Below are 144,179 nucleotides of genomic sequence, written 5' to 3' on the forward strand. Positions count from 1 at the left end.
TCTCACATTTTTTGGCTTCTAAAATCTTTTACACCTTTAACATTTATGAGGACCTCAGAAAGTTGTTGTTCATGTGAGTCCTACCTATCAATCTGTGCCATATCAAAAGTTAAACTGAGAAGTTTTAACAATATTATTTTAAAATAGCAATAATAAACCCATTACATGGCAAAATACAACATTTAAAACATATAGTGAGAAGAATCATCTTACATTTTTGCAAATCCCTTTAAAGTCTAGACAGCTGGATTTTTATATGTGCTTCAAACATTTCATTAGCCATCAGAGCAATGATATCATCACTTATTATGTATCCTCTGAAAAACTTTCATGTGCATTCATGAGAAAATGAGAGAAAAGTGAATTAATATCTTAGTTTTATTATGAAAAGGGTTTCTACCTCACAGATTCCATGAAAGGGTTTCAAAGACCCCCACTGGGCCACATTTTGAGAAAATCTATTGTACAGATAAAAGGGAGAAGTCAAAGGATATGTAAGAAACTGACAAACTGGATAAAGGCCCACCAGTGGAAAAGGGAATTCTTAAAAAGCCTAAGTACAAAGGTTATCACTCAATACCCAATCCTAATACCAAAATAAATTTTAAAAATTGAAGAGCAAAGCAGACACATCATGTGGAGAAACAGAAAATGTAATGAAGTCACATAGTAATTATATAATAATTATAACTGAAATGACAGTGTAGACCCACCATAACAGGTATATTAATAATTGCAAATTGACTTATCTTTTAAGAGAAAAATACTTCCAAATTAACTCACAAAGAAATATTAAAGCCATGATGTATACAAGAGTTACACATTAAAAACAGTGATTCAGAAGGCTAACTCTTAAGGGATGGACACAGACGTAACAAGCAAATGGAATTAATAAGAAAGCAGAGTTCACAATCCTGATACCAGAGGAGATAGAATGCAAGCTTAAGAAAAACTTCTAATGTAACAAAAATACTTTAATGCTAAAATCTGCAATTCAAAATAGAGATGTAACATTTAGGAACATTTATATAACAAATAATAAAGAGAACATATTTATAAAGCAGAAACTACAGGACAAGCAAATAGATATATACAGAAGCACACTTGCTATTCCCAGTATAATACAAGTCAAGTAGACAAAAGATTAACAGGGCTATACAAGAGTAAGACCTAAACAACATTCTCAGTAAGATAGACCTTATGGAAACATATTGACCATTAAACTCTAATAGAAAATACATTTTCCTCTCAAACACACATGGAACATTTACAAAATTCATCAAATATGAGGTAACAAAAAAATAATCAGTAAGTCATATGGAGAAGTATTACAAACAACACTCTCTGGTAATAAAATAGGTAATAACAATATTTATAAATAAGAAAACTCACCTGAAGTTAAATTTTTTGTTTTAAATCTTGAGTAAAAGAGCAAATATAACCCAAAATTTTATAATTTTTAAAATATAACGATAATGAAAACACTGTATATCTAAGTCTATGGAATACATTTAAGCAGCAAACAGAAGAAAATCATTGCCTTATACACATACCAATAAAGATGAAATAATAAAAATAAATTAAACTGCAAACTAAAAATGTTTTTAAAAGAATGAAGTGAATCAAAAGAAGCAAAAAGAAGGAAATAGATAAAAGTGAAAATGCAGTAGAGAATAGAAATGCAAAAATTCTCATTAATAAATCAGTATCTTGGTTCTTTGAAGAATATTAATAAAGTAGACAAATCACTAGTTTGCCTAATCAACAAAAAAGGAAAGTAAGCACAAATATATAAAATAAGAAATGATAAAAAGGAAATGGCCATGGAAACAGAAGAAATATGAAAATCATGAGATTATGTCACACACTTCCACGTAAATAAATTTAAAAACCAGTGTCAAATGAATAATGTTTTGAAAAAAATACAGCTTACCAAAATTGACTCAAGTAGAATTAGAAAGCTTAATGGTCCAATTTTTATAGGAAAAAAATAGAGAAATTTATCAAGACTATACACCACAAAAAAAGCACCAGGCCCAGAAGGTTTCACAAGGAAATTTTACCAGACTATCGATAACTAGATAGTCCCAATGCTACAAAAATTGTTTAAAAAGAAATAATGAAGAAAAGATAATCATTTTATGAAGCAAGCATAAAATCTGATAGTTAAAAAAATTGTTAAACAACAGACTAATATAGCTTATAAATATTAATGCCAACATAGTAAATATTTGCCAACAGAATTCATCACTACGCTGTGAAAATAATACATAATGACTAAGCAGGGTTTATTCCAGTAATGCATCAACATAGGAAATCCATGAATATAAAATACATGCACACACATGCATATACACACGAATCTGAAGCCTAGATCTTATTTAACATAAAAATACTACAGATATGTGCAAGACTTGTACCTCCAAGATGGTCTCAATAATCCTTTATGCATTCACTCCTTTGTGTAGGCTCCTCTACGTTGAATAGTCCTTGTCTGTGTACCTAATAGAATATTGTGGAGACGATGTTATATGACAGTCAACATTTACTCTGTGACAGCAATTATAGCTTTTGCCTTATTCTCTCGCTTGGACCATCTATCCAGCAGAAGGCAGGCAGCTGCCATGTTGTGAGGACACTCAAGCAGCCCCATGTAGAGAACCACATGGTGACAAACTGTGGCTTCCTGCCAAAGGCCAGCATCAACTAGCCAGCTATGTGAGTCAGCCATCTTGGAAGCACCAATCAAGGCTCAGATGTTTGCAGCCCCAGCCACCATCTTGACTGCTACATCATGAAAGACCCCCCAAGCCAGAATCACCCAGCTAGACCACGCCTAAATTCTTCACCTATAGAAAGTGTGTGAGATAAGAGATGATATTCTTTTAGGCCTCTAAGTTTAGAGGTAATTTATTATTATGCAGCACTACAAATCTGTATGAGAAAAACCTTTAAAACATTATTGAAAGACACAAAGATAGACTTAAATGAATGGAGAGGTAGCCTTTTTTCTTGGATAAGACAACACAACATCATAAAAAGATCACTTCGCCCCACACTCATTTATAAATTTAAGGCAACAACAAAAAAAACAGCCTTTTTTTTGAAGCTGAATAGGTTGCGACAAAAGTTCATATACAAAAAGAAATGTGTATCAACAGCTAGTAAAATACTGAAAACACAAAGCTATGTATAGGGACCAGCCCTACCAGGGATGATGAAAACCTTTTGTAACACTTCTATAACCCAAGAAGTGTGGTCCTAGCACATGAATAGGCAGACAGCCTGGTGCAATAGAATAGAATAAGATGCCTGAATAGAGACCCAAGTAGATACAGAAATTTAATATACAATAAATGTGGCTGTAAAACCACTGGGGCAAAGTTGAATCTTTTTTAAATGGTGCTGAGATAACTGTATAGTCTTTTGGAAAAAGACACAATTAAGTCCATTCCTCACACCATACATAAACTCAATGAATCTGTAAATCTAAATGTGAAAAATAAAACCATTAAGTATTAGAAGAAAATATGATCAAATTCATCTATAACCTGAGTACAAAAAAAATTTCTAACACTCAAAATCAAGTTGCAGGCTGGGTGCAGTGGCTCACGCCTGTAATCCTATCACTCTGGGAGGCTGAGGCAGATGGATTACTAGAGGTCAGGAGTTCGAAACCAGCCTGAACAAGAATGAGACCCTGTCTCAACTATAAATAGAAAGAAACTAATTGGTCAACTAATATATATAGAAAAAATGAGCCGGGCATGGTGGCGCATGCCTGTAGTCCCAGCTACTCGGGAGGCTGAGGCAGCAGGATTGCTTGAGCCCAGAAGTTTGAGGTTGCTGTGAGCTAGGCTGATGCCACGGCACTCACTCTAGCCTGGGCAACAAAGTGAGACTCTGTCTCAAAAAAAGAAATCAAGTTGCAAAAAATAAATAAGCTCGACTGAATAAAAATGTAAAAAAAAAAAAAAATCATGGAAAAAGAATACCAAAAACAAAATAAAATGACAAATGACTAATGAGGAAATGATATTTTCAAAATGTATTACAGATAAAAAGCTATTATCATTAATATATTTAAAAACTTAAAAAAGGGGGAAATATCAATGCAAGAATCAGTTAAAGGCAAATAATAAACTGTTAAAAAGACATATAATGGTCCTTAATCCTGTGAAACTATTTTAATTTTACTTATAAGAGAAAGGCAAATAAAATTACACTGAGATACCATTTCTCTTCTATCAGATTGGCAAAAAATTAAAAAGCTTGGCAACATACTCTGTTGGCAAGTTTTGTAAGGGACTCTCATTCATTGCTGTTGGGAATGTAAATAATACAATTTATGCTGTAAAAATTTGGCAATCCCTAACAAAATTACATATGCATTTTCCTTTTAACTAAGCAATCTCAATTCTAAAAACTAACCCTGAAGATATGCCTCCAACAAGAAAATGTGTTTGTGTTAGGTTATCCATTGCAGCAGTATTTGTAAATACAAAATATTGGAAATTACCTAAATGTCTATAGATAGGAGATTGGTAGAATAAATTATGATACCTACACACAATGGAATGCTGTGCATTTGTAATGAATAAGGGAAATCTACATACTCATTTGAAATGTCTAAAATTCACATGTTCTTGATTGAATGTGAAAGGAATTCAATGCAACAAGAAAACAGCAATTCCAATAGAAAGAAAAAGGCAATTTACAGACGAGGAAACCATAAAAGCTATCAAATATATATTAATAATAAGGTGCTCAGAGGGGCGGAGCAAGATGGCGGACGAATAACACCGCCAGACAGAGGGTCTCTGCAGAAAAGACCAATTCTAGCAGAAACTAGAGGAAAGAAGCAAGAAGACGAGCATACAGCGGACAAGGGCCGGAAGGAGGGGTACCTGAGACCCCGGGAGACTCCACGGGAGGAGGCTGCGGAGGAGAACTGGAGGCTGAGACCACCGGAGCAGCCCGGAGACCAGCGGCAAGGGTAGGTGGATTTGCCGTTTCCCCTCCCCTGCATTCGGGACTGCTGGTGGGCTCCCCAGCGGGTGGAGAGACCTGCGGACACCAGCCCAGAGACTGCCGCCGCCTGCCAATGGTGAGCCTGTAGCAGACGTGGCACCAGGTTCCCAACTTCCTCCGGGCACCTCCGTGTGCACGGACCCGAGCCGCGCGGCAGGCACCATATTGCCTCCTCCCCCCCCTCCGCCGACCCTACCCGCAGCTGCCCAGAGAGACAATATAGCCACCAGCCGGAGGCACCTCCAGGGAACGGGACCTTCCCGTTTGGGACCCCACCCGCCCTCCCAGGTGCTGCTGGCACTGTGTTCCCAGGAAAACGGTGCCGACTCAGAGGCTGAGAGACATAGACCCAGCTTGGGCTCCCTGTGGGTGAATTAGGACCGGAAATCCTCTCCCTGGTGGGAATACAGTTTGAACTCTGGGACCCAGAGGTCGGACCTGCAGACCAGATCCCCTGCACCGAGGGCTAGCATTGCCCGGGGCACAGAAGGGTTATACGTGAGCAGCCTACTGAGGGCTGTGTGCCTCCAGGGGCGGATCGGTGCCCTAGAGGACAACCCTCCTCCCAGGAGGAGGCCGTGCACCCAACCCAGGTGGCGTTCCTGTGCAGGGAACCTCCCCGCCGGCACCACAGTCCGGGGAGGCCTAGTGGCTTGTGGTCTGGCCTGCTGGCAGAGGCCCAGGAGTAGCTGCAGAGTTGGGGAGGGTGGAAAGAAGCGAGGCCTGCTGCAGATTGCGGGTCTCAGACAGCCCCACCCCCACACCCAGACTTTCTGGCTGAGCGAGACCATTCCAGCCCCGCCCTGACAGCTTCCCCTGGAAGCTGAGGACAGAACTTTGACCCCTGCAAACGGCCTGAGGGCAGGCTTATCCAACCCAGCTCCGCCCAGAACGAGAGCGGATAACAGGACTCAAAATCAACACCATAGCCTGTTCCTCCAAGCAAACGCCACCTACTGACAGGGACGGCATCTTGCACAGCCTTTCCACGGCACCCACTGACTCAATATACAGGGAGTGGTCCAATTTCACCCACAGGCACCACCTAACGCCTCAGAAACTAAACAAGGTGTGTGAATACCCAAACAATAACCTAAGGAAAGAAACAACAACTGATCGACATGGGAAGAAATCAGAGAAAGAACTCAGGAAATATGAAGAACCAAACGGAAAACACACCCCCAAGGAGGAGCACCAGCCCCCTAGAAACGGACACCGACCAAAATCAGGCAACCAATATGACAGAAGAGGAATTTCGTATGTGGATCATAAGAACACTCACCCAGCTGCAACAACAACTCAATAACCAACACCAAGAAAACACAAAAAACCTCCAAGAAATGGAACAAAGGTTCAACAAAGAGATTGACACAGTGAAGAAAACTTTAACCGAAGTCCTGGAGATGAAGAATCAACTCATAGAACTACAAAATACTGTGGAAAGTCTCAAGAACAGGGTAGATCAAGCAGAAGAAAGAATCTCAGAGCTTGAAGATAACACCTTCCAATTAAATAAATTAGTCACAGAAATAGAGCAGAGAAACAAGAAAAAAGACCAAAGCCTACAAGAGCTGTGGGATTATGTGAAAAAACCTAACGTGAGGGTCATAGGTTTAGCCGAAGGGGAGGAAGACAACACTCAAGGGCTGGACAAGCTTTTTGAAGATATAATAGAGGAAAATTTCCCAGGCCTTGCTCAAAATCTCAATATACAAGTTCAAGAAGCCGAGAGGACCCCTGGGAGATTCAATGCAAACAGGAAGACGTCACGTCATGCAGTCATCAGACTGACCAAAGTATCAACTAAAGAGGCCCTTCTAAGAGCTGTAAGACAAAAGAAGCAAGTGACATACAAGGGAAAGCCAATTCGAATAACATCAGACTTCTCTAATGAGACTTTACAAGCAAGGAGAGACTGGGGCCCCATTCTCACTCTTTTGAAACAAAACAATGCCCAGCCTAGAATATTATTCCCTGCAAAACTAAGCTTCGTATATGAAGGAGAAATAAAAACATTCTCAGACAAGCAAAGGCTCAGAGAATTCACCAAGACAAGACCAGCCCTACAAGAAGTACTTAAAACAGCGTTATGCACGGAACATCATAATAATAATCCACGAATATAAAAACAACCAAAACCCAAAGATATTAAAGGCCAGATATTACAATGGCTCAAGACAGAAATCATAGCAACAACATCCAACCCAACAGAATGATCAGTAATCTACCTTACCTATCAGTTCTCTCAATAAATGTGAACGGCTTAAACTCTCCACTCAAGAGACACAGGCTGGCTGAATGGATAAGAAAATACAGGCCAAGTATATGCTGTCTTCAGGAAACACATTTAACCTGCAAGGATGCACATAGACTAAAAATAAAAGGGTGGAGATCAATATTCCAAGCAAATAGAAGCCAAAAGAAGGCTGGTGTGGCAGTTCTAATTTCAGACGATTTAGTTTTTAAACCAACAAAAGTAGTAAAAGACAAAGAGGGTCATTATATAATGGTGAAGGGCACAGTCCAACAAGAAGAGATAACAATTTTAAATATATATGCACCCAACTTAGGTGCACCCAGATTCATAAAGCAAACCTTACTGGAGCTAAGCAAATGGATTAATAGCAACTCCATAATCGCCGGAGATTTCAACACCCCACTGACGGCACGAGACAGATCCTCCAAACAGAAAATTAATAAAGAAATAATGGACTTAAACAAAACTCTAGAACAATTGGGTCTGACAGACATCTACAGAACATTCTACCCAAAATCCACTGAATATACGTTCTTCTCATCAGCCCACGGGACATTCTCTAAGATTGACCATATCCTAGGACACAAAGAAAATCTCAAGAAATTTAAAAAAATAGAAATCATACCATGTACCTTCTCAGATCACAGTGGAATAAAACTAGAAATCAACCCTAACAGAAACTCACATTTCTACACAAAAACGTGGAAATTAAACAACCTCCTACTAAAGGATTACTTCGTAAATGAAGAAATCAAGACGGAAATAAAAAACTTCTATGAAGAAAACGACAATGGAGAGACAAGTTATCAACTCCTCTGGGACACAGCTAAAGCAGTTCTGAGAGGAAAGTTTATCTCCATAAATGCCTATAACCAAAAGGCAAGAAGATCACAAATAGACAACCTAATGAAACGACTCAAAGAGCTGGAAAAAGAAGAACAGACCAACCCCAAACCCAGCAGAAGAAGTGAAATCAACAAGATCAAATCAGAACTAAACGAAATTGAAAACAGGAAAGCTATTCAGGAGATTAATAAAACAAAAAGTTGGTTCTTTGAAAAAATAAACAAGATTGACATGCCATTGGCTAAGCTAACGAAAAGCAGAAAAGAGAAATCTCTAATAAGCTCCATCAGGAATAAAAAAGGAGATATCACAACTGATCCCAAAGAGATACAAGATACAATTTATGAATACTACAAAAATCTTTATGCACACAAACTGGAAAATGTGGAGGAAATGGACAAATTTCTAGAAACACACAGCCTCCCTAGGCTCAACCAGGAAGAAATAGATTCCCTGAACAGACCAATCTCAACAGCTGAAATAGAAACAGCAATTAAAAATCTCCCAAAAAAGAAAAGTCCCGGTCCAGATGGCTTCACACCTGAATTTTACCACACTTACAAAGAAGAACTAGTACCTATCTTGCAGAAACTATTCCACAACATCGAGAAGAACGGAAACCTCCCCGACACCTTTTATGAAGCGAATATTACTCTGATACCAAAACCAGGAAAGGATGCAACAAAAAAAGAAAACTACAGACCAATATCCCTAATGAATATAGATGCAAAAATTTTCAACAAAATCTTAGCTAACCGAATCCAGACACTTATCAAAAAAATAATCCACCACGACCAAGTGGGCTTCATCCCAGGGATGCAGGGATGGTTCAACATACGTAAATCTATAAATGCAATTCACCACATAAACAGAAGCAAAAACAAAGACCACATGATTCTTTCAATAGATGCAGAAAAAGCTTTTGACAAAATTCAACACCCTTTCATGATACGAACACTTAAGAAAATAGGCATAGAAGGGACATACCTAAAAATGATACAAGCCATATATGACAGACCCATAGCCAACATCATACTGAATGGGGAAAGATTGAAATCATTCCCCCTTAGAACTGGAACCAGACAAGGCTGCCCACTATCTCCACTTCTGTTCAACATAGTGCTGGAAGTCTTGGCTACAGCAATCAGACAGGAAAATGGAATCAAAGGTATCCAAATAGGGGCAGAAGAGATCAAACTTTCACTGTTTGCTGATGATATGATATTGTATCTAGAAAACCCCAAGGATTCAACCAAGAAACTCCTGGAACTGATCAATGAATTTAGTAAAGTCTCAGGATACAAAATTAATACACAGAAATCAGAGGCATTCATATACGCCAACAACAATCTAATTGAGAACCAAATCAAAGACTCAATTCCCTTCACAATAGCAACAAAGAAATTAAAGTACCTAGGAATATATTTAACCAAAGAGGTAAAAGACCTCTACAGGGAGAACTATGAAACACTGAGGAAGGAAATAGCAGAAGATGTAAATAGATGGAAATCCATACCATGCTCGTGGATCGGCAGACTCAATATCATCAAAATGTCTATACTACCCAAACTGATCTACAGATTCAATGCAATACCTATTAAAATCCCATCAGCATTCTTCACAGATATAGAAAAAATAATTTTACGCTTCGTATGGAACCAAAGAAGACCCCGAATATCAAGAGCAATTCTAGGCAACAAAAACAAAATGGGAGGCATTAATATGCCAGATATCAAACTATACTACAAAGCTGTAGTAATTAAAACAATATGGTATTGGCACAAAAACAGGAATATTGACCAGTGGAACAGATGTGAGAATCCTGATATAAAACCATCCTCATATAGCCATCTCATCTTTGACAAAGCAGACAAAAACATACGCTGGGGAAAAGAATCCCTCTTCAATAAATGGTGCTGGGAAAACTGGATAGCCACCTGTAGAAGGCTAAAACAGGACCCACACCTTTCACCTCTCACAAAAACCAACTCACGCTGGATAACAGACTTAAACCTAAGATATGAAACTATTAGAACTCTAGAGGAAAACGTTGGAAACACTCTCCTAGACATCGGCCTGGGCAAAGAGTTTATGAAGAAGTCCCCAAAGGCAATCACAGCAGCAACAAAAATAAATAAATGGGACATGATCAAACTACAAAGCTTCTGCACAGCCAAAGAAATAGTCATGAAAGTAAACAGACAACCTACAGAATGGGAGAAAATTTTTGCATCCTATGCATCCGATAAGGGACTGATAACTAGAATATACTTAGAACTCACGAAAATTAGGAAGAAAAAATCAAATAACCCCATTAAAAAGTGGGCAAAGGACTTGAACAGAAATTTTTCTAAAGAAGACAGAAGAATGGCCAACAAACATATGAAGAAATGCTCAACATCTCTAATCATCAGGGAAATGCAAATCAAAACCACAATGAGATATCACTTAACCCCAGTGAGAATGGCCTTTATCAAAAAATCTCCAAACAATAAATGCTGGCGTGGTTGCGGAGAGAGAGGAACACTCCTACACTGCTGGTGGGACTGCAAACTAGTTCAACCTCTGTGGAAAGCAATATGGAGATACCTTAAAGCGATACAAGTGAATCTACCGTTTGATCCAGCAATCCCATTGCTGGGCATCTACCCAAATGATCCAGTGACACTCTACAAAAAAGACACCTGCACTCGAATGTTTATAGCAGCACAATTCATAATTGCAAGGCTGTGGAAACAGCCCAAGTGCCCATCAATCCAAGAATGGATTAATAAAATGTGGTATATGTACACCATGGAGTACTATTCAGCTCTAAGAAACAATGGTGATATAGCACATCTTATATTTTCCTGGTTAGAGCTGGAACCCATACTACTAAGTGAAGTATCCCAAGAATGGAAAAACAAGCACCAGATATATTCTCCAGCAAACTGGTATTAACTGAGTAGCACCTAAATGGACACATAGGTGCTACAGTAATAGGGTATTAGGCAGGTGGGAGGGGGGAGGGGGGCGGGTATATACATACATAGTGAGTGAGATGTGCACCATCTGGGGGATGGTCATGATGGAGACTCAGACTTTTGGGGGGAGGGGGGGAAATGGGCATTTATTGAAATCTTAAAATCTGTACCCCCATAATATGCCAAAATAAAAAAAAAAAAGAATTAAAAAAAAAAATAAATAAATAAAAAATCTAAAAAAAAAAAAAAAAAAAAAGAAAAAAAAAAAAAAATTAAGGTGCTCAGAATCATTGTAATTTGAGAAATGCACATTTAAATACAATGAGGTATCACCTAACCCCTATTAACTCACAAACATTCGAAGTCTGAATAATTAATTCCTGGGGTTGGTAGAAATGTAGGAATGTAAGAACCCTTGTGCATTGCTAACAGGTATATATGGGAATATAAATCAGTATTTCCGTTCTGGATAACAAACTGGCACTACTTAGTCAAATTACATATATGCTCACTGTTAAAAAAATAAACTTCACTGGACACATCAAAAATGGCAAGAAAGACTTTATTCTAGACCATTGCATAAGGAGAGAGACTGAACTCAACTCTACTGAAACAAAAGGCAGTAAGATTTGTAAATGTTGGGGTGAGCTAATAGAAAAGTATTCAAGGACATTAGCAGGGAGGGTGGTCCATGTGATTAGGACATCTGTGTTTGCTCATTGTCACTTTTTGAAGTTAGGCTTCTACCCTCCCACAGAGACAGGTGTTATCTAATTCAATTATTACAGTTCAAATGGATGATTCCAAGGTCCTTGAGAAAGATATTTCTGGCTTGTAGAAGATTTACATCTCAAAGGGAAGAATTTAAGAATGAGAATTAAGAATTTAAATGGCATTTACAATTGCATGCTTTCTAAAGTAAATGCTCTAAGCAAAGGGAGGCCAGTGTTCTATAGTTGGGAAGATGGTTGTCTTGGTCACACTCATCAGAAATTCCACCCCTGGAGACAGATGGATGCATGGATGGATTGATGACAGAGAGAGGGAGAGAGAATGGATATTGATAGACAGGTGAATATATATAAGTATGTCCACTGGAGCACTGTATTCAAGACCAGGACCAGAACCAGGATGCTGGAGTCCACCAAGCTGCCTATCTCCGAGAGAATGGATAGCCAAAGTAAGGCGGTTACACACTATGTAGATTAAGCAGAATTGTCCTGCACTAATCCCCTCAGCCCAATTTTGACATCCTCTGTAGCTTTTCACACCGACAATTTTCTACCTCAAGCTCTTGTCACCCGTCAACTTTTCACACTTAGGGCTTTCATTCAAACTGTGGGAGGTTGCCCTGCCCACACAAACCGTACACTGGCTCTTGAGGCATCTGTCTGGAAGTGACTCATAACATTTCATTGGCCAACATAATTCTCATAATCATGCCCAATTTTAAAGAAGGGAAGTGCAATTCCACCAATAGCCCAAAAGGTAGAGAAAAGGTAACATTTCATGAGCAGCACTAATGACTAGCACACTCCCAAAATGCCAAACTAAGATGGTTTTAATTGTTCGTATGTGTTATAAAGATCCATGACAAGGAGTCATTTGTAATTTTGCTGAGGCATAAATTTGAATCTCCTGTGCTAATGAGGATGAGGCTGGTTAGAGGGAGAATAAAAGCAAGTTTCTTACCTGTGAGTGAGCCAAGACAAAGACTCAACATCTACTTATCATATTACATTGCAACTCTTACTACATTGTTGCATATATACTAAGGCTCATAAAGTATGTTGCATTTTATAGGAGAAATTATCTGCTATAAATTTGGGGATTCTCAGAACTCTTGAGACATATCCAGTTTTTTTTTTTTTTTTTTTTTTTTTTTTTTGAGACAGAGTCTCACTTTGTTGCCCAGGCTAGAGTGAATGCCGTGGCGTCAGCCTGGCTCACAGCAACCTCAATCTCCTGGGCTCAGCGATCCTACTGCCTCAGCCTCCCGAGTAGCTGGGACTACAGGCATGCGCCACCATGCCCGGCTAATTTTTTGTATATATATTTTTAGTTGGTCAATTAATTTCTTTCTATTTTTGGTAGAGACGGGGTCTCGCTCAGGCTGGTTTCGAACTCCTGACCTTGAGCGATCCGCCCGCCTCGGCCTCCCAAAGTGCTAGGATTACAGGCGTGAGCCACCGCGCCCGGCCCATATCCAGTTTTGAACATAAGGACCCATGCATTGATCCATCCATCACAACTACTGGCCATGGCAAATGTTCATATTAGTGCCTATCCTCAGCCACAATGTCACTCCATTCCTAAGAGTCACCGTGACTACGATGCAAACTGGCTGGAACCCAATGAGCCAATGTGTCAGAGAGGCATACATTCATCAGAGAGGTCTGGGCACTGTGGAACTCTTTATTCCAAATTGTTAGCAAGTATGACATGGGAAAGAGCACTGTATACATAGCACAAACACGACCTGAATAATTTGGGGCATCACATCGAACCATTCTTAGTCTTCATGTCTTCATTAGTAAAAGGAGGTCATTAGTGAAATCATAACATGGCAGATCATTTCCCTCTTCCTCACTTTACTTTGTTCCTTCTACCCCTCACTCCTGTTCAAATCATGCTATGAGAAGTTGTCAATGTTAGCAAAGAAAAGAGTTCGTATGTCTCCATTATGATGAGTCTGAAAAGGAGGCACAGGCCATAAGGGTCTACCTTTTCCCTTCTAGCTGGGACCAGGCTAGAGGATTTCATGCCCCTGATCCCAGGAGGAAATCAGAATCCTGAGGAATAGAAAGGAGAGAAGGAAATTAAAGAAAGTGGAAGCCTCCGAATGATCTCCTCAAATAGACTTTATGTAGACTCAAAGGTGGTTCAATGAGCAAAGTAAAAAGCTGTTCTACCTCACCTTCTGCGTCCGATTCCCGGTGACGGGCTACACCTGCATGCCTGTCCGGGCACTACCAATGATTACAATAACACTATCACTGAGGGCACTTAAACCTGAACAGGTTTTCAAATTCTGAACTGTTCTAGTTAAATGTTAGGGCTTAGACTGGTGGCCTCCTGGGCTGAAGTTTGTGTCAGTTTAGAATTCCTCCAGAGAGGGACTGGTGAGGGGCACATTTTGCAGTCCTGTACCTTGCTGGACCCAGAGCCACTGCTCACGGTTTGCATGTTCTGAGCCTGTCTCCCATCTGCTTTATCATGGACCCCCTAACACACTCTTGAGGAATGAGGTATTCCACTCAATCACAAAGGCAAGCTTTCCAACTTAAATAATCCTAGTTTTAAAGCTGGGAGAATTCTTACAGATCATTTAAGGCAATATCATCCGATAGAATTTTCCACGATAATGGATATTATCCATGACATATTCCATGTCTGCACTGTCCTATACAATAGCATTCACTAGACACATGTGGCTACTGAGCACTTGAAATGTGGCTAGTGTGACTTAGATACCTAATTTTTAATTTTATAGACTCTTAAGTAACTTAAAACAGTCACATGAGGCTAATGTCTACTATGTTGGATAGTGCAGATTTAGGATGAAGTTTCTTCACCTGGGACCATAAACCCTCTAGTATCCAAAGACAACCTTCAGAAGATGCACAACATCACCTAAAATTGTAGATGAAATGCTAAATATGCAAAATAACACTATTTGTCTTTCAATAATACATGGCTATCCAAGAATATTAAATAAAATAGAGACAGTGTCTATGGGGAGGATGGTATAGGAGTGGGGATGAAAATAGAGATAAGACGTGAAGAGGAAAATAAGATAGTGGACCAAGAACTGAAGAATATAATAACTAAACTCCTTGTTATCCAAAGTACTAAACAGAAAGGAAATTGTATGGGGTTTTTTCAAGGTCAGTCTTGGCTGTCATCAAATTCTCAAAGGAGTCGAAGACTCCAACCAAAACATAAAGAACCACCAACCTAAATTTATTTCTCTAACCTCAGAACAGAAGAAGTGGGAATGGGTATGGGTTGACTTAAATAATATAAGAGTATCTGATACACTTAAGATTGACAGTTGGCTGGTTAACCAAGAAACTGAAGGATTTCATCTTAAACTTGGAAAACTTTAAAAAATAATATTCATTTTTCGCTGCATTATTTTCTTTCCATAAATCAAAACCATATTACATCTTCTGATTTATAATTTGTTTTCCTCGATGAAGAACATAAAGACACTTCTGAAGCAATCAAGTGCAGAATCCTTCTAGATTTTCACAATTCTCCCACAATTTTACAGTTAGCTAGTCCACATCCGATTCAAAAGCAATTTTTGTCAGTTGAAACTGAATGAGTATTTCCAAAGCAAGAAATTAGGTTTCATTAAAACATCCTCTTTTTTCTCACAAATATCACCAGTTGTGGGCTGGGCATGGTGGCTCACGCCTGTAATCCTAGCATTCTAGAGGCCGAGGTGGGAGGATCGCTCAAGGTTAGGTGTTCAAAACCAGCCTGAGCAAGTGCCAGACACTGTCTATTAAAAATATAAAGAAATTAATTGGCCAACTAAAAGTATGTAGAAAAAAAAAGAGCTGGGCATGGTGGCACGTGCCTGTAGTCCCAGCTATTTGGGATGCTGAGGCAGAAGGATTGCTTGAGTCCATGACTTTGAGGTTGCTGTGAGCTAAGCTGATGCCACAGCACTCTAGCCGGGGCAACAGAGTGAGACACTGTCTCAGAAAAAAACAGACAAACAAACAAACATCACCAGTTGTGGTAGGCAGAATTATGGCCTACAAAGATGTCCATGTCCTAATTTGGGGAATCTTATATGGCAAAAGGGACTTTACAGATCTAATTAAGAATCTTCTCCCCCGCCCCCCTTCTTTTGTGAAGCAGTCTAATTTCGTTGCCCAGGCTGGAGTGCAATGGTGCAATCATAGCTCACTGCAGCCCCAGATTCCTGAGCTCAAGAGATCCTCCCACCCAGCCTCCCGGGGAGCTAGGACTACAGGTGCACACCCCCACTCTCAGCTAATTTTTTTTAAAGAGATGGAGTCTTGCTATGTTACCAAGGCTGGGTTGAACTCCTGGCCTCAAATGATCCTCTTGCCTCAGCCTCCCAAATAGCTGGGACTACAGGCATGGGCCACCTTGGGCTTGGGGCGGAATGCTTATTCAGAAAGCAGTTTCTCCTTATTCCCCTCCTCCAAGTGCGGGCCTCGCTCTGCGGGCAGTGGCAGTAGCACCCTCCGAGTCCGTTGCCTGGGTCTGCCCTGCTGGGCTGGAGAAGGGGCGGTGCACAGTTCGGCAATGCACTGCAGCACTTCTAGGCTACGGAATCCCCAAACTGGCGGCCACCCACCCACCGAGAGCCAGCACCAGAGGCGACTGTCCAGGGCAGGCAGCAGGCACTGGACCTGACAGGCTGTCTCAAGAGCCACCAGTCGTCCCCTCCGCTTCCCTGGCACACTGACTTGCACCCGTCCAGTAGAGAGTCCCACAAACTCTATTCCACCCTGCAACGGCCACATCTTCGGTAGTTCCCAGGGACAGAGCCTCTCCCTCCCTTGGTCACCGCCCTTGGGCTGGACCCAGCCAGGGCCAGAGGGGAGAAGCCTGCCTCCAAACTCGCTCCCACAGATCCAGGAAGTGTCCGCTCAGACCTGCCCCTCCCCCGCCCAGTGGGGACCTAGCACATTGCACTGGAGAGTGCAAAATGTCCCCCGACTTTGTCTCTTCTCCACGCTGCCCGTCGGCCTGTGCCTCAACTTTGCACTGACTTCAGACACCTCCCTGCCCGCGTGGGTGTGGAGGTCGGTGGAGGAAGAGCCGTCCTCCTGCGGGTCAGACCACACCGCCCCAGCCGGCCAGCAAGCGTGGCCTTCCCACACTCTGTTTCCTATTGTGTATGTTGCACGGTCTGAACTTAGTGGTCAGTTCTCCAATTCACCTTTTTTCCCCTAGCGCTGCTTCTCTGCAGACTCACGACGCTGTTCCTGCGGGAAAGCAATCCACTTGTGTGCAGCCGATGTTCTTCGCCTCCCACTCTGGCAGCAGAGAGCCAGGAGGTCGCCACCAATCCACCATTATTTCCCCCTGATTTTTTATCTTTAAATCACCTGCTACCATCTTCACAAGATTGCTTAAATTAGATAAAGATAAGTGCTGAATAAACGACAGCAACGTCTACAGATGAGAGGGATTACAATCACCGGGCAAATAAGCCAGACAGGTGATCAGCATGACCAATCACATTGGGAGACTAAAACCATCTTACTCAGGGCTCCCTCCAAAGGGAGTGAAACTTTAGTTCATCAGAGAGATGCTGGATTTTGTTTAAAACCTTGCTGATGATATTACAGACTTGTCACCCGGGACCTCTCATCACTGCCTCTAACTTTTAGAAAATGCAAATCGAGCATCATTTTAAAATAAAACAATATGACAAAGTGAAGTCTAGGCAGGTTCCTTTGCAATTGCAACCTAACATTGCAACTGGTTCTTGGTAAAAAGGGTTTCATTAAATTCAGCTGTCCAATTCCCTCTTGCAGTATATAGTATTTAACTCTTCCTAGACAATTGGACCACATATTTATTATAAAAATAAAACACCAAAAGTCACAAGCCCATTGGCCTTTATTTTAAAAAAAAACAAAAGTTACTCAAGTTCTTTAAATTTAATTGATTACCTTGTTTTATTTCTCATCATAAGCATGAAGAGGAATCAAAGACTCACAGATGGTAAGTGATTTGTCCAAGAACATGCAGCTCTATTCAATACAGTGACCATTGGCCTCATCTGACTATTTAAATTACTTATGATTATATAAAATTAGTAATGATGAGTAGGCTGGCCAAACCCGTTCTTTGAGAAAGACATTTTTGTGCAAATATATGAACTGGTGAGCCAGAATACATGCTAGATGAATTGTGAAAAGGATTGTTTAATTTTACATCTTCTATACTCCTGAGCAAAATATTTGTTAAATGAACACATTAAAGAGGACGGAGGGCAGTAGGTTGTTGAGAAACTGATATGGAGAGGTAATTCACAAGAGATATAGAAATGATCAATAAATAAATGGAAAAAAAACTTCATCAGCTCCATGAGAAAAGGGACTTTGGGCCGGGCACAGTAGTTCACGCCTGTAATCCCAGCAGTTTGGGAAGCTCAGAGAGAATGTCCCAGAAGAAGGGATGCTTCAGTTGAGAACTGAAAAAAACGTTAGACTAAGTAGAGAAAAAAGCCCAAAGATTTTGAACTTATAAAAAGTCAGTGGTGATAGAACTAAAACCCCTAGACATTATATATAAAACAAAAAAGACTGTGAAAAGTTGTTTGTAGAAGCTAGGGAACTTGGCATCCAAAGAACACACTGCTGTAAGTTCCCTGGGTATTCTTTTTTCTCACATATCCCAGACTGGGTGCCGGAGATTCCAACCACCTGGGAACAGCAACAGGCACAGACCATTAAATAAATAAAAATAAATTTTCTTTTGTTATAAAAGGCTTCTCTCTCCAGGGAAAGGACCAGGAAATAGGCAGTCTTGCAAGACAGAAATGTTTAGAAGATAACCTCTGTACTCCAGCCAAATCCCACAGAAAAAAAGGGACCCATCCCAACCTATGCCAGCAATTAGATTTCAGGCTCGCCAAAATGTACTGAGAGTCATCAGTCTTCCTGCTAGGGTATTGTCAAGAGAAGCCCTGGTAGGGAGTTGGGACTGTCATCCCACCGAGCAGTAATAAGCCAACTAGAGACTATGTGAGGAGCCTGGACTTCCACCTCTACCTGGCAAAAGGAGGCACCCTTTTAAGTCCCCATGAGGTAGTTTCACAGAGGCCAGTGGAGAGTTAGGACTTTCACCAACCCCATATTGTCAGTGGAGGCCAGATGGGGAGCAATAATAAGGTACTTTTACCCCTCTCAGAAAGATCAGTGGGCATAATGGGAAACCAGAACTCTGACTCTCACTAAGTGGTCACAAGATGCACCTTCCCCCCTCCCAGATTTCAACAGAGGCCAAGTGGGAGGCCTTTATCCACACATGGCAGTAACAAGGCAGCACCCACCCTTTCCCTGCTGAAGGAGTGTCACAGTAAGCCAGCTAAAACAGCCTATTTAAATAAGAACCATAACAAAATACCTGAGTTTCAAACAAAAATCAATCATCAAGAACCAGAAAGATCTCACATGGAAAGGAAAAACACAGTCAATAGAGATCAATATCAAAATGCCAGAAATGTTAAAATTATCTGGCAAATATTTTTAAACAGCCATCACAAAAATACTTTGATGAACAATTGCCAACACACTTCAAACAAATAAAAACATAGAAAATCTGAGCAAAGAAATAGAAGATATAAAAGAAGAACCAAATGAGAAATTTAGAACTGAAAAACAACCAGAATAAAAAATTATAATACATGAGCTCAAACAAAATTGATAAAGCAGTAAGCTAGACTACTCAAGAAAAAAAGACAGAAGATCCAAATAAACAAAATCAGAAATGAAAAACGAGACAGTATAACTGATACTACAGAAATATAAAAGATCATTAGAGATGATTACAAGCAACTATATGTTCACAAACTGGAAAAACTAAAGGAAATGGAAAAATTCCTGGAAATGTACAACCTCCTGAGATTGAGACAAGAAGAAATAGAACTCCTGAACAGACAAATAATATTGAATCAGTAGTAAAAAAATTTCCCAACAACAACAACAACAACAAAAAAGCCCAGGACTAGATGGATTCACAGCCAAATTCTACCAAATATACAAAGAAGAAATAATACCAATTCTCCTGAAAGTGTTCTAAAAAATTGAGGAAGAGAAAATTCTACAAGGCCAGCATCACCCTGATACGAAAACCAGACAAGGACACAGCAAAAAATGAAAACTACAGACCAATATCATGGACATACACACAAAAATCCTCAACAAAATAGTAGTAAATCTAATCTAACAGCATGTTTAAAAGATCCATTAAAAATACACTGTGATCCTTAAATGAGTTTTATACCAAGGATGAAAGAATGGTTCAACATATCAAATCCATAAATGTGATAAATCACAAAAGCAAAATTAAGGACAAAAGCCAACAGATGCTGAAAAAGCATTTTATAAAATTCAGTACACTTTCATGATAAAAATCTTTAACAACCTAGACATAGAAGAAACATACCTCAAAATAATAAAGGCCATATACAACAAATCCACAGCCAACTTCATACTGAATGGGGAAAAAGTTGAAAACATTCCCCTTATGAACTAGAACAAGACAAGGATGCCCACTTTCCTGAAGCCCTCGCCCAAGCAATCAGGCTAGAGAAAAAAATAAATAAAATGCATACAAATTGGAAAAGAGAAAGTCAAATTACCACTGTTCATTGATGATATGATCTTATATCTAGAAAAACCCTGAAGACTCCATCAAGAAAGTCTTATATTTGATAAATGAATTCAGTAAACTTTTAGGATACAAAATCATGTATAGAAATCAGTGGCATTTCTATATACCAATACCAATCTAGCCAAGAACCAAATCAAGAAGGCAATCCTATTTACAATAGCTACCAAAAAAATCAAAATACCTAGAAATATATCTAACAAGGGGATGAAAAATGTCTACAAGTAAAACTACAAAACACTAATGAAAGAAATAACACAAACACATGGAAAAACATCCCATGCTTATGGATCATAAGAATTAATATCATTAAAATGATCATACTGTCCAAAGCATTCTACAGGTTCAATGCAATCCCCATCAAAATACCAATGTCATTTTTCACAGAACTAGAAAAAGCAATTATTAAGTTTATATGGAACTAAAAAAGAACACGATAGACAAAGTAATCTGAGCAAAAGGAACAAAGCTGGAGGCATCACATTGCCTGGCTTCAAATTATACTACAAGGCTATATGGTAACCAATACAGCATGGTACTGGTATAAAAATAGACACATAGATCAATGGAACAGAATAGAGAACCCAGAAATAAAGTCACATATTTATAGCCAATGGATATTTGATAAAAGTCAACAAGAACATACACTGGGGAAAGGACATCCTTTTCAATAAATGGTACTGGGAAAATTGTGTTGCCAAACGCAGAAGAATGAAACTGGACCCCTATTTCTCACTACATACAATAATCAACTCAAGATGGATTAAAGAATTGAATGTAAAACCGAAAGCTATAAAAATACTAGAAGAAATCCTAGGGAAAACTTCTAGACATTAGTCTAGGCAAAGGATTCATGACTGAGACCTCAAAAATACAGACACAAAAACAAAAATAGACAAATGAGATTTAATTAAACTATAAAGCTTCTGCACAACATAACAAATAATCAACAGAGTGAACAGAAAACCTATGGAATGAAAGAAAATATTTGCAAAGTATACACCTGACAGGGAACTAATATCCAGAATTTACAAGGAACTCAAATAATTCAACACCACCAAAAAACAAAACAAAACAAAACAAAAAAAGAAACACACACAAGGCCGGGCGCTGTGGCTCACGCCTGTAATCCTAGCTCTTGGGAGGCCGAGGCGGGCGGATTGCTCAAGGTCAGGAGTTCAAAACCAGCCTGAGCAAGAGCGAGACCCCGTCTCTACTATAAATAGAAAGAAATTAATTGGCCAACTGATATATATATAAAAAATTAGCCAGGCATGGTGGCGCATGCCTGTAGTCCCAGCTACCCGGGAGGCTGAGGCAGAAGGATCACTCGAGCCCAGGAGTTTGAGGTTGCTGTGAGCTAGGACGCCACGGCACTCACTCTAGCCTGGGCAACAAAGCGAGACTCTGTCTCAAAAAAAAAAAAAAAAAAAAAAAAACACACACAGATAACCCCATTAAAATGTGGGATAAGGACATAAATAGATATTTTTCAAAAGAAGACCCAAAAAGCATATGAAAAAATGTTCAACATCACTAATCATCAGCCAAGTGCAAATTAAATCCACAATGAGATATCACATCAATCAGAATGGTGATTATTAAAGAAATAAGGGATACTAAAAAGTACATTAAACTAAGTTAAAATGAGAATATACAGTATCATGATGTGTGGCATAGAATTAAAGCAGTTAGAAGAGGAATTTATAGTACTATATGCATACATTATAAAAGAAAAAAGCCTTACAACAATAATTTCCCACCTCAAAATTTAGAAAAAGAAGAAGAAAAAAGCCCAAAGCAAGCAGAAGGCAGAAATAATAAAGAAAACAGCAGAAATAAATGAAATATAGAAAAGCAATACAAAAAAAATCAAGGAAACAAAGAGCTGGTTCTTTGGAAAGATCAATAAAATTGACAAACATCTAGTAAGACTGACAAAACAAAAAACAGAAGGTACAAATTGCCATTATCAGGAATAAAACACGGGATACCACTAAAGACTAGGCAGACACCAAAAGGATAATAAAGAAACACTATTAATAAAACTTGACAACTTAAATAAAATGGACCATTCCCTTGAAAAACACAAATTACCACAACTCATCCAATATGAAAAAGAACATTTAAATAACCCTACAACTATTAAGAAAATTAAATTTGTAATTTTAAATCTCCCCCAAACAGAAATCTCCAAGCCTAGATGGTTTCACTGGGGAATTCTACCAAACATTTAAAAATTTATACCAATTCAACACACTCTCTTCTAGAGTTTGCAGAGTATTTACTAGGTGCCAGGAACTACTCCAACTGTTTCTACATGTCTTAATTCATTTAAGCCTTTCAACGACCTCAAAAATAGGGACTTCTGTTACTCCCTCCCATATGAGGAAAATAAAACCCAGGAAGTTTAAAGAACCCAGCTAGTCCACAGCATTGCTAGGCTTCCAAATTAGGCTTCTGACTCCTGAGCCCTTACCCTAACCCGTATTATGCAACCACCAAACTTTTTAGAGCTTGGTCTATGGCCATTGCTTAGCAGATTACTTGAATCAAATCAGATACAAAACTTTCTTATTATTTGCTCTTAATTGATTACCAAATTTATGTTTAAATTTCACTTTTGCGAAAGGAAATTCAGATCTGACCAAGATATACTATTTCAACAAAGAAGTTAGGGTACTACTATATTTGCCTATATTCTATATTAATAAAAATACATGCATTTTTATTTATTTATTTATTTCAGGATATTATGAGGGTGCAAACATTTTGGTTGCATGTTGTGACCTTGCCACACCTCAAAGAGCTAAAAATAGGAATACCATTTGATCCAGCAATGGCACTAGTAGGCATCTACCCAAAAGACATACATGTATTTCTTAAATAAAATGGAAAGTTTTTCCTGCTGCCAACTGCTATGCAATTCCCATCCAGATGACAGTTAAAATATATCTGAGAGAATAAACCAGGAAAGAGGTTTGTTATTGGAAATGGTAAGAGCTTCACTATAGCAGAACCAGCTGTACCACTATAATTACAAGAATCAAAACACTGCTTCATTAATTTTTTCCCCATGTGTTTTTTACTTTATCCTTTCAAAACTAATTATACCCCTTCCCATTGATTTTAACAAGCACCCTGGATTAAACACTATAGATTCACTGGTTAGAGAAAACTGCATATATATGAACTGCCTCCATTGAGGAAAAAAATGGTATATTAAGCATTATATTGACAAATAATATTTTTCTAACTAGGAGAGCAAAAGAGAAAACATCATTGCCAAAACACACACACACACACACACACACACACACGCAGTAGAGGGAAAAATAATCTATAATTTAACATTCAATAAATTGCTCTTCACACTTATATACAGTACTCCTCAACTAAGAGCTTTAACAACCAAGAGCTCTACCTTAACTCAGCATTCAAATAATCCATGATGCAGTTGGATGGCAAAGCTCACCCTAGTTTATCAGATGTGCTGCTGGGGTGTAAGGCTGACTCTGAGGAACATGGGAATTCTGGGAGTTCCAGGGATTGGAGGTGTCCTAAATTGGGGATTCTCCAACTTTTCTGAGACAGACCCCATTCCTTATCAGCAGAACAGGGTCCTGGAGAATTTAGGGTTGTCCTGGTTACAAGCATTTGCATTAGGCCTCGTCACATGCAATTGCCATTCTTTGGAATTTCCATTCAGTTAAACCTCATATAACACTTGCTGGTGCTAGGCAGCACTCCAAGAACCTCCAGTGCCCCAAACAAAATTTCTTCTTTTGTCTCATTCTGTAAAATTAAGAATCCATACTAATGTTACATTCTATAAAATTATTTTTTTGTTGTCATTTAAAAAGTAGTGTTTTCCCTGCAAAGCTTTGAGAAAATATGAATGCTCCAAGAGGAGGATTTTGCCAGTCTAATCTTGCTTGTGGTTTCACATACCCTGTCACAAAGATGACTGTGGAGCCCAAGGGAACAAGTACCCTGTTTTAAGAATTGAAGGCAATACCCCCAGGAAGAGGCAGATCAGAGGAAAAATATGAATAAATGTCTGGCTGACTCTGCTCTTCCCCAGTTCTTCTCAGCAAAACACCTCCCTTTAATAAGGTCCAAAAACGTGGTTAGCATTTATTTTTTTTCCCCAGAAAGAAGGAGTTCTCATAGCATTTGACAGAACAATTAACACCTAAGGAAATAAGTTACAATGCTAGCTTCTGACTTCACACATACAAAAAGACTACTTTCCATACTTGGAATAGCTCCAATTGTAATCTGATGCATACTGTTTCATCCAATTTAAAGCTGTAATTAAAAATTGTGGCTATCTAGTGCTTCGGGTGTGACTCCAGGTTTTTTAAGGGATTTATGCCCAATCACCAAGAAACCAGCAAAACAACAGCTGCATTGAACTTTTCTGTGCTCTAAGGCCATGGTCAGGGGTGGCATGAGAGCTGGGGGAAACATGAACTGAACACTTTAAACCTCCATGCTACATCCTCCAATTCTTAGAAATGTCATTTATGAAAGAAAATATTAGACAATAAATGTTTCCTCATTGTCACCCTTATCTAATCAGTGACAGCAATGACTTTAGTAGGGTTCTCCCCTTACTTTCTCCCTCTCCCTGCCCCATATCCTGTCTCCATGTACAATAAATATACTTTGCGGTGATTTATTCATTAAATTCTTCTCACTGCTTTTTGTAAATTTCCTGTCTTTTTTTTTTTTTCACTGATTGAAAAAAAACATTTTGGTTTCCAGAGACTAAAGAGAGTATCCTTACAAAAAGAAAAAAACACAAATTACACAAGTGGCTTCAGTCCAGAAAATAATTTCCCCCAAACCCCTAAAGAAACTGGCAATGTAGTGATTTTACTAAAGTTGGAACAACTGATGGACTTTTGAATTTAAGGAGACACCTTAACTCAAAATTGGGAAACAGAAACATGCAATCAAACAAGTTAGCGTTTTCTCCTTTGTCATCGAATCTAAAACTTTATCCTGGCACCGACACAAAGAAGTAATGATTCCATCAGCAGCCTAACAGATGGCAGGCACGAAATGGCTCTAACCTTCTCGGAGAATGCTGGAGAATAGCTCCATGGAGTTTAATTTAACAAGATAGTGGCTGCTATTTCTCTCTGTCGCCTCTCGCACAGCATGCAGTGCATGGCTACATCTTAAGGTCCGGCAGTGAGTGACTCAGGTTAACCCTTCAAGACAAGCAAAGGTCTGGAGTTATTGTGGGATCCTTTTTCTGCATGCAATTCTGTCCCAACAAATACAACTCCAACGTTTGATCATAACAAAACGGGCTGCGCCTGGTGGAGTATTTTTAGCATCTCTTTTCTTCTATTAGCATTTAAGAGACACTGGAGCACTTTTTTCTCTAGGGCAGTGAATTGTATTTTTTTTCTGAGGGACTAGAGGTAAAACACTAGAAAAGAGAGGTCTTCTGTCTCAAAGTTCCTCCTCCAGCAAGCTTCTTCAGGGTTACAAAGGACGGGAGAACAAACATGGCTTCCAAGTTGGTGGGAAGCCCTTCCCCAGGCTTCAGGATCACCTGGGGAGCCGCAGGCAGTCCTGATGCCAGGACAGCCGACCCACGTCAAGACATCAGAAAGAATCTCTACGGGTGAGACCCAGACATCAGTATTTTTTAAAGCTCCCCAGGTTTTCCCAAATAATAGCATTTAAAATTTTAAATCCTACATTTCAAATTTCAGTAGGTTATGTTTCTATGTTAACTTCTGAGTCCCCAACCCACTGAGTCTGTCATTCTTAGGAATGACAAACTTTCCACGTGCCTCAGTCTCTCCAAGGCTCATGTTAAGGTTTGCAGGATTAGCCTACATAAGTGAGCATGCCATCCTACTACCTACAGAGCAGCCCTAAATTCAGGGATGTCCTCAGACTGGGCTGCAATTGATCATCAGTCTGAAGGTAAAAGATGCCTATGCCTCAGTGTCTTGTACCCTGCTATCACTGTGAAATGCAAAGCTCCTACCTGGCTCGGATGAGATGGTCTCCTGTAGGCTAGTTCCACCCTCCTATAGGCTAGGCTAGAGAGAAGCTATTATCTTACAAAATATATGACACACCCCTCACTAACTCAGACATTATCATCCACAACCAAGCATTGGCTGGTGAGCTTTGGGACCCACCAACCTACACTTTTGTGCTGATCTCTCCACTGTATATGCTATGCAGACTTTTTTTCAGCATCCTTTAAATAAGCAATCATCATTTGATTTACCCAGGAGGTGAGTAACCATGTCGGGTCTTATCATCTATTGGTGCCCACTACTGCCCTCTGTCAGTACAAGGGGTCTTCAAAAACAATTCAAGGAAAATGTGTATTACAAAAACTATTTATGAATTTCAAATTTTTTTTCACCAAAATAAACTCACACTATAACTTTTTATAAGATGTCTGAAAAGAATCTAGTTTGAGGCAGCAAGAAGCATAAGACATCAGTTTGAAAAGAGCCCCTATCAGAGCGATATGAATTTTCCTAAAATTGAAGCAAGAATAAACATCACATTTACGGTGGAGCTTGGGTGGAAGTATGGTGAAATCACGGATGCTTTACAGACAGTTTATGGTGAGGATGCCCCAAAGAAATCAGCAGTTTAGATATGGATAACTCATGTTAAGAAGAAATGAGAGGATGTTGAAGATGAAGCCTGCAATGGTGGACCATCCATATCAACTTGTGAGGAAAAAATTTTGTTCATGCCCTAATTGAAGTGGACTGATAATCACCAACTTAAACAATAGCCAACAGCATAGGCATCTCAACTGGTTCAGCTTATACAATTCTGACTGAAAAATTTAAGGTGAGCAAACTTCCCACGAGACAGGTGCCCAAAGTATTGCATTCAGATCAGCTGCAGACAAGAGCAGAGCTTTCAATAGGAATCATTAACAAGTGGGATCCAGATCCTGAAGCATTTCTTTGAAGACGATGAAACATGGCTTTACGGGTAGGACCCTGAAGACAAGGCACAGTCAAAGCAATGGCTCCCAAGAGCTGGCAGTGGTCCGGTTACAGCAAAAGTGGGCCGGTCAAGAGCAAAGGTCATGGCAATGTTTTTTGGGATATTCAAGACATTTTGCTTCTTGACTTTCTGGAGGGCCAAAGAATGATAACATCTGCTTATTATGAAAGTATTTTGGGAAAGTTAGGCAAAGCTTTAGCGGAAACATGCCAGGAAACCTTCACCAAAGTCCTTCTGCACCATGACAATGGTCCCGCTCATTCCTCCCATCAAACAAGGGCGATTTTGTGAGAGTTTCAATGGGAGATCATTAGGCATCCACCTTACAGTCCTGATTTGGCGCATTCTGACTTCTTTTTGTTTCCTAATCTTAAAAAAAAAACTGTAAAGGGCACTCACTTTTCTTCAGTTAATAACATAAAAAAAAAAAATACTGCATTGACATGGTTAAATTCCCAAGACCCTCAGTTCTTTAAGAGATGGACTAAATGGCTGGTATCATTGATTACAAGTATCTTGAACTTGATGGAGCTCATGTTGAGGAATAAAGTTTATATTGTTTATCTTTTAATTCCATTTTCCCATGAACTTTTCAAAGTCCCCTTGTATAATGATGGTAACAAGCCTTCTAGTGACCCGATGAATGAAGTCAAAAGAGAAGACAAATCCTGACTTTCTTCTGCACACAGTAGGTGCTCAATAAGAGCTGGCTAAACTAAGGACTCTACCCTTAGAGGTAAAGTCATCCCCATACTCTGGTTCTAGCAAAAGAAGGGCACTAGTAGGGCTTAGACAAACCATTTTTGTAACAAGGCACAGAATCCCACTCAAATACATTCAATTAAAATGGGGACAGATGAAAGGATAAATGTGAGTCTCATACCCCAGGTGCAGTGGCTCACACCTGTAATCCTAGCATTTTGGGAGGCTGAGGTGGGAGGATCAGTTGAGGCCAGGAGTTTGAGACCAACCTGGGCAACATAGCAAGACTCTGTCTCTACAAAAAATTTAAAAATTAGCCAGCTTGGCACATGTCTGTAGTCCCAGCCACTTGGGCAGCTGAGCCAGGAGGATCACTTGAGCCCAGGAGTTTGAGCTTGCAGTGAGCTATGATCACACCACTGCACTCTGGCCTGGGTGACAGTGGGAAACCTTGTCTCAAAAAGAAAGAAAAGAAAAGTGGGTCTCATGGAAACAAAATACAGAAATGATAGCTGAGCCTCAAAGGCCAAAAAAGAATCTACTCTGTCTCTCCTTCTTCCCTTGGGACCACCTGGCTTCATTCTGCTGTTTGTGCTGTGCTTGATTTCTTCTCCCTCTGCAAATCCTGTTCCTTGGCTCTAGTAGCACAAGGCCCATCCAGGCCACCCAAAAATGTTGCCTCTGCTTATTTCTGGGAGAAATTTTAATGCCTCACCTTGGGAGAAGAGGGGAGCTAACATCCTATGGTCGGTATAACACCCTCATCTGGGGCAGATGAAAAGAGTTAGCATCATTAGCAAAAACAATAAACACAGGCTATGTTGAGAGACGTGAAACCTCACAAGAAATTAAAAACCATGCATACATATTAGTCATAACAACTTTATTTCAGAATGACTGCAGAGGGTAAACAATTAATTTATAGCTCTAAATCACAATAACACTAAATCAAAAGCATTTTATCTTGCACAGAAACTTGGCCTGAGAAGTTTTTGAGTTTCAATCCTCTTAAGTTTCACATTATAGAATTACATGCATAAAAAACGCTAACACAACCGGGGGAGGCAACAGGTTTGAGATCAAGAGAAATGATTTCTAGCAACATCTCACTTGTCTTGAGGTCACAGACCTGACAGGTGCAGGGGAGGATCACGAAGTAAGTTATAGGAAGGTAGCCCCGAGCCAATAAAATAATGTCCCCAAGTCAATGCAGCAAACTGCATTCACTTTATTGCTAGAAAAGCCTCTCAAAACCTCATTCAAATCACATTTACTCTTACTCGACAGAGAGTATACAGTTACGTGATTTCCCAACCCCATAGCAAATTAAAGGAAGGCTCCTAGAGGCAAGCACGGTAACAGCAGAGAGAAATGACAGACAATGGTGAGGGAAAAGGGAAAATTCTAACAACACCACATTTGGGGCCATTCAGTGTAGAGGCTTTAACAAAACTAAGCAGATCTGAACGAATTAAAAACATACATGATGACTCTGAAAAGATTTAATTATCTTCGGTAGATTTTGTTTGCGAAAGCAAGGAAATATATACTAAATTAATTTCTTAATTTAGTATATATTTACATTCCATGTAAATGGTTGAAATAAAGCCAAAAAAGATGTGCAACTTAAAAGAATAACCTTGAGTTGTCTATACCATGCACCTTACAATGTACGATAAATGGGATATTAATACATATATGCTGCTTACAAAATATACAAAGTAATTTATATAAAAATAAAATACAGCACCTTTTTCATCCATATATGATTGAGACTATAAAAAAGTCCTTTCCTGGTAAAAGCACCTCAGTCATGTAGGGATAGCTTAAGTCAGCTTCTTTCTGCCTAAGAACTTTATATTGTGTCCTGAGTGAGTAACTGTATTGATCAGTAGGCCCAACCGACTGAAAAACATCAGACAACAAGAGACCCAGAGATCAAAAACATCTCCCTTAAGTCAGTGTTTCCAAAATCAGTGTTTCTAAAAGCAAATCTCCTGGAGAACTTGTTTTAAAATCCAGATCCTGAGTCCCAGCTGAAATTGCATGAATCAGAATCTCTGGGGGAAGGGCCCGAGGACTTAAGCTGCCTCTCCAAGGGTTTCTGGTATAGGTGAAGTCCAGGATCACACAGTAAGCCATCACCTTGAAGTCAGGAGATGGGTCAGGTCTGGGAATTAACCCTTTCCCACTCTTGTTCCTGGTGTGCCCAATAAGGCTGTAATCCTGGTTTTGACGATTCTTACACTAGACAGGAGATAATAAAGTTAAACACGGACTTCTAAATGTTTTATCACGAGACATAATTTTTAAAAAAAAAATCTAATAAGCCCTAATTAGTTCTAAAAAGACCCATATGATTTCTAAACCATATATATGAAACTTGAAGCAACAGATGCCTGCAGGGAGAAAAATACTGAGTGAGAAAAAGTAATCCCTAAGGATTACTTAGGAATGGGGAAGAAAATACACTTAAAAGCAGCCTTGGAGGAGAGGCAGAATGCAGCTTACCTCCAGAATATGAAAATGCAAATCTGTTAAAAATTGGCCAGGATGTTTTAGGCTTGTCCTTACCACTCTTGAAGCACAGGCTAGAAACAACCATCTTGCAAACATATTTTGTTTGGCCAGCACAATATTTTAAACAATTCTGAATTGGTTGTCAACAGGTTAAAAAAAAAAAAAAATCAGGGAATTTCCTTTTTTTAATTCTATCTTTTCCTGGAAAATTGGAAATTGGAAGAACTAGAAAAACCAGCCACACGGCTGGGTGGAGCTGCCCACTTTGAGCCGGCCGTGTGCTCCCAGGTCCCAGGTCCCAGGTCCCTGGCCTGCCCCCTCACCAGACCAGAGGCCGGATCCCCATGGCATTTGCAATGGCCACTGTGGCTTTAAGGAACCAAGGCAGAGGTCAGACCCCTCTGGGCCCCACTCTATTTCTAATGAAAATTCCTGCTACCAGGATTCTTCCCAACTTCAGAGATATCAAGGAAAAAATAATTATATAATGTCCACAAATTACCTAGAATTCACTGTAATGTTCTCATCCTTACCTGCCCATTGAAAATCAGCCTGGGGAGCTTTAAAAAAACACGGATGCCTGAGTTCTACCCACAGAGATACTGATTTCTGGCGTGGAGCGTAGCCTGGGCGTGGGGATTGCAGCAAGCTCCTCGTGGGCAGCCCAGGTGGAGAATTCCTGCCTCAGAGGATGCAAGCTGTTGAGTATGAAGGGTTAAGTTTATTCCAATGTCAACCTCCCAATACGATTTTCTTCCCTCTCTCTTTCACAATAATTCATATCACCTCTTATTTTTAGAAAAAAAAAAAAAGGGTATTACTCCAAAAGCCTACGAAATGCCATTTACAAACTAGAAAAGAAGGTCAAAGTGTGTTCTGGTTTCTACCATGTATTTTTCCCCAAAAAACAACTGAAACACTAAGGAAATGAAGGGAAATTATCCTGGAACAAAATTCAGACAGCACAAATAGCTCAAATACAATAAGACGGGACTCACAGTGACAGGCTTATGTGAAAAAGTACAATTGCTTTGAAATTCATCAATGGACTCTAAGTGGAAAAATTTTCAAATATTAAAAAAAAAGAACAATTTTCCTAAAACTTTCGAGTAATGGCCCAATTTTTATCTTAAGAAAATGAATTTCAAATTACTACCTCTCTTCAAGCTTTCTTAGCTAGTGTGCATTTATATTTTGGCTTCCAATCATGAGAAATGCAAACTACTGTCATCTAATTTTCAAACAGTCATACCACCTTATATTACAGTCACACCACCTTATATTGTTGAAAAGCACATTTTCAAATTGTTTCACGTGCTAATAATGGCTTCTCATGCCTGGACTTCTATACACCAGGCAGCACACCAGGCACTTTATATACATGGTCTCAAATCAGTCTAGTAACCTCACAAAGCTATAATAATTATGTCACCTCATTTTACAAATCTTTAAAAAATCAGCTTCAGAAAGATTTTAAATTAGGTACATGATCGAGTGAGTAGGTGGCAGCAGTTGGATTCAAACCCAGGTGTGTCCGTCTGACTTCCAAACCTGTGCTCCTTGCACTAAACTACCTTGTTTAATCATCACAACACACAGGCAGAGAGGCCTGTGCCTGATTATCCCCATTTTCCCAGTAAAAATCCACAGAGGTTAAAGATTTGCTCCATTATAACAAAACAAGTTAGTAGGAGCCAAGGCTAGAATCTACCTTCCCACTCCCCATTCCACGTTCCTGCTGAGAACCAAAGCACAATTCACATGTTACCTTATAAAAGCTATACCAATGGCAGTTACGTATTACTTATGGATGGAAACCAAATTTCCTGATTTCTGAGAACAGTAAACATGGCTATAAATATGGCTTAGCTGCCGTCCAGGGCTGGTACCATGCCTGTTTGCTCCAGGCCACCTGTGAATCAGGTACCAGGTTTAACTGCGTATTTGTTCCAGATTCCTACTAACGATGATGGTGGTAACATAAGGGCACAAGCACCCTCTCCAGGCCTTGATCCTGACTTTGGCTGCCCTGACGCCATCACCACACAATCAGCAGGACATCCTGAGGAAGGGCAGACATCATTTCACATGGGTTTTTCCTTTATTTGTAAAATCATAAAGAGATTGTGTCATAAAAATCCAGCAAGAAGTTTTCATCTCCACGAATATCGCTATTTGAAGCAGGCTCCCAGGCCAGTACAACGTTTTACAACTCGGCGAGAAGGTCTCCTCTTCTTTAAGCTGCCAATACCGTAGCCCCAAACCTGTATTCCAGAAACTCTGTATGATGTGTTGTGGCCAAGAAGTGATTCTCAAAAACAAGTGGACATGGGCACAGATTCCCTGCAAGAGAAAGCAAACAGGGTTTATCACCTCATAAACTTGTCTCACCAATCAATACTTATTTGCCCTCTTTTCTGAAGCAACTCTCAAGAGTCACTTGAATTCGATCACTACGGATAATTCTTGAAGAAATTGCATTTCTACCTCCTAATAATCGTCCAACAAAGCAAGCACCTCATTTCATTAAGTCCAACTACCTGGAGAAGCTGGTTCAGAGAAGAATTAAGATATAGCTAAAACTGAGGTCTTAATCATTCTGATTTAACAGAACTCTTCTATGTTATCAAATCTCACCAAGCCCAGTCCCCCAACTGCCAGCGGCAAGAACAAACAGATGTCATTCGTTATTTGTTTTATTCAAAAGTGACAGGAAATCAAAAATCTATCAAATGGATGTGTCAACAGCAATGCCACAAGCATTTTGGTTAGTGAGATTTATGTGTCTCCTTTTAGGCTCATGACAAAATCACCTTCTGAGCTTTCTAATTTTCAAATGCCCAGTTGGACATAAAGGACAGAGAGTTCTACAAAGTTCTACAAAATTCCTGGTGCAATATACAATGTAGTCACGTTCTATGTTAATTTAAATTCTGTAAATTTAAAATGTGGCATGAGATGAAAATTTTAAATAATGTCTCCTTACGCCCATTGGAGCAAATCCCACAAAATATCTTTTTTGAAATTAAGAATTGCAAGATTCGAAAGTTGGCAAATGGAGTTAATTACAAACAGCGCCTATACTATTGCCACATCGCAGTGCCACTTTATGTGCTAAACGAAATGCCAATATTTCTACTCCACTGTGTATGTGCATTGGAACTTTACGAGCAATTTTAGTGACCACTGTTGCTGGTATTTTAACTTCATGTTATTGTCATTTTAATACTTTTTTATGCCTTAAAATAACATCCTCCAAATCTTCACCAAATGGTGATGTTAGAGCTAATGCATGGGAAATAAACTACCAAACTATAAACTTTGGGGTAAAGATAAGATGTGGTCAAACACTATATAAAAAAAGGCCAATCACCCCAACACTCCCTGATGTTAATTTAGGACACTAATCAGAAGGCAACAAACTTTTTCTCAAAGGACCAGACACTAAATATTTCAGGCTTTGCAGGCTGTAAAGCCTCTGTCACAACTACTCAACTCTGTGGCTGCAGCTTTGAACAAAGTCGGGGGCATAGTTGTGTCCCAATAAAACTTTATTTATAAAAGCAGGCAATAGCCCAGATTTGGCTTAGGAGCCATAGTTTTCTGACCCCTCCTCTATAGCTATAGGGCTCATTTCCACCACCACCCCTTTTAATGTAGCATTTTACTGCTCATAATAACAGTGGGTTCCCCATCTACAACCATTCCACCAACTTCCAGAATACAGTTATTTTTGAGAAAATAAAAAGTGCCATTAAAACACGAACATTTCAAGCTCAAAAATCATCAGGGAAATGCAAATTAAAACCACAATGAGATATCACTTAACTCCAGTGAGAATGGCCTTTATTAAAAAGTCCCCAAACAATAAATGCTGGCATGGATGCGGAGAGAGAGGAACACTCCTACACTGCTGGTGGGACTGCAAACTAGTTCAACCTCTGTGGAAAGCAATATGGAGATACCTTAAAGCGATACAAGTGAATCTACCATTTGATCCAGCAATCCCATTGCTGGGCATCTACCCAAATGATCCAGTGACACTCTACAAAAAAGACACCTGCACTCGAATGTTTATAGCAGCACAATTCATAATTGCAAGGCTGTGGAAACAGCCCAAGTGCCCATCCATCAAAGAATGGATTAATAAAATGTGGTATATGTACACCATGGAGTACTATTCAGCTCTAAGAAACAATGGTGATATAGCACACCTTATATTTTCCTGGTTAGAGCTGGAACCCATACTACTAAGTGAAGTATCCCAAGAATGGAAAAACAAGCACCAGATATATTCTCCAGCAAACTGGTATTAACTGAGTAGCACCTAAGTGGACACATAGGTGCTACAGTAATAGGGTATTGGGCAGGTGGGAGGGGGGAGGGGGGCGGGTATATACATACATAGTGAGTGAGATGTGCACCATCTGGGGGATGGTCATGATGGAGACTTAGACTTTTGGGGGGAGGGGGGGAAATGGGCATTTATTGAAACCTTAAAATCTGTACCCCCATAATATGCCAAAATAAAAAAAAATAATTAAAAAAAAAAAAAACACGAACATTTCAAGCTCAAAAATCATCAGGGAAATGCAAATTAAAACCACAATGAGATATCACTTAACTCCAGTGAGAATGGCCTTTATTAAAAAGTCCCCAAACAATAAATGCTGGCATGGATGCGGAGAGAGAGGAACACTCCTACACTGCTGGTGGGACTGCAAACTAGTTCAACCTCTGTGGAAAGCAATATGGAGATACCTCAAAGCGATACAAGTGGATCTACCATTTGATCCAGCAATCCCATTGCTGGGCATCTACCCAAAAGACCCAATGACACTCTACGAAAAAGACACCTGCACCCGAATGTTTATAGCAGCACAATTCATAATCGCAAGGCTGTGGAAACAGCCCAAGTGCCCATCAATCCAAGAATGGATTAATAAAATGCGGTATATGTATACCATGGAGTACTATTCAGCTCTAAGAAACAACGGTGACATAGCACATCTTATATTTTCCTGGTTACAGCTGGAACTCATACTACTAAGTGAAGTATCCCAAGAATGGAAAAACAAACTCCACATATACTCACCAGCAAACTGGTATTAACAGAGCAGCACCTAAGTGGACACATAGGAACTACAGTAATAGGGTATTGGGCAGGTGGGAGGGGGGAGGGGGCAGGGGGCAGGTATATACATACATAATGAGTGAGATGTGCACCATCTGGGGGATGGTCACGCTGGAGACTCAGACTTGTGGGGGGAGGGGAGGAAAGGGCATTTTTTGAAACCTTAAAATTGATAACCCCATAATATGCTGAAATAAAAAAAAAATTCAAAAAACTTTGTAAAAATAGTCAAGAAAATGGGGGGAAAGGGAGAGAGATAAGTTGGCAACATCAAAGCCTCAAAATGTCCTACATCGTATTTGTGGTGATACTTACGTAACTGTGTATTTGTGTTAAAACTCACCAAATTGTACACTTAAAATTGGCCAATTTAATTGTATATAAATAATACCTCAAAGAAAGTGATTTTGAAAAAAAGCTCAAAGCCTCAGCAATAGCCCTTAATTTACAGTAATTATAGATTTATGTGGTAAGAGTATATATATGTCTATATACTTCACATTTACTCCTCTGAGAAAACTGGTGATGAATTTTGAGAGTTTGAATTATATATATCCTTCAGGAATTCCATTGTATTAAATTCATCAAATGTAACTGTCCTGTATTAAACTCCTGGTAGTATCCAGACCTCAACCACTTCACTTAAGAGAATAAGTTGCTTTGTATAAATGAAATAAAGCCCTGGGTCCATGGCTAAGTTCTCAACCACAGTTTAAAAGAAAAAAAAGAACATGGGTAACTTAAGACAATAGGTAATGCTGTAAACTTGTTTAATTGACCCATCTTCACGAGCAACACATTAAATCCAGACTGATTTACTGCAGGAGACCACGTACATGCCTGTTTCCATTACTGATCAGTTCCTGCAGAATTAACTGTGTGCCCAAGAAGCTGCTACAGCCGGTCAGTGTTACTGCCATATTTATCGCAAGCAAATATGAAAAAGTGTACCCTTCCGAAATTGGCGACTTCGCTTTTGTGACTGACAACACTTGCACTAAGCACCAAATCAGACAGATGGAAATAAAGATTCCAAGAGATTTAAAACTTTGGTGTGGTTTGGCCTCCACCTTGCACTTCCTTTGGAGAGCATCTAAGATTGAAGAGGTTGATGTGGAGCAACAGGCTTTTGGCCACATAACTGATGGAACTACGTTGGACTACAATATGGTTCACTTTCTTCCTTCTCAAATTGCAGCAGGAGCTTTTTGCTGAACATTAAAGATTCTGGATAACGGTGAATGGACACCAACTCTACAGCATTACCTGTAATACATAGAAGAATCCCTTCTTACTGTTACGCAGCACCTGGCTAAGAATATATTCACGGTAAATCAAGGGTTTACAAAGCACACGACTATCAAGACCAAGTATGCCACGTCTGAGCGTGCTAAGACCAGCACTCTAGCACAGAGGAAGTCTGTACTAGTTCAGGATTTAACCAAGGCTGTAGCATGGGTAAAACCCGTAAACTTGAGCCGGAGTATTATCTGCCAAAGAAACTGGCACCATGTGTCATCTGCACATATTAAAAAGAAACTCCAAACTGATTTGAAATACAAGTTCATGTGAATCTCATCTCCTCTCCTTTCAGTTGTGTTTGTTCCAATGTGGAGCCTGTCATCATTTGAGCAGGAAAACACACACACACACACAAACAAGATGCTAAAATCAGGGAAAAGACACACAAAGAAATCATTCCTCTGATTAATCTAAAGCTGACTGAATACACGGCAACAATTTCATGACCCTAGCTATTAGCTTTCTCGGTGCCCTAGCATTTAATCTGTCCCCAGCCAGAGATGTCAGCTAACTTAAAGTTATTTCCAAAGAGCAGTCGCAGGACCACACCTGGGAAATTTGTTAGAAACACAAATGCTCAGGCCCAACCTCAGACCTAATGAACCACAACTCTGCCAGTGGGACCCACCAATCTGTGTTTAACAAATCCTCTAGATGACTCTGATGCTTACTGAAGTTTGAAAACCACTAATCTGAAGTTTGAACACCAACAGGAACATACCTTTCTCATGGAAGTGGAGGCCCCTCATTTCCTCATTCCACTGAAAGATCCAACCCCCAGGATAACAGGGGATCTGTCCCCAGGGGTGCAAGCACAAGAGGTGCTCAGTGAGCCTCACAAATATGCCAGCTTAGAAAAGCAGGGAGATGCGGCCAAGTTCTTCTCTGCGATTTTTTAAGGAACAGGGTGGATGTAGGAGTAAACCATATTTAGATTCAACATTCTATGAGCACCTGCCATGTGCTGTGCCTATGCTAAATGAAATTGTCTCGTTTAGCCTTTCCAGCAATAATGAGATCTATTAATATGTGTGAGGTATACAGAGGCTTATTATTAATCAGAATGGAGCCCAACCTGCAAACAAGCAGAAGCACTTCGTAATTCTTCAACTGACATTCATTTGCAGGCGTGGCCAGCATGCGTGGAATGCTAAGGTACTTGCGTATGAATGTTCCTTTTGCTGCTTCTTTGGTTAATTACACTCAAACTTTACTGTACACATCACAATTAGAATACCAGGGTGCTTACACAAAACCATGTGTAGTATATTTTTAAGCTTACATAAGAAAATCTGAGGTAATTCTAAATGATTCAAGTCATGTTTGCTTTATGATATCTATAAGACTCAGGTCCCCTCTCAGATGTTAAAAACCTAAGTCCTATAAATACTGTAAGACATAAAACCATCATATTTATTTTGGGCTTTGATTCTCTCTTAAATAACATTCTCCTGCCCTTTCTGCTATAAAGACCATTCTCTTTGATGTAAACAACAGAAATTGGAGGGGGGGGGGTGAGTTCTGAAGTCTCTTTCTACATGTTAATCCTACACCATTTGCCCTGAACTAGAGGTGGCACCCGCTTGAGCACAATCGCCATCTTGTTTCCATCCTGTGCCCAAGGCAGACATTGCTAATCAATCAAGGCACTCCTACCCAGAGCCTGAGAATTATTCTCAAGGCCTCAGAATCTTCAACAGCATTTTAGGCAGTCATCCCCCCAATCAGTAGATGTATATATGACTAATAAGATATATTTGTTTCACTGGCCAATCAACATGTCCCTTTTTTGTTTTCCTGCCTGCTCCAATTACAGCTTTAAATCCCTCTTTTGACTGTTCCTCAGAACAATCACATTAAGCTTCAGTTAATCTGAGCTGCAGTCTTTTCGAATCGACGCCACCTCGAGGGCCCCAATCATGACAGATTGTGCTGAACACCGTTTTAACAATTGGAATGCAGTTGCAGCCCAGCACGTAATACAAAACTGCTCTGAAAATCAAAGAACCAAGTAAATAAAGGTACTGAAGAGATAAAACACCTGTGAAATGGCAATCTGTGCCTATAACTCGGAAACGTACGGCGTGAATAGCCCAAGGTGGCTAATGCAGAACGCCAAGCTTGTAAGCATGAAAACGCGGCTTGAGTAAATAACTCTGACTTCGCTTTTGGTACTCACTGATGGTTCTTTATTCAGCTAAGGGGGCACCACACTGCTCCTTCAGCAGCATCTCCATGATTCTAATTCCCTATAACGAGAAGAAAGAAAGATCAAAATGCCGTATTTCACAGACAAGCACGTTTACATTTATCAAAACCTTTTCCCTTCAAGGAATCCAGGTCATGGCCATATATATTCATTTCAGAAAAGTAGGCGTATAGTCATACCTTACATTTTTATAATATTCAACTCCAATTTCACATACATAATCTCCACATGTGCTCAAGAAGGTAGCCAGAGCAGAGTTAAGGATCTCCATTTTTTTAAAAAATTATTTTATTTATATGACAGGGGTACAAATGTTTTGGTTACATATATTGCCTTTTTCCCACCTGAGTCAGAGCTGCAAGTGTGTCCATCCCCCAGATGGTGCACACTGCACCCATTAAGTGTCAATATACTCATCCTCTCCTCGCCCTTCCCACCTGCCTGACATCCAATGAATGTTACTACTATATGTGCACATAAGTATTAATTAAGTAATACCAATTTGATGGTGAGTATACGTGGTGCTTGTTTTTCCATTCTTGTGATATTTCACTTAATAGAATGGGCTCCAGCTCTATCCAGGATAATACAAGAGGTGCTAGATCAACAGCTTTTTGTGGCTGAGTAGTACTCCATGGTATACATATACCACATTTTATTAATCCACTCATGTTTTGATGGGCACTTGGGTTGTTTCCACATCTTTGCAATTGTGAAGTGTACTGCTATAAACATTCTAGTGCAGATGTCTTTTTTACAGAATGTCTTTTTTTTTCTTTTGGGTAGATGCCCAGTAATAAGATTGCTGGATCAAATGGTAGTTCTACTTTTAGCTCTTCTAGGTATCTCCATATTACTTTCCACAGAGGTTGAACTAGTTTGCAGTCCCACCAGCAGTGTAGGAGTGTTCCTATCTCTCCGCATCCACTCCAACATTTATTGTTTTGGAACCTTTTGACAAAAGCCATTCTCACTGGAGGTAAGTGATATCTCATGGTGGTTTTGATTTGCATTTCCCTGATAATTAGAAAGGTTGAACATTTTTTCATATGTTTGTAGGATCTCCATTTTAACCATAAGAAAACAGCCAAAGAGAAGTTAAGTAACTTCTTAAAAGTGGTCCAGCTATTAAGTGGCCTTGCCAGAGCTGGAACGATAATGACAATAGTTAATATTCATTGAAAACTTATGGATGTGCTAGCTTCACTGCTAGGGGCCATGTGCATCACCTCGGGTAGTGGATGCTGTGGTGCCCCACTGAGATCCCCTCCAGGCCCAAAGCACTCCTTCCCCTACCAAATACTGTCCCTATCTTGAGTGAAAGCTAAGTAGCAGGGAGTGCTGGCTCAACCTCGTTGAACCAGGAGCACCGTTATCAAAGCCAGGAGACCTGGGTTCTAGTCACAGCTCCACCAATCGTTCTGCTGGGTACCTTAGGCTGATCACTTTTTCCAAAAAGTAACTTAGACTACAGAGGTCAGGGGACTGCAAGGAGACTGGATCAGCACTTTCTATAATACTCCCAAGCCCTACCACTGACTCAATCAGAAATTCCAGGGCTGAGACCTAGAATCTTTACATTGATAACATATCTCATGTGATTGTGAAGCATGACTAGTTCACTTACTAGAATTTGTAAATAGCAGCTTTACACAATCTGCAACTCTGGCAGTCTAGCAATTGATAAAACAGGTTCTCCTTAATCATTTCTGAAGATATACTGTACTCTTACGGCTCTCCTTTTAAAGAACTGGGGGGAAAAAGAGGCAGACGCAAGAGATGGAACCACCAATGGTATAAAATTTAACTGAATTAATGTAAGACCTGGATAATGTTCATGTCTGTTCCACTCATTCAGCAATAGATCCAGTTAAATATTTATTATGCACCTACTATATGCACTGGAGACTAAGTGATGAACACACAAGATAAAGTCCCTACCCCCGTGGAGCTTACGGTCTAGTGGATTCCAGGGAATTTTCATTCCCGTGTTTCAAGTTTTTGTTTCAGCAAACTCCTGGGGAATAATTAAATCATCCTCCTATTTTTAAGGAAGAATAAAAACCACCACATTAATTCCCTTTCAAGCTTCTTTTTGCAGAATAGGTCCATAAAGATGGTATGACTTTAAAACAAGAAAAACACACTCCTTCCCTAGGAAGAGAGATCCTTAAACTCTGCCATCCCTCTAAATTAAGACCACCACCACTTATTGGGTTGAACACTAATTGACATAAGTGAAGACTCTGAGGTTTGCCTTGGGGATTGAAAGACGTTATTTATTCAATCAATTATGTTCACAAGGTGACAGCTGATTTTTCTTTCTCTTTCCCCCGCCCCTCTCACACCACTTTAGCCTTTTTAGGCAGAACAGTTAGAAACAGAAGGTAGAGCATGGGGGAGGGGAGGGAGATAGGCCTATAAAATGGATATAAATAAATAAATAAATACAAACTAACAGGGAGTCCGAGTCATTATTTAGTTCCTCGCTTTGGTATGGAAGGATCAAATCAAAGTCCAATCGATAGAGTCCTTTCAAATAAAGTTCCAACACTTAAAATCTCAACCCACAGGAGATCAGGCTTAAAGAGGCTAAATTTACGCCACTTATCACACAATGATGCCTGAAATGCAGAACAAACATTAAGTGGATGTACCTTTATAGATATGGCTTAAAAGCATCTTGGACTGACACACCATAAACCAGCTTGATTTTATTATTTCTTTTCCCTCTGAGTTTTTTTTTTTTTCTCTCTCTCTCTCTTACTAGGCTATCTTTCTGTATGTGCCAACGTACAGATAAGTGAACTACCTGGTGGTCTCATGTCCCTAATACCAGAACTGTGCTGGCCAGGTGCACCCCCACAAAGGAGTCTCAGAGTCTTTGAGGTGCAAAACATTTCACAGATTCCCCACTCTGAGAGTCTCTGAGAAATAGCTGATTATCAATGAAAACACAAAACTTGTCTTAGAGGAACAGAAAGAAGTTACGACTAAAGGTAGCTAAATCCAGACCGTATATTTCCGTTATTATCAAACTGATGCTCTGAGTTACCTAGGAGGCTCCAAAGAGAGTCATATTAGATCTTGCAAAAATTAAAAATATTCCAAAGCAGTTCTCAAAAGACACATCTACGGAGAGCTCTTAACAAAAGAGAATCGCTCACTTAATTATCACAGCAATAAGAGACTGGTATAAAAGACCCCACTGGAAACGTTTTGTTATGGGTCACGGCTTTGGAGCAAATACAATAAACAGTATCAGTGCCCGCTGTGTGTAAGGGACTGCTCAGAAGCTGTGGGGAGCAGGGACGCAGATTAAGATATGAAGCCCAGACTCAAAGGGTCGTTGGTCTTTTCAGAGGAAACAGAGGAATGAAGAGCAATGAAAAGCAAGACAGCCTCTGAGAAGCGCTACGACTTTTAAAAGAATAAAAGTATAGCCACGCGCCACCTAATGACATTGTGGTCAACAACAGACCACATATACGATGATGGAAGCCTGATAAATAAGTCAGATATTTTGGTCCCGCTCCCAAACAAAATGGCATGAGTCCTAATATATGAATCAATATCTAATCAAATCTACAAATTGTTTTAAATACAATGCTTTTCAATTAGGAATAGCCTGATAGAATGTATGGCTTCAATATAATTTTCCCATAGTAGCTAATAAACTCTGGAGTAAGGTTCGTTTTTATTTTTATAAGTAACCCAAAATCTTTAGGTATAACTGCAAAACATTAAACTGACCCAATAATTCAGACGTCCTCACTTTGCATTATAAAGTTTCCTCTCTCCTTAAGGAGAATATTTAATTCTAACAACTCGTAATGGAAAAACATATAACCCAGAGTAATAAAGTCTAAAAACTGGAAAGGTCCTTACAGTATCTAGTCCAGATAGAAAACTCTCAGCCAAGAACTGAGAGTGGCCCATCTGATTTAGAGAGATGTCCTGTGATCAAGTATCAGAATGAAAGACTGATTATAGAATCATGTCCATATTGACAATTTTCAGTATTTAAGTCACTGGTGTTTTTCTATTTTATGAAGTTACTACCCCCATCTTCCAATGTGGTTCAGTGAGTCTATTTTCATTTTGAATTTTTAAAAAGTGACCTGTAGATAATTTTATTTTTCCTGACTTAGATTTCATGCAAAATATGGCTTCCTTTCTCCACTAATCAAGGCCAGCCTCTCTAGTGCCACACTCCATCCATGACATTTCCGACAATTCATCATCTGTTATCTGCTTAAAAACCTCCATTCATGGGATGCTTACTACTCCTATCCCATCTGTGTTAGTCCTGATTATAAGACAGCTATTCCTTCCACTGCTTCAGTGCCTGGCACCAGAGGGTCCCAGTACCAACTCCTATACTCTTAACTGTGCCCAGCTGAAAAAACAACAAGGTTCCCATCATTTCTCCCTTATTTTTTCGTTATTCATCAGACTTAAGCTTAGGCATAATTTCCTCTTGTTTCTTACCTATTCTGAGAGGTAAAATGGTTAGCGGCAGGCTTGCACATTTTATCAACAAATTGCCTCCAACAGAATAAATAAATCCAACTGATGCCCAGATAATAAATAAATCCTACAGATGCCCAGACAATTCTCCTTTTGTGTTTTATCTCCACCCTTCTCCTTCCCCCAGATTCATGCAATTCTATAAGTCAATGATCTTCTCTACATGCTGGGCCAATCTATTGTGTCTTCAAATTAGGCATTTCCTTTGAACAAAACGGAATTTTCCAAAGCCATATTTCAGACAAAAAAAAAAAAAAGCATCTCACCAAATCTCAACAATATTGAGGCTAATGGTAAGTTATTATGGGCTTACTACATGCCAGGGCTTTATCTACATTATCTCATTTAATCCTCTCAACAGTCCCTGGAGGTGGGATTCTTTTACTCTCACCATTTCCAGCTAAGAAAACTCAGCCTCAGAGAGGTGACTCACTTGCTCAAGGTCACCTAACTGAGTACATAGTGACAAGCCTAGGATTTAAATCTGGGCTTCTCCAAGTGTTTCCACAATGAGTTCTTACCTCCCTGAATTTGTTTCTGTGGCTATAAAATGGATGGAGGGAAGAGAACAAGCATACCTCCTTGTAGGATTACTCTTGGGGATTAAGTGAGGCAACATACAAAGCTACTGGCACACAAAAGACATTCTCCCAGTGGCCCAAAAAGCAGCTACTGATTTCTTTACAACTACATCTGACTGTGCACCCCTTATAATGGGACTCCCACAGCGAGGCACCCCCATTCGGTTAGTGGCTCGCCTCATGCTTGTTCATATTTCCCTTGCTCTTCACATCACCTCTGAGAACCACCAGTACTTCTGCTTTACAACACCCAGCCCAGCAGCTCAACCGGCTTTCTCTAGGTCATAGGTCATGAGCAGCAGGGACAGAACTAGAATCCACGTCCAGGGAAAGAACTGATTACTGAGCAGGCTAATGTCTCTACTCAGCTGTGCTAAGCACCTTATATGCCTTGTCTCTTTCAACCCTCACACCTAACCTACAAGTCAGCCACCTGAACACAATGCAACCCAGCTAGGTTAAGACACTTAACCAAAGGCACCCAGTTAGTAAGTAGCATAATCCAGATTCACACCCAGATTTTTGTAACTGAGCCCTCAGTATATTAGCTCCTTGAAAAGGTGTGCCTATAGGGTTCCCTTCTCAAATTACCAAAAACAGGACACATTACTTTAGGCATAATCCTTCCTGCCATACAGAAGTCGTTTCCATCTATAACTGGGTGGTTTTAATTTTATAAATTTAGAAGAAGCAGGGTGAGATCAAAACACATGTATAATAGTTCTTGAAATTAACTTAAAAAAAAAATCCACTTCACCACATCTCCAAATGCATTTTTTTCCTCCTATCGATACTAAGCGAAGCTCCTTCGTGCACTCTGGAAAAGTTAGAGGAAAAATACGTCCATAAGAAGCATTTCTGTTTCAATATAATATCTGCCATTTAGAATTCCTTGGTCAACTGCCTAACACCAACCTGGAGAGCCCTTCACTTCCTACTAAACGCCTTTCAGTACTGGACATGGTCAGCATTTCTTAGGGACAAACCCACAGTGGGTGAACGAGGTACAGAGTTATGACTTACAGACAGAGTGCTGTAATTAACAACAGCAACATAAACATGATGGCTTGCCTTCCCTCCTCATCCTTTGCATTAGCTATGGAGTGGCAGAACAGTAAGTCCATGGCAAATTTAATAAGTGATACTTGCTTTTTAATTCTATGCATTTAACATTACAAATTAAGAAGAGAAATCAGAACAAAAGCTACATATAGGAAAGCTACTAAATGATTAAAAAATAAAATCTCTATATATAGATAGACTAAAGATAAATCATCCTTTTGTTTGTTTTTTTGACTCTGTTGTCTGGGCTAGAGTACAGGGGTATCGTCATAGCTCACTGTAACCTCAAACCCCTGGGCTCAAGCAATCCACCTGCCTCAGTCTCCCATATAGCTGGAACTACAGGCATACACCACTATATCCAGCTACTTTTTTTTATGTTTTGTAGAGACAGAGTCTTACTATGTTGCTCAAGCTGGTCTTGAACTCCTGGCCTCAAGCTATCCTCCTGCCTTGCCCTCCTAAAGTGCTAGGATTACAGGCGTGAGTCAGTGTACCCTGAGTGAATCTGCTGTTTTTAAGTCAACTATCTGCAACGGAAAAATGCCTTGTAGTACTTATGAGTAGCCCCACCCCTCCCTTGTCTGTGGTTTTGCTTTCTGGGGTTTCGGTTACCCATAGTCAACTGATGTACAAAAACATTTCATAGAAAATTCCAGAAACAAGCAATTCAGAAGTTTTAAATTGCACAGCATTTTGAGTAGCGTGATGAAATCTGGCATCTGGGAATGTGAATCGTCCATTTGTCCAGTATATCCATGCTGACACTACCTGCCTATTAGTTGCTTAGTAGCCATCTGGATTATCCAATCAACTGTGGAGGGATCATCATAGTATCACAGGGCTTGTGTTCAAGTAACCCTCATATTACTTCGTAATGGCCCCAAAGTGCAAATGTAGTGATGACAGCAATTCAGATATGCCAAAGAGAAGCTGTAAGTGAAAAGTTCTCAAGAAGGAAAAAAGAAAAAAATCATACGCTAGGTTGCTCAGATCTACAGGAAGAACTAATCTTCTACCTATGAAACTGTGAAGAAGATAAAGGAAAATCACACATAATATAATATACAGAGAGTTCAAGACTATCTTTGTTTTCAGGCATCCATTGGGGGGTCTTGGAACATATCCCCTGTGGATAAAGGGAGACTACTGTAGGTACAAATGTTCTTCAAAGCTTCCCAACCCCATCATAAACTAGTAGGGGGAAAGAAGAGACTGAAGAAATATACATAATAACATGGCTGATACTTTCAAAAAGACATTCTACTATTTCAGTTGCAACTAAATGGGAAGTGTTACTGGTTAATCCCTAGGATCATAGTCTTTGTATTATTTGTTCCAGATACTGCCACGTGGATTAATAACTCTATGTTCTACATCTACCAGCTGTCTTTAATGTTAAACAATCAAAAAAAAAAACAAAAATTCCTCCCTTCAATAAAAAACCTAAGGCTTATTAAAAATACATCCATATAGTCTTCACTTGGTGAACTGCAAAGCTGGGATTTCTTTTAAAAACCAAGAGCTGCAAGCAATTCTGGCTCTCGTTTGGAGACTGGTGCAAAATCCTTAAGACTGAGGGACAGCTCTGATTCACACCTTGTTTGGCATTTAGCCAACAGATTCAGGTTGTCTAGGAAATAAGTCAGTTGTCCTGGCTTAAGTAAACAGTGAGCTGCTGGGAAAGCAAACGAGGAGGGATTTTCAGTATTTTAAAGTCATGCAGCCTGGTCAGTAAGTGCTCAGACAAAGGGTCTGACTGCCCCGTTTGAATCTGGGTTCTGCCACTCACCACCTGTGTGATCTTGGGCAAGTCAACTCACCTCTCTGTTCCTCTTCATCTATACAATGATAATGCTAGTACTCACCACAGAGAACTGCTCAGCAAACTGCAGGAGGTTAATACATGCAACACACTCAGGATGACGCCTGGGGCATTAAAGTGCTAAAAAAATATTACATGCTATTATTACCTATCATAACATTGTGTTGGATAAGAAGTTCCTCTGCCTTTCAGAATATTGTTAAAAGGTAACAGAATGAAAATATAAAGAAGTCTTACCACTTTTGGAAAATGGCATTGTAATACATTCATTTGTTCATTAATTCAAAAAAATATTTATTAAGCACTGACAATGTGCTAGGCATTAAGGATAAAGTGGTGCCCTCTATATAAGAAGCTTATCTTTCAGTGAGAGAGAATACATTCAAAGAATCGTGAAAATAGTCACATACAGATAAGAGCACTTCAAGGAATCTTTTCTAAGGCAATGGCGCAAAATATGAAAGGCTCTATGTGTAAAGATGTTTCATATGGTGTCATTGACAATGGTCAAAGCTGGAAATAACATCAATGCTCAATACTAAACAAAGGGTGAAGTAAAGTATCATATAACTAATGAAATATTATGCAGTCATTAAAGCGACGGCTTTGAAGTTTATGTAGTTACTGCAAAAGGCATTTGTTATAAACTATAACTTGAAAAAAAGCAAAAAATGAAATTTCACTAGTACTGTAACTACGACTGTCTTTTAAATCTGCATATAAAAGACCCAGAAGGAAATATGCCAATTTGGATTATAACGGAAAGACAACAATTATCATTTACAAAGTATTTATTGTGTGCCAAGGAATTTTAAACACCCCTTTACATTATTTCCTATAATTCTCATACTCATAAGTTACATAGTCTTATTCACATTTCGCCCAGAGAAAGGTTAAGTTTGCCCATACCCTATGAGGGAGGGCACTATGATTTAAACCCACGCTGAGTTGATTCCAAAGACAGATTCATCGTAACCACTAAACGTAATGAGAAAGATAAGTTTTTGCCCTTGTGTTTTGCTTTTTAAATAATGTTAACAATAACAACTGATTATTTGTTGTGTGCCAGGTCCTATTCTAAGTGTTCTAGATATATAATTCATTTACTCCTCAGAAATACTCCATGAAGTAGATTCCAATATTATCTTCATTTTGCAGATGAGAAAAATGAGACACAGAACATTAAGCAGCTCATCCAAGGTCACATGGCTGGTCAGGCAGGCAGGCAGGGTATTCTGCTGGTTTCAAAGGGAATTGAGACAAAAGAACATATATGGCTCTATTGGAAATATCATTTAAAATATTTATGTGCAGGTAGTACCTTTTAAAACATTTTAAAATAAGGTATTTTTTAAACTTTGTTTAAATAAAAGAACTTTTTTAGAAGGAGTGCAGTATTTTTTTTTATTTTGAACTATTACAACATAGCAAGAAGTTTGGAGAATAATAGGAAAACCAGTAGGTTTTAACAAATGCTCATGTTTTTAAAAAAAATAACAAAAGCTAGCCGGGCGCGGTGGCTCACGCGTATAATCCTAGCACTCTGGGAGGCTGAGGCGGGCGGATTGCTCGAGGTCAGGAGTTCGAAACCAGCCTGAGCAAGAGCAAGACCCCGTCTCTACTATACTATAAATAGAAAGAAATTAATTGGCCAACTAATATATATATAAAATTAGCCGGGCATGGTGGCGCATGCCTGTAGTCCCAGCTACTCGGGAGGCTGAGGCAAAAGGATTGCTTGAGCCCAGGAGTTTGAGGTTGCTGTGAGCTAGGCTGACGCCATGGCACTCACTCTAGCCTGGTCAACACGCGAGACTCTGTCTCAAAAAAAAAAAAAAAAAAAAAATAACAAAAGCTATACCCTGCTAAAGGCCACTGATTTGAGAAAATTCTTAACTGTGTCCTTTAAATTCTACTTAAACTGGGAATCAATATGAAGAGTTACTTAATTCTCAAAAAAAAAAAAAAAAACCTCATTTTCCTTTGCTAAGGAAATTCAGAGAAAAATAGAAAAAGTTTAGATGGAATCTAAGGAAGAAAGCTAGCCGAGGAATAAAGGGTCAAATCCCGGACAGCAAGTGGAATTCAAAAAAAAACAAAAACAAAACTGAGAGTGACAAAGAAATATCACTCCAACAAATCTGGAGTCACTAGACCCAATGCTTCTTTTCCCCCTAACAACAGACAGACACCGCAGCCTCCTCCCCGCCACCTTCTTGGGTCTCTGCCTGCTGCCCAAGTCCCACAAATGGGGTCCTTCGGGAAGAGATGAAATTCTACCTTCGAGTGGAGAGTCAGTATAAAAAAAAATCACCATAGGCAAAGGGAGGAAGAATGCTCCAGGGGGACGGCTGGACACCTCAGAGAGCTCAAGAAGCACTTCAATTAGCGTGCTGCAGGGCTTACGCACACAAATGCAGTTTAACTACTGCATGCACCCTTAAGAAATGAAATTACCTTTCCAACTCAAGTAGTTCTACCCAGAGTTCTGTCTAAACCCCTGAGCTGAGATGCCTGACTGACATTTTCCTAGTCTTCCTGGTCAAACTCAGAGCCTTAATTTAACACAAAGAGCCTTAGCTGAATCCAAGCCCCAATACTACAAGTAATGATACCTTTGATCCGCAACAGATTTGAACCTCAAAGGCACTTAGTCCACAAAAATGTGCAGATGCAGCCTCTATTTTTTTTTTCTTCTTCTTTTTTCTTTTTGGTCTTTCAATGCAGCCTAGCCTGGCCAGAGCTGCTTCAAATTTCAATTCTGTGCTGCCTTAGGTTTATACAAGGTACATAAAGATTTATGGCAGCCACAAATTCCTATTTTCTCATTGTCTTTGTCTTTGAATTTAGCACAACAGAGTGAGAAACAGGCTCAGAAAACTAATAGACTGGTGGGGAAAACACAGCTCCCAAATCTCCAGAGATACCTAGTTGGGTAAGAGAGTAGAGGAACACTAAGAAAGCAAGTAACACATTAATTGCTAAGAAGACAAGGAAATTTTCTCTATAGTCTACCAAGTGTCTACCTCAAGGTCACAAGGACACCCAATGCTGATGGGGACAGGTTCATGCATTTGTCTTGTCTCACTAAGCTCTCTGGGGGAAAGGATTCTGTCCTGCACAGCAGGGAGTCAAACAGCTGTTAAGAGGGTGGGCTCCGAGGTCAGACCACCTGGATTCATATTCCAGCTCTGCCACTTATTGGCTGATGACCTTGTACAAGTAATTTAACCTTTGTGTGCCTCTATTTTCTCATTTATAAAATGGAAAAGTGGAAATAACTACAGTCTCTCTTTTGGAGGATTATTGGAAGGACTAAATGTTCATAAAACAGTGCAGTACTTGGCTCATGGTAAACACTCAGTAAATTGCAGCTGCTGTTATTATTATATCCAGTCTTCCCCAAGGTTTCCGGAATAGTCTGTGTTTACAGAAGGCATGGATTAAAACTAAGCCAACATCACTATTACTGGGCACCAATACCTCAAAGACCTACAAGTCTGTCATATGTAGTTTATTTAACACTCATGCGTATAGGATTATAAAATGAAATTGTAACAACCCTACCACATGGTTACCAACCCTTCTCCTTTTCCTAGCTAGTATTTCATAAAAGTATGCTTCCTATTCTGTAATATTTTATTGCCACCTGAACCCCTGACCACTTGTTAAATGTATTGTCTGGTGTGCTTAGGTCCCTAGTTAAACTACTGAATTTTCATGTAGGCTTAAAGACTACTTGTCAGACAAAAAAAAAAAAAAAAAAATCTTAGTAGAGACTGGAAGAAAGGAGGAGAGGATTTTTTAAAAAGTCATATGATTTCAGAATTGAAAATGACCTACCCACTCCAATCTGATTTTAAAGAAAGATCTATCATTTTCTAGTCCAAGCACCACGGCCAAGACAGGACCAGAGCCTGACTCCTGGTTGGGTCAGCAGGCTGCTCACTGCACTGTGTGCAGACAACCTTCTCCCCCCATTACACATGCAACGACACCCACACACCTGGAGCTCAGGAAACCCCTTTCTGACCGTTCGAGTAGAAGCTTAACTTCCCAGATTTCGCCCAGTTTCATAGAAGGCAATGTCCCAGAATTTAGGAATTCCCGAAAGCTTTGCCACTGAGCAAAGCCCATTACAACCCAGATGAACTGAAATGAGCCATGGGAGGATTTTGGATTCCTAGATCTCACAGTCAAAGTAAAGGCATTGATTTAAACGAAGTCGAAGGAACAGAAAACTGTATCACTTGCAGAGTACTCATTTTCACTAAGCTGCTTTCCCTGCCCAAGCTATGTTTCATGGGACTAACCCCCCAGAGGTAACAACGTGGGAGCAGAGCTGATGGGGAGAGGATGTGTAAGACAGCAGCTACTATGATTTACCTGATATAGAAATGAGTTGTTAAAAATCAGAATTCTTGGTAATATTCTCAGGGTATCTAATGAATAAATATCAACTAAGTCAATCTATCTAAGCACTCAAGAGTGGGATTAAAAAGTATTATCAACAGAGGCAAATTTGAGCTAGGAAATAAACCCTCTGGAGCTGGAGAGAGAACTTATTTCATCAGTTCTTTCACGTGGTTCAAGGAATGTAAAGAATATTGAAAGCGATGCAAGTCTCCAATATATAGTCAGCATACTGTTACCCTGGTGTTCTTATGTCATACTTGTGACTTTTATTTATTCTTTTGAAAGACAGTTTTCTCTTTTCCTCTATGTTGAAATCGAATTTTGAAATGCCTACTGTTTTTTAGGGTCGTGACTAATGGGGTATGTGTGTACACTGGGTATCTAATTCACAGATAAGGGATTGAGCATCTATGAGCAACTGGTCCAGGGTAACAAATTATAAAAAGCCTTAAGGGGGGACTGAGGTCAAACGACTAGTTAATGACAGAATCATAAACTTTCAACCGTCTGGTACCAGAAGACAGGAGCTAGCAATTTTGTTTCTTCTTCACATCAATGCCATGAAGTTGGAAGAATTAGCCCTACTCCCCTAGGGGGAAATGAAAGTCCTAAGATGTTAAATCATTCATTCAAGCCATATGGCAAGAATAATGCCAACTAGTGGTGGAAGCTATAAATTGGCAGGGTTCTTTTGGAAGCAAATTTGGCAATATTCATCCAAGAGCTTAACCCAAGAAGCAATTTAGAAACATACATAAGTATTTTTATTCAAGGATTTATTCAATATTATTTATAATCATGAAAAAATAGAAACTAACAATAAGAGCTATTATGCCAGTGGAATATTACACAGGCATCAAAAATCAAGTTTTCAAGGAATATATAATAACACAGAAAAATGATTATAATATGTCCATAAATAAAAATATCTACATCAAAATATTAAATGAGCATATCCTGAGTATTAGAATTATGAATGATTTTTATTGCACTTTAATTAAAAATTGACAATGAATATTTAATACGTTTATAATTTTTAAATGGTAAATAAACTTGAAAAGAAACACCACAAATTTGCCCTATACTACTGTGTATCTAAAATTTTTGTTCAGGTAAGTATTTAAAAGGCTGTTTACCTATAAAAATACACTATAAAAAGTGTAAAAATACCTATAAAAATACACTGCCTAAGAGAAATTTAAGAATTTCTCTTAAAACTAATAATTATTGAGGTTTTACTATGTGTCAAACAAGTTTCACATATGTGACCTTACTTAATCCTTTAAAAACCCTGTGAAATAGGACTATGATCATCACTCCATTTTAGAAAGAAAAAGCTGAGGATCAGAGCGGTAAAATGTGACACCCAGGAAATGAGAAAACCAGATCAGGGGCCAAGTATCCTTTCTCTAAAGCTTCTCATACAGTCCCTGTGTTAAACATATGGCCAAAACCTAGTTTCACACTGAGTAATTTTTCTAAAGGCACAATATACTATGCTTTTAGTTCAGGAGGTGATACTAGCATATGGTTGTTAGGATGTCTATAGTTTGCTTTAAAATATTTCAGCACATGCAGTATAATATTATAGTGTGTGTATTAATTCAAGTTATGCACCAGGTACAATCAGTTGTCCTAACGTGGGCTTCACACTCCAAGGGTTGTCTGTAAACATTCTAATCGGCAAGCAGAAACTTCAGTAAAACACAAGAGGCTTTGGTAATTAGCACAAGGAACATTGAAACTGTGAATTTCCATTGGTGAAGTCAATGGCTTGTTAACTAGCATAATGGAGATTAGAAATGGACTCCTATTCATTCAATGAATAGGACTTAAGTTATGGTGATTAGCTGAAAACCCTAAAGATGCATCCCACCCTTGCACTATCAGGGTGTCAGTCTCTATCCAACAAGCCTGTCTCCCTCCAACGTTAGGAATGGCACCCAGGGTTTATGCCTAAGTGGTCCTATGGCCAGCCACAGAATCAGAAGACTATGAATGTCTGACACTACCTGTAAAATAGCTGAACCTTGCCTCTGGAATAGTGTCTGCTCTGCCTTAGTGAACTGGTGGTGAAATTCATGGTTAGAGTACCCAAAAGGATGGAGACTTAATTATTAAACTTACCGAACAGGCAAACTATTTTGTGCCTACTTGTACATAAATGATTAATGAATGTCTGTATATGTTGCAGAAATTTTTTAAAAACTAATATTGAGGTTTTGGGGGGTACTGCTGACCCTCCTCAACCACTAATTATTATCAAATCCCAATGTGTACCAAAAAAGAACTTAATACCGTGCACACAACTTGGCATAGGTCAATGACAGGCAGCTTCTGACATGGCTCCCAGTGACCCCTGCCTCCAGGTATTTATGTCCTTATGTAATCTCTTTCCCTTGAGCGTGGGCTGCATCTATGAGTTGCTTCTAATGAGTAGAATACAGAAAAATAAAGGGATGTCAGTTACCAAAAAAAAAAAGTTGATATTTCACCTTGCTAGAGCTCACTTACCCTCTCACTCTCTTGATGCCATGTTATGAGATTCTTTATAGAGAGACACATGTGGTGAGGAACCAAGGGAGGTCAGCTGAATCCTAGCAGCAACCATGTGAGTGAGTCTGGCATTGAACCCTCCCCCCCACCCGCTGACCCCCGCCGAGCCTTCAGATGAGTTTGCAGCCCCAGCCAACACCTTGATTGTATCCTTGTGAAACCCTAAAGCAGACCCAACTAAGCTGTGCTCAGACTCCTGACCCACAGAAACAGAAAGAAAATAAATATGTGTTATTTTAAGCTACAAGGTATTGGAGTACTTTGTTGCACAGCAATAAATAACTAATACAGTTAGTTCGCAAAAATGATATAACCTAATAGCGGCAAGGTTTTTTTCAAATGCCCATTTGGACTACCTATATAGTATCACCACTTCTTTCTTCAGTCCCAGGGAATTATCTTCCACTACTAAAATAGATTTTTGTAAGGCCAAAATAACAAGCACACACCCTAAGAAAGCAGCATGTTTAGTTCTCTTTAGCTCCAGCATGTCTAGGCCAGACCTTCTACAAAGCAATGTTCAAATTGTTTGACTTGCCCACATTGTTTCAGTGACAAATATTTCACACTCTGTTGAATTCAATCTCTCTCTGCTTCAGCTTCCTGATCAACACAATAAGAATAATGATGGAACTAATAATGGGGCCTTGCCAGGAGAGTAGCTGAAATAACAAATTATTTTATCACACATTGAAAATATATTTCACAAACTTAAAAAAAAAAAAAAAAAAAACTCTATGTGATTGCATAATGAGAGCTCTGCGTTTCCACAGCATTTGTAGTACTCCCTAAGCACTCAGACACACTGGGCTAAAAAAAGAACACTTGCATAACAGGATTGCTATCGCTCATATTATTTCCTGAGCCTCTCCAGAAAAACCGTGGAACTTATAAGCAACTATGTGGAGGTCCACGAAAACGTTCTTTGATTTGAGTTTGGAATTTTGAATTTGTTTTTGTTTTTGGAGGGTAGAGCTGGTTTTGTTTTGATTTGCAGAAGTGGAGGCCAAAACCCCAAAAGATAGTTGTACCCTGTATCGTATAACGCCTGCTGTCTCAACAGAGCCGATATCAAAAAAAGGTGAAAATGTGTCCTTGGATGCTAAAAATACCTTAAACTTTCTATATGTAAATCAAGGATATAATACAGTACGTATCTGTATTAATATTTGTATCTGTATTTGTATTTGTACTGTATTAATATTTTAATATCTATGATATTAAAATTTCACGGTGAGGGGTGATCTCTGTTTTCTTCTCTTCGGATTCCTGAGGTCTGAGGTTATGAGTTAACTCTGGCCTGGGTTCCCTCCAGCTGTGCTTCACACAGTGGCTGGCAATTCCCCGAGGTTGGAGACATGTGTATGAAGCTTTTCTTGTGTCCCAGCCTTCCATCAATCCCTATTGTCCTTCAGACCTTTCTCTTTGTTTCTTGATCTGTTTTTTTGAATATACTTGCCTACCTCAAGTCACATTAAACTATGTATTCAGCCTGCCTTGAGGTAAGTAAGTACTTATCCTTAGCACGTTTTTGGCACTTCCGACATCTCTTCTGTTGGCCATCATGAGTCAAAAGTGTCCACGAGAACGTGAAATCACGGCTGAGAGACAGAGGCTATGGGGGAGTCAAGGGATGAGGGAATGCCTCCCAGATGGAGGAACCCCCATGCTTGATGGTATGCTTACTAGTGTTCAGTGGCTGAGAGTATAGTATATATAGCATTCGTCTTCTGTGTACACTTGAGAAAAATACACAGTAATGGTCCAGTCCCTTGCTGTCACGCACACTGACGGCCACTGCCAAAAAAAGGGTGCTCACTCTCGCCACTTCTATTCAACATAGTACTGAAACTCCTAGCCAGAGCAATGAGACAAGAGAAAGAAATAAAAGGCATCCAAATAAAAAGAGGAGAAGTCAAATCTGCTGACAACATGAGCTTATATATAGAAAATCCTAAAGACGTCATTAATAAAACTGCTAGAACTGGTAAACGAATTCAGTAAAGTTGCAGGACACAAAATCAACATATAAAAATCAGTAGCATTTCTATACACTAGCAACAAAACAGCCAAAAATGAAATCAAGAAAACAGTCCCATTTACAATAGCTACAGATATATATATTTAGGAATAAATTTAACAAAGAAGGTGTAAGATCTCTACATTAAAAAGTATAAAACACTGATGAAAAAATTGAAGACGCTAATAAATGGAATGCTATACTATGTTCATGGTTTGAAAGAATTAATAGTTAAAATGTCTATACTACCCAAAGTGGTGTACAGGTTCAATATAATCCCTATCAAAATTCCAATGTCATTTTTCACAGAAATAGAAAAAAAAAAAACAAGCCTAAAATTCACATGAAACCATAATAAACTTTAAATATCTAAAGCAATCTTGAGCCAAAAACAAACAAAAGGCAAAGCTGGAGTCATCATACTATCTGATTTCAAAATATATTACAAAGTTATAGTATCCAAAACAGCATGGCACTGGCATAAAAACAGACAACAAATTGAACAGAATAGAGAGCCCAGAAATGAACCTAGGCATTCGTAGTCAATTGGTTTTCAACACATGTGCCACGACCAAACAATGGGGAAAAATTTTTTCTTCAATGAATGATGCTAGGAAAACTGGATATCCATACATGGAAGAATGTAATTGGACCCCTATCTCACGCCATATACAAAAATCAACACAAATGGGTTAAAGACTTAAACATAGACCTGAAATTGTAAAACTACTAGGAGAAAACATAGAGGAAAAGCTCCATGACATTGGTCTGGACAATGAATTTCTAGATTTGACCCCAAATACAAAAACAGAAATGGGATTGCATCAAACTAAAAAGCTTCTGCATGGCAAAGGAAACAATTAACAGAGTGATGGGACAACCTGTGGACTGGAAAAAATATTTCCAAGCCACACATCTGATAAGGGATTAATATCCAAAATATATAAGAAACTTAAACATCTCTAAAGACAGAAAACAACTCATTTTAAAAATAGGCAAAGGACCTAGTTATTTCTCAAAAGAAGACATATAAATGGCCAACAGGTATATGAAAAACTTCTCAACATCACTAATCATGGAGGAAATGCAAATTAAAACCACAATGAGATACCACCGCACACTTATTAGAATTGGCTGTTATCAAAAAGATGAAAGGTAAGTGTTGGAGAGAATGCAGAGAAAAAGAAGCCCTTGTATACTGTTGGTAGAAATGTAAATTAGTACAGTCATTATTGGTAACAGTATAGAGGTTCTTCAGAAACTTAAAAATAGAACTACCATATGATCTAGCAATCCCGCTTCTAAGTATAGTTCCAAAGGACTTTAAATAGGTATGTGGAAGAGATAGCTGCACTGCCATGTTCACTTGGCTGTTATTCACAATAGTCAAGATATAGAACCAACCTAAGTGTCCAACCACAGATCACTGGATGAAGGAAATGTAGTCTATATACAAAATAGAATACCATTCAGTCTTAAAAAGAAGGAAACCTGTCATTTGGGACAACATGGATGAACCTGGAGGACGCTGTGATAAATGAAATAAGCTAGGCACAGAAAGACAGATACTGTACGCTCTCATTTATATGTGGAACCTAAAAAAGTCAAACTCATATAAGTAGAGAGTACAAAGGTGGTTATCAGAGGCATGGAGTAGAGGAAGACTATAAGGAGATGTCAGTCAGACAGGAGGAATACGTTTTTGAGATCTATTGCATAGCATGTGGACTGTAGTTAATGATCATCACTTTATAAATTTCAAAATTACCGAGAGAGTAGATTTCAAATGTTCTCACAACAAAAAATGATAAGCATGTGAGGTGATGGATATGTTAATAACCCTGACTTAATCATTCCACATTACACACGTATGTCAAAATATCACATTGCACCCCATAAATAGATAAAATTATAATTGGCTGATTAAAAATAAAAAATAATTTTAAAAAGAACAATAATACTTTTAAATGGTTCCTCAAAATATTAAACATATAATTACCATATAATTCCGCAATTCCACTTCTGGGTATATACCCCAAAGAATGAAAAGCAGGAACTCAAACAGATATTCATATATCCATGTTCACAGCAGCATCAATCACAATAGTGAAAAGGCAGAAGCTACTCAAGTATCCACCAATGGATGACTAGAAAAACAGAACATGATATATACCTGCAATGAAATAGGATTCACCCTTAAAAAGCAAGGGAATTCTGACACAGAATATAGATAAACCCTAAAAACATAGGCTACATAAAATAACACAGTCACAAAAAGACAAATACTGTATGATTCCACTTATATGAAATGCCTCAAACAAGTCAAACTCAGAGACCAACAGCAGAAGGGTGGTTTCCAGGGGCAGGGAGGTGAGTGGGATGGGAGTTATTGTTTAACGGCTATGGAGTTCCAGTTTGGAAAGATCGAATAAAGTTCCAGAGACAGATGGTGGTGATGATTGCAAAGCAATGTGGTTACCTTTTAAAAAGGTAAACTTGATGCTGTTGTGTATATTTCACAACATTAAAAATTTTTAAGATTCTTTTTTCATATAATGTTTTTTTTTTTTAAATAGCACCATAAATCTGTGGTACATGGGAAAGTAGAAAAAAAAAGGACATGTCATTATGGTAGAAATGCAAGGTAAATACACCCTCAACCTGCATGGCACTCTGGAATTTAGGCTGCAGTTTGGACGACACTGGTGGGAGATTATGCGTGGAAGGGAGGGTATTCGCTAGCCACTCAAAGCGCTTGCAAGCAGCATGACGCCCCCATTCCCCTGGTCTGTTTCAAGTTCTTCCACTGTAACTGAGTTCCTTGTTCTTGCATCCCTCCATCCCCACTGCCCACACCACAGCACCTCACTCTGGTTCCAGCAAGCACATACAGCTTGCCCCAGGCACGCAGCTGAAGTGCAGAGATCACAGATGCAGCACTGTGGTGTAGAGATCAAGAACACACCGGAGTCAGACAAGCTGGGGTTCAAATCCCAGGTTTACCGCTTACTCCTTCTGTGACCTTGAGAAACTGTCTTGCCACTTGGGACCTCAGTTTCCCTATGCATAAAATGGGAATAACGATTCCTGTCTCATCGTATTGTTGAGAAGAGCAGATAAGGTAATGCATGCCAAACACGGTGCTTGGCATCTACTAAGCTCTTGTAAGCACAGTTGTTATTTTAATACCCTTCTCAGCACTGACCACAGTGCTGGCACTTGAACACCAGGCAGGGCTCAAAACATTTTCAGCCTCAGCAGATGTTTATTCATTTGTCTGTCATGCCTTCCGCCCTGAGCTGGGTGTCCCAGAAGCAAAGCTGCTTCACGCGCAGTCTCTACCTTGTGAACCACATCTTACTCTCACTTGTGTCTCCGGCACCCTCCTCAGTGCCTGGCACGCAGCTGACACCCCAAAAGTTGTGGTGGAGTTGAACTTCCGGTTCTAAAATCTAGTTCCCTGGACTGTGTGTGTTCACATGAGTTTGAGGGGGAAAAAAATACATCTAACCGTGAAAATAAAAGTGTGCTAAACAAGCACATGATTATGACGATTACGACTTTTTTAATTCTTAAAAACACAGAGAACACGTTTTGTATATCTGACCTGTGCTCTTCAATTTAGGGAAAGCTTCGAACACAGTTTTCACACATATCTGTAAGACCGCCCTAAAATCCTCCTCTTGCAGACAAATAAACTTGGGATCCGGGGGGCAAAGTCACCTGTTCTAGGTCACAGGGGCGATGGCAGCGAGCTCAGGCTGTCGGTTTGGAACTGCTTCTATTTGGAGGACCCTGTCGACTGGCCCCCCCAGAGGGAAACCCCCGCTCTCCTGCCCTCAGACCTCCACGCAAAAGGAAAGTGGGGTCTGACTGGCGGGTGGGAAGTCTGTATTTGTGTCAGAAAGGCCCCCAAACTGCAAGTTCCCACAGAGGGTTGAAGGGAGAAGAAAAAAGCAACTGAACAGGCCCCCAAAGGCACAGAAACACCCGCGACCTCGGCTGCAGATCCATCCCAAGAGCCAATTTTTAATTTCCAAACACAGAGATGGAGCGTTTGTGAGCACCTAGTCTTGCTTTTCCTAGCAAAAAAAAAAAAAAAAAAATAGATATCAGATCCCTACCTTACCACTGCTAAACAGACTCAGGCATAAAGTGAAAATAAAGTCATCTCAACACTCTCTGGTGGCTTCCCAGAAGCCACGTGCGAGGCTCGGCTGAGAAGGAAGTCAGGCTGACACGGGAAAACTTGACCGCTGGGGTAAAAGTATCAACGGCTCCTACAAGTGAAAAGCTAATTAAACCTGGCCTCTTCAAAAAGAAAAAGTCAACTCAGAAGAGGCAAAAGCTATCAGGAAAAATATATTCCTACTTCCGAACATATTAAATGAATGAGAAGAAAGAGGAATCGCTTGAGTTTATCACTTTAAAAAGTTTAAGTCACTTAATTATTTCTACATATTACTCATCAGAAACCAATAGTGAAGCTCACTGCACATTCTATTTCCTTTCTACTTGTTTCTTTTTATTTTTTTTGAGACAGAGTCTCACTCTGTTGCCCAGGCTAGAGTGAGTGTCGTGGCGTCAGCCTAGCTCACAGCAACCTCAAACTCCTGGGCTCAAGCGATCCTCCTGCCTCAGCCTCCCAAGTAGCTGGGACTACAGGCATTTGCCACCATGCCCAGCTAATTATATATATTAGTTGGCCAATTAATTTCTTTCTATTTATAGTAGAAATGGGGTCTCACTCTTGCTCAGGCTGGTTTCGAACTCCTGACCTCGAGCAATCCGCCCACCTCGGCCTCCCAGAGTGCTAGGATTACAGGCGTGAGCCACCGCGCCCGGCCCTTTCTACTTGTTTATACGCAAATGTACTGAACACTGACCAAGGTGCTACGGTTGGGGTGGGATCAGGATTAAGATTAATAAACCCCAATTCTGCCACCAAGCAACATAGAATTGACCATGGGACCATTCCAGAAACCTTTGGGAATATTTACCCCCCCCCCCACACACACACACACCCTTTCTCTGAGAAGTGCCCCTGACCCTGATCCACATGGTCATCACAGGGGATAAGCCACATTTCTACAGCCTGACTTGCACCCTCCTGGCGGTGCCTGGCCTATGGAAAGCTAACAAGAGTCTTTGGAAGGGCTCAAACAATTTAGAAAGAAAGGAAATAAGCAGACAGTCTTTTTGTTCACCAGAATTCCATACAACATGTACACTTTGACAGCGGAGGTCCACATCCCTCTAGACACCCTGGAGAGGAGAGAAAACCAGACCACGGAGAAAGAGAAGAATAAAACAGACACATGGTTTTACAGACAAGAGTTGAAGGAGGAATGCCACCTGGGATCCTGGCAGCCTTCGGTTCCAGGGCAGACCTTTCAGAAGTCTGCCAGCCTCACCACCCTTGCAGCCTTACAGTGAGCTCGCCTAAAGTGGTTTCTGTTACTTGCAACCAAAGAGTCCTAACAATACAAGGGGAGTGAGACTGCAACACAAATCCACCTAACGCACGACCGTATTGTGAAGTTCACGGTGCTGGGTAGGCAAGGATTCTGGTTCATTCACCTGAGGGCTGCACAGCAAAGCAGCAAGAGGTGTGTCTTATTGACAAAAAGATGGAGATTTGAGTCCAGACCCCAACCCGTGCTAGTTCTGTGAATAAATCCATTTATCCCACACTTAGCACAGTGCCCAGAGCAAAGCAGGTGCTCAATATATATTTGTAAGAGGAAGAAAGGCAGGAAAGCAGTTACCACATACTGGGTGCACTTATCTTTTCGAGTCATTTCTCATTAAAATTAGGGGGGATAAAGCATTCACTTTATGCATTTCACAGGATCAGACTGTGCAATTAAAAGGCTTTAATAGGTTCAGATTGATACATCAAATACAGACCCACTTGGGTTAATCAAACAACATTTATCTAAAGCAGGGGCTGGCAAACTATAGCCTATAGGCCAAATCCTGTTTTTACATGGCCCACAAGAATGATTTTTATAAATGAACATTTGTAATCAATTTGATGATAGGAAACACTGACTTTGAACCCTAATTCAGCCAAATTTTATCCTTCCCAGAAAGGAATTTCATTCTTCTGATTAATACATCTGTATTATAGAAAAGTATACTCAATTATTTTGTGATAGAGGGTTTAAAGGATGTACAAGAAGTCAGCTCAGTCAAGGACATGGCAATGAAATTATTTTGCTCATCAGCCCCACTATTTTTAGAGAGCAATTTTACAGAACATGGGGGTTTTTACAAAAGCGTATATTGCAATATAGCAGAAAAACTTGTAATCATGTCTGAGTGAGTTAAATATGACATCAGACTTTCTAGAAGTTTGACTATCCTCCTTCAAGCCCAGGTTTAAATAGGCTGGACCAGTCTGAGTATGTGCCGGGAACTGCCTCAACTGGGCCAAGAACATATCACCAATCTCGACAGTATGTCTATGGCATATAGAACAGTACCGAATATTCGTTCATTACCCTCAGCCTCCCAGACTAACACTTCCTGGGCCAGGTTCATTCTTAAACCTAGACTTGCAAAAATGAAAACAAGGATCCATCACCAGAAATCTCTGGGAGTCATAACAATAGTTCTTTTTTTTTTTTTTTTTTTTGAGACAGAGTCTCGCTTTGTTGGCCAGGCTAGAGTGAGTGCCGTGGCATCAGCCTAGCTCACAGCAACCTAAACTTCTGGGCTCAAGCAATCCTACTGCCTCAGCCTCCCGAGTAGCTGGGACTACAGGCATGTGCCACCATGCCCGGCTAATTTTTTATGTATATATCAGTTGGCCAATTAATTTCTTTCTATTTATAGTAGAGAGGGGGTCTCGCTCTTGCTCAGTCTGGGTTTGAACTCCTGACTTGGAGCAATACGCCCACCTTGGCCTCCCAGAGGGCTAGGATTACAGGTGTGAGCCACCGCATCCGGGCCATAACAATGGTTCTTGAAACAAGTCATTAACTCCAACCCACAAAACAAAATGAGATAACACATACGGAAGTCCTGAGTAAATTCTGGAAATAAGTGAATCTGATTATCATCACAATAACAATAATAATAACAAAACACTTTGGAGACTTTGGCATGATGTTCTATTCTCTATTCATTGCAATAGGCATATAAAGACGCATAAGGAATGGGCTTGGCCCTAAAGAAGTTTTGTTTAGTTTGTTTTTCTTTTTGTTGTTGTTGTTGTTGTTTTTGAGACAGGGTCTCCCTGTGTTGCCCAGGCTGGCTCTTGAACTCCTGGGCTCAAGCAACCCTCCTGCCTCAGCCTCCTGAGTAGCTGGGATTGTAGGCACATGCCACCACATCCAGCTAAGAAGTTTTAAAAAATAATGCTATGATGTCAAGAAAATAAGATATATAAATATCATATGTAATGCCATAGAGGACAGATTAAAAATGGAACAGCTCTACTTGAAATAGGGCACACAGGTCCAACGTGGTCTCTGAGTCACCTTAATGGAAGGCTAAGCTCCCATAAGTAGTGTTTGAAAACTGTAAGAATGGACAATTGGGGTCTCTATATTTTCCTCATCTATAATATCAGGATAACAATAATAGATACTTCAAAGGTTTATGTGGATTAAATAAGACAATAAATAATTCTTTTAACAGTCCAGTGGCACATAGTAAGCACTCAATAAATATTAGCTATTGTTATCTTTTTTATTAAATAGTTGTCATTATACTGCAGATACTATAATTATTCATTCTATCATTTCCCTTAATTAGACTGTAAGTATGTTCCGTATTTTCATACTCTTCATTGGCATATTTTTAATCAAATGAGCCATAAATGGCACATTGGTTTTATTTTGATTTGGAGTTATGTAATAATTATTGAGGGTAATTATTTTTGCATATATTTATATAGTAACGATATTTTTTTCTTGTTACGTCTGTTCACGAGCTTTATTCAATAAACCCTATTGGAACTCTCATTGTTTCTTAAAACTAATGTTGGTTCAAAGCAGAAACAAGTTTACCTTCTGGGCTCCCTGCCTTAAGAATGTGCTGGCAAAAGTTTCCAAAATGTAGTTGAGAAATCCGGCTCCTGTGATTGAAATCCTGCCTCTTTGAATGAACTCTGTCCTGTAAAAAACAAAAAGAAACACATTTCTGATGTCTTCTACACTTGGATATGTAAACCACAGACATTTCCAGCAGCAAAATTACCACTTATAATTAACACAAAATAATATACATAATAATTCAATAATTGGCTACTATAGGGAAAGACTGTTAAAAGAAGTTTTATAGTATATATATTCTAAACAGAAGTTTTATAGTATATATATTCTAAACAACAGTCTTATATAAATTAAAGAATATTCATTTCATGCTGCAAAATGTCTTTTTAAAACTGAGATATCAATAGAATCACTTTGGGTAAATTATTTAGATTCTCTATAACTCAGTTTCCTCACGTGTAAAATGGGAATAATCATCCTACCTTCCTTTTACAACTACTGTGACAAGTACATGAGTTAATACATACAGGAATATGAAGAGTTCCTGACACATACGCATTTATTAAACGTTAGACACTATTACTAAAGAGAGACAGACAAACAGAGACAAGACTGGAAAGCCTGGAAGGACTTCTTTAATCCTTCCCTGGAGAGGGGACTGAGAGAGAAGAGATGTACCACCATCTCTACCAATTTTAATTATCAAAGTTACATCAATATTAGTTTTCCCCATTTCATAATATAGAGATTTGGATTACACTTGAGAGTGATATAAGATGGCTCAATAGGAAGCCTGAAGCCCCTGTTCCCCGAAAGAGCCAATGACTTAATAACAATATGTGAGCCAACTATCCTTTGTGAGAACTCCACAAACCAGCTGAGAGGTGCCAGCACTCCAGGCAGGTGCAAAGCCCAGAAGAGCCACATCAAAGCAGGAAAGGAAGTTTGTTGCTTTGCCCATGGTAGCCCCCTCCCACCCGGCACAGAGCAGCATAATTAGGAAAAACTCCCAATTCCTGACTTCTTCCTCAGAAGGGATAGAGAAGAGCTAAATGTACACCCAGCTTTGTTGCTTTATGAGGGGCTGCCCAAGGGCGTGACTCAGAGTGCTTAAGGAAATGTCAGTATATTTTCAAAAGCAAGCATAGCAGCTTGCTACAGCACTAAAAGAATCTAAAGTACCTCCGACTGACACTCTGGGGAACAAGAGATTATGGGCCAAAAGGAAAAAAAGAATGTAAAAAAATAAAGAGAGCCTGATGGCCTTTGGGGACATTGTCAATTAAATCAATATACACATTATGGGAGTCTCAGAAAGAGAAAAGAACTAGAGAGGGGCAGAGTGCCTATGTGAAGAAATAATGGCCGAAAAATTCCCAAATTTGAGGAACAAAATAGGCATACAAATTTAACAAGCTCAGTGAACTACAACTAAGATAAATCCAAAGAAACTCACACCAAGACACATTATAATCAAACCGTTAAAAGTCACAAAGAGGATACCATCGAGATGGAGGGCCAGAGAGTCATGGCGGTTTTGATAATGCTCCAGAGCCTGTAAGGGTTGGTGTTTCCCTTTCAAGATGCCACTTTCAGACTTTATTCTGGCCCTGAAGGACAATCCCTACTTTGGAGCTGGATTTGGGCTGGTGGGTGTGGGCACAGCCCTGGCCCTGGCCCGGAAGGGTGCCCAACTGGGCCTGGTGGCATTCCGGCGCCATTACATGATCACACTGGAAGTCCCTGCTCGAGACAGGAGCTATGCCTGGTTGCTTAGCTGGCTTACCCGTCACAGTACCCGTACTCAGCACCTCAGTGTTGAGACTTCGTACCTTCAGCACGAGAGTGGCCGCATTTCCACCAAGTTTGAATTTGTCCCCAGCCCTGGAAACCACTTTATCTGGTATCAGGGGAAATGGATACGGGTAGAACGAAGTCGAGAGATGCAGATGATAGACTTGCAGACAGGGACTCCTTGGGAATCTGTCACCTTCACGGCCCTGGGCACTGACCGAAAGGTTTTCTTCAACATCCTGGAGGAAGCTCGAGAGCTAGCCTTGCAACAGGAGGAAGGGAAAACGGTGATGTACACAGCTGTGGGCTCTGAATGGCGCCCCTTTGGCTATCCCCGCCGCCGGCGACCACTGAATTCTGTGGTTCTACAACAGGGTCTGGCCGACTGAATTGTCAGAGATATCCGGGAATTCATCAATAACCCCAAGTGGTACACTGACAGAGGGATTCCCTACAGACGTGGCTACCTGCTTTATGGGCCCCCTGGTTGCGGAAAGAGCAGTTTTATCACAGCCCTGGCTGGGCAACTGGAGCACAGCATCTGCCTGCTGAGTCTCACAGACTCCAGCCTCTCTGATGACCGGCTCAACCACCTGCTGAGTGTGGCCCCACAGCAGAGCCTGGTGCTCCTGGAGGATGTGGATGCTGCTTTTCTCAGTCGAGATTTGGCTGCAGAAAACCCAGTAAAGTACCAAGGTCTAGGCCGTCTAACGTTCAGTGGACTGCTCAATGCCTTGGATGGTGTGGCTTCTACTGAAGCCCGCATTGTGTTCATGACCACTAACCATGTTGACAGACTGGACCCTGCCCTGATACGCCCAGGGCGAGTAGACCTGAAGGAGTATGTGGGCTATTGCTCACACTGGCAACTGACCCAGATGTTCCAGAGGTTCTATCCAGGGCAAGCACCTTCCTTGGCTGAGGACTTTGCAGAAAATGTCCTTAAAGCTACAACCCAGATCAGTCCTGCCCATGTGCAGGGTTACTTCATGCTGTATAAAAACGATCCGGCAGGGGCAAGTCACAATACTGAGTTGCTGAAGAAGTAATCAGCCAGGCTGTGCTTATTTATCCCCCCCAGGAAATCAATAAACACCTGCCACACTAAAAAAAAAAAAAAAAAAAAAAAGTCACAAAGAGAGAATCTTGAAAACAGCAAGAGAAAAGCAACTCATCACATAAAAGGGAGCTCATAAAATTTTTAGTGGGTTTCTCAGCAGAAACTTTGCAGGCCAGAAGGGAATGAAACGATATGTTCAAAATGCTAAAGAAAAAAAAAAAAAAAAAGCAAGCAAAAAAAAAAAAAAACTACAAACCAAGAATACTATACCTGGCAAAACTATCCTTCAAAAATGAGAGAAATTTAGACTTTCTGAGGTAAACAAAAGCTGAGGGAGTTCATCACCACGAGAGGTTTGGATTATACTTAATTTAGTTTCATTCATTCATTTTTTTTTTTCAAAACACTGGCAGCATGGCTACTACTGAGTGCTAGAGGCCCACAGAGAAGGTGGTCTCTGTCCCCCAGGATCTCACTGACTAGTGGACTAGACAAACAGACACCTGGGAGCATGCCAGCAAGTGGAGGCCAAGCATTCTATCAGAGGAAAATCACAAGGACCCAGGCAAGGAGGCGTGAAGGAACAGAGATATCTGATGAGCCATAAGTTAGCTGAAAACACCCACGACATGCTAAGGGGCTTGATAAATTCTTCCCATAGGAATGACTGGAGCATAAGGTGGGTGTGACAGATGTGGACATGAGGCCGAAAGGGTAAGTGGAGACGGGACTGCAAATGGTCTCAGGATGAGCAGTTTAGACTTTATCGTGAGAGTAGAAGGGTCTTCTCTCCCGAGGACACCAAGTGTCAGGTACAGATGAACAGTTACATGTGCACCACTGACTAAACAGGCTTGTGGCAACTCCTCGATGCTTTTCATCTCCTTTCCCCCGTTTTCAGCACAGCGCTGACACTCGACGGCTTCAATGAGCATTTGTTAAATGAATGAGTTAATTTAATTTCTTTGCAATCAAAAATACTCAACTAAGAAAATATTTTCCCAGCCTTCGTACATATCTATGGGAAAGACATGGCAACCAAGCCTCCTGTATAGATATTTACATGTATGTATGCATTGATATGTGAGCATAGGCACTAAAACCAACCAACAAACAAAAAACCTGGAAAAATGATCAAACTGTGTGATTTTGGTCAGAATGGTTATTAAAACCTCTTAATTAGACCTCTTTTCTAATAGCAGGAGTCTCTACATTTAGATCATGCGCATAAAGAAAGCTTCAGAATTTCTCTCTTCCTCTCCCTCCCTCCTTTCCTTTCCTCTCCCTCTGTCATACACACACACACACACACACACACACACACACACACACACACACACGAGTTATCCCATCCAATCTGGCATAAATGCCTTCAGTCTAAGCAGCTTCTACCTCTTAGATGTAAGCCCATTTAAAATGATTCGCTCATGTAAAACTATATCCTAGTGACACTAATCTTTTCCGCCTTTATTCTGGATTAATCAGAGTAGAATTTTACAGTGATTTTAATACTTAAAAGTGAAAAGTCGAGCAGTCGCACACTCTTGGGAGAGGTGCACTTCTCCGGTCCTCAGTCCTCGAGGCAAGTGTAGGTGAGGGATTAATAAAAGTCTCTCTCACATCATATTCTAACCAATATTTCTTTCTGCCACTTCTGGGAGAAATAAGTCTCAGAAAAGCACTTTCAGGGTTTGTCCAGATATCAGAGAATAACAGGCCAGTAAAGCAGGGTCATGCCCTCGCCATCAACAAGTTTATCCTATTATATTTTAAGACTACCAGAAAAGAAAATACTGCGCTCTCCCTCAATAACTCATTGACAGAGCACATAGGACATTTTCTTCTTAATGCACATAGCTAACCCAAATCGCTCACACTGGGATTAGTCTCCATTTAAGGTCCTGTGCAAAACATAGCAGTGTGCACAATAATATACAGTTTAATTTCAGCTCTATTTAAAAAAAAAAAGAAAAGAAAAAAATGGATGGATGGAGGGCCAGGTGGGTGCATGGACAGAGCTGAAATGTTAACAACAGAATCCCTGGGCGTAAGAATTATAGGTGCTGCAAAGATGTGGAAACAACCAAAGTGCCCATCAATACATGAGCGGATTAATAAACTGTGGTATATGTATACCATGGAGTACTATTCAGCTCTAAGAAACAATGGTGATATAGCACCTCTTGTATTTTCCTGGCTAGAGCTGGAACCCACTCTATTAAGTGAAGTATCCTAAGAATGGAAAAATAAGCACCACATGTACTCACCAGCAAATTGGTATTAACCGATCAATACCTAAGTGGACATACAGGAATAACATTTACCAGGTGTCAGGCAGGCGGGGGGAAGGGGGATGGGTATATACATACATAATAAATACAATGCACACCAACTGGGGGATGGACACGCTTGAAGCTCTGACTCGAGGTGGGGGGGCAAGGGCATATACGTAACCTTAACATTTGTACCTCCACAATATGCTGGAAAAATAAAATAATTATAGGTGCTATTTATTTACTTTATTTTTCTTTTTAGTGGCTTACAAATTTTCTATAATAAATATATATTACTTTGGCAACCATCAAAAAAATAAGCATCACTTGTATATGAATAAGGCATTTGTTTTATAAAAAGGATCTGTGCCTTTTAAACCATTTTTAGCAAAAGCACATTCTAACTTCTGGCTTGCCCTTCACTTAGAGTCTCATTAAATCACCTCTTGGCTTTCCTTTTCTCATGATATATAATATAATCTCAGCTCTTCATGCCTTTTGTCCTAAGACTTTCTCCCGACCCCACACTTGAAGTGTATGGTGTTTCACTCAAGACAATAAGGATGATTCAAGTTTTCCTACACCTGTCTTTCATCTCTGAAAAGCCTAAAGAAAGGACTGCATTGCATTTATGATGTTACATGCTCAGGGTCACACTTACTGCTCAAAAAACTGTACAGCAACAGTGTATGTTATGTATCACACGCTGGATTATCACTGAGGTTTTTATGCTTTGAAAATTATTTTCTCTTTTATACATGAAGAAACTGTGGTAGAGAGAAGTTAAATAATTTTCCCAAGGTCATATAGCCTGATGCCATGAAGATTCATTACCTACCACCTTCAAAACCCTAGTCCTCCTCCGATCTCAGTGAATAACACAACCATCCTTCTAGTCCATGAGATCAGAACTCTTGGCACCATGTTCAATGGTTCCTTCTCTACAATCCATCTAAACATCTCATCAGTCACCAGATTGTGTTTATTTTATTTCTACTGTCCCTCAATAATCCATGTCACTCTCTCCCTTGGTACTGCTACTGCCTGGGTTTAACAGAGCATTTTCTCTCTCTCCCTGCAGCTGCCTCCCATTGGGGCCCTTCTCTGTAGCATGCACTCCCTGGACTCCACACTGCCCCAAATCACCTTGCTAAGCACACAATGATCATGCACTGACTGTTTACTAAGGCACAGAGGATAATGTCCGCATGCTCAGTTTTATATTCGAAACTCATCCATACTGTTGCACGTAGCTGGTTTTTGTTCATTTTCATTTCTGCATAGTGTTCTACTGACTAAAAACACTTCAAATTACTTGTCTACTCTACTGAAGATGACATTTTGAATGGACCCAGTTTAAAGCTATCATCAACAGTGCTGTTATAAAAATATTCATAATGCAACCAGATACATATGTGCCTGAGTGTCTCTAGAGTATCTAGCAGTCAATTATCTGGGCCACAGGACATGCAGAGTTTCGACAGATAATACCAAATGTTTTTGTAAATGGCTGTACCTGTTTTTTCCTCATTGCATCCTCAATTCCAATTGCAACGACTAGCATGCGGTAGGAAATCAATAATGTATTTAGGAAGGAAAATATGGAGAGAAAGAGGGAAGGTAAGAAGCAAAAGAGACAAGAGGAATGGGGGAAGGAAAAGAAGGGGAGCAATTTATAGTACATATCAATACTTCTGTGTCACGGAAATTGAACCAGATGTCTCAGGAGCTGCAATGACTCAGGTCAGCAGGGGGCAGCCTTCACCTGGCTGAGGGACAGCCACCCACAGAGCCTGGGAGTGAAGCTCACTCACTCAAGCAGTGCCTGTATCTTGAGTCGCATCATTGCTTTGCCCACGCTAAGGATACAATTGCACACAGAACACAACAGAATAACGACAGAGAAAGCACAACCCAAACCTTGAAACACTTCTGTGAACAAGAAAGGTAGTTTATACAATCAGTCATTTAAAAATTTGTTTTCCTCTGGATTGGGGAAAGTAAAAAAGTTCAGGGGAAATATAGATCAGGAATTAATCCCAAGAGCACCCAGCCACCGGCACTGAGTCCTCAAAACAGCAGTTTCCGGGAAAGCAAAAGCTCTTAATGAGATCCTGTCCTTGAATTATTGACTGGTTAGGTACGGCAAATCTTACCTAATTGTTTTCATGATGGGAATCTAATTAAAGTGTCTTTGAAGGGGGAAAAAAGGTCCCACAGATACTCCTGTTTCGATGACATCTACATTCTAATCATGGAGTTTTTGGCGTTTTCCTGTAACCACACAGAAAGAGGGGTACCGCAAAGGAACTCCAAGGTCTTGAGGTCAGACGGCCCACTCACTACCTGAGTCCAACACTGCTGTGGAGACTGCCCGGCTCCGCTCCACAATGCCAGAATATGTAGTCTCTCCCACAGTGTTTCAGAGAACCGATGCAATTCACAGAGCTCACAGTAAATGCTATGCAGTTTCCAGGCTTAATATATACATTCATACTTATGTATCATATGTGTGTGTGTGTGTGTAGCGCACACACACTATATATGGCTATGAAACAGGGAGTAAGGGTGTGTTTCCTGGATTTTGACCATTTAGATTCACATTTCATCTCATCTTGCCTACCCATCCACGTAGCTAAATTCCTGAAGCTCTGTGAAGCTCCATCTCCTCTGTAAAATGGGGTTAATAATACCTATTTCATGAGTGGTCCCAAGGTTGAATAAGGTAATGTGCAAAGCACTCAAGGTATTATGTGTGTAAGCACTCAACAAATCTTGGTTGATATTAACAGTAGTAATAATTCTGTTCTATTCTACTACCACCACCATTATTATTCCCATTTACAGTAAGACAAGCACAGCAGCTGAGAAGTTAAATGCTCACAGTGCAAATCCCCCTGCAGTGAACTCCAAACCCCTTGTACTTCATACTTCTAGGTGACACACAATCACCGTAAACCACCTGGCAATGAGCCCTCCCCTGCCCCTTTCCAGCATTCAAAGTGCTTGGAGCAGAAGCTTCCCATCTTTTCAACCTTCCCTCCCACCCTGCTACCCCACACTGCACAACAGCCCTGGGAGACCAAACACCCTGCCAGCCCTCTCTGACCTCCTCTCCTACAGCACTTTCCCTCCCAGCTGCTCTGCTAACCCATTCTGGGAACCAATAGGTTGTTACCTAAATTATTAATCATGAGCATCGGCAGGGCTGAGCAATGCCGTAACACTAAGGAATAAATCAAATAGCAGAATCTCAGAAGCCCAGCAGCTTAATACAGGTTTATATCTTAGGGCAGTCTGGCTCTGTCTCTTAAAATGCAGAACTTAAGAACTGACCATCAATAATACCAGTTGATACTTTTTAATAGCCTATTGCGGTAAATCACTGTATTAAGTTTATTATCTACATGCATTTCAGTTAATTCTCACAACAATCTTATGAGGTGGGTGATATTAACCCCAATTTATAGATGGAAAAACTGAGGTTCAAAGAGACAAATTTGCTTGCAGTCACACAAAAATACGTGACAGCCTTTATGGTAGGTGGATTGTAACAAAAACAAAAAAGAAAAAAGATAAGAAAAAAAATTTTGTAGAAAGAAAAAAATTAGTGACAGAGCTAATATTTGAATCCACACAGTTAACCTCAGATCCCATGTCCCTTCCCACAATCTTGTTTCCTAGACAGCTGTCTATTCAGTGAAAGCTTACTGGTGTCCTGAGTTGATGGACAAAGCTTCAAAATAGACAATGGTTTGAGAACAGGCCCATCCGGAGGCTGGTCTTGGGATATCAGCCCCACCAGTGCATGCGTCCCACTCACGGCTGGCTCCATGGGTGTGTAACCTATGTGGTCACCCAGGGCTCAGCATTTACAAGGGCCACATACTTGAATACTATCACCATATTGAAATTCTTAATCATGTGGGATTTTTTTGGTTTTTGATGTTGTTGTGTTTTTTGTTTGTTTGTTTTTGAGAGAGAGAGTCTCACTCTATTGCCCTGGCTAGAGTGCCGTGGCATCAGCCTAGCTCACAGCAACCTCAAACTCCTGGGCTCAAGCAATCCTACTGCCTCAGCCTCCCTAGTAGCTGGGACTACAGGCACGTGCCACCATGCCCAGCTAATTTTTCTATTTTTAGTTGTTTGGCTAATTTCTTTCTATTTATAGTAGAGACGGGGTCTTGCTCTTGCTCAGGCTGGTCTCAAACTCCTGAGCACAAGCAATCCTCCCACCTCAGCCTCCCAAAATGCTAGGATTAGAGGCATGAGCCACCGCGCCCGACCAAATTCTTAATCATTTTGCATTTTCATTTTGCACTGGGCCAAACGTATTACATAGTTGTTCATGACCCCCTTTTAAGTATAGGTCTATACAATATTGCCAACTTCTATGCCCCTGAGGAATTTTCTGAGAACCTTAGGAATGCCTGCTTCAGTTTAGCAATACCTAATAAAGGCCTGAAACAAAGCCCTTGGACCCACAAAATCTACTTCTCTTAGATAAGGGCTTAAACCAACCTATCAGGAGATTCATTACAACATTATATATAGGAACAAATAACTGGAAACAACATAAGTACCCAATAATTAAGACAAACTGCAATAATTTTATATACAATGAATACATCTGGACAGCCATAAAAAAAAATCAGTAAAACATGATACATTTACTAATAACAAATGACAGTTCCAAGTAAGTTATTGTAAAAGTCAAAAAACTACATATAGATAGAATGATTCCATGTTAGTAAGTTTGGACAATTTTTTTGGCAGGATGAGTAATAAATTCTAACAAATGCAGAATGCTTATACAACAGAATGCTACACAGCAATGGAAGAGAACAGACTATCAATACACAAAAAACAGTGTTGAACAAGAGAACACTGATACAACAGAGTACGTACTATATAATTCCATCCCATATGAGCATCAACAACAGGCAAAACTAATCTATAACAACAGAAATATGAATATTGGTTTTCTCTGGGGTTACTAAGAAAGACACAAAACTGAGGAATGCATGAATATAACCCTGTTTTTCCTTGTGTTTTCTAACTGTTCTACAATGAACACATGATATTTGTGGGGGGAAAAGGAAGATGGGGAGTTACTTTTAAATATTTACTTTTTGGGGTAATACTCATCCAGACTAGACCTATGTGAGGGCCAGGTTCTGCTGTCTTCAAACAAGTGGCCATGAAGTCACCCGGGAGCAGAGGGGGGAATCAAACCGAACAAGCTAGCAGTTATCAACTGAACTCCGAAGTGCTACAACCCTTTTGAGGTCAGGCGTATACATAATGGAGCAGCCTCCACCTCCAGCACAGAAAAAGAATCTCAAATTTTACCCATGAATGCAAACCTGAAAACTGAGCTCAGCTTGTCAATTTTATTTCTCATCTCTTTACTTGGCTACCAATACTAGCCCAGATGACAACCACCAAGCTCCTAGGTGCCAATGCTTGATGGAGGAGGTAGATCCTGCGTGCAGGTACAATGTCATCAAGTTCCTCTCTATTGTCTCAAGGTCTTTAGGTTGTGCTGCATTGTATCAATGCCCGGTTAATAAAATAATACAATCTTTAATACCCCAGTTCTTTATTTCCTACAGATGCAAAAGCTAACGAAACAAAATAAAAAGAAAATTTAACTCCATGAGCGCAGAGAATACAACACAATTTTGACACTAATCAGGCTGACTTAGGTCTCCCTTCCTGCTTCCTTTTCACTGATAATTTTCACATAAATTCGATAGCCCCCTGCCTGATTTTTGCTTAACTTTTCAGCGGGGTGTTTCTGCTAAAAAAATGTTTACTGTTTGCTAGAAAGCCAGACTACCAACCGGTCGTGCTTTATAAGATTAACAAGAACTTTGCAAAAAGTGGAGTTCCAAACGGGGTGCCGGCTGTATGCCCGCTGACCACCGGGACCACAGGACGCTGACTAGGTATCAGGGGTTCCCAAAAATCCAGCTGCTCAACAGACTCACCAGGAAAACGTGAAAAAACATTGATTACCAGGAACTAGCCCACACCTATAAAACTAGAATTACCCCAAGGGATCTATGTTTTTAACCTTCCCCCTGAAGCCTGGACTAATGCACCACTGGAAACAACTCCAAGGATGGAAGTTGGAAGGAAGGAAGGATGGAGGATGGAAAAAAAAAATGTCAACAGCCATTCACTAAGATACAGTCATGTGTCACAAAACAACAAGGATACATTCTGAGAAATGCATCATTAGGAGATTTCATTGTTGTGAGGATATCTTGGGTGTTCCTACACAAACCTAGATGGTCTATCCTACTACACACCTAGGCCATACAATATAGCCTATTGCTCCTAAGCTACAACCTTGCATAGCATGTCACTGTACTGAATGCTGTAGGCAATTGTAACACGGTGGTAAGTATTTGTGTATCTAAACATACCTAAACATAGAAAAGGTACAGTAAAAATACAGTACAAAAGATACATACTGTACATACACCATATAAAAAATGGGGCCGGGTGTGGTGGCTCACGTCTGTAATCCTAGCACTCTGGGAGGCCAAGGCGGGTGGATCGCTCAAGGTCAGGAGTTCAAAACCAGCCTGAGCAAGAGTGAGACCCTGTCTCTACTATGAATAGAAAGAAATTAATTGGCCAACTAACAATATATAGACAAAATTAGCCAGGCATGGTGGCACATGCCTGTAGTCCCAGCTACTCAGGAGGCTGAGGCAGGAGGATCACTTAAGCCCAGGAGTTTGAGGTTGCTGTGAGCTAGGCTGATGCCACGGCACTCTAGCCCAAGCAACAGAGTAAGACTCTGTCTCAGAAAAAAAAAAAAAAAAAAAAAAAAGGTACACCTGGGCACTTACCATGAATGGAGTTAGCAGGACTGAAAGTTGCTCTGGGTAAGTCAGTGAGTGAGTGGTGAGTGAATGTGAATGCCTTGGACTTTATGGTACCCTACTGTAGACTTTATAAACACTGTACTCGTAGACTAAACTTATTTTAAAATTTGGTTTCTTTCTTCAATAATAAATTAACCTTAGCTTACTGTTAACTTTTTATAAACTTTTTAATTTTTTTTAACTTTTTGACTTTTGTAATAGCACTTAGCTTAAAACACAAACACACTGTACAGCTGCACAAAAATATAGTCTTTCTTCATAACCTTAATTCTATAAGCTTCTTTCTGTACTTAAAATATATATTTTTTTTAACTTTTAACCTTTTTTGTTAAAAACTAAGACACAAACATACATGTCGATATCACTGTCTTCCACCTCCACATGTTGCCCCATGCATGGCACTATTATCTCCTACCGTAACAATGCCTTCTTCTGGAATAATTCTTCAAGGACCTGCCTGAGGCCGTTGTATAGTGATTTTTTTATAAGTAGGAGTATACTCTAAAACACCTATAAAAAGTATAGTAAATACATAAGCTAGTAGCATAGTCATTTATTATCATTACCAAGTGTTATGTTCTGCACATAATTGTATGTGCTAGACTTTTACACAACTGGCGGCGCAATAGGTTTGTTTGTGCCAGTGTCACCGCAGACATGAGTAATACGTTGTGCTATGACATTAAGACGGCTATGAGGTCACCAAGCAACAGGAATCTCTCAGTGCCATCACTGTCATTATGTGGTCGGCTGTTGACGGAAATGTAATAACACGGCGCATGGCTGTACTTCAAAAGGTCTGACTTATAAATACCGTAGAATGCTCTCCTGACTAAACGTCATTGTTTCCACTGTTTCCATCACCTCCCTTTTCAACAAAACAGCTTGCTCCACTTTTCAAATTTAGCACCTTCCAACAGCCACAGCATTTTGAAGACAACATTTATTCACTATTATTTCCAACACCTTACATTTATTTATTGCTTTACACTCTCCACGTCCAGAGCATTCCCATTTATTATCTTATTAAGTCTTCACGTCACTCTATAAGGAAGCTCAGGCCCCCCCTTATTCCTTTTCCCAGAGCCAAAGAGCACACAAGCGACCAAGCAGAAACAAGAAGAGATGTCCCCATATTACTGGCACAAGATTCCCTCCATGTGGCATTTCCCACCAAATCCAATCAGACTTTCCCGGTTTGCACTTACCCTTTCCACCAGTTTCTTCTCTTTTCCCTTCTCTCCCCTCATTTCCATTTCAGCCTAGAAGGAGCACTGTCTGCAACCCCTTGAGCAGATGTTCATTCATCATCCCTTGGACAAAAGGCCACGGAACACCCTCTGTGAGCCAAGCCCCGTGCTAGATACTGGGGATACAGCAGGGAAACCGTGACCTCGGTGCACAGCCGCCACCAGACAATTGGTACAGGGTGAGAAACCACAGAAGCCCCCGATTATGTGAACGTGAACATCCAATGGCAAGTGAGCATCTTTCGGAGGACAGTCTTATTAAACCAAAAATAAAGCTCCAGTCCAGAAGTCACATTTGTACAGAAAAGGCCTTGCTGCTCGGCTTTTGATAATAGGCGGTGATTTCTGCTAATTGTTTGATCACCCACTGGTGCGCTGGAAATCAAGGTCAATATGAGCACAGGGAGTCATGTTTTAGATAAATACAGTGGAATTTATTCAGGCTGTTAGATAACTACACCCTCGGCCCTTTAGCACCAGGGTTGGCCTTAGAAATAATTCCTAAGTCAAGTCAGCAAAGCCAGAGTATTTTAATACTTTGGTAAAGCAAATCTGGAGGTCAATCAAAAAGGCCAGTGCCAGTCTTAGAAAACACACAGAAGTCACCAAACTGTCAAATCTGCCACTGGAAAAAAATAAAAACTCTCCAGAGCAGGGGGGAAAAAAATGGGCACACAGAGAAAAACGCCCAACCATTAGCCCTTGACACGTGTATATTAGACTACTTGTGATTTACCAGACGAATACGCAAGACTTGAGATGTTTTCATCTAGTAATTCAAAAATAAAAAAAAATTCAGAGTTATATACCTATTTATTAGAATGAAGAATATTCATATGAGTAACTCTAATAATGAAGAAAATTTACTGAACTAATAAATTTTATGAACAGCCGCACATCCCATTAATTTAATCCGTGTGTAAAGTTTGATTTAGGCTTGTTTTTGTTTTTGTTTTTTTTACTATGCTCCAGGAGGAATTTCTTTGATATTTTATAAATGTTTAATTAACATACCTGAGGGATATAGTCGACATTATTAACACTTTGCTGAGCTGAGCATTTTTAATCTCAGAAGCAAGGTCTGTGAGCATCAGCGGTAAGTAGAAGCTCTTAGACATGGAAAGGTGATGGCACTGGCCACTGAGATGCTGCACTGAGTCTGGAAGAATGATCTTGTGACTCAAAAACAGAAAAGACCTAGCTCCATAACATCGTGAACAGATTAGGCCCTCACGGGTGGTGATAACTTGAAGATGAACCAGAAAAGGTTTTACATACCACAAAAACACATGTATTAGCAGTTACGATGAAAGAAAATGTTTTTACAAGATGATTATCTTTTAGAATTACATTACAGTACTTGGGTAAAGCCAACGTCTATTATTAAAACCAAATCAAATGCATGTCAATTATATTCTTGCACAGTATAAATAAAAATCTATTACAAAGAAGACTAAATAAGAAAGGAACCAAAAACTAACAAATATATTTTAAAGAACAGATGCAAGGCCGGGCGCGGTGGCTCACGCCTGTAGTAATCCTAGCACTCTAGGAGGCCGAGGCGGGAGGATCGCTCAAGGTCAGGAGCTCGAAACCAGCATGAGCAAGAGTGAGACCCTGTCTCTACTAAAAATAGCAAGAAATTAATTGGCCAACTGAAAATATATAGAAAAAATTAGCCGGCATGGTGGCACGTGTCTGTAGTCCCAGCTACTCAGGAGACTGAGGCAGAAGGATCGCTTGAGCCCAGGAGTTTGAGGTTGCTGTGAGCTAGGCTGACGCGATGGCACTCTAGCCCGGGCAACAGAGTGAGACTCTGTCTCAAAACAAAAAAACAAACAAACAAAAAAAGAACAGATACAAACATAAAACGGTAAGAAATGAATAAGCCTATCTCAGAATGTAAAGTTTCAAAGGGCAGAAACCATGACTTTTTTTCCTTCCTTCTGAAAAATCTAAAACAATGCACTTCATTCTACATTTTCCAAAGTAAATGCCTGTATCCTGTTCTATTTAATAAAGCACATTACCACAAGAGATGACTTTAATTGTTTTTCAAATTTCAGATCAAGAGTCACTTTTCTATGTTCTGATTTGGCCCAAGTCTCCTAAGGCAAAGCAGAGCATCAGCCTGGCATGTCCGACTCTAGACACTCTGGCAAGTCATCAGAGAGCCCGTGTGACACCCTGAACAACAGCCGTGGTCCCTGTGTGAGCCAAGAAGAGAACCAGAAAATGGGGGGAATCAGTCTATGTCAAATGCTTGCTTCAACCCCTGAATATTGTTCTCCCTAGACCTTAAATCCCACTCTGGAACTAAAATAGAAGGTCCCCAGTCTCCTGACTCTCAAATTGAGGGACTCATACCCCCAGAAATATGTACTGAGGAAATGCAAAATCCCAGCATGAACACGTTCCTGCTGTTAATGGCAAATAATTATAAACACTGTTTTTGTATTAAAACAAATACTTACTGAGAATTAGAATCAAAAGACATGGGAATTTTTAAGATGATGATAATAACAACAGTAAAAGTAGTGATACGAAACATTAACATTTACTGACCATGGCGGGCTGGCATTATTCTAAGCTGTCTTTGTGCACTATTTCACTTAATTCTCACAGTAACCCCTGAGAGAGGGATATCATCCCCATCACAAAGATGAGGAAACTGAGGCTTAATGAAGTGAGGTGAACTGTGCAAGAGCATATAACTACAATTTGAGAGGTAGGATTCGAACCTAAAAGATCGCTCGGCTACTGTGGCATAGGACATCAGAGACCATGTGCAGGCATGGGGGAAGTTGGCTATGTAAATAAAGCAGATTTGTAAACTGCTGAACAAATGAGCTTGACACAGGAAAACAGAGACCCTGAGGCTGTCTCAGGTCTCGCTGGCTTTCCAGTTCCTGGTTCTCATCCCTTGGGAGGCCCAATCACAGGTACAGAAATATCCCTGTAATCACCTGCCATAGCAAGTTTCTGTTACTTCCAAAGCAAAACAAAGACAATGGGTAACACAGTGAAAAGAAAACATTAAGAGGAAAAAAGACGTGCAGGGTCCCCTTCTACTATGCGCCAGGTGCCAACCCCAGGCAGCCACGTTTCAGAGGGAGCTGACCTCATGGTGGGGAGCCAGAATCAGATCTACTTAAAGAGATACAGAGCGAGGCTTAGTGAGCTCTACGGGAAACCCATTTTGAGCCCATCTCTGAACTGAGCCGACAGGCCATGCGCAGGGACAGAGTGGCATCTGGGTTCTCGTCACACACCCACACCTGCTACCCAACACACAGCTTGAAGGTCTAATTTTAGGCTCAGCAGCCATGACAGCTTTTTTTTTTTTACCCCTTTAAAAAAATTATCCATATTTCCTCTTCTGAGTGCAGAGGCTGGCCATTACTCTCCCACCCCCTGCAAAGAAAGGAAATTAAGGTAATAACGCATCCTTCTTCTTTGGATGCGCCCCCCAATTACTCACCCATGTAGAATGCCTGACTCAATGCCTTTCTAAATCCATGTCAAGAGCTATGGAAACATACGTTCTCTGGAATCTGGATCGCAGCTCTTCAGCACCCCAGCCCCCCTGCTCAGAAACCTGCACGTGGCTGCTTGTTGCTGGAAGGACAAAACCCATTCTTCATACCTGGGACCCAAAGCACGCTGCAGACTGAGCTAAATCAACCCTTTATCAATGTTCATACGCCTGCTTCACCTTGGCTTAGCCATTTACTGACCGTGTCGCCACGGGCAAGTTATTTAACCTGAGCCTCAAAAACAATGTACCTGAATGATCTAGCTTTGACCTTGACATACTGTCAATAAACATTAGCCTGCTGTGTCAGGGATATAAAAGATGGTGTTTTGGAGAGGATTAGAACATAACAAACCAGAAAAAGAAAAAGAAAGGTATAATCGGTCAAATCTTTTTATAGAGAAGTCTGATCACATGTACCAAAATATAAAATGCACGTAACCTTTCACCCAGAAATCCCACTTGGCTCAATCTACCCTAAACGGTAATTGAATAAGTGGAAAAATATGTAACCATAGAGATTTTCATTACAACATTGTTTGTAATAGCAAAAAATTCAGGAGCAATCCAAGTGACAATTACGAATGGACCAAGAAAATTACATAAACAGACAATAACTCCAGGTGATGAGCATATTTCCTTTTTTTCCCCAGAATTGGTTAATTTTTTTACAAGACACATGTATCTTTTTTTTTTTTTCGAGAATCAAAGTGACTGTTGAAAAGATAACTTTTAAAAAACACACAAAGGAAAACAGTTCCTAAAGGATGTTTTCCCGGGATTTTCAGTGCTAATTATCACTTTACATATCATAGATGAAGGTTTAGTTCATCTTTTAAAACTAGCCAATAGCTCAAATATCTGCAAAAATTAAGGCTAAAATAAAGTAGAGGAAATGACTTTTGGGGAGGTATAAAATCAGACAATTCCACATCCTTTTACTACTTCTACACACAAAGAAAAGAACTCTATTCTCTAACCAAGGCTTTTACACTTAATCCCAAAAATCTATATCCTATGTGGAGCTCTTCTCATGAGAGGTGCTAAGAGATAAAAATGAGTGGGTAGTTCAGAGCAAGCCCACTTCTGATGCTAATAAGACTTGACATTCATGCTTATACAGCCGACTGATGCAGCATTGTAGAATTATCACCATAGGACCAAAGTTATGGGCAGCAGAAATGATGTGGACAAGTGCTAGGGCTTAAGAATGGATTTTAGATTTTTGGTTTATAGTTATTTGGGCTGGAGGGCTTTACTATTTCCATTAAAATAATAAGTGCATAATAAAAAACTCAAATCATACAGAACAAAAACCAGAAAATTATCCTCTAAAATCACAGTTCACAGTAACTATGATTGTTAATGTTCAGAGTTTGGGATAGTTTGCTTTCGTTTTCAAAGCTATCTCAAAGGAACGAATGGTTTCTCGCCCATTATACAGCAAAAATCAAAAAGCATGTTAATATTAAGTGCTGACAATGTTGTAAGGAAATGAACACTCTGAGGTACTGTTGATGAGAGTGTAAATGTATGTATGAGCACACTGGGAGCCAATGTGACGGAGTCTATGTTATGGACTGCATGTCTGTGTCCCCCACAAATTCAGATGCTGAAACCTTAACTCACAATGCACCATGGGGTGATATTAGGAGATGGGGCCTTTGGGAGGTAATGAGGTTTACATGAGGTCATGCGGGGGGAGCCCCATGATGGGATTAGTGTCCTTATAAGAGACAGAGACTAGAGCTCACTCTCTCCACTGTGTGAAGATACACTGAGAACGCAGCCATCTGCAAACCAGGAAGAAGGCCTCCGAAAAACACTGAATATGCCTAGATCTTGGATTTCCCGGCCTCCAGAACTGTGAGAAACTCATGTTTGTTGTTTAAGCCACCAACCAGTCTATGGTATTCTTGTTATACAAGCCCAAACTAAGATACTACATAAACCAAAAATATGCATGCTCTGAGAACCAAGCCGCATAACTTTTTTTAACTGGGATATAATTCACACACCATAAAATTCACTCTTTTAAGGTAGACGATTCAGTGTGGTTTAGTATATTCAGAGTTGTGTAAGCTAATCAACACTAATTCCAGAATATTTTCATCACCTCAAAAAAAAAAACTCCATCCCGGTCGGCAAGTCACTCTCCACTCTCATCTCCCCATAGCCTGTGGCAACCAGTAATCTACTTTCTACCTCCATGGATTTGCCCATTCTGGACATCTCGAATAAATGGACTCATACAATACGTGACCTGTTACAAATGGCTTGTTTCACTTATCATAATACTGTCAAGGTTTGTCCATGTGGTAGCATCAATCAGCGCCCCGTTCCTTTTCATGGCTAATATTCCATTCTATGGATATACTACATTTGGTTATATATTCAGTTGTTGATGGACACTGGCTTGTTTCTACATTCTGGCTATTACAATGCTGCTATGAATATTTCTGGACATATTTTTTTCATTTCTCTTGGATATATACCTAGAAGTAGAATTGCTAGGTCAAATGGTAACTCTATCGTTAACTTTCCGAGGCACTGACAAACTGTTTCTGTACCACGTTACATTCCCATCAATAACGTATTTCTCCATATCCACATGTGCACTTGCTAGCGTGTCTTTTTTATTATAACCGTCCCAGTAGGTGTGAAGTGGTGTCACCTATGCTTTGATTTGCATTTCCCTAATGACTAATGGTGTTTAACAGCTTTTCATATATTTCTAGGCAACTGCTGTATCTTCTTTAGAGAAAAATCTATTCAAATGTTTTCTGCATTTGTTCTTTTCTTAAGCACCAAAGGAGGCAAGAAAAGCTTCATCTTACTCTGCTGCACCCCTTTTAATAAAAGGATTTGTTACAGAAAGTTTGGATTCAGTCAAAAGGCTGCACTTAAGGACCAGGAAGGCCGCATGCTTCCTTAAGGCCGCAGGCCCCACCCCCCCACCCCGCCCCACTTTGGGTTAATTTTGTATTTTGAGTCCAACTTCACTTTTTATATGTGGATATCCAGTTGTCCCAGCACCATCTGTCGAAACAAAGATTCTTTTCCCATTGAATTGTCTTGTAATATAACTTTTTAAATCTACATAAAATGTTCTATAGCTTAATTGTCACAGGGGTGACACAACTGGCTTAGGTTTGTCAAAACCCATAGGACTGTACACAAAGGACAGTAAATTTTATTGTATGTAAATCATATCTCAGTAAACCTGACACTTAAAAATTCTACTTTAGAGAAACACATACAGCATAAGTAGTTACACACAAGAAACATATGCTTCACAAATATCATAACATTGCTCGTAATAAAGACAAACTAAATACCATCTGAATGTCTACCAAAAAGGAAGTAGCTAAATAAAATGTAGTACAGCCATAGGATTGAATTATATGCAATAGCTCAAAGAATAAGCTAGATTTATATATATCAAATGGATAAAGCTAAGAAACATTCTATTAAGTAAAAAAAAAAGAGAGAGAGAAGTATACAATAATTTACACAGCATGAAATCACGTATGCAAAGAAGATATACAAAACCATACCATACCAGGTCTATAAGTACATTTGTAAGTATCTAAAAGTGTCTGTTAAATGTCTGGAAGGATATTCAGCAAAGTGATAACATTCAATGCCTCTGGAGAGAGTGAAAAAACACCAGAATTGGAGAGTGGTCAGAGAGGAGTTGAGCTTTGTCATTTTTCCCCCAAAGAAAAATATATTTATTAATTACTTGTGTGATTAAAAAAATAATAATGTGGAATGTGGGTAAGTTGTAAACAGAGATCTTAAATACAGAGTCATAGTTTTTTTAATACATGTGTTCATGTGTCCATCCCTACACCCAACACACACACACACACACACACACAGAGGTGATCTTACCAATTTGGATTTTCCACACTTTCCTGGAAGACAGACTCTTCCTTCATGGATGCGTACTGTGTCCACGTAAGGCAGTGACTCCGGATAGCCATGTTTCTTTCCCGAGGATTGAACCATGATTCCTCTTCTAACTGGATACTAGGTACTTTTAAAATGCTCACCTGTCCAACAGAGGAAAGATGGCTTTCTCAGTTTAGGAAGAACAGGCTGAAAAGGACAGCATCCAGAGTTGTTTCCATTCTGGGATCACTAGGAGGACAAGCGATCCTGATATACAGATGACGCTTCACCAATAGCCGTAAGTTTTTAATAATCAAACACACTATGACCTTACTAAGTGCTGGTGAGGACATGCAAATGGCCCAGGATTTATGTAGGTTGTACAGTCCCTGGCCTGATTTCCCTAACTGCTAAACACTAAGCAAATTATCAGCCTCCTTCGTGTCTCCTCTAGGGCTGGTTATGGCCTTCTTAAATTGATGGATTCTAATTGAGCCCACTTACGGGCTCATACGCAGGACAACATCAGGTAAAATATATTCTTCATTTCAAACTCTGTCTCATACCTAGAAATGTATGGTTTCCCACATGGAGAAGACATGGAAAACTACAAAGGCAGGATTGTACAAGTCACAGGTACCCTTAAATTATTTAAGAATTGAGATGCAAGACAAAGTTGAATGCCTTTTTAAATAATAGATTCAGAGTGTGTATATAGGGCAAAGGCAGGGTGCACATTCTGTGGAAAAACACAGTAAGAGTTTGCTGCCATAGTGCAACATGTTTTACCATCTGGAAAATAACACAAAGTTCAATTTCATTGTCATATCAGCTTTATTACACAAAAGAATGTCTTTTAATCTATGATAAGGAAGGGATGGGAGCTGCCATTTGTTCTACATACAGCATAGCAATTTAATTTGCAAGCTAATTGGCACAAGCCAAGCAGGGTTTTCCCATCATACACAGGATCTCTTCCGGGTTGAAACCACCATATGGGACATTTTTTTTTTTTTAATTTCAGCATATTATAGGGGTACAGATTTTAAGGTTTCAATAAATGCCCATTTCCCCCCTCCCCCCACAGGTCTGAGTCTCCATCATGACCATCCCCCAGATGGTGCACATCTCACTCATTATGTATGTATATACCCGCCCCCCTCCCCCCTCCCACCTGCCCAATACCCTATTACTGTAGCACCTATGTGTCCACTTAGGTGCTACTCAGTTAATACCAGTTTGCTGGAGAATATATCTGGTGCTTGTTTTTCCATTCTTGGGATACTTCACTTCATATGGGACATTTTTAAAAGTACATATCAAGATGCTTTCCCCTTACTTCCTAATAATTCTGAAAGGGCTCACGTTGAAAATCCCTTTATGGTTTTAGCAGTGCCATTAAAAATTTCCACTCACCTTTTGTTCAACAAAGAATCACCAGTGTGCTTAAGGGTATCAAAGAGAGAAAACAATTTGCTATCATGAAGATTTCATCATCAATGACATTACTTTATAAAAACACACACAAAAAGACCTACAGAGAGCACTGAGAACATTATACTCCCAGACATAACTGTAATCTTTGATGGTGAATTAGAAACTGACGCCTTTATCTTCCTTACTAAAGAAAAGACTAAATATTTACAATCTGCCCACTTCTGATCATTCTTACCTAAGAGTCATTTCTAACCATGAACAGATTAGAAAAGATAGTCACTTCATGCAAAATGCCAAAAGTATCTTTTAAAAAAAACTGTAGAATATGTCTATGTCCGTTAAGAGCCCGTCACAAGAGACAAAAGAAAAGTATCTCCAGTAGCATCTGCCAAAACCAAGGTTGGCTATGAAGGAGTTCTCTCCCTGTGAAGGGCTATGAGGTAAGAGAAGTAGGAAAGTTCTAGCACACCTCTACATCAGAAAATGCTGTCTCTTTCCATGACTATTAAAAAATCACTCAATGGGCCAGGCGCGGTGGCTCACGCCTATAATCCTAGCACTCTGGGAGGCCGAGGCAGGAGGATTGCTAGAGGTCAGGAGTTCAAAACCAGCCTGAGCAAGAGTAAGACCCCATCTCTACTATAAACAGAAAGAAATTAATTGGCCGACTAATATATATAGAAAAAAATTAGCCGGGCATGGCGGCGCATGCCTGTAGTCCCAGCTACTCGGGAGGCTGAGGCAGGAGGATTGCTTGAGCCCAGGAGTTTGAGGTTGCTGTGAGCTAGGCTGATGCTACGGCACTCACTCTAGCCTGTGCAACAAAGCGAGACTCTGTCTCAAAAAAAAAACAAACCAAAAGAACAAAAAACAAAACAAAAAAAAAATCACTCAATGTTCACTAACTCTAATAAAATTTTAAAACGAACTTACCTTCCTTAAAATTTCTGGAACCACATTCCGACAGATTGCAATCCTCTTTCTATAGATAACCCCTGTTGATTCATCTAAAAAAAAGAAAAATTTCACACTCAAAAAAGAATTAAGGAAATGTATTCTTTTCTTAGTGTCAATAAAACTTTTAAAGTCAATCTCAGCTTCCTTATATGTAGAATTTCTAGTGAAAATGTTTAATTCAAAACTCAAGTTTCTCTGACCACTTTCTGGGTCAAATCATAGATATTCCTCACCGGTGATCAAGGAGTAAGAACAAAACAGCCACTCACAACACAGATTCTAAAACCGAGGATAGAAGAATAACAAATTGTTCATTGCTCTGGACTATGAGTGTCAATGCTTTAAATGACAATGGCCAAAGTGCTTCCTGCTCAACTTCAAAAACAGGGAGTTTTAACAAAAAGAAGGAGAATCTGATTCTGTCACCTTCAGTACCAAACTTTTTAGCACAGATTTCTGGCTATAAAATTTAAGCCCATAATTAATTATATAAGCCATATTCTTCTCACATAAGGGAGTTGACTTCCTGTAACTGGAACCATTCTGTTTTGGAGCAAAGTTTCCAGAATTGAACTAGGGATATAAAAAATACAATAAATGTAAGTTAAGAAAAAGGGAGACAGAGGCAGGAAAAAAGATAAGCTATGTGAAGGATAAACATTTGCTCTGTGAATTACTGTGACTCAGCTACACCTCTGCAGGGTTTCTCGAAGCTCTGGCTATAGTAGTCCCAACCCCTGATGCAAACACCCAGACTGCCCAGAAGCTGCTGCCCACAAGACCCTCTGCCCGTTGACACTCCCTGTGGCCTTCTCGTCAAATGTTTGCAACACACATACCTAAAATGGGTCAGCTACTCCCAGAGGCAAAGATGCCCCTGACAGTGATAGAAACTATAAACATTCCTGTTTAGAATATGCACAGTGTTGTCTCATTTGATCTTCACAACAACCTAAAAATAAGACTATTTTCCCATTTGACAGATGAAGAAATTGAGCCTCCAAACACTTAGGTCAGGAAGGTAGTAACAAAATCGAGACTTGAAATCAGATTTCCCTGATCCCAAATGATAAGTTTCTCCCATGCTGAGCGAGAAAACGTTTTTTTTACATATATTCATGTATGAATAGACACAGAAGTACGGAAAACACACACATAAGCAAAAGACAGTTTTACATTTACCAAGCACAGAGAGGGCTTCAGAGTCACGTAATAGACAGCAGTAGCATCTCATGATTTCTAAGAAGGCTGAAGAGATCAATGGGCCTGGGCCTGGGTGTTTCCAAAGGTTTGGACATTGGTTCTGCACACTGTCATAGTTTCTTGCATTGCCCAGTTCTCAAGTTCAAACACAGACAATGCTTCTGCCAGAGATGGGGATGACAGAGAACAGTAGAGACTCCTGTGCTGTAGCTCAGAGGACAGTAAACATTTTCAGTAAAAGGTCAGATGGTAAATAATTTAGGTTTTGTGGGTCATCAAGTCTCTGTTGCAACTACTCAACTCTGCCGCTGCAGGGAGGAAGCAGCCATATGTAAACAAATGGGTGTGGCTAGGAAGTGAAACTTATTTTCTAAAATAGGCAGCAAGAGCCATAGTTTGTCAACACCTGCTCCTGTCAACACAGAATCACGTTGCCAAGGACAGTTGCGATCCCTTAATCTAATTGCATTGTGGTCGCACCCCACATACATGCTATTAATTCACATCTATTTTTGCCATCTCCAAAATGATACCTGAATGTATCATAGGAATATAGCCAAGTGCCCGTGGGCAAGTTACTTAACCTCTCTGTACCTCAGTTTCTTCATTCATTAAGTAGGAGTAATCTAATACCTATGTCATTCATTGTTCTGAACATTAAATGAGTTAATAAAACTGGCATTCATAAGTGCTCAAAAATATTGGCTGTTACAATTATATGTAGCTCAGTGTTGTCATCAATTATTAATTTAGAAAGTAACAAGAGCATATGAGGCAGGGTTTTACTACTATAAATGCTGGTGCTTCTTAAAATTTAATAGGCCACACACACACACACATACACACACATGCATGCACACATGCTTCTTTGCAAAAATCAGTATCGCTTATTCATTATCACTGAAATGACAGTGATACAATCAGAGAACTTACCTCTTTTTTCCTCCACAATTTTTACAGCGATGACATTTTTATCCATGGGGTTGGGGTACTAAATAAAAACATATAAAGAAGAATTACCATTCAAGGTGAATTATTTAGTAGTAACCTCAGCCATTTGCGGGGCCAGTAAATATTTTCCAAGCAACCTCTAAGTTAAGGCCAGTTTTCAGTGAAGGGTCTGAATTATACTATTTGAGTCTAGATAAGTGAGATGCCATCATCATCTCAACTTGAATAAAATCTGGGGAAAATCTTCTTTAGATATAACCTAGCCCTGGGGGGGGGAAAGATGAGGTTAAGCTAATTAATAAGTAATAATACTGTTAATATTGAAGCAGCCTAACATAAATCAAGAGTGTTCTTTGTGCCAGGCATTGTGCTAAATAGCTTTACTTGCACAATCTTGTCTAAATCCAAGAGCCTAGCCTCTTTGTTATAACGGGGCTACATGATATCATTATCCACATTTTCAGAAATGAAAACTGAATGAATATTGGATTGCTTAGGTCAACCCAGCTGGCTCCTGGTTAAGCCAGGAAATTAAACCAAACCTGTTCAATACAAAGTGAATTTCTTCACTAGGGTCCTATACCATCCGGTGGTACCTGGGTTAGCATCACAGGAGAATAATCATAGAAGTATACTACGACAGGCACACAGGAGGTGCTCAATAAATACTTCATTTGTTGATTTAATTACCCTGAAAGACAATATAGATGTGACATGGTTGATAATAGCTACCACTCTTGTCCTAGGCAATTTACATACATTAGTTCAGTTAATTTTCAAAACTATTCCATGAGGTATGCATTATTTTTTTCATCTCATCTATGAGAAATCAGGCTCAGATAAATTAAGTAATTTGCCCAGCTAATGAGTGATGTATCTAGGGGTAACATAATTTACACCCAGGTATTTTCTGTCTGCCTCCAAAGCCTGTCCCATGTAACCTACCACCAAATCACCTGAAAATTTATCTAACCCAAAGCTTTCCCACACTCGGATGTGAAAAGAGAGACTTAGGGAGCAAAAGTGACTTCCTCAAAGCCATGGAGCAAGGTGGCTGCTGTCCTGAGCCTGCTGCCTGGGCTCTTTTCCACAAGGTGTACTGCTTTATCGTGTGATTAAATTCGAAAGGAAAATCACAGGGAAGTCTTAACCAGGATATTGCAAGGTTCTGAGCAGAAGGCAAAAGCAGCAAACTGAGGGGCAGGAGAAGGGGGGGTCCTTGGAGAGCTTGAGTTTTAAGTCTTCTGAACTCCGGGAGATGGAATATAAAACTCTGTGAGTGTGGAGCCCCACCCCCACCCCACAGCAGCTGCACGCACCTGTGTGTGTGTGTGCGTGTGTGCGTGTGTGTGTGTGTATGCATGCGCGTGTGCACGCGTGAAGAGATCGCTTGATTTTCAGGGAAAAGGGTCCATCATTTTCACACATTCCTAAAGATATTGGTGACCCCAAAATATACCAGATTAGCACCTAGGCTCTACAAAAGCAGGCATATCGTCTATTTCAGCCACTCCAGTGTCTCCGCCAGCCCATGGTATCTGGCGCATAGTAGGCACTCAGTACACATTTGCTGAATGCATGGATGATTTGGAATAGAAACCTCAGTGACCTCAGGGATCAATTTGGAAAACACATCTTCCTCCATTCGGGAACCAATCTGAGAAGAGAGCAGTGGGCGCCGTCTCCCAGCAGCCTCCACCCTCTACCCTGCTCCATGTCGGCAAACCCCGTCACCCACGCCTCCATTCTGGCAGCTCCAATCTTGAAAAATAACGTAAAACAGAGCTTTCTAAAATGTATTTCACTCATTCATTCATTTTCACTTTAGAAAGAAATGTGCGCTGCTTTCTTGAAGTCTGGCCCTTCAAAGACACGTGTCCAATGAAGAGCATCAGGTTTGGATATTCTGCTCCAAAGCAAAGGAGGCTTTCGCTCACACGCTACCCAGGAAGCAAGGGAGATACCCTGTTTCTCCGAAAATAAGACAGGGTCTTATATTTATTTTTCCTCAAGAAGACGCCCTAGGGCTTATTTTCAGGGGATGTGTTATTTTTTTTAAGTACGGTACAACAATCTACATTGATTCAAATATAGTTAAGTCGTCTTCTTCTGGAACATCATCATAACTCTCCAAACCCCGAATTCCATCCTGAATTTCTTGCCACTCTATTTCCTTTAGAACCATTGGCCCCAGTCTCTCATGTCGAGCAGCAGAGCTCTCATGGGGCAGATGAGAAGGGCTGCTCGTCTTCTTTCCCGCTCCGGGATGAAATGCATGGGTTGTGCAGATCCTGCGCAGCCACGCCCATCACTAGGCCTTATTTTCAGGGTAGGGCTTATATTGCCCAAATGCTTAGAAATCCTGCTAGGGCTTATTTTATGGGTCGGTCTTATTTTTGGGGAAACACGGTACCTGAGACTCATGCAGGTCCCACGAATTGTGTGTGTGTGTGTGTGTGTGTGTGTGTGTGTAAATTATAGCTTGCATGCTAATGTAAAACGGGATTATTTCCCTTACCACTGTTCTAGTTTGTTCATTGTAGACCCACAAACGCACCCCGGCTGATTATTACAAACACACTGTAAGTTGTATGAAGATCACGAAACTAAATGATAAAAGCGGTTGGAAGTGCCATCACCAGAGAGGCATAGCAATAAAAGTTTTCAAGTTCTGATCACTTCACTAAGTTGTCAGCGAAATTCCTAAAGATGATAAACTCAACTACTTCACACTTCCATGATTTTGGAGTTGAACGGACATCAGCCTCAAGTTTCCGTATAAGAATGGTAAAAGAAATTAGGGATTTATTTGCAATAGCTAAATACCACGCTGTGAAAGGCACACATCTTAACGTTTTTTTTAAAATTAAAGATTTATTGAACTGAGGCTCCCCCTACCTGGCATGACTTGAAATGATCTGACGCCATCTTGTGGTAATTTGAATATTCATATTTTAATTCATGAAAATTTATTTAAAAGCGGTTGAAAGAGGGAAAGCTGCTCAGGGAAGGTCAACAGAAACACCAACCTGGGAAGACAGGCAACAGGTGGCCGGGTTTTTCTGGACACCCTTTCAAACAGTGTGACTGTGAAACTGATCAAGCGAGCTCAGAACCAAACTCGTCAAAGACACACTGAGGATCTGCTGTGTCTGCCCAGGGCACTGTGTTGGAAAGAGGCTGCCACATGCATGAGCTCATTCAGTCCTCCCCAAAGCAAGGAAACCTATCAAAAATGATTTAGGTACAGAGTATTTTTGTTAAAAACATAATGGCATAAGGACTGCCGACAAGCTGGGTCACGCTGGAATTCTCCAATCCCCATTTCACACTAGAGATTCTCATGGAAGCAAGGTGGTCTGAGGACGCAGATATCTGCCAAAAGCCCTCGTCTTCCTTGTGTCTGGCTCAGCGGGTCACAAACTGCAGTGCGCATAAGAATGACTCCATGAGAATGCATATAAACGACATATATGCTACATCATATGAGTAATTTAAGGGATTTTTCAGGGTACATCTGACTTCATTTTGAACTTCCCTATGGTTTTCACTTTCTTCACAGAATGTGTAAACTAACTACTTTCCTTTTCCCAAAGATACGAATCTGTTGCAAACACCACTGTATACAGCATATGTATGTAACAGTGTACCAAGGCTAAAATGTAGATTCTCCTAAGGCTGTCATATCCCCTTATTTCATGTATTTTTTTAACATATTAAAAGGTAAAAGGCAAAAAACTGCACAATATGGGGGGGGAGAAAATATACATAAAACAAAGTACAACTTTTATAACTATAAAAGTGAGAAGCCAAGAAGGAGTCCATCTAGTTACAGAAATAATATTCAATATATTTATGGGAGGAGCTTCATGAAGATACAGCATTTTCCTTCCTTTCATGCTGAGGGGGAAAAAAATCCATAAGCTTTCAGAAAGCCTACTCTTAAGAGTAATGAGTTATTAAAATATCAACTTTCCAAAAAGCTCAAAAGTCAATGCCTGTCTTTTATAACACGTTAATTCCCCCACCCCCCAAAAAGTCAATGACATTCAAAGGAGTCACTGTCTACCAACTTTCAAAAGGGGTTACCCAAGAGAGCTCAAGGAAGCAGGTGAGCTGACAGATCTGTCTGATGATTCCTACCAAGACGGCAAGGCAAAGAAGACCTAAAATGTCTGATATATTAACATATCTGTTTCATAAGCATTAAAGGAATCTGCTACCCAAGCTGCTTGCAAACATGTACATGCAAAGAGATAGGGCCGCTGAAAAGAGATGTGGTGTTCAGCTATACAAAGAAATCATCGTGGACTAAATTCCTCTTATGAGCACCATGCAATTGTCTGTCTCAGAACATAAGCAAAGTTGATTTTATATCAAGGTGAAATGAGCTATCAACTAATCAAAATCTCAGTGATCAAGGACAAAACATATTTAAGTCAGAAGATAAGCTGAATGGCTATTCATTGGTCTTTCAGAACCAATCAAGGTTCTGAAATGAAGGACGATGAAATAGAAAGAACGAAGGACAGAGGATCAAGACATGCGGACCAGGACGCTGCCACGTGCGAAGCCAGAGCAGTGAATCACCAGGTGATCCTCAAAGGTCCTCCTGGCCAGAACAAGCGAAGATTCTAAACAAAGGCCAACCGACAGCACATCGGCACGTCAACCTCTCTCTTTCCCAAATGCCCAATAATCAGCGATGGCATAGTGGAGTTTCTGGAAAGGATAGTTTATCATTGTAACACAATGGAAAATCCTCTTATCTCAACATTAAATGCATGCATAAACCCAATGCAGTTAAAGATGCAATCGATGACCACAAATATCTGACCTGCATGCTTCAAAACCACCATGGTCTAGAAAGACAAAGAAAGACCGAGGAACTGTCTCCCATTGGAGGACACTAAGACATGACAACTAAATGCAATGTGGAATCTTGGGCTGGATCCTGGACTGGGAAAGGGATATTAGTAGACAACTGGCGAAATCTGAATAGGGTCTGTAGCAGGGGTGGGGAACCTTTTCATGTTCGAAGGACACTTTAATTTAGCTGTAACCAAATAAGGCCACATTCAAGAAACTTCAATTAGATATCCTTAAAAATGTACGATATTTTGTAAAAATCTAACTACTATGTACTTAATAATTTCAAAAAATGAAAACCATTTGTTAATTTTAAAGTTAACTAACCTTTTAATGACTTTGTTGTGTCTACTTTTTGTTGGAAAGCATTTGAATATTTGGTTGCAGCATGGAGGTCTGCGGTTTCGGTTGATCGTCTATATGGGTGACAGTCATTGTGACCTTAAGGGTGTCTTGATTTGGGTTAGGAAGGAGAATGCAGATTTGCAGCAATAAGTGGTTGAAAAGCAGGAAAGCATTTTTCAGGTATGTTGCCTGAGGCATGGGTATTCTACACATGTTTTCCGTATTTCAGTTGGATCTTTCTTAGCATCAATGACTTTAAAATGTCATCTACTGAGAGATCAATCAACTCCATCTGTAGTTCTTTAGGTGCCTTGGTGATATCAACAAGGGGAAGCTGAAATGTTAATTTGAGTGCTATATTATGATTCTCAAAAGTCAGTGAACCTTTCATTTTATTCTCCAAGTAATAGGTCTATAACAGCTGCATATTCTTCAAATGATTTGCATATACCATCCTGTTCATTAAAGACTTTTGCTAACCGGGGAAATGTTCATCCAAAATTTCCTTTTGAAGTAGAAGTGTTTTGAAAAAAGATAGCTTTTTTCAAAATGCTTGGATTTTTTTGCCACATATCATATGTAGACTTAGTTTTACCTTGATATCATATCACACAGAAATGCTGCATTCCTATAGAAATCTTCTTTCAATAATTCACACTGCTGATTCTGTTCTTCATAAAATTTAACTGTCTGATCTCACAGAAATAAATTTTTGGCTAACAGCTATCCCTGCAATAGCCAACGCACTCTAGAATGATAGGGCAAATCCACACTGAATACCTCATCACTCAACTTTAGCATGTTAAGAAAATGAGGATACTGTGTTGCATTTGCACAAATACAGTTAATAATACTTACAACTTGTTGCAAAGTGTCACTTAAAATAGTAGCTTTAGCAAAGAGATTTTGCTGATGCAAGATACAATGAAAAGAAATGAAAGCATCTGGATCTGATAATACCTTTTTTATGTGCACAATAAGCCCTTCATGTTTTCCAGTCATGGAAGGTGCTCCATCTATACATATACTCACTAAATTACCCAATTCATTTCAACTTTACAACATTCATCTTGAAAGCTGTTGAAGATATCTATTCCCCGTGTTCTCTTAGCAAGAGTGCCCAACACAAATAACTCTTCACAGCAAAGAAAATCTTCTGTAATGGCCCAAATAAACTATAAAGCCTGCACAGGGTTAGCAGTATCTGTTGATTCATCCAAAGCAATTGAATAATACATAGTAATACATATTTTTCTTTTAAAGTATCGCATGAAATTGTTCTGTTAAGTTGAAGGCTAATTCATGCTGCTGATCCGTTATGCTTCTCCTTGAAAGAGGCAGTTGTTTGTATTATACTTTGAAACATTATTGGGGTCTAAGCATCCTACAACTTCAACAATGCATTCTTTCATAATTTCTACATCACTGAATGGCTTCCCTTTTTTTCCTGAGTATATAAGCTACTTTACAAGTTGCTTCATTAGCATTATTTCCAGGTCTTATTGCTGCTTGAAAGAAACTGTCCTTGATTTTGCTTTTCATCTTTTAATTTCTGTAATACAACCTTTCATACCTTTCCCTATAATTTAAAATATTTGTGGTCCTTTTAAGTGCTACAATGCTGATGAGCACTGAATTTCTTTATTGTTGATATTGCAGCATCATGAAGCAAGCAAATCATCTTATCTTTAGCAGAAACAAGATAATACTGCAATTCCCAATTCTCATTTAAAAATCTGTTTTCTTCCTTCAGTGTTCTCTTGGTCTTCTTTGACATGAGGGGCCATTAAGCAAACAGAATTAAAAAATACTGTTGAGCTGTGTAACTATTCACGAATTCCACTTCCAATAGAATCACAGTGCACCATTGCCAAAAGCTGATACAGACTGGCCTACTTGACCCCCATAAACCCTCACCCACCAGCCTCATGCGGTAGTGGTGTCAGTCAGGCAGGGGAAGTTAGAACTAAATCATGAGCATAGCCATCAATTTAGCCCTTACAGCTTACTAATGTTCTAATTATGCCGGTCAATCTGGGAGGATTATTTCAATGAAACTTTATTTTATTCTTTGGTATTTTAAATATGTTTGTTTTAAAAATAAAATAAAAATATAAAAGATGGACAAAAATGTATTAATAAAAATAAAAGGATTTTTTCCGTAAAATTTGGATTCAGTCAAAAGGCTGCACTTAAAGGACTTAGAAGGCCAATTGTTCCCCACCCCTGGTCTGTAGCTTAGTTAACAACATTATATCAATGTTAATTTCCTGGTTTTAAATTTTACACTGTGGTTTAGGGAATCTGGGAAAAAGTACATGGGAATTCTTTGTTTTGGGAATGTTTTATAAGTCAAATTATTTCTAAATGAAGAATGAATAAATAAAAAATAAGACTAAAACAAAGACACAGAATGTTGAAAAACAGAATGAATTTTAGAGTCCAAGAGATTTGAACTTGAAATCCACCTGTGAGAGGCTTGGACAAATCCTTTTAATCTGCCTTTGTTTCTTCTTCTGTGAAACGAGCATAAATACTTAGCTCAAAGAGTTGTTATAGGACTTAAAGAAACAATCTCACTAAAGTATAATACAGCACTGCGCAGGTATCAATAAATGTAGCTGGTTTGCGACTAAATAACATCAGTACTTTTGAAAAGTTAAAATGTCAAAACTTTATTTTCTATCTTGTAATTACTGTGGTGTGGCATCTAATATATTGCTGGCATCTATCTGCAATCCAAAAATATTTAAATGATTAAAAATTATTGGAAGATAATATTTCTGCTTTTTCTAGACTAAAAAACCTCACAAGCTCATGCTTAACCCATTCTGAATTTGTTTAGGAGACTCCCTAATACATTGTTCCACACTAGCACTAAGGAAAGGGCTGCAGTGGAGAATTAAGAGTGCAAGAGAGAATATTTACTTTAGGGGAAAAAAGACAGCAAACTGACTCTAAGTATTTCAAATGCTTTCAGAGATTTATAATTGAAATATGAATATTGCCCCATTCTATATATCTGCCATATGCTCCTGAGAAAGCCTTTATCACAAAAATCTATATATTTCCCTCCCTCGCCCTTGACAATGAGCTCTTTGAGGACAAGTCCATGTTTTATTTATCTTCACATCTCCCGAAGCAAAGCGATGCACAGACTTATAATGAATGTCTATTAGTTAGTAGATATACAATGAATGTATAACTATTAGTACTTGGATAGTTAAAAATCTTCTATCTTTTATATACTAAGCTACAATCTCCACTAGATAAGTGTCTAAGTACACTTTAAAATTATTTAAATACAATTTAGAAAACATCCATAATTCAAATGTGTACCTTTATTCATGCATACTCTCCCCTTTATTGCTCCAATTTAATAAAGATTTCCACAGACTACCTCTCTCAGCTTTTTATTTTCAGACTCATGGAATAAATGCAATAAGTCATCATCATCATCATTATTATTCAACAGGTAAAGCACCTGTTGTGTGCTGACATTAAGCTAGGTATATTATATGCAACTGTATGCATTATCCAATTTAACTTCTCCAACTATTTGAGAAGATAGCTATTAGTATTCTTACTTTGCAGATGGGGAAAGTGAGGCATAGAAAAATGAAGTGACCTGCCCAACCTCACAAGGCTAGCAGCACTCCTTCCCCATCTCCCCGCCCCACCTGATGTCTGAGCCCATGTTCTGCATGTCTGCACCATTCTCCTTCATGCCATGCCTAATCTTCTAGCAGAACTAAGGACAGGAAGATAAAAGTGACAAAAAACTAGTACAGCATGTGAAAAACAAAAACAATTATGTTAAACTAGGCCTATGGTTTATCAAATCATTTATTTTAGAAATGCAGGTTCACCCCCAAATACTTCTGGAGCTCTGCAGGGACAGATGTTCCACACACATATCAGATTTGCAAGGGAGAAAAGACAGGATCAGAAATGGAAACATTATTAATTACCCAATCAACTTTCTACTCTAAATGGAAATACCATTCATAAATCCCCTTTATGGGCTTAAAGGTAAACATTCAAACCATTTCATTCAGCACATCAGGCTCCCAGCCAGAATAAATAACACCCAGGGTCAGTCTGTTGAAGCAAAGAAATTATTTTAATCTGTCCATTTTATTACAGTAGCCAAAGTAAGGACATATTTCTAAACTCTACACTGACTTCAGCCTGAAATTACACAGGGCTTCTCCCCAGCAGAACATGTTTCATTCATTCATTCAACAAAGATTTGCTGAGTACCTACTATGTTCCAGGATCTCTTGGGATACTTGAGATACATCAGAAACAAATGACAAAAATCATAACCCACAAAGCTTACATTCTATTCACAATGACTCTTTGCCTATATAGCATGAAAAGAAAATCAACCTGAATAACTCTATGGTAAGAAAACCTTAACTTCTCTGGCCTCATTTAAATATAAACAAGAAAATTCAGTCAACACAATGGCTCTCTGGGTCCTTTTTAATAACTTTAAATTTCAAGTAGATGAAATTTAAGAAGTTCTTTTCTGAAGCCAGCTCATAAAAGGCAAGCCCATGAAAAGGGCCTATGCAAGCTCCCAGAGAAGAACTGTCTTCTACGCTGCAACATTCATCTATACAACTTCGTGTTCTCCTTGTAGATAATGTTAAATAAAAGGAAGAAAACAACTGTAAGTGATGAAAGCTAAAAAGCTAAGTCGTACAAAGGAAGAAACCAAAATACACTCTACAGTTTACTCTATAGTTCTTGGAAAGTGCACAGTTTAACATCCAATGAATAAACCATTTTGGGTTTCACAGCACTGCTCCATGAAGAGTTCACTAAGAAACACTACATTCCATGAACAAAGAGTACTGTATTGTTTGTTTTCAAGGTGGCACTTAGCTTTGAAAGCATGCAGCTAATATTCTGCCTGTGGTATCTAACAGGCAGATGTAAGAAAAGCAAACATTCTTCAGGTTTTAAAAATAGTAGGATATTATAACTTGGAAGGCAAGTCCTAACATACCAAAACCCATAGATCAGTAGATTCGATTTAAAACAGAACTTCCTCAGTGCTGAAGCAACTTCAAACATACCATTGTGCAAAATCAGATTCAATGCTTCCCAGAGATCCTCATAGGGTTGTCCCTTCTGCCAAATGCTTTTCTTTCAAAAAATATATAAAGACCAAAAGAAAAATAAAGGCATATTTTGCCAAGAAGACAATTCTTACTACCTTAGGCTTATAAAAAGCTATACTTTCCTAACTGTTACACATTTGATATTCTCACGACAACCCTGGGAGGTAGGTGGAATAGATGGCATTACCATTTCACACATGAGAAATTAGGACTGTCTTGTGCAGTTGTGCATGATGCTCACTGCACAAGGGCTCCCAATCAAGTAGGCCAGGTAGCCAAGGGCTACGTCCACCTACAGGAAGAAGAGTCCTTTTCTAATTTGCACGAATAGCCCCATCTATTTTCCACTAGCCCTATGTACTGTGAGCTCATGGAGTAGATCTCCTAAATGATGCCTTTTCTAATTTGTACAAGGACCCAACACAGCACAGTGAAGACTGTTTCCTACAGCCACCCAACCTGATAGTGAAAGCACAATGATCAGTTGTACTGGCTTCCAGTTCGTGGCTTTAAATGACAAAAGGAGAGAAGTCACACAGCAAATGGATTTATTGACAGCTTATAAACAGTCGTATAGCTCCTCCCAGAGAATCTTTGAAGCTTTGTTTTGTGAGTGAATAGAGAGAAAGGAAATGTAGTGTCATCCATTGTGTTAACACTGTCCCCATTGCTAGACCTTCAGTCTGCAAATGTTTGTCTCTCCTTTCCCCAGTCTTGTCTTCCAAAATGTCCTCCCTAGTTCTTTTTTTTTTTTTTTTTTTCCAGACAGAGTCTCAATTTGTTGCCCAGGCTAGAGTGATTGCCCTGGCGTCAGCCTAGCTCACAGCAACCTCAAACTCCTGGGCTTAAGCAATCCTCCTGCCTCAGCCTCCCGGGTAGCTGGGACTACAGGCATGCGCCACTATGCCCGGCTAATTTTTTCTATATATATTAGTTGGCCAATTAATTTCTTTCTTTTTATAGTAGATACAGGGTCTCGCCCTTGCTTAGGCTGGTTTCAAACTCCTGACCTTGAGCAATCCACCAGCCTCGGCCTCCCAGAGTGCTAGGATGACAGGCGTGAGCCACCGCACCTGGCCCCTCCCTAGTTCTTATTCCCTAACTGCCAGGCACTTTGCTAAGTATTTTATAAGAATTATACCAGATTCTAACTGAATGCAGCTACATAAGTGACCTCAGCTATTCCATATGGCACACAAAACCCAACCAGATTAGCTTAGTCAACTCACAGAATCATGAGAATTAAAAGCCTGTCATTGGTTTAAGCCACTGAGTTTTGGGGTGATTTGTTACATAGCAATAGATAACTTAAACACTCTATGCTCTCACCCTAATACACATCAAAGTTATACCTTTATATGAGGCACAATGGGTCCAACTCAGATAAGCAAACCCTAAGAGAAGACTGTGGACAAAAGGAAATCGAGATTGATTAAAGAATACAACAAAGTTGATTCTGCTCAATAATCATTTCAGTGCCCATTATGTGCAAAGCAGCACAGCCTGGTGGTTAATGGTGTAGGCTTTGGATTCAGATGTGTTGAAATCCTGGCTCTCCTACCTGCTAGCTGTGCTTAGACTTCTCTGATCCTCAGTTTCTCCTTACAATGGAAGTCAATCATAACTACTTCCTTAGGCTGATAGGAGGAGTAAACACGATAAAGTACGGCAACCACACACACACCTGGCTTGCCTAGGAAACTCCCATTCATTCGTCAGCCATCATTTCACAAATGCCACTTCTTCAAGGGAAGCCTTTCCTAAAGACCACCCTGGTGGACCGCAGCAGGCCTCACTGCTATCCTCAACACCATGCATTTTCCTCACACATATAATCATTGGAATTACGTGTTCGTCATTTATTAGTGCCAGTCTCACCCACTAAAGACCATCAGGCCCACAAGAAGAGGGTCTGTCTGTGGCGCCCTCCTAGCACCTAGCACAGAGCCTGGCACACAGAAGATAAGAATTATCTATAACAGAATGAATGAAAGAAAAGCATTTACCAGAAGCTGACATGTGCCGAGTACTCTACAAATGAGAGGCCGGCATTGTGCTATGTGCTTCTGCAGGAATAAGTCCGGCCTTTAAAAAGCTTAGAGTCCAATGGGGGGGGGGACAAGATACGTACAGAAGTAACCATCTGACCCTGTAGCTGGTGAGACCTAGACAGAGTGCCCTGAGAATTATGAGAAGGCAGAGATAGCCTTTTGATGATGACAGTCCAGACTTTCCAAATGAGCCAATCCTAACAAAATATGGGGTGCTGGCTGTTACTCTTTTGGGCCCTGAAACCTGACCTAAGGCTAAGTCTACATCAGATCCATAATTCATTCTTTCCTTCATTTATTCATTCATCATATTTTTGAGTCCCGAGGAAGTACTAGGCACTAGTCTAGATACTGAAGAGCAATGAATAATATCAACAAACTGGCATTCCCTCTAAAAAAGGTCTCCATAGCAATACCATGTTAACCAGTGTCCTACCTACTCCTCCGTGACCAAGGCCCCCACCTGTGTCACCTCCTCTAACGGAGCCCAGGCCTCTTCATTTAACAAACGACCTTCATCTCTCCAGCATCTCCCTTAGCTTGGCTTCCCGGCTGCATATGGAGTTGGGTGTCCAGTGGCTGCTGCCCAAGGCAAATTGCAATTTTTGCAAATCTGGCTTAAGAAGGTGGAAGCTGAAAGGGAACCTAAAAGATCTTCTGAGACACACCTTTGTGTTATAGACGCAGAAGAAACTAAGGCCTGGAGAGAGGACTCATGACCAAGGTCACCCATAGAACCAAACAGAGAGGCAGACCAGAGCCCAGGGGTTCCACCTCCCGGGGAATGGGTGCTTTTCGATTTTTCAAAGAAAGTTTCCTTTTTCCTATTATCGTGAGCCACAGTCCTAGGAGCAGTCCTTGGGATGAAAGACGGCCACTGAGTATTTGAGGCCAGGGTTCGATGTCTGTACTGAAATGAGTTGTAGTCGTACAAACAACATCAATATTTTTTTAGAGAGCGCTAACTTAACATCAGTCTCTGTGAGAAAAGACAAATAACTCTGAGCAGTCTGAACTGTGTGAAGTATGCTGAGGTATCCAAAATTTATCAGGCCCAGAGAGACTTCGGTCACACACACCTTCCATGCCAGGTGGCAACTGCTGCCTCGCCCAGTCCCCGGACTTTGCCACCCTGAAAACAATGTACAGGCAATCGACAGCTTGGGTTATTTTAATGTAAATTCTTGGTAAACAACTTAGGAACTGCATCACTGTTTCCTTTAAAAACTGTAACTTGTAACTGCTGCCAATCAGAGCTGTATTCAGAGCAACCTGACCCTATGCTCCGGGGGTTACAGTCCTCAAACCTGGCCCAAATAAACTCTCAACTTACATTAACTTTGCCTGTTTTTTCCCCCACCCTTTAGGTCGACAGCTGTGATAAAGCACTTAATATGAATTATCTCATTTGAATCCTCACCACCACCCTATGAGGTGGTACTGTTATTTTCCGCATTGCACAGATTACGAAATTAAGGCACAGGGAGGGTAAGTAACCTGCCCAGCTGTGGAACACAAGAGAAAGAGGTGGGCAGCAGAGTGATAACGCCGAGGAAACCGAGACGCTGGCTTCCGCGGCCGCCACCAGTGGCTTTTCAGGGGTGCGTGGTGAGCCGGAAAGACAGACGGAGCAGCCGGGCACCCGCCACCCCAGCGGGGATAGGGAAGAACTCGGTTTCCGCGAAGCGCTTTCTAAGCTAACAGCCTCTCCCTCCAGCTGCGGCGGGGTGTGGACGTGCCGCCCAGCACGGCGCCCTGCGCCTCCCCCTGCAACGCGGACTTCGAGGAAACCCGCCCCACCCTCGCCCCACGCGTCCCCGAAGCAGAGCCCGCGGTGGAGGGACAGGGCCGGGCGGAGGTCCGCGTGGACGGGGAGGCGCAGGGGCGCGGGCGGCGCGGCAGGGGGGCGGCGCGCCCCGCCCCAGTACCTTTCGGAGGAAGCTGGCGACCACCTGCTCGAAGGGGTACTTGTACACCTGGCGCACCTCCACCGTGACCCCCATCCCCGCGCGCCCGCCAGCGCCGCGCTGCGGGCTGCGCCGAGGCCCGCGGGCGCCCACGGCCGGCAGCCGCAGGGGCGCGCACTTTTTCCGCCCCCGTTTCAAACTTGCGAAACTTTATTGACCACTGGGGGAGGCTCACAGCAGGTCCCGCCCACGCCCCCGCCCGCCGGCGTCCGGGTTGGCGGGGAGGAGGGCGGCGGAGGCGGGAGCGCGCCCCGAGCGCCGGCCCCAGCGCGGGGCGGACCCTGCCCCGTCCCCTGCCTCTGTCTCCTGGCCCCCTGGCCCCCTGGACCCTGCCCCTGCCCCTGCCCCCTGGACCCTGCCCCCTGGACCCTGCCCCTGCCCCCTGGACCCTGCCCCCTGGACCCCTGCCCCCTGCCCCTGCCCCTGCCCCCTGGACCCTGCCCCCTGGACCCTGCCCCGTCCCCTGCCTCTGTCTTCTGGCCCCCTGGCCCCCTGGACCCTGCCCCCTGGACCCCTGCCCCCTGCCCCTGCCCCCTGAACCCTGCCCCCTGGACCCTGCCCCTGTCCTCCTGGCCCCTGCCCCCTGCCCCCTGCCCCTGCCCCCTGGACCCTGCCCCTGTCCTCCTGGCTCCTGCCCCTGCCCCTGTCCCCCTGTCCCTGCCCCCTATCCCCCTGTGCCCTTACCCCCTGGCCCCTGTCCTCCTGGCCCCTGGCCCCCTGGCCCCTGCCCCCTCTCCCCTGCCGCCGAGTCGCCACGCCACACTCTGGCAGCCGTGTTGGACTTTGGAGCTTGTGCTTTTTATGTCAACCCCGCCTGGAGTCACAGACTGAGCCCTGAACTGCTGTCGCCCACACTGAAAATAAAGTCATAATGCATCAACTCCCCGGTGTGACAAAGGCCAACTGGACTCGCCCGACCAAGCGAGTGGGACAGCTGCCTCTGGGGCTTGGGTTGGGCCTCAGGAAATAAAGAACGGTGGCTTAGTGTATCCGACTCGGTAGGGAACGTGCTTTGCTCACAAAAGGTTAAACACCACGGAGCAATGAACCAAAGGATACAAAAAGGATGTGAGTGTTCTTTACTCCAGCCCGGGGACGTGAGCAGGTTGATCTATTTATTCAATAAATCACTCGACATATTATCGAGTGTCCACTGTGTGCCAAGCACTGTGGTAGGCACAGGGGATTCCGCAGTGAATAAGAAGCCATCCCTGCTGTCCTGTGGGATGGATGAGCCAGATTTCACTCCCAATCAACAAGATAGGAAAATAAGCAGAATAATGGGTTAAAGTTTCCAGGGCTAGGGCATGGTTTTAGCTAGAAGAACATGGAAGGTCTCTGAGGTGGTGACTTCTGCATTTATGGCTTTATGATCTCCCCTGCTTGCCTGGGTCATGCTGGCCCAGCAACACCCTGGCTTTGCATAAATCTGCCTCTCCTCTCCCTGCCTCCCCCAGGCACTGAAAGAGGCTGGAGGAAATTGACACCCACGGTGACAGGCTTCTTTCTAAATTCACAACCACGAACCTCAAGGGGACTTTCAGTAGTGCCAAATACACTACTAAAATACTAAATTAATCTAACTTACTCTCCCCTACTCCTCTCAAACCAAACCTCCAACACCTGCTTGCCCAGCCTTAGGTCATTATCTTGCTTCCTTTTCCACTTAGTAAATAAGTAACCTCTCTCTGCCACACCTATCTACCCGCCAGTCGAAATGCCCAGCCTCCCCTCCTGTTCCTGCAGATGAACTTTCAGCGCTTAGTTTAAGTCCAGTTTCTCTGCTTGTCCACGGAATCCTGAGGTGGCCTGACAAATGTTTAACAAACAGCTCTCCTTTAAAAAACAAACCAGGCAAAGCCCTGATTTCTAAGGGTTGCTGATTTCTGTTGTATAAATACTCCTGCCAATGTTTAGGGCTATCGACGTGATGTCACTAAGCACAAATTGGTAACTGAGGGACATAATGTTTGGCAGTTCAGTGAGTGAGTAGAGTCAGGCAGAGAAGCCAGGACCATGCCATCATCTTATATTCCCACCATTCACATACAAGAGCCACAGAGAGCCACAGTAACATAGATAATGGAAAAGTGTAGTAACACAGATAATGGAAAAAGTAACATAATGAGGAAGGGATGAGTTTGGGATATTTATTACTTTCAGAAATATAATGTATTTCATTGCAATTTGTATAACTCAATATTTAATAACAGCTGTGTTGAACCACCAGCTCTAGCACATCACTAAGAGTTCCTGTCTTCTTTGTTGTTCAGGGACATCTCGTTAGCAATGTCCCCCTTCTTTCCTGCATCCTCAGCTTGGCTTCTATGGGACCATTCCACCCATCACACAAGTACACAGTGATTTCTTCTATCTATCTTTAAAGAGATCACTCTTAACCCCAGACCTTCCTCCAGACGTATTCCAATTCTCTGCTTCATTTGTGCTTCTCAGAAGAGGTGCCTATCATCTCTTGAACCCATTCCAACCAGTTTTGGCCCCAACAGCTCCACTGAAACTATTGTTGTCAAGGTCACCAATGACCAAATAGCTACTAAATCCAATAATCCATTCTTAATCCCCACCTTACCAAACCAAGCATAGTTTTGGTAAGGTGGGGATTAAGAATGGATTCCTTGAAATACTGAGGGAGGAATGGGGTAGAGGGTGAGGGGCCAAAGCTCTTATATGTGTCCAATGTAGGTATAAAAGCAACTCCACTATATCCTACCCCTTCCTTACAGGAAAACATAAAACAGTCTCCCGGGGAGAGTACCCAGGCTCACAATGGAGAGATCATTTATTTGCAGAGTTTATAGTATCTTGTGTTTGCCTCTGTCTGCTACCAGAAAGTAGCCGGAAACTAGGTATAACACACAAGTCCCCTTCCAGGATGGGCCCTGGGCCCCCACTCCACTCTGACCGTCAGTTTCTTCCAGAATGTATCCTTGTGCAGCTGCTCACCTACTCCTGATTAACTGACCGTGAAAGGCCAACGCTTTGTCCTGACAGATTAAAGGACCCAGCACCTGCTGGCTCTACTTGGAGCTGGTCGGGTAAATGACTTGTGTCGGAACAAATATCACCCACCCATTCCAAGGACATCGCGGCTCTCTGAAGGTAAAATATGTGCCCGGTTTGACAATAGGAGGCCTCTAATCAGGTGGCTCACCATCACAGCCAGTTCATGCAACAGTAACCTTAACTTGCTATGTCCCTTGAGGGAGAGAGAAGGAACCATGAAACAAATTTCCAACGCTTTGAAATTGGGTGGCTTAACCAGGGACTTGAGTTTTGCAAGTTGCTGGCCAACCTTAGAAGTCCATGACCTCATTTGGCCTTTAAGATACCAACTATGTTACCAAAGAGTTTGTGTAAAGCACCAGGTATATTACAAAATATACCAAAAATATACAAAAGATATCAAATCATAATGATTTGAACATAGTAGACGTCTAGTACATTTTGGTTGAATGAATGAGAAACCCTTTGTAAGTGCTGTGGGGTTTGAGTGGACATGGAGCTTCAGTCCTGACCCTCTCTCCTTGCCCTCTCCTCTCTCTGCTTTTCTCACCTTCCTCATATTGGTTCAATTCCCTCTTCTGACCACCGACCATCTCGCTATCACTGATATTTTTAATGCAATCTTATAATTGTCTGTGATATAAACTTTCCTTTGGACTGTGAAGTTCTCCAGACTGGGAGGAACTGTGTGTTAGTCATGCTTCATTATCCAGTACCTAGTAAAACGCCTGGCACACAGTGCATGTGGAGTAAATTCATGAATGAACTTAACCCTTTGCACTCGGATGTCGAGTATGACTCGACACGGTTAGCAAAAATTACACAGATTAAAATTACTCTTTGAATGCATCAATAATTTGAAATATTTAAAAATCCAAATAAATAAGTTTGTATGAAAAGAAACTCCAGTTTTTTATTCTACTGTTGCACTTTGTAAAATCTGGGGTATTTAAAAAATTAAATCCCCAGTAGAATAAAGGAATCGAGAAAAAAACAAGCGAGTGCAAAGGGTTAATATAGAATATGACCTTCAACAAGTTCCTTCCTGCCTTCATCGACAAAATGACCAGTGGGCCAAAATTATCTCTAAATTCCCTTCCAGCAACTTGAGATTTCACACACAAGCCAGAGACTTGGCCAGGGAAGGTAACAGGGGCATAGTTATTGGTACCAGTTTACAAAATAGGAATTTGAAAGGAGAGCAAAACAAAATCTCAGAATAGATTCAATGTCGGGATAAGTAGGACCCATGGCCTCATTGAACCAGACTCCTCTTCCCCCAATTAAGGGGGAAATTGATTAATGAGTCAAAAGAATTTCAAAAGCTTCAATCAGGCAGAGAGGAAACATTTCAGGGATAGGAGCTAGCAGATCATCGGACCATCCAACATGTCACAGAGACTCTAGAAGGTCTACCAAATCCCAATGCCTAGCAAAATAAATATCTAAAATACTTAGTACGGTAAGTGCGGATGCTACAGAGGAAAAAAAAAAATGAAGTAGGGGAAAAGGATGAGGAGTAATGGCAGGGGATGAGTTCAAACTTTTAAAAAGAGCCAAAGAAGACCTCCCTGAGAAAGTGACATTTAAGTTGAAGAGTTGAAAGAAGAGAGGGAGCAAGTCATGCTCATAGTTGGAGAGTGATCACTCCAGGCAGAGAGAATGGCGAGTGCCAAGGCTCTGAGATAGGCACTTTCCTGATGTGTTTGAGAACTGGGAGGAGGCTGGTGGCTGCAGCCGAGTCCTGGGAGCTAAGGCCAGAAAGCAAGGATCTAGGTTACAAAGGGCCTTCTAGGCCATGGTGAAGATGGTTTTATCTGTCTGAGATGGGAAGCTATTGAGGGTTTCCAGCAGAGGAGAGACATGATCTCAACTGTGTATTTTAACAAAATCACACCAGCTACTTGCTGTGTAGAGAAATGACTATGGGGAGACAAAGGGAAGAAAGATATCAATTAGGAGGTGTGATATTATGACATATATATATATAAATTGATTTTTGTCCATAGTTTTGTCCTGGTTCATAACTCCCACAGCCCTTGTTACAGTCTTTTGTTACAATGTTGTGGCATTTTAGAACTCAGACGCCGCCTCGGGAAATAAAATCTCTCTCTCTGACCTCTTGCTCTCCTTTCATCTGCCCGAGACAGGACTCTAAATAAACTTCCCCACCTTTCTGATAGTGGGCCATAAGACCCTCATTCCAGAAAGGGCCCTGCCCCATACTCTGGACAGAGGAATGCTGCACAGACAGGCCAAGAGGAATCTAAACAGACAGGTCTTGCTGGGTTTCCCCACTCAGTCTGTTGGTATTAAATCATATGATTTGTCCAATCACATTTCTACACGGTTGTCAATCATGCCTATCCAACGAAAGGCCCAAAGGGACTAGGTTAGGAGAGCCTCAGGGTAGCTGGACACACGCAGGTTCCTGGCGGGTGGGGCGCCCAGGGAGGGCATGGAAGCTCCGTGCCCCTTCCCCGGCACCTCGCCCTGTGCATCTCTTCATCTGTAACCTTTGTAATAGCCTTTATAACAAACTGCTAAACATAAATAAGTGTTTCTCTGAGTTCTGTGAGCTGCTCTAACAAATTAGTCAAACCCAAAAAGAGAGTCGTGGGAACCTCAACTTGAAGCCAATCATTCACAAGTTCTGGAGGCCCAGACTTGCAACTGGTGTCTGGGGGGCTGGAGAGAAGTTTTGGGGGCAGTGAAGGCTCACCATAGAGATAGATCTGACGCTATCTCCAGGTAGATAGTCTCAGAATTGAATTGAAGGACACCCAGCTGGTATCCACTGCAAAGTTGATTGTTTGCTTGATGTGTGGGGAAAACCCACACACATTTGGTCCCAGAAGTCTTCTGTGTTGATGACAACACAGAAGTTATTTGGGTCCTCCTTTCCCCGTTCAGGATGCCATTGCCATAATCCAGACAAGGGACAGTGGTGGCTGAGACCACAGGGGTATGGGTGGAGGTGGTAGCAGCTTCGGAATGTCTGTGTTTGTGTACAAATTTTTATGAGAACACCATTAGACAAAGAGCCACTCTAATGACCTCAACTGTTACAGGCTGATTTGTGTCCCCTGAAATTCACATGGCGAAGTCCTAATCCCCAGTGCCTCAGAATGTGATTGTATTTAAAGTCAGGACCTTTGAAAAGGAATTAAGGTAAAATGAGTTCATACTGGTGGGCCCTAACCCAATATAATTGGTGCCCTTAGAAGAAGAGGCGATTCAAACACAGATGTGCACAGAGAAAGAGCATGTGAAGAGAAAGGGAGAAGACAGCCACCTGCAAACCCTGGAAAAATCAACCCTGCTCACACCTTCACCTTGGACTCCTAGCCTCTAGAACTGTGGGGAAATAAATTCTGTTGTTGAAGCTGCCCTTTCTGTGGTTCTCTGTTACGGCAGCCCTAGCAAACCAATGCATCATTTCAACCTGGTCATCTCCTAAAGCTTTCTTTCCAAATGAGACAAACATTCATAGGCACTGAGAGTTAGCACTTTAACTTCTCCTTGGAGGACACAATTTAGCCCATCACACCAGACACAAATAAGCACAGATGAAAGACGCAGAGAGGTTCCGGTGGCGCCGGGTCTCCAGGTCCAGTCCCGGCATCCCGTGAGTTACCCTGCTTCCTGCATCTACTTCTCGGATTCTCTGAGCTTCGCCACAATCCTCCCAATAAATCTCCTTTTCGGCTTGACTTAATTTGAGTTTTCTATCACTTTAAACTTGGACTGCTGCCTAATATGATGTGAAAGAAAAATTTAGATGTCCTGAGTTCATATGTCAAAAGAAAAAAAATGAAAAGAGAAGAGACCCTTATTGCCCAGTTATTTTTCCATCTCCAAACCAACCCAGCTCCTGTGTTTATCCTCTTCACCCTCATTGTTTAAAAACCCAACACAAATGTTATTCATTTTGTTTGTTTGGTAAAATTGCATCCTTTAAGGCCAATGCCCCTCACAATGTAAGTACAAAAGAGGAGATTTTCTTCGTAATAACAGGTAGCAATTAATGGGATGCATTTTATTTTATTTTATTTTATTTTATTAATGGCATGCACTTTTAAAGCATCTATTTAAGATGCTTCTTGTCTGGGAAGACCAATTTTAAAAGGCTGATCTCACACCAGACTGCAGGCCAAAAATGACAGAGGGCAGTCGTGGTGGCACTGCAGATGACAGCAATAATAAAACCAAAGGCATACGGAGAGGATTGCAGATGAAGTGTAATAGGAAGCTGGGGGAGAACACATTAAGCCTCATGTTGCAAGTACGTTTAACAAGCCCTTTCCCTTCCCACGTAGTTGTCTAGGGGAAGAAGGTCTGAGCAGCGAGGTACTGTAGGGTTGAGATGGGTGCGGAAAGGGGACAGAAGGGAAGGGGCAGGTGTGATGTGTGAGACATGTGTATGTACCTTCATCCATGTTTCCCGGCTCACACTCCCATGGACAGTCTTTGTTATAATGATGGGACACTTTAGGCCTCAGAAAACAGGATTTCTCTCTCTCTGATCTTCTCCTAACCCTCCTTTCACCTGCCCAAGGCAGGACTCTAATCTGTTAGGACTCATAACACCTTCATTCCAGAGAGGGTCCTGCCCAGCACCTGGAGGAAGGAAGGCTGCACAGAGAGGCCCAGAAGAATCTGGACGGAGAGGCCTTTCTAGGTTTCCCCAGGCAGTCAGTCTATTGTACTGAATCACATGCTTTTGTCCAATCACAATTTGACACGGGTGCCCATGCTTCAATCATGTCTATCCAATGAATTCTCCACAAAAGGCCCAAGAGGACGGAGCTCAAGGGCTTCCAAGGGCTGAACACATGGAGGCTGACCAGAAGGTGAACAAAATTCACCCATGTACTGGGAGGGTGGTGCACGCCAATGCCATGGGGACAGAATCTTCTGCATTGGGGATCTTACTAGACCTCACCCTGTGTATTTTCCATCTGGCTGTTTATTTCTTTTCTTTTTTCTTTCTTTTTTTTTTTTTTTTTTTTTTGAGACAGTCTCACTCTGTTGCTCAGGCTAGAGTGCCATGGCATCAGCCTAGCTCACAGCAACCTCAAACTCCTGGGCTCAAGCGATCCTCCTGCCTCAGCCTCCCGAGTAGCTGGGACTACAGGCATGCACCACCATGCCCAGCTAATTTTTTCTATATATTTTTAGTTGGCCAATTAATTTCTTTCTATTTTTAGTAGAGACGGGTTCTCGCTCTTGCCCAGGCTGATTTCGAACTCCTGACCTTGAGCGATCCTCCGGCCTCAGCCCCCCAAAGTGCAAGGATTACAGGTGTGAGCCACTGCACCCCGCCTATCTGTTTATTTCTATCCTTTAAAATATCCTTTGTAATAAGTCAGCAAACCTAAGTGTTTCCCTGAGTTCTCTCAGCCGCTCTAGCAAATTAATCAAACCCAAAGCGGTGACTGTGAGGACCCCAACTTGAAGCCAGTCGGCCAGACCTTCCAGAGGCCCAGACTTGCGACTGGCATCAGAAGGGGGGGAGCAGTCTTGGGGTCTGAGCCCTCAAGCTGTGGAATCTGACACTCTCTCTGGGTAGATAATGTCAGAATTGAATGGGAGGACACCCAGCTGGTGTCTGCTGCAGAATCGATTGCTTGCTTGCTGGTGGGGAAAAAAATCTCTACATAGTATGGAGTCACAGAAGGTTCCTGTGTTGATTGTTAGTGTGAGAGCAGAAGAAAACACAGTCTGAGTTTTTTTCTAACAGCAGGGAAAGAGGCAACCATGAAGGACCCCAGTGCAAAGGAAGGGTAAACTGAGGGACAAATATGACTCACTCTGACTTGGGTTCAGACAGACTCTTTTACATCACATCTGTCCCTTCAAATACAACAAATAATCTAAGGTGCACAAAAGGTGCCCAAGCGGTACCTGACAAGGTGAAATTCAGAGGCACTTTATCATAACATGGCCTACTATAACAGAGCTTCCCAAGAGGTGTACTTGAGATGCTTTGACACAATACGTGAACAAAGATGTATTATTTTTAGTAGTTATTCCCCCTGAATGTGTATTTTAATTATAGAAATATCCATTAGCTTAATGTTTCTGGACATCTCTGCTCCCTTACTCACTCCTCCTGCCCAATTAGTGGATTTGGAGGAAAACCTAGATATGGCCGTCAGTGAATGAATGGATAAAGAACATGTGGCATGTATACACAATGGAATACCACTTGGCTTTAAAAAAGAAGAAAATCCTGTCATTTGTGACAACATAGATGAACCTGAAGGACATTCTGTTAAGTGAAATAAGCCAGGCACAGAAAGATAAATAATGCATGATCTAATTATGTAGAATCCAAAAGAAAAGAATCCAAAGCAGAGAGTAGAATGGTGGTTACCAGAGCCCAGAGAGTAGGGATGGGAATCAAGGGCTCCTTGGTCAAAGAGCTCTGTTGTACAACATGGCTACTGCAGTTAATAACAACGTATTATATCCCTGAAAATCGCAGAGAATAGATTTTTAAATGTTCTCACACAAATAAATGGTAAGTATGTAAGGTGATGCATACGTTAATTAGCTTGATTTAGCCATTCCACAATGTATATGATTGCAAAGCATCATGTTGTATACCATATGTATACACAATTTGTATTTGTTAAATAAAGTAATTAACTAATAATAAAATTCAGTATGGCAGCTCAGTCTTTGCCTCCTTGTACTTTTTGGGTCTGTCTCCTTCAGGGAGGACAACTCAGGGTGTGAGGTCAATGGGGCCACACTGCAGGGAAGCCCTGTGGGTAGATACGTCTCTCCAAGCCTGAGATCCACTCTTGGGCATCCTATAATTGTCCAGCACCTATGCCACATCCCACAGTGCAGTTTTCATTAGTAATGAAGGTGATGTTTTGAGGTCCACCTCCCTGATTTTTGTCCTTTCAGATGATGCTTGACTTGAGCGAGGGAAGTGACATTTATGGAATCCCTTCAAATCCCAACACTTACGTATTCATCTTAAGGTATACTGGAAAATGCATGACCAGTTAATTAAAATCTACAATTGTATGGACGTTATTGCTTAATACAAAGTTAATTCTTTTAAGAGCTTCAATTTAATGTTGATTAAATAAAAATATTAAGAAAACAATAATATAGGTGGTATAAAATTATGAATTTAGCAAATATGGCCAAAAATGATGAATTACGTGAATGACAGAGTTTGGAGATTACTATGCCAAGGAGGAAAATTGATAAAAGGGGTGTCTTGGCTCCATTCAGGAGTTTCAACACACCAAAAAGATTGTCAATTCAAGAGAAGGGATTGCAGTTGATGAAACCTAATATAAGAAAAGTATGGAATAGCAACATCGCAAGTTAAATTGGAAATATCAGCGTGAAATAACAACCATAAAAAGTGTTTCTTCAGCTCTGAGTGGCTTAGCAGCAACATCAATGGCATTCTGGCTCACCCCACATTCTCACATGCACTCCCACAGACCAGCTCCTGGACTTTAAAATTATTTCCCACTAGGCAGGGCGAGGTGGCTCACACCTGTAATCCTAGCACTCTGGGAGACTGAGGCAGGCGGATTGCTCAAGGTCAGGAGTTCGAAACCAGCCTGAGCAAGAGCGAGACCTGTCTCTACTATAAACAGAAAGAAATTAATTGGCTAACTAATATATATAGAAAAAATTAGCCCGGGCATGGTGGCACATGCCTGTAGTCCCAGCTACTCGGGAGGCTGAGGCAGAAGGATCGCTTGAGCCCGGGAGTTTGAGGTTGCTGTGAGCTAGGCTGATGCCACGGCACTCATTCTAGCCTGGACAACAAAGCGAGACTCTGTCTCAAAAATAAATAAATAAAATAAAATAAAATAAAATTATTTCCCACTAAAAGGAAAAAGAATCCCTTGGAGGATAGCTAATTCCATGATTTAAGACAGAAAAAATCAGAACATCTCTCCAACATCCTATCGTTGCTAAAAAGCAAGGATGTTTTCAAGGGTGTCAGGGAAAGCGTGTAAATAACAAGGGACACAACATAAAGACGCCCCCCCCCACTAACTATATGGTGACAGTTTTTTAAGTTAAAATTTTCACTGTGAAAACAAAGCACAGATAATGAGAGAGAGAGAGAGAGAGAGAGAGAGAGAACAGAAATCAAATGTATGCCCAGGTGAAAAAATAGAACTTTGCTGCTCACCCCAATAAGGCTGAAGTCTGCAACCCCTGGATCATGGAACAGTACCAGTCTGTGGCCTGTTAGGAACCAGGCTGCACAGCAGGAGGGGAGTGAGCCAGCCAGCAAAGCTTCATCTGTATTTACAGCCGCTTCCCATCGCTCACATTACCGGATAAACTCTGCCTCCCGTCAGATCAGCAGTGATATTAGATTCTCCAAGGAGCATGAACTCTACTGTAAACCGTGCATGCGAGAGATCTAGGTTGCACACTGCTTATGAGAATCTAACGCCTGATCGTCTGAGGTGGAGCTGAGGCGGTGATGCTAGCGCTGGGGAGAGGTTGCAAATATAGACAATCATTAGCAGAGAGGTTTGACTGCGCAATAAATGTACTGCATCTGAATCATCCCCAAACCACCCCCTACCCCGGTCCATGGAAAAATTGTCTTCCATGAAACTGATCCCTGGTGCCACTGCCACGAGGCCCTTCTGTGAGCCTCATTCCAATCACACCCCCTTCCCTTTCCGTATAATCTCACTCGCCTAGTAAGGGCTTCATTGTGTCTTTAATAGTTTTATCATCCAAATGTGCACTCCTAAACACTATAATCTAGTCTTGCCTATTTTTTAAAAGAAAAGATGGCATGCTTTTTAAGATGAAGCTATAATTTGAACATCAAAATTACTATCACCACCATCATCATCATTACCATCATCATCATGGATTATAGGAATGGGATGGGTCTTGTGAAAGGCCATGAATTCAAAACGACTCAAAATAGAAAAGTTAATATGAAGCCTTCCCAAAAGATCATTGTAATAGAAAACAGTGACTATACTAGACCATATTTATTTTTTACTGATTTTAACAATTAGGAGGATTTGATCTTTCTTCTATGAATTTTGTTTATTTATGATGCATAGTCATATGCTTCTCTCTGTCTGTTTAAGGAGAATAAACATTAGAAAGTATAAGCCACAAAGTCCTAGGAAAAGCAGGCATTGAAAACAGGAAGGACTATTCAGTTTGCGCACTGAAAATAACCAACCAGAAAGAGGGTCCTACGGTGTTTGCCAATGTAATGAATTACCAGATGACCTACAGAGGAATGCTAACTATGCAGACTCAATCCCTCAACCCCTAGGAGATTAGATCTCAGTGCTAATAAGGAAGACGTCAGTTTTTAATGCTATGAGACCAGGTCAATATTTGGTTATGACGGGATAATCAGTTATATAACAATGGCCAAGTGATAATCACAAAAACAATTTCAGGGGTAGATACTAGGTTGCAAAATTAAACCCTAGGCATAAGACAAGACCTGAAGTAGTCTTGCTGACATAACAGATGTCATTGAACTGTAGAAAAGCTTACTATAAAAAGGTGGTTTGGGTTAGAATCACCTTGGGAGAAGCAAACAAATCTGACCAAGAATTAATCAGTCAATAAACCAAGTCCTGAAATCTATGCTGTTCTGATAAGATAATCTTTTCTTTGGGTCTGCTAAGAATTGTGTGACCTCAGAAAGAAAGAAAAATAATAGTACTGAAACCCTGAGGGTATGTCAAAACAAGCAAAGAAAAACAAGAAATAAGAAAGGCATCACATCCATGATACTGACGCTTTCAAGTAGATTTAAGTGAAACTATCAAAATAAATTCTGTAATCTTTGTTTTTATATGTTTTTGAATTAAAGTTTTGAAGTCTTTAAAAGGATTAGCCATTCTAAATATATAACTGCAGTTGGTTTAAATTGTTTAAAACGATTTGTTTGATACATTTTTAATCACTATTTAAAGACCCCAAGAAAAACTGGCTTTCAGTTTTTGGTATTAGATTTATGAGCTTAATATAATAAATTGAGCATTAAAAAAAAGAACAAATGGTTTTGAGTATTCTTTTCCATATAAAAAAACCTGTGAACATAAAAAGGCTCAATCAACAAGGATCTGCTCAGAAGGTGATCTTACCTTGTATTGGTTACCTATTACTATGTAACAAATCATCCCCCGTGTAGTTCGTTTACTGGCAAAACAACATTTATTATCTCATGGTTTATTATTCCACAGGTCAGAGATCTGGGCAGAGTCTAGCTGTGCGATTCTGACTCCAGGTCACGCACAGACTGCAGTAGCGTTGTCAGCTGTGGTTGCAGTCATCTCAAACTCAGCTGGGGGAAGAAGCCCCTTCTGAGCTCACCCACGTGATGGTTGGCAGGATTCAGTTCCTAGCTGGCCATTGGCTGGAGGCTCCTTGCCACGTGGCCCTCTCTGGAAGGCAGTTGTGTTCATAGGTGAACAAGCAAGAAAAACTAGAGGAAAAAACGCATTGTCTGTGATAAGGCAATCTCAGAGGTAACATCCCATCATTTGTGCCATAGCCTATGGTCAGAAGTAAGTCACTAGGTCCAGTCCACACTCAAGGGAGGGGGACGGTGAATACATAAGGGCGGGAATACCAGCAGGTGAGGATGGTTGAGAGCCATTTTAGAAACTGTCCACCTGCGAACTTCCCCAAGGCACTGGCCCATAAGACAACAATACTCTGAAGGCCCTGTACATACGTACAATCAACGTCATGTCTCTGCAAACACAAAACTACCACACGTTTATTGAACACCTTCTATGCACCAGGCACTGTGTAAATGCTGGGGACAGAGGGATGGATGAGTCATAGGTCCAGCCCTCAAGGAACTCGGAGCTGAATGAGGGAGACCAACAATGAAAGGAAAGTTAACCACTCTCTACTCTCTTCCTCTCCTGCGGCAGCACCTATCATTTTATTTTGCAAATATTCATTTAAATATCTTGTTCCCTGTGAGACTGTGATGTCCTTCAAGGAGGATACTATGTCTCTTTCATATGTGTGACTGCTTGTGTCTTGCACATGGCCTGATACTTATGAGGGCTCCAAAAAATGTCATACTTCAGACCTAGAAAAGCAGGGATGATCCATCATTGTCTATTAGTCATTTACATCTTAGTATGAATTAATGGCCCTAATCTCTGAGAAATAATCACTGATAAAGGCAAATGCTCTTAGGAGCTGAATAAAAGTAATGCCAAGGGCACTGTTATGAAAAGGAAGCTCATAGTTTCAAAGGAAATAAAAGTTGACTCTAGTTTGGTCAAGGCCTGATTTAACTAACCCCTTCCTCCCTCTTTCCTCTGACTCTCAAGCAAAGAGAGAATTCTTTTGCATTATAGTTCCAGATCTTTTCTTCTCTGGGTTTTATATGTTCTTTAACACAGGCAGTAATTATATGCCATAATTTTGACACTGACATAACTCCATTTCTCTCTCACATAATTGCATGAATGTGAACTCTCTATAATTACTGTGTTTAATTAGAAAATGAGGAGATGCAACTAATGAGGACAGGTGATAAAAACAACTGCGAACATTTCTTTCAAATTTACCTTTAGCATAAAATTCCCTCCAATTAAGCTCTAGTGAACCACAGAAATTTTTTTTTTATAAATGTCACCGGCACTCGTCTAAATGAATATATTAATATTACCAAAGCGATTCATATTTGTAGAAGACTTAGAACAGGAAAATATTATCTTTCCTATGAGCTTAATTGATATCTTTGGCCAGTTGAATTTGGAAAGGCAAATTATAACACTAACTCAGTTTTCAAAAAATTTTAAATGTGCAACTCTCTCTTCAATAGGAATCTTACCTTAAAGATAAAGCAAGGAAAAAAAAAAAAAAGGAGTATTGCTCTAGGCACAAAGATTTAAGGTCTATGGATTCTGCCCTCCCCACTCCACAGAACCCCAAGACAGGCAGGGAAGAGAATATATTACCATGTCAAACCACAAGTGTCTTCCAAGAAGGGTAGAGTCAGTGAAAAGAAGCCTCCTGAGCTTTGCAGATCTTTGGGTGTGAGGAGTAGATAAGCCTTGAAGTTGAGCCACAGTTGGAAGTAGGGACCATAGAGATGAGTCATTCCACCAGCAGAGTGAAAAGAATAATGGTTAACTGGGACAGAAAGGCAGAGAAGGAAGATGGGACCAGCAGAATGGTGCCCTGTGGCCAGCACAGTCAGCAAAAGAAGTCTTGCTAAGCTGTCTCTTTACTCTAATGCAACATCAGCTGCCTAGGAAGATCCCATTTTCAATATAGTTTGTTAATTCCACAAAGGCCTAGAAGGCAAGATGTTCGTAAGGATCACAGACAGGGCTGCGTGTCTAGTACGATCAGGTATGCCATGGAAAGCACAAATATTAAGCGGGACTAAGAGTGTAACAGAGGTAAAGGTCAGAAAAAAGGCAAGGAAATGTTTTACAAGTTGTCTCTCTAAAACCCCTACCCATTTGGGGAATTAAAACCTGTATTCCTGCCCATGGCCAGTAATCAAAGGGGCAGAAAAAATGTTATTTGCTATTTCTTTTCTAGTATCTTAAACCACAGGAGATGGCTCAACAAAGTCACCCAGATAAGGGACACGAGATCACCAGGGTTGTGTAGCCCAACCACCGAAAACCCTTCTTTTAAACTTCCTGTATTTCTGCTCAGTCAGGATGATGGTCTTTTGGGATGCTGGTCTGCCGCCCTCCTCATTTGCTGACAAATTAATAAACTTCTCTTTCCTTTTCCTCAAACTACTTGTGCTCCTTTTTCATTCCCACTGAAACAAGCACCAAACTTCCAGTAATAAGAGTTGATCAATAAACTGAATTAATTCAATTGTTAAGACAATTCAGGAGTTGGTAGGTGCAAAGTGCTTAGAACAGTGTCCTACATGCAGGAAGACTGATATGTGCTTGTTCATAAAAAAAAATACAAACATACTTTCTTTAACTCAGCCCCCAAACTAGGCCCAGCTAACTTGGCCAGGTAAAGGAAATAGAAATCACTGTAGTAAGTGACAAAGAATCGCAATAATGTCCTCCCCAAATCGGAAGGCCAAATTCATTTATTATAATGACTAGGAGCCCAAGACTGTAATCTCATAAATATAAGTCTTCTTTTTATCTATTCTGAAGACCTATCCCTGAGCATAGGTAGAGATCCAGTAGAAAATTGTCCAACGAATAAATGAGTGGATACATGTTATGTTTTTAAGATACGTATTCATTTAAGAATTTTTTGAGGACAGGCATGCTGGCTCATGCCTGTAATCCTAGCACTCTGGGAGGCCAAGGTGGGCAGATCGCTCAAGGTTGGGAGTTCAGCCTGAGCGAGACCCCGTCTCTACTAAAAATAGAAAGAAATTAATTGACCAACTAAAAATATATATACAAAAAAAAAAAAAATTAGCCGGGTATGGTGGTGCATGCCTGTAGTCCCAGCTACTCAGGATCGCTCGAGCCCAGGAGATTAAGGTTGCTGTGAGCTAGGCTGATGCCACTGCACTCACTCTAGCCTGAGCAACAAAGTGAGACTCTGTTTCAAAAAAAAAAAAAAAAATTTTTTTTCTCCTAGCTTTCAAAGGACATAGTATTATTTTAATCACAGCATCACCATGATGATGTTTTTCAACTTGCATGTTTTGTTCCTAGCTCTGAAGGGATTCTTGTGGTCTTAGAAGTACCAGTTGACTAATTTTGTCCTTAAACTTACCCCTAACCCTGCTGGGCCCACTGGCAAACGTTAGTAGATCACAAACAGGCAAAGAGCTCAGGCATGTATGTTTTGCATGCAGTGGGTTGTAGCAGTATTTCTGAGCACAAAGGACTGCAGACAGACCCTGTGGTTCTATCTACCTTCAAAGTGTACCCAAAGTCCGGCCACTTTTGACCACTTGCACTGCGACCCCACCGGCCAAGCCACCATTAGCTATGACTGCGGTGTCTCCTAACTGGCCTCCCGCTTCCGCCCTTGCCCGGCAGTGTCGCCTCTCCACGGGGCAGCCAGAGTGGCCTGTTAACACATGAATCAGATCGTGACCCTCCCCCGCTCCAAACACTTATATCCGTCGGGGTCCAATCAGGAAAACTGAAACCACTTTAGGTATTTCAAACAGAGGGAATACATTACAGGGGATCGGTGGCGAAGACGAGTCGCTGCAGGAAGCCACCGCCGCCCCTGGGCGGGAGGAACCAAAGGGAGAGTGGTGTGACATCGCACCTGCAATCGCGGCCACCGGGGCGGCCGGTGCTCCTGCTTCTGCCCCGCGCAAAGGCCGCCAGGGGCCGGTCCGAAAAGCGGAGAGGAAGGCTCTTCCTCCCCCGCCCGCCAGTCCCCTGCGCCACCGCCCACTGGCGGGGGCCGCCAGGAAGGCGCGGGCAAGGGGGTCTGGGAACTGTAGTTTGCAGGTCTCCGGCCCGGCAGGAAGCGGGAAGTTTGGAGGGGAGAGTGTAGGGTTGCCGGAAAACAGGCCCGCTCCAGAGCGGCGTCTCGCTCGGAGTGAAAGTTCTCATCTTGGCTTCGGAGGAAGGCGGCCCCCTCGGCCCGACGGCACGCGCCCTCCCGTGCGCCCCCGTCCCGCCAGCTGCGCGCGCGCTCGCCGCTCTCCCGCCGCGCCTTCCCGGCTCCTCGGCCCCGCGGCGACCCGCTTCCCAGGCGTCTAGCTCTTCCATTTCCTCGGCTTGCAACGATCTTACCCCGGAGACGCCTTCCCAGCCCGCTCCCTCAACTCCTTTAGCCCTTTATTTCCATGACACCTTTTCAGTGACACCTCCCTGAGAACCAATTTAAAAATTGCGTCCCCTTCCAAATCTCCATCCTCCTTAGTGTCTTATTTTGCGTCCAAGCTTTTATCCCTTTCTAACACATCCATACGCTGTATATGTAGTTTTATTATATATCAATGTATATCTTTTTATTCTGTATGGTATATTTATTGCATAAATATATATTAAACATTTGTCCCATAAATGTATATATTCCAATTCTTTCTATATGATATATTTATTGCATAAATACATAGTCTATATTTATCTTACAAATGTATACATATTTAGTTGTCTATATTCCCTCACCACAATGTAAGCTCCACGGGGACCGGGATTTTATTTGTTTAGTCTACTGACATCTCTTCAGTACTCCATAAACCCTAATTGATAGTCAACACTAAATTATTATATGCTTAAAATTTTGTTAAGAGGGTAAATCTCATGTTAAGTGTCTCTACCGCACTAATAAGACATATGTGTGGAGTGAATAAAATGTGATCGTTAGCAGATGTGTTTATTATGTGATGAAAAATGTGAAAGGCGCTTAAGAGCATGGGGCAAGGAACAGAAGCTGACACTGCTCACCCCTCCTCCCCTGGGCAGCCTCTCTAACATCACGAAGGCTAAGTCAGGGGCCCCTCCTCTGTGCTCCGAATGTTCCCTGCAATCAGCTGTAATCACCAGCGCTTGTCTCACTGTATTGTAACTATCTGTTTATGTAGCCATCTCCACCAAAGCTGTAAGTTCCATGAGATTCCAAAGGGGGATTGCCTCTCTGGGTAACACTATATACATCAAGCACTTCCCAGTACTGTCCTGTATGCAGGGGAGCTCAAACAATGTGGTCAAACGTTCCTGTCAGCAGTAGAACACACTGAAAGGTCTCTTGGCATCACTCCTTTCTCTGGTATTCTGGAAAGGCAGAAGAGCCAACAGATGTAAGAAAACATCACCAGAGGCAGGAGGTAGTTAAGTATGGAAGCAAAGAAACCTGGTGAATGATAGTAAGTTCTGGGGACAAAAGGACAAATGTATCATGGCTTTGAAAAATATTTTAATCTTTTTTTTTTATTAGAAGTACTTATATTGCCTGAAAAGCATCGTGTCGTTGAATGATTTTAACAGCTGAATGTTAGAGAATAACAAATTATTAAGTTACGGCATCAAAATCATTATGGAAAGCGACAGGTCTCATGAGAGAACAGATTTCACAGTGTCATTCTCAAGAGCTCTGGGGAATGGGTGTTAGAGCTCCAAAAGTTCATTAACAAAAATATTTTTCTAATTTTATAACCAACTTTAGGAGATGAGAATCTTTCCTTAGTATGTGTATTCGTGGACAGTGGAAACATAACTGCTAAAAAGCAGCGTTGGTTAATTTTTCTTTTAGAGGTTTCCAGTAGATAACCTATGCTATCTCCATAGTCCTTCACGAAGAAATCGTGGCTAGAGTTTAGACTTAAAATAGATTCTTTTTCTTTGGTAATAATTCAGGGGCAGGGAGAAGTCCTACCACACACGCATACTTGAGCACCAAATTTATCATAAATAGCTTTGTCTTGGCTTATAATCTCGGTAGGTAGGTGGGGGCAAGCAAAAGTGTCTTATCTCATCTTAACCTAAGAAGTAGCACTGCCCACTGCCTCTGTGGTTATTTTCCAAGCACATCACAAAGGAGCAGCTTAGGGCTTTGAAAGGAAGGCTCCTCAGCTCACGTGTCTCTAGAACAAACACCCCATTTTGCCTGTGGTAGCCTCCTGGTACCTCCAGCGCCGGCCGTCCCGTTCCTCTTCTACTTAATCAGAAATTCAATTTGACCAAGAACGGTTTGAGATGCATTATAAGCAACAGAAATTCAGTTCCTCAGACACGTGCCTTTTTATTCCTTTCTTACCGCATAATTTTGCAAAATTTAACTCCCAACTAGAAAATGACTTCAGCCTGCTGCCTGAAGCGTACGTTTATTTGTTCACTGGCGCAAGGTGAAAACTGAGCTAAGTCAGGTGAGATACTCTCGCACCTTCCTGGAAGGATAATTTTAGAACCAGTTTCAAAGCAGACTCCAATTCAAAGATGCCCCTACCGCTTAGACTCACATGGAGATGCTACCAGCCTCCCGAAATGTCATCAGATAATTGAGTTCTGCCAGCAGTGGAAGTGATTTGCAGTCGCTCTGGCCTCCTTGCAGGGAGAGGCAGGAGGAGGGGGAGGGGGCGGTTTATTAGAAATCACTTTAGGGAGGGTGCCATAAAAGCAGACATGCAAGAGCCGTGGGCTATTGATTGCAAATCTGGCAGGGCTGCAGGCCATTCTCGTTGCAGGCAGGGCACCTCAGGGCCCGATAGGACTCCTTAAATCTGTTGGCCAGCATCGAGAACTTGCTGCCGTGGCACAGAGAGCAGGTGGCACTGCCCGACCCTTGGCAGTGAAAACAGTTGTCCTCAGGAAGCTCCCCTTCCTGCAAGAGACAGGTCAGGGCTTAGTTAGAGCAGCACTTCAATTGCATCGTTCTCATACAGGTCAAAATAGCACTTCGGCAAAGGCTGGGGCAGAATTGGGGGGGAAATGCTTCCCACAGATGCCAGTGAGGGAACTGGCCGGGACATGGAATATCACAGCAAGTTAATCGGAGCATCTCCCTAGTGGACATCTCTAAGACCGCACCCGCTGCCACCATACCGTGCATTCCAAGACTTTATGTTCTTCATCGCCCTTGTCACCATCTGATATGTTCTATCTGTAAGCTCCATAAGGGCAGGGACTTTACTTTTATCACTGCCAAATACTAATAGTGAACCCTTGTAGCACGGCTGATAGGGGCCAGGTGCTGTTCTAAGAGCTCTCTCTATATCCATCCATCTAATCCTCACCAAATCCCAGTGAGGTAGTATGAGTATTATCATCCCTGTGTCACAGACGGGAAAATGAGATACTGAGAAGCCATTTGCCAATGGTGACACACACAGCTTGGAAGAGGAAAAGGCAGGTTTTGATCTCAGGGAGTTGAACAACGGAATCCAAGCTCCTAATGACTACACACACAACCTCTCGTTGTAGCTGTCCAATAGCAGGTGCTCAAGAAAGATCGTTGGTAACTGAGAGACTAAGTGGACGAATGAATGAATCAATCAATCAATATCAATCAATAAGTGTTACAATCCTTCAAAGCTTGGCTCTGAATTCTCCCAGTACTTCATCTTTATTCTCTTTGAGAGCTGTGTAAGGCCCAGTGATTAAGAGCTCTGTGCTTTGGAGCTAATCGATTAGAACTGAGGCTATTGTTGGACTTCAGCTGTGTAGCTTAGACAGTTCCCTTGGCCTCTCCCAGTCTGTTGCTTTACCTGTGAAATGGTAATAATAATGTTTACCCTTCTGAGCAGCTGGACTATTAAATGAGAGAATGCACGTAATGCAATATTATCTGTCTGATCATAGGTTCCCTGTAAAACTTAGTTCACTTCTAAGCCTTGCCAACAAGTCCTGGACTCCCACTCTCCAGAAAATGCCCCTTGGCTATTGTCTTGCTCTTGCCCTAAGACATCTCAAGAAGTTGGCGATATTCATACTCCTTATAGACTATGAACCTTCCAAGAAATGAGGGGAGATGCCAGATCAATTTGCAGTGAATCAAGGAACAAGTCCTGTCCATTTCACCTTCTAAACACCTCACATCCATCCCATTCTCTTCATCCTGCAAGCACCAATCCTAGCCCAGGTGCCCACCCATTCTGGCACGAATGAATGCAGGGTGGACCCCTGCCTCTGGTCGTGTGGGGTGTTCTCTCCCCACTGATGCAGCCTCATTAAGTTGTGACTGCCACATACAAAGCATTCAGCACAGTGGTGTGATCACAGCTCACTTCAGCCTTGAACTCCTGGGTTCAAGGGATCCTTCAGGAAACCTTTTAATGAACTCTTGCCCTTCAGATAAAACCTCAGGGCATTTAAACCTTTTGTCACTTCTTTCATCAGGCTCTTGTCCTTGGGCCTCTCTGTACTTGGTCTCCAGGGACCTTTCCCCACCCACTCCCAACCCAGCCAACTCCTGCTTGTTCTCAGAGGTCAGCTTAGCAGCTTTCTCCAAAAGGTCTTGCCCAACCCCACCTCCTGACCAGGTGCCCCACCCATGGCCACCTGTACTGCCGCTAGCATGGCAGGTCTCGCTCTCTGCTAAGGGCTCCCCACCTCCTGACCAGACAGGAAGCTCTCTGCACTAGTGTCTTCTCACCATCCCACCCAAACATCTAGCACAGTGCCTGGCACAACATTTGTGCAGAATGAATAAACACACAGACGTGTGGAGAACCCGTCCTGTTCTTAAATTCTAGGAACCAACAAGATAGCTGGAGTCCACTGGGTAGCTCCACTCAACTCACACAGCTTTCTTTTTTTTTTTTTTCTTTTTGAGACAGAGTCCTGCTTTGTTGCCTGGGCTAGAATGCCATGGCATCAACCTAGCTCACAGCAACCTCAAATTCCTGGACTCAAGCAATCCTTCTGCCTCAGCCTCCCGAGTACCTGCGACTACAGGCATGTGCCACCATGCCCGGCTGACTTTTTCTATACGTTTTTAGTTGGCCAATGAATTTCTTTCTATTTTTAGTAGAGATGGGGTCTTATTCTTGCTCAGGCTGGTTTCAAACTCCTGACCATGAGCGGTCTGCCTGCCTTGGCCTCCCAGAGTGCTAGGATTACGGGCGTGAGCCACCGCACCCGGCTGACACACAGCTTTCTTTTCTAATTGAAAAATAAAAATAATCCCTGAAAGGGAGGAATAAGTTTTGAAAATAGCTCTATTATGCTGCAAAGTGCCCCAAAAGGTATTATACTTTATTGATCCTATTTTTTTAAATTATTTTTGTTTCTTTTTTTAGAGATGGGGCCTCACTCTGTTGCCCAGGCTGGAATGCAATGGTGCAATCATAGCTCATTGCAGCCTCTTTAGCCTCAAACTCCTGGGCTCAAGCAATATTCCCACCTTAGCCTCCTGAGTAGGTGGGATGACAGGCATGAGCCACCACACCCAGCTTGAATTTTATTAATTCTAGATTTAGGGAATAGAAGGGATTACTCATCTGACAAAACTCAAATTATGTCTATGTACCCTTGTGTTAATATTTTATTGATTATTGCCATTTTTTAATCTATCACCTATACAGAAATGTGTTTTCATTTAAAGTATTCAAAACAAATATCATTGCCAAAATATTCATAAAGCAAATTGCCACAATCCGTTTTCCTGCCAGATCCATTATGCTTTATGTTTTGGATTTGATCCCAGTGAGATTCTAATGATATAAGTCAATGTTGCCCAAGAAAGTACAGTAAAATACTACCATGATGCTGCACATGTGATCCAAAAATTCATTTGCATAAAATGTCAGGTCTGTTAGATAATAATGAAAGATGGATGAAATGACCTGGTGAGCCTGGTGTAGAGAAACAAAAATAAATCTTCAACCAAATTATAGCTAATGTCCCACTCTAGGGTGCATTGTTAGGGTTTCACTGGAATTTCCATTCTTATCCTGGGTTACAACTCTTTCTCCAACCACTCACCCTCCACGTGCTTTTTCTACTCATTCAATTACTTCCACAAGTATTGAATGAGTACTACTCTACACAAGGTGTGTGTACTATAAGCCTCTTTCTTCCTTTCTCAGTATTTTCTAAATTATTCTCAAAAATACTTAGTAGGGGGATACAGAACAGAGTTGCACAGTGTAGCTTAGGTTCTAGAACCTGACAGACCTTCCAATTCACCTCTTCCTAGCTCCAGGGCCCGGGAGAAGGGCCTGATCTTTCATTGCAGACTCAAAAGCTTGTGTTGCCCTAAAGATAGTGACCAGCACCAACCTAGACACTGCGTAACACGGCAGTTATGATCGTGAGATCGGTCGACAGTTGGACCTAGATTTGACTACTGGTGCTAGTGACCTCTGGCAAGTTACTTGACCTCTGCGAGCCTCAGTTTCCCCTGCTGCAGAATGAAACTATCAATAATACCTACCTCACAGGGTCCTTGTGAGAATTAAATGGACGACTGCATGGCCAGCACTGGGCAAGGTGCCTGTCTGTCACGAGCCCTCAATAATAAATGGCAGCTATTACGATGATGAGGATGATGATTACTACAATTTCAAAGGTGAGATCACATAAAGCATGAAGAAGCCCAGATAATTTGTGGCCTCACATCCACTGAGCACAAAGCCAAATTTTTTCCCCCTCCACCTTTTACTGCAGCTCAATTCAATTATTCTCCTCCTTCCCTTTGATAGTTAATGCAGAGACCCAAGCCCGGCCTGGCTTTCAGCCGTGCCCTGCTCTTTCATCAGATTCTCACTGCTGCCCTGCTCCATATAACAGAACAAAGAGTCTCTCGGCCAGAAGGGGCTCCTTGATGTTCCCTGACCCTCTCTTTTAGGATAAAGCTTGTCTGGGCATTCACTGCATGAGGGATTGCGCAAACAAACAGCAATTTAAAACAGAGTTTAAAGGACAGACAAGTGAAGTATAACCTTTCACGTCAACCTTCTGCTGCACACCTCTGTCCTAGTTTACAGCATTACAGTTAAAAAAAAAAAACAAAAAAAAAAAAACCACAGATCTCTCCAAATTGAATGTAAAGGTAATTGTTATATCCAGGCCTACTCTTGCTTTTTTATTCAGACCTGCAGGGTGACCCACATCTTACCGTTTCTGGCTCTTTTCTGAAAATACAGCCTCCGACAAGTTACAATCTGGTATGAGAAATAATAGAATTAAAGAATTTTACATTGAGATATCTTAAGTATTCTCATTCAAAAGTTTTTGCTTAAGTAGTGCACAATTGAGCCAATCTGGGGACCCCTGCTGTAAGGTCGGCTACGAGTAGGACAGGCATGGTCACGCACCTGCGTGTACTGGTTATGGGGGAACACGCTATCCGCCTCCAGCAATGGCCCGTCGTTCTGGTCCCCGTCCCCGTAGCTTTCCTCTTTGCCCATCAGAGACTCTTCTTCAACCTCTTCTTCATTCTGGAGAATTTTCCTCATGAAGTCTCTCTTGTCCATTGGGGTTCGAATGATTTTCAGGTTGTTTGTGTAGATGATTATCTTTCCAAAATCTATGATGGGTGGGGGCTAGAGAAATGGAGAAAGATCATGAAAACTTCAGCACTAAACGCGGGGCTGCAGAAGCTGTCTAACATCCCAGGAAACAGGAGAGGAGGAACCTCTACCATCCAATACTTGTGATCCCATTAGGCACCAAAGCGGCAGCTCATTCTCTGGTTGGTTGGTTCTCTTTGAAAGCCGTGAAAACCAGCTTCCTCTATGGTAACCAATCAAAGCTGAACTGCTCAGAGTGCAAGACTCTGGAGGTCAGGGCAGGGGCTAGAGCTTCCACTCCTACTGCATGCCCCAGCAGCCAATGCAGTGCAGGGCTGGGCACAATAAGCACTTAATCAATGCAAACACTTTTTCTCATTTTATATAACTATCCCTCCAAAGTTTTTCTATGCATAAATAATAATATTAGTAAATGCCACTTACTGAGCACCATTTGTGTGTCAGGATCCATGTCTTACCAATGTTACCTAGATTTCCATATTTTGCGTAGATGCTACGATTTCCATATTTTACAGGTGAGGAGACTGAGTCTCAGAGGGGTTAGGTGCCTTGCCCAGGTGACAGAGTCACTCAGGGAATGTGGCTTGGATTGCAAGCCAAGTCTGTCACACTAAAGCCCATATTCTTACTACCTACACTGCACTATTGACAAGCATTCTCCCCCCAAAATATAGGATCATAGTGTATACACTCTGTTGTAACCTATTTTTTCATTATCCATGTAATATGAAAACCTTTTCATACCAATAAACAGACTTCTAAGGCATCATTATTAAGAGCGTATGTTCCCTCATATGAAATTGCCATGTGGCACTTAATCATTTGCTCAGGAATAAATGTGGGGCAGTAAAGAAAGCAGCCTGGGAAGTGGTTTGTGATTTCTTAACCAAGAACTCATATTTTGCCCAAAGTCAGGACAGCTTGGAGGGACGTTGTGTTGGATTCCAGTCCTACTGTCTACCTATTGTGAGATACAGGAGAGTCACATAGCCTCTTAGAACTTCAGTTTGCCCATCTGCAAATGCGCTAGTTGGTAGGCACTGCCCCTGACAAACTAGTTATTAGAATACAGAAATACTTCTATATTGGGTGGCAAACAGGTGCTGTGCTGAGACTCCTGAGTGCCCTCTTGTCACTCCAGCCTCCTCTCAGGGAGCCTCTAACATCCCAAAACCCAGTAATATAAGATTTAATACTTAGGACCCCTAGTCTCAGGACCCTGCCTCAATGCTCTGCCGGCTTGTGTACTGATTGGGCAATGTTCCTGTGGTTAAATATTTTGACTCTCATCCCTGAAGCTAATCACATCAAGTTCTGGGGGGTGGGAGATGCTATGAAAAATGTAGCAAATATAGGCTTTGCAAAAGCTGGAGATACTATGCAAATGATGGGCATCATTACCATCGTTATTATTAAAAACTTTTCTTCAGTTGTGCATGCACAATCATGCTACACAACTGAATACCTCAGCGTGAACTATTCTGTCCTGCTTATAGAACCGTACAATCGAATCTATCTAAATGCTACAGTTAAGCAGCCTTACATGTATTTTATCAAAACCTGGTATGAGCAAGACTTCAATGTTCAGGTTCCCTTCCTTGAAACACCCATGGAGTTTTCAATAATTATTTATTAAGCCGCAAGCTTCCTATGTGGCCCTGTTTTCTCTCCCTCTCATCAAGGGATTGTGTGGCAGCTTCCATTTCCTATTGTTTTATGCAGGCTGGATTCCAGTTTCACACTCTGGAATATCAGTTTCTGAACATCAGAAGATAAGGACGGGGGTACTTTTGGAAGGTTCCATTTCTACTTCCAGTAATAGCCAAAGAGGTTCAGTTTCTAGGGAGCTTTTTCATATCTAGAGCTGGTTTTGTTTTTCAAGACAAAGCTCTCAATATACTAAGAGAATGTGAGATCACCTGGTCCAACCCCCTGCCTCTAAGTTGGTCAACATCCAAGACACCCCCCGTAACAAATTCGCTTTAATGTACCCCAAAGATGGAGGGTCCCAAATCACCCTTAAGGTGTGTTTAAGTTTCAATCTCCCTGACAGCCGAATTCTTCCTTGTGTCTGAAGAAACTGTCTGGGTGTAAGTAAAGTTCATGTTATCTGATTACATTAATTGCCTGTGAGGAACACCCACTCTTGAATTATAGAGGGCAGAATGAAGCCAAGAATTTTTCATTTCCTTCCATAGTGCCCAGAATGACAACCTATGTGATTGAGCATCCGTAATCACTCTGGTGTCTGTGGCAACATGCTTAGAGATTGTTAATCAGGCACTACCAAACCCTTCCATTGCTCTGTTTTTAAATGCAGAAATACCTTATTAGGTACTAAAAGTGCAACGGGCTTTGGAGGCGGACAGACCTGAGTTCAAATTCTATTCAAATGTTATTCAACAACTGTGTGAGATTTTCAAATCGTTCAACCCCTATGAACTCCTGTTTTTGCAATCTGTAAAACTCTCATAGAAATATCATGAAGATGAAATTACATAATATGTACAAAGTAGGCGTTCATCAAATGTTACTCCCCTACTTTTTCCCTTTCATTCTTTTCATGAACCTTGTAAACTTCAGTTGGTTTTAATTCTTTAAAGTATTTTAATTATTTATAACCACTTTCTCTACTCATCACATAAAAGACTCAACATTTCTTTGATCAGAATCTGCTCTTTATCAATCACAGTTGTGGGTACATTTGCTGAACACACACAACAACATGCTAGGCACAGTGATAAGAGCTGTTTGTATACTGTCTTTTTAATCGCCACACAACTCTTTCAGTAGGCACTGTTATTTCCCTCATCTCATGGAGGATGAAGTTGAAGTTCTACAAGGTTAAGTAGCTTGCTCAAGCGTACACAGTAAATGGGTAGAACTGGACATCAAGCCCAGGTTTTGTTGTGGTGGTTGTTGTTGGAGATGGGGCTCTCTCTATCACCCAGGCTGGAGTGCAGTGGCCCGATCAGTGGCTCACTGTAACCTTGAACTCCTGGGCTCAAGTGATCCTCCTGCCTCTCAGCCTCCCCAGAAGCTGGGATTACAGGTGCATACCACCATGCCTGGCTAATTTAAAAAAAAAAAAAATTTTTATAAAAACAGGGTCTAGATATGTTGCCCAGGCTTGTCTCAAACTTCTGGCCTCAAGCAATCCTTCTGCTTCGGCCTCCCAAAGTGCTGGGATTACAGGCGTGAGCCACTGAGCTCAGCCCAAGCCTGGATTTGACTGACATCAGAGCCCTTGTTTTTTTTTTTTTTTTTTTTAATAAGTCATTATTATTACTGTGGTAAAATATACATAACATAAAATTTACCATTTCAATCATTTCTAAGCGTACAGTTCAATGGCATTAAGCACATTCACACTGCTGTGCACCCATCGCACCATCCATCTCCAGAACATTTTCTTCTTCCTAAACTGAAACTCTAGATCCATTAAACAATAATTCCTCCTTCTCCCCTAGCCCCAGCTCCTAACCACCACCATTCTGCTTTCTGTCTCTATGAATTTGACTACTCTAGTACCTCATATAAGTGAAATCTGACAGTATTTATCTTTTTGTGACTGGCTTCTTTCATACATAATGTCTACAAGATGCAGCCATGTGGTAGCATGTGTCAAAATGCCCTTCCTTTTTAAGGCTGAATAATACTCCATTTTTTTTTCTGTTTATGCATTCATCAATCAATGGGCATGTGGTTTGTTTCTACCTTTAGGCAATTATGAATAATACTGTTATGAACCATGGTGTACAAACGTCTGTTTGAGTTCACAGCCTTTGCTTTCAAGCATTGCACTTAACTGTTATCTGATGTGGTCTCATAACTAGTATTTACTAAGAGTTATTTTATGATTGGATCCACTATTGAAAAATCATGACATCCCAGCTCTCATTTCCTTATTTTTCGTAAATGCTACATTGACAAAGTGCTTCAGTGGAGGATGCTGCGTGAATCCATCTTGGAATCTCTCATACTCACAGGCTGGCTAAGACTGGGATGAGGCACTGGATCAGACAATACAGAAAACAAGCATCACTGGACCAAGTAGTTGAATTAAACCTTCAACACTGTCTCTAGAGTACTGTGTTTGAACCAACTGAGCCATGCTTCAGCGAAGACTAGTTTACCTAGATTTATAAATCCATGTCAAACCATACATTTACATAAATGCCAAATTTGGCACATGACTTATGAAGGTCAAACAATCCAAAATTATCTACCATGGCCTTGTACAAGGTTTTTTATGAACTATGACTTTGTAAATTCTAAACCTACACAAAGGATACAGTAAAAAAGAAACACTGTAAGTGCACGACATAGCCAAGTACCAAGACCATAAGAAGTACTCAATAAATGGTAGCTATTATTATCATTATTATTACATAATAATCATGTTCTCTAAAAAGGAATATGCCCTAAAACAAAAAGTATAAAGAATCAGAAGACCCAGATTCTTATGATTCTGCACCCAATCACCCTGTAATACTAGATAGATCCCTTAATAACTTGGCACTCAATTTTCCTCATCTGCAAAATGGGAATGATCATACTTTGCCCTCCTCTTCCAGGTTATGGTAGAGACCCAATATGGTAGATACAGATAGAATATTAAGTGATAGCATTTTATAATATATAAGGTACTTCATTAATATAAGGTGTCATTCATTCCAGCCCCCTTTAATATTAAAAAGAGACCTGGCATTATCTTTGATAATTGTGGACATGCCCACAATTTTACCAATGTCAGCAAGGCCAATAATACATTTGTCTGCAAAAGATATATTATCTATTCCCTTATGAAACTAACAATAAAAATAATCAGAGAATAATTATCTGAATTTCACACTTTAAAGATGAGAACTCATCCTGGTGTGCTATTATTCATTAATAATGTGGACATATTATATAATTGTATTTAATCTTTTTTAAAAGACATCTATGGTCCCAGTGACAGAGAACATACACACACTTCCTGTGAATTTTGGAAATCAGTGAGTATTTTCCAGATTCTTTTAGCTTAAATCATGTATGGGCTTTTGATTATCCATGGTAGCAGGGAAGTAATTGAAATTCACAGATTAAACACATGCTTCAACTGAACTATTAGCTCAAAGTTCTTCCCCATGTAACATCTCCTCTGGCTGATTTCCTTTTCACCATCTCCTCCCAGGACTCCACTACCCACACTTCATGCTAATGAGCAATGGAAAGGCAACATAAATAAATAGAGAAACAGCTTTAAAAAGCGGAGAGTAGAAGGACCATAAGGGTGAAAAACAGGACATGGATAAACCATAAGCTAAATAATTGGCTGGAATAAAATGAGTGCCTTCAAACATTCCACTCTTTCAGGAAATAAAATGACCCACTTCTGCATAATTTTCTAAAACGGCAGTCTGCCAACCTGGAGACCACGGCACCTCTATTTAATTTACATCTGAGAAAACCCAAAGATCCAATTACAATGTATTGCTCTGAATGGAATTTGAATTCTCTATATGCTCATTGCGCTTCTCAATGAGGAGTCAACAAGCATGTTATTTTTGCCCCAGAAATATTCTAAATAGCGGCTTCCCATTTGGGTCACCTATAGCTCTGGCTGGTACTAGGGCATGAGTCAGATGCAAATCCAAAGACTTTAGGTGTTTCTCTTGAACACAGTTTAGGCAGCCCTACCCTGAAAGCTTAAATGCCACACACAATACCAACCTTATGGTCATTCGCCTTGTAATCGTTGAACAGAGGCTGGCTGCCTGCCAAAGTATAGGCATTGCCCTCTCTAAACACGCTGATCCTCTGAGCAGTCAGCTTAGGGGAGCAGAGTGGGGGTTTGGGAGCTTCCCCAGACCCATACACCCCATCCATTGGTTCAAGGGACTCCTGGAGAAAACTGTGAGGGTATTCTTCCTTGGGTGACTCTAATTCCTGCCCATCTTCAAAGACCTGCTTCAGTACTCGGCCACTGTAGGAGGAAGAGATTTTAAATCGGACTTTCCGGGGTTTGCCATCGCTCTTCTGATTCAGCTTCTTCTCGGGGTCCTCCATCAGAAGAAAGCTCACTCTGTGGTTTCCAGGCTTCTGTGTGGCCAGTGAAACCTGGGCCTCTGAGAAAAAGGCATTTTATTTTGTCTCCTGCATATAATTAATTGAAGCTGTTGCTAGGGCAGGGTCCGTTTACAGCAACTGACACCCATCCATTAAATATTGATAGACGCTCATGAAAAGGAAGGCGATTGCAGGTTTGTGAAGTGGATGGAACACAAGACAAGATTGGTTCTTCTCGTAAGTCCAAGCTCACCCATAACTTCACCCCCAACCCTGGCTTTTCCTAACCTGAGGATGAATCAGTTTACTTATACGGAACAAGGGCCAATTCAATAAGCATCAGATACTCAAATCAGTTAACAAGTGTCTTGTTATTGTTACCAATAACAACTATGATCTAGTGAGCATTTAATAAGTGCCAGAGGTTGTGGCATGCATTATCTTACTTTGTCTTCACGGTGACCCTACGAAGAAAGCATTATCTCTTTTACAGAGGGGAAAGTGAAGCTTAGAGCTGTTTCTTCGTTTGTCTCCTCTAATACAGCTAAGCATCGGACAGAGCCGGGATTCAAACTCAGATTTATCTGACCCCAACACCCATGATCAGTCCACCACGCCAAAGTTTTCAAATTGCGCCTCATGGGACCCTAGATACAGTGGAAGCTCTTGGGGGTTGCTGCTTCGAGCAAGAAAGAGGAAGCCCAGGGTTCTGGATTCCACTCCTGCATTAACCGGGGCAGCTCCACTCTGTGTGTATTTTACATCGAGGATTTCATTTACAAGCATAGCACTAGTCCCCACCGCCTGCTGGACCTCATAAATACCCAACGCCGTGAGATAGTCGCCGCCATGAATGTCAGAGCAGCATGCGATGTGGGCCTGAGAACAGTCCTATGATCCAGTTTGGGAAACAAATCTAACACATGTGTGAAATAATAACCTCATGCTTAGGGAGCAAACTGTCCACAGCTGAATCCCAGAATAGCTAATCTGGGAAGGGAGTGGTCTCTAGGAGACAAGGATTCGAGAAGAAGGCTTGCAAAGGAGAGGGCCCTAGGGCTGGGTCTAATGGGCGGGCTGGATTATTTGAAGAGCTGGAAGAGTGGGGTAAGGCCCTTCTCCCCGTCTTTGCTAATGGGATCACCATTCACTTAGTTGCCCAAACTGACATTCCAAACTCCTACAGCCATTCTTACAGATTCTGTCGCCATTGCCTTCTTTCATCCACCCCCACCTCCCTGGCCCTACGTCAAACCCTCATCACTTCTGTTTTCCAAGTTGCAGCTGCTACTAATGACTTCCCCACCCATCCCCAATTCCATTCTGCACACTGCTGGGAGAGCAGTTTCTAAAAACACGAGTCTGTAGATACCAGTCTCCTGCTGAAAAATCTTTTCCAGTGGTCCAGTGTATAAGCCCTAACCGTTCTGTGCAACAAAGCCCTTCCAAACCTAGCCTGCCTTGCCTTATGTCCTCTTCAGCCTCTTCCTCTGTCACTCTTGCAGGTGCTGCCTGGAACTGGTGTTCTAGGCACACGGATCCTCTCACCCATTTCTCAAAACCATGGTTCTGTCTCTTATCCAGTTACTCTGTTTCCTGATTGGAGTGTCAAACTTCCACTCCTCTTTCAAATCACACTAAAAATGTCACTGCTTCTGGAAGCCTTCCCACCCGCCCCAGGGAGAATGCCAAGGAAACTTTGGACCTACTGTCATTCACATGCCTTGCCATTCCTGTTTTTCCCTCCATTCAACTGTGAACCCCTTAGAGTCAGAAGCTGTCTGTAGCATCTCTCTATTCCCAGTATTGACCAAAGTGCCTGGTACCTAAGAGAATTCAGTTAATTATGAATGACTTCAGGTGAAAGACATCAGATAGATAAAACTCTGGAGCAGGAACTGAGCATATTTTGTGGAGAATAGTGAAGAGGTGGGATCAGAAGATTAAGAAAAACATCTGCCTTTCTGCTAAAGAGGGGTGCCACGGTCATAAAGTCCCTTTGTAATCAATGCAAAAAATAGGTGGGGGATGGGATGGACTAGGAAACCAACATTTAAAGAAAAAAAAAAAGATATGCTCTTTATGACATAAGAAGACATATTCCTCTAGGTTCCCTAGAATGAAGAGCTGACCAGATGTGCCATAAATGGATTATAAGAGACTGTGACCTTGATCCCTCAGCCCTCGGTGCAGCTGGGGGTGGGGCTGGGGCAGGACTACACCAGTCCCATTCATTTACTCCAATGAATAGAACAAATATTATTTTCCATGCGTGCAATGCCATGAAAAAGATGGGGAACTCCTAACCAGAAGAATAGGTTCTTCTATCTATCATAGGAAACAGATATTAATAAATGGCCAATAGCCTATCCTCATCTGGAAAAACCAATAAGCTGACTTCCACAACTACTTGTTAAATGAACATTTTGAATCGCCCCCATTGAAACCTAATTGAACACCATTAACAAAGGTAGCCCTTCAGAAGGGTGGACTTCAACCAGATCAAAAGCTAGAGACGAGTTCTCCAAAACTTTTTTGTTGTTGTTGCCCAGGTTGAAGTACAGTGGCTCAGTCATAGCTCACTGCACCTTTGAACTCCTAGACTCAAGTGATCCTCTTGTCTCAGCCTCCCAAGTAGCTGGGACTGCAGGTATGTGTCACCATGCCTGGCTAATTTTTTCTTATTTTTTGTAGGGGCAGGGTCTCACAATATTACCCAGGCTGGTCTCAAGCTCCTGGCTTCAAGCGATCCTCCTGCCTCAGCCTCCCAAAGTGGTGGGATTCCAGGCATGAATCACTGCACCCAGCCTGTTCAACACTTTTTTTATTACCTTTTCCACGTTCGCAGACAGATTTTCAGTGCACCAAACCAAAATCTTGGAAAGGTTTTAAACAGTCGTGCTTATTTGATCATTTTTAGATGTTGGAGTTTTCAGAATAGTCACAACTAATACACTTCCAGAAGGAGGATAAATTGATAAATTGAAAGCAATTTTGACAGTGTTATCAAAAGCCTTAAAAATACTCCTATCGTTGAACCTTGCTAAGAAAGAAAATACTGTAACTGCATTTATCAGAAGAAATCGTGTCAAAACACTAACATCAGTTGCCTCTAGGTAAAGGATCTGAATGATTTTTTTCTTTCCCAGCTTTGTTATATTTTACTTATCTGTGATAAGCACATGTTACTTTGATAATCAAGAGGAAAATAAATGAAAAAAAAATCCATTCCTTTCAACCCAATTATTTCTAAGAAAATAATTTTTAAAGGAGAAAAAACATTTATACAGATAAAGATATCCTCCATCATATTATTCATACTGCAAAAAATATTGAAAACAACTTCAATGTCCAACAGTAGGAATGCCACAATATGAAAGAACATGTAGTAATAGTAATTTTTAAAAGGTTTTCAAATAGTTTGAAATAATATGGAAAAATGTTTATGGTAAAAATTAAGTAGGAAAAAGTATAACAGATTTTCTGTTCTGTGATATAGAATTTACTATGTAAAACTACATAGAAAAAAAGACTAAAAGTAAATACATTAAAATGTTAACAGTGGTTCTGTTTGAAAAGGAGATTGGGATGATTTTTTGTTCTTTTCCTTATTTTTATATATTTTTCTAAATTTCCCATAATGAGCAAGTAGTAATTTAAATATTAGAACAATAGGGTTCTTTTTTTAAAAAGTAAGCTATGCCTAGCACTTTAAAACACAGATAAATTTATGCAATTTGCTAGAAAAAAATAAATCCTCAATATTCTGCTATATTTTTTCTGGTTGGATTCAATAATAGGAAATCATATAATTTTATTGTAAAAATATATATTTGGTGCCATTTTAATACAAAAAGAAATGACTTGCCCAGGCGCAGTGGCTCAGGCCTGTAATCCTAGCACTCTGGGAGGCTGAGGCAGGTGGATTGCTCAAGGTCAGGAGTTCAAAACCAGCCTGAGCAAGAGCAAGACCCCGTCTCTACTAAAAATAGAAAGAAATTAACTGGTCAACTAATATATATAGCAAAAATTAGCCAGGCATGGTGGTGCATGTCTGTAGTCCCAGCTACTCGGGAGGCTGAGGAAGGAGGGTTGCTTGAGCCCAGGAGTTTGAGGTTGCTGTGAGCTAGGCTGACGCCACGGCACTCACTCTAGCCTGGGCAACAAAGCGAGACTCTGTCTCAAAAAAAAAAAAAAAAAAAAAAAAAAGACTTTAATTCAAGCCAAACGCAAGGAGGAATGGTTTACTCAGGGACATATCCAGCTGCAAAAATAATTCAATAGGCTATTGAAAGTAGGGGTGACTTACATAACAAAGTCATTTTAAAATCTCCAAATGGAGCTCAGTGTTTTTTAGAAGCTCTGATGGACACCTAAGGAAGTGATTAAACTTGGCATCACCAATGTCGGGACGGACAGAAATCGTGTCTCCTGATGTGATGCTTTTTTTGCAGAGAGGGTGCCCAAACCAGGATGATCTTGATGGTGGGAGGGGGCAATATTTACAGTCAGACCAGGACAGGATGCAAACTAGAATAAACCCCACCTATGGGGTATTCTGGACAAAAATCTTTAATATTTTAAGCAAGCCTAACTTTTTTAGTTTACCAGAAGTATAGGGGACAGAGGAATGAGTTAAATGGCCCAAAACAATCAGACAGACAAAGCCACTCTGTGGGACATCCTACCAGGTCTCATCAAAAAATCAGTGTATGGTGGGGGAAAAATGTTGCAGGTGGGAGGAACATTCTAGATTTAAAGAGAATAAAGAGAGCTAACCAAGTGCAATATCTAAACCTGGATTGCTTCCTAGAGAAATTTGACTCTAGAGTTCACATCAGAAGGAACTAGAGAATTATTGTTAATTTCCTTAGGCAAGATAATGTTATGTAATTACATGGAAGAATGTCCTTTTTGTAGGACATACATGCTGAAATATTTAACAGTTAAGGCGAAATGTCATGATGTCTGCAAACTATTTTGAAAAAGTTTATCCCCTCAATATATATGCCTATTTCAAATGTGTGTGTATACAGTATACAAAGTAAAAAATGAAAAAATGTCCATAATACTTGATGACTATTGTACTATTCCTCCAATGTTTTGTACATTTGAAATGTTTATAAAAAAGGTAGAGGGAAATGAAGCTCTTACAAAAATATTCAAAGATACCTAGGTTTGCTTCTGTGCATTTTGATTCAGACTCTAGTGTATTCTGAATCTTCTTAGGAGCAGAATTTTCATCCTATTCTGTCTGATGTCATTTACTGGACTTTATTTTTATGTGTATTTTGGGATTTGGGAGATTATATTAGATATGTGTCTTGATGAAAGAAATGTGCAATTATTGCAAATTGAGTATGAACATTATCCTTTAGCGATCTTTCCACATCTATCATTTCTAATCAGAGTAGGGCTTATAAATTAAACATATCCTCTTAATCTGCTCATACATTACCATGCAGCGTGTGTGTGTGTGTGTGTGTGTGTGTATGTGTGTGTGTGTGTGTGTGTGTATTTAAACTGCAGTCTGGCATTTCCCTTTGAAATATTATTATGGCAGAAGGTTATTATAGTTATTGATCATTTGTAGAGAGCTGTAAGAGTTCATGGGGTTTTATACAAAACACGAAAAACAAAATCTTAAGTTTATAGTCTACCTCTGTTCCATCGCCACCTAAAACAGAAATTTGCAAGGCAATGCTTCAACAGACCATCGCATCCCACTATCACCTTTTTTCCTTATTTTCCAAGGTCATCTGTGCTCTCTCAGGAATGGGTTTTTCATTATGGACCTACGTGGCAGGGACAGAGCCTGGTGGCCTGTGCCACATTTCCGTTTCCACATAGCAGGACAATTTGAAAAGGAGTCCGGCTGATCCAAAGCATGAGATCAAGGGGCTCTGATGAGAAGGCAAGACATTTTTTCTCCCCCATCATTTCCTAAAGAGCTCATAGTTATTTTTTTGGGAAAAACAATCCTAATGAAATAAGTTTGGGAAATGCTGAGTTAAGCCAAGTGCAACTGATTTCTCTGCTACAGGTAAAGAAATGACACTCCATACACCATTTCCAAAACACAGTGCCCACAAAACTCTTTTCCTTTTTGGAATTCAATTTCATGGAGATCTGAGGAAAATATCCTGGGAGATGCTGCTCTAAAATGCTTCCCTGCTTAAAAATTCTCCCCACTTCCCACATTCACCCCTTCACAATAAAAAAAAAAAAAATACAGCTATTGCTTATTGAGCATTTACCGCACATGCAGGAGATATTTCACAGATGAGAAAACTGGAAACCAAAGCACAGAAAGGTTAAGATAGCTGCCCAGGGTCCCACAGCCATGAAATGTCAGTCATTTGGGCTCTAACCCAGGTCTGACCCCAAAGCTCACACTTCTTACCACGAATGCTTCTATCTGACATCATGAAATTGACCGCTTCGAAAAAAGCAAGATGACTTCTTTGAAAACTGGACAGAAAATGATTTTAACTAGTCTTATTTTCTGGAACCCGTAGCAGACTTCTGAATCTATGATCAGGAGGGCCTCTTGGTAGCTGACATGCATCTTAGCTACCCATGGGGTCGGTTCTCTAGGCTCCGTCTTAAGGGATGCCCCACAGTTCGCTTTGAAATGTAGCCACCTATATTATCTGCAGATCCCCAGGATGGAGAGATCGGCCATCTCCCTTGTACACTGAAATGCTTTTCCTCATTGCCTCCGAGCACACCTGGCACAAGTCTTTGTATCACAGGCCAAAACCTCCACGTCAGCATCTACAGGGAAGGTTCTCGGAGGACCCAGTAGAGGACGAGTGTAGTGGAAAAACATCAACCCTGCCAGAAACCACAGGCCAAAATCTGGAACTTCATTAAAAAATAATCATCTCTTGGGATTATCCTATCATTTGAAGACCCTGTCCCCGGGGCCCCCGGTTTTGCCTGCTAGAGAAGAAGGGGCTAATTTTTCTAACTCCTTCCTTACTGCTGACTTACTGTTCATTCCTGTCAGATAGAAAAGCAAGAAGAGATCTCAGAGGCTGAAAAATGATCCTGAGAGTTCCCTATTCCAGAACTCTCCAATAGCATTATAATGTGAGCTGTGCATGTATTTTAAATTTTCCAGCTATGACATTTAAAAAAGTAAAAAGAAACAAGGGAAATTAATTTTAACAATAGTTATTTAATCTAATATATACAAAATTTTGTCATTTCAGCATGTAATCCAATATATTAGTAAGAAAGGTATTCAGGAGCTCTTTTACCTACGAAACCTTTGAACTTCTCTCTGTATTTTACACTTGAGAGTATCTCAATTCGTTTCACTAAACTTTTGGTTAGAAATATTTGATCTGTATTCTGATTTCATAAAATTTATATTGACAAAGTAAATTCACACACCTGAGTTGTTCCAACTGAATTGAGCGTCCATTTTAAAATGTATAGGTAAACTGAATTAAGTTAAAATTTTAGTTCTTTGGTTACCCCAGCTACATTTCAAGGCAGATTGCCGAATATGACTTGTGGCTACCCTAGCTAGTCAAAAGTGCCCCCTACAGGCCATTAATGCAATTTGCGGAAACATTTTTTTAGGTTCCTACTCAATGAATGAACAAACATCACAGGCATTTCGTGGTGGCCAGGGATGCTAGACATCCTGCAATACGAAGAGAAATCCTACAAAACAAAAATTTTCACACACCTCGTACTCTTGAATACATATATATAAGCTTAGAATATAGCCATTTATCTACTTATTGTTGGTGGGAGTGGGGAGCTTAGCTTTGATATTATATTATGGGAAACTTAAAATGCATATAAATTAAAGACATTTTGCACTTTGTTCAGAGTTCTACCAAAAGTTGTCCACGATTTTGGGAAATTATCTCACTGATTAAATACTGCAAATGTATCATACAGCATTTGTACCTGTCCACATCACAGGGGTCCTGGGCATCTGACTAGGTAGAGCATCTGACTATTTCATAATAACTTCTAGAGAAATGACACTCAAATATTTGTTATTAAAATACATAGTATTTTATTATCAATTACTTTCCTTTTATTTCTCTTTATATTGGAGCAAGGGCATTGTATCGGCTTTTTGAAGTTGTATTTGTAGGTAACTGTTTAATTTATTCACTTCATTCCAGTATAGTAAAGGGAGGTAGTAAATGCACGTTGCTGAAAGCACCCACCCATCGTGTGCAGTGGATTAAGAGCCACTGCCGTGGTAAGAAGCGTTGCCAGTTCAAGCCAGTGAAGACTCTGCCACCTGCAGGGAGGAGAAGGAACTGCGGCTGCATCACAACGAACTGGGAAGGGATGTGGCCCACTGGCTCCAGAGGACAGGAAAGAGCTGCTTCAATTAAACAAATGCAGGCTCTGTACCTACTAGGTCCAGAGCACTGTGCTGGAAGATAGAGCTACGGCAATGACCCAAACAACCTTGGCTCTTCTCCCAAAGAGCTCACTGAGGAGTGCAGAAAAACACGTGGGATCAGGCCAAATGGGCAAGAATGATCCACTGCTCAGAGACACCCCTGATCCATTTCAAACTCCTCTGCTAACAGCTTGTTCGGGTTAGTTGACCCAGGAAAACATAACAAGGGTGCTAAAGTTTCTGCACATACATTCCATTTTTTTCAAAGTGTATACCAACTTAGAAAATCCACATAAAAACATACAAATAATCCATGAATGCATGTTTTGGAAGATAAGTTCAAAAACTACAGACACAGGTAAAGAACAAAAGTCCTCCTTCACCCTTCCTAATAAAACAACTATTACTATAAGTCTAGAATATGTCCTTTCCAACATTTTATGCATTTATATACACAGACACACATATGCACATAGGTATGCAGATACCAATAGGTAGTTTTGGTGGCTTTTTTAAAAAACAGAAATGAAGTTATATGGTGTGTATGTGCATATGCCCTTACAATTTGATTTCTTTTATTTTTTTTTTTTGAGACAGAGTCTTGCTTTGTTGCCCAGGCTACAGTGAGTGCCGTGGCGTCAGCCTAACTCACAGCAACCTCAAACTCCTGGGCTCAAGCAATCCTGCTGCCTCAGCCTCCCGAGTAGCTGGGACTATAGGCATGCACCACCATGCCTGGCTAGTTTTTTCTATATTATTAGTTGGCCAATTAATTTCTTTCTATTTATAGTAGAGACGGGGTCTCGCTCTTGCTCAGGCTGGTTTTGAACTCTTGA

At 40.8% G+C, this 144,179-nt stretch overlaps 2 protein-coding genes and 2 pseudogenes across 5 annotated transcripts; 2 read left to right on the forward strand and 2 right to left on the reverse strand.

The window, feature by feature from the left end:
* The first annotated feature begins 27,474 nt into the window (after positions 1 to 27,474).
* On the forward strand, positions 27,475 to 37,429 carry LOC142863055 (G2/mitotic-specific cyclin-B1 pseudogene; annotated as a pseudogene).
* On the reverse strand, positions 32,803 to 121,347 carry PRELID2 (PRELI domain containing 2). Of its 3 annotated transcripts, XM_012749054.2 has the most exons (7): positions 103,946 to 104,121; positions 89,603 to 89,660; positions 87,443 to 87,516; positions 85,073 to 85,233; positions 64,377 to 64,482; positions 39,339 to 39,408; positions 32,803 to 33,066 (listed from the first exon to the last, which is right to left on the reverse strand). In XM_012749054.2, the coding sequence occupies exons 1-6, from the start codon at positions 104,018 to 104,020 to the stop codon at positions 39,349 to 39,351; spliced, it is 534 nt and encodes a 177-aa protein (XP_012604508.1). In that variant the 5' UTR covers positions 104,021 to 104,121; the 3' UTR covers positions 32,803 to 33,066; positions 39,339 to 39,348. The 3 variants fall into 3 exon arrangements, with proteins under 3 accessions (XP_012604508.1, XP_075852283.1, XP_012604507.1); XM_075996168.1 differs by lacking the exons at positions 32,803 to 33,066; positions 39,339 to 39,408; positions 103,946 to 104,121 and adding exons at positions 39,422 to 48,601; positions 121,250 to 121,347; XM_012749053.2 differs by lacking the exons at positions 32,803 to 33,066; positions 39,339 to 39,408 and adding an exon at positions 39,422 to 48,601.
* On the forward strand, positions 65,862 to 67,284 carry LOC105862617 (mitochondrial chaperone BCS1 pseudogene; annotated as a pseudogene). Its single transcript, XR_001150115.3, has one exon. The product of XR_001150115.3 is annotated as a mitochondrial chaperone BCS1 pseudogene (transcript).
* A 2,725-nt stretch (positions 121,348 to 124,072) lies between the features above and the next one.
* GRXCR2 (glutaredoxin and cysteine rich domain containing 2) lies at positions 124,073 to 134,960 on the reverse strand. Its single transcript, XM_012749097.2, has 3 exons — positions 134,625 to 134,960; positions 128,691 to 128,918; positions 124,073 to 124,255 (listed from the first exon to the last, which is right to left on the reverse strand). Exons 1-3 carry the CDS (start codon positions 134,958 to 134,960, stop codon positions 124,073 to 124,075), a joined length of 747 nt encoding a protein of 248 aa, XP_012604551.1.
* Between the last annotated feature and the right edge of the window lie 9,219 nt (positions 134,961 to 144,179).

The sequence above is a fragment of the Microcebus murinus genome, chromosome 21 (genome assembly GCF_040939455.1).
Source record: "Microcebus murinus isolate Inina chromosome 21, M.murinus_Inina_mat1.0, whole genome shotgun sequence".
Classification (NCBI taxonomy): Eukaryota; Metazoa; Chordata; class Mammalia; order Primates; family Cheirogaleidae; genus Microcebus; species Microcebus murinus.

Bases quoted from the DNA above. Each gene is read 5' to 3' on its own strand.
- GRXCR2 (XM_012749097.2), bottom strand. From the start codon at position 134,960: ATGGAGGACCCCGAGAAGAAGCTGAATCAGAAGAGCGATGGCAAACCC. The intron at 128,919-134,624 runs GTTGGTATTGTG...CCATTTCTCTAG, and splicing joins ACAAGGCGAATGACCATAAG to CCCCCACCCATCATAGATTT. The intron at 124,256-128,690 runs GTGCGTGACCAT...TGTCTCTTGCAG, and splicing joins CCCATAACCAGTACACGCAG to GAAGGGGAGCTTCCTGAGGA.
- PRELID2 (XM_012749053.2), bottom strand. From the start codon at position 104,020: ATGGGGGTCACGGTGGAGGTGCGCCAGGTGTACAAGTACCCCTTCGAG. The intron at 89,661-103,945 runs GTACTGGGGCGG...GTTTTTATTTAG, and splicing joins TCGCCAGCTTCCTCCGAAAG to TACCCCAACCCCATGGATAA. The intron at 48,602-64,376 runs GTAAACTTGTTT...TGAAACCAGCAG, and splicing joins TAAGGCAGGGAGCCCAGAAG to AATACCCTGCCTGCCTGCCT.